This window comes from Vigna unguiculata, chromosome 5 (genome assembly GCF_037176805.1).
Source record: "Vigna unguiculata cultivar grain cowpea cultivar isolate G323 ecotype 2 chromosome 5, ASM3717680v1, whole genome shotgun sequence".
Classification (NCBI taxonomy): domain Eukaryota; kingdom Viridiplantae; phylum Streptophyta; class Magnoliopsida; order Fabales; family Fabaceae; genus Vigna; species Vigna unguiculata.
The window spans coordinates 14,482,006-14,626,184 of record NC_140796.1 but is presented as its reverse complement, the minus strand read 5'-3'; the positions used below and the strand labels follow the sequence as shown (position 1 = coordinate 14,626,184).

The window sequence follows — 144,179 nt, the reverse complement described above, 5'->3', positions numbered from 1 at the left end:
CCTACACAAATATAAGTTTCTCTGAAAATCAGGACTTTCTCAACACTTCATATTTCTCTCATTCTTATCTTTAATTTACAACATTTACAAATATACAACATTCTAATAAACAATCCAATATGACACATTCATTATTATGACATCAAATTTCACTATCCCTTATTTATTCTTTACAAGCATAAAGAATTAACACTTCAGTCATGTTCCCAAATAACTCATTAATCCAACATGTTTCAAATCATATATTTTAACTGAAAATTTCCTAAATCAATCTGAAACTAAAAAAATCACAATTTCATAAAATTAAAAGTATCAATCAACTTCAAATTTTGAAACATAATACTTTTCAAAATAATTTATTATCTTTCTCATATTTAAGTCGGCATGCAGCTACGATATTTATACTCCAATATTTAAATTCAACAATATGACTTTAAATTTTGAAAGGATTTAGCTTCCTTACCTAAATTAGGGTACTCACCGAATTTTTGTGTTATGCACTGCCAACCTCCCAAAATTTGTTCTATACATACAATTAAAACCTAAAATAATAAATTTTATGATTCTATGTCCAACACTAAATGAAATTTTATCTAGATTACAAAGGAAAAAATCACATGCAATCTTGGAATGTTCATACATTACAAAAGCTAAAAACAACCCCAAAGACAGATTTCACTCACCTTAATCGTTCGGAGTAAGCTAAATGACTTTTCACCGAGATTGCTTCTATTGTCTCCAATCTTTAAGGATGACGGAAAAAAATTGAAATTTTTTTAAAATTTTTAGAAGAAGAGAAGATAAGAGATACACGAAAGGGATGGAGTGAAGATGAAGAACGTGTGTTCTGTGCTCTGATGGATGGACAGATCACTATGCCCCAATTCAATTTTCTTTTAAAAAAAATTAACGTACCCTTAATTATTAGTTTTAATATATATATATATATATATATATATATATATATATATATATATATATATATATATATATTTTTTTTTTTTTATTTGTTGGGTTCTCACATCAGAATTATTTGTCCTTATCCTTAATTTAGGATCTTCATTCATTGAACATTTTTTATTTTTGCCAAATGAACTCTTACCAACTTAGAATTTTAGAATATCTACATTAGTGGCGGACATAGTAGTGATAAAGGGAAAGGGGGCATGACCCCCAAATTTTTTTTATATTTATATAATTTTAAATATGTTTTTTGAAAATTTAATATTTTTAATATATTTTATATTTGATATTTTAAAAAAGTTCTATACATCTATATTTACATATAAAGATTTTTTTTGTCAACATTTATTTTTCAATTTTACCTATTAAATATTTTTATATAAAAAAAATTATTTTATTAATATTATCTTTTAAGTGATTATTTATTTAATTTAATTATTTTTTTAAACTTAACATTATAAATGAAAATTAATTATTATAAAACTATAAAAAAATATTTATTTTTAATTTTATAATTATAATAATAACAATAATTTTTTATTATCATAAAAAAAGTAAATACTATGTTTTTACTAGTTTATATACAAAATTTTGAATTACTTTTATATTTTCGTTTAAAAATATCAGGTTGGTTTTCTAGTATGTTTTTAATCTCAATTTTTTTAAAAAAAGATACAATTTGGTCATTTTTTGTTAAATTTCTTAAATTAGATTAATATTTTTTCATCACAATTGAAGTTGTGAATAAGAATGGTTTGCTTTATCGGTGTAATTGACATAATTTCTGGTGTCAATTTTGATGAAAAATCTTAATTCCACATGCCAAGAAATTTAACGAAAATGATTAAATTGCATCAATTTTTAAAATTCAAGATTAAATTAAGACTAAAAAAACTAGAGAGTCAACTTGATTTTTTAAATCAAAAATTGGACTAAAAGAATAATTTAACTAAAATTTTGACATCCTGAAAATATTGATTGAAGACCTGCACTGACTAGAAAAGCTACAAGAATCTTATAACATGTTTTACAGGATTGGTTGCAGTAGAAGAAACCAAGACAATTGATCCTTTGAGAAAAAATAAGCCAATGTTGGAAGCTTCTACTCAATGTAGGCACTGCGCAGACTGAGGGTATAGAAACATATTTCAAATAATTTACTCCCGAGGCTCTACGGAAATGCTAATTAAGCAGAAGAATTTTAGAGGAAGGTACTTTATAAAGATTAATAGAATGGGAAAATTTCAATGGAGGATTACTGAGAATGAAATCATACTATTTCTCATTATTTTTAAAAATATTATCAATTTTGGAGTCTAGAATTCTGTCAGAATTTTATCCTTAAAAAATGTCTTAAAAAATTAAAGGAAAAAAAGATACTTAAAATACTTTTGACATTAACTCCTAAACCATACTCAAATTTTAAAATAACCCTTCACTTATCTTTATTTTATTAATAAAGTAATACTCTATTTTAATTATATTTATATTTGTTTTAAAATTATATGTACATATGATATAATAATATATTTTATAGTTATCTATGTATTTTATATTAAAATAATATTTCCTAAAATATACCGCTTTCTATATTGTTACAAGACAAAATTATTCAGGGGCAATAATTTTTTTATTATATAATAGTTAAGTCATTCAAACTTTTTATAAAAAGTATTTAATTTTTCTAAATTTTTACTTAAGTTTTAGTTAATATGATATTTTAAAATAAAATAAGTGTAACGGTGTAGCACCCAATTAAGTAAGGTTATTCTACTATTCAATGTATTACGAATTAAATATTAAACACAATTAGATATATAAGTATATAATATATATTTATAGTCTTTCATAAGAAATTATAATTTAAAACTTATATTTATAATTCCATAAATTAGGAGGATTTACACTGTACACAAATTATATACCTAAGTTATAGCTAATCACTATTCAACTATCAACAATCTCATTTATCCCTTCCTGTTCATACCACACATCCATCCATAAGATACAACAATTCAAACCAATATTTTATCTTATAATCTGGTTCAATTTACCTTTATTCATGATTAAATTGCATAACAAACCCATTTTCCCTAATAATTGGAATTTCTCACCGAACTACCACAGAATCCACATACCACATTTCTCATTACTTAAAGAAATAACATGGTGAAACACATTTTTATCCGAACATAAGAGTTGTATTTCCAAATTAGCGTTCAAAACCAAAAACTAGCAACTAGTGCCAGCAAGTTGGTGCTAGAAAAAATAATAACAAATAAATAATAATAATAATAATAATAATAATAATAATAATAATAATAGGTAGAGATGAAGATCGATAAAATCAAACAATTCTTATAAAAAATATATAGAATAAAATTATAAATAAATAAAGAATTGAAAAGAGTTTGGATTAGGCATGCATAATAGTGTCCTTAGAGAGAAAACATTCATACTGCATGGAACAAGACAAAATATTATGTGTTTCTCTCTTAAGATAAAGCAACCCGTCAAATCAATCGAGTGTATCGAAAGATTTCTAAACCTCATGAATACCAATGTTTTAAAAAAAATATATTGAACAAAAAAAAATTATGAGCTCTAAAAATGTCAGAAAAATAACAAATAATAATAATAATAATAATAATAATAAAGTAAAGATCAAGATTGATAAAACCAAACAATTCTTATAGTAAAAAAAAGAATGTAGTATAAAATTATAAATATAGGAAAGAATTAAAAAGAGTTTGGGTTGAGGCTTGCAAAACAATGTTCGTAAAAAAAAAAAAAGCAAGCACTCTTATTGCACAAGATAAGACAAAATATTATGTGTTTCTCTCCAGAAGACAACAATTAGATAAATCTAATACAATGAAGGATATATAAATCTTATGAACATCAATGTTTTAAAACACAATATAGAACAAAAGACTGAAAACAATTCTATGATTGAGTTGTTGTTTTGTTCCGTCTTTCCCCATCCAAATAAGTATAGTAAAGAATAAAATAAGAGTAAATTGTAATAAATATGGTTAATGTTAAAATCGTTAACTCATAAATAACATTTATCCATAAAATTAAAAGTGCATAAAAACATTACTAACTATAGAATTTTTTTTAAATTATATTGAATATTTTTAATCACTAGCACCTAGAGATGTCAAAATGGGTTTTAACCCGTAAGCCAACGGCTCACCACGGGTTTGAGCCAAGTTGGATTGAGAAAATTTCAGATTTTTCAAAGGTGAGTTGATCTCAACCTGGCTCACTTAATTCACGGGTTAAACGAGTTCGAGTCATGTTGAAAGTGGGTTGACCCACTTAACCCACCAACATTTTTTTACATTTTTTTTAATAGTTATTTACTACTTCTAATTATATAGGTTCACAATTTCATATTTTTAAATGCTAGAATGTTTCTCAATAATATTTAAATAGTTTGAATGTTTAATTAATTTGATTGTCAAGTTATACACGTTGATACATACTTTAAGTCTTACAAACAAATTTTTATAAATTAGCATAACAAAAATGTGTAATTTTTTTATTTATATTTTGTTGAATAGCATAATAGAAAATGTGTAATATTAGCCGTGTTTTCTTAGACTATATGGACACTTTTTTTTAAAAACAATTCATCATATATTGGTGGTAAGCATGATGAAGACATTGATTTTTGATTTTACTGTGATTGTCATCTTATGGGTTGCTTAAAAAATTATTTAAATATTTGAATATTTAAAAATAAATAAATAGATAATTTTTTTATGTAGGTTGGTGAGCTAACCCACTTAATCCACCAACTCGTGGTGGGTTGAGTCGGGTTGCAAAATTTCTGACTCATTATAAAATAAGTCAGGTTGAATTTACTCATTTTTAACTCGCCTCGTGGTGAGCCAACTCGTGTGAGCCGGGTTGGCTCACTTTAACATGTCTACTAGCAACCAACACACAATATCCTTGCAGTTGGTGCCCAATGCCAAGGGTTTGACGCCTAACACCTAAGCCACCAAGGCTCACTAGAATTCAAATTTCCAAGAGGCACCCAATGGTACCACTGTGGCGCCTAGTATTAAGGTCCGTAGAGCTCACTGAATTCAAATTTCCAATAGCACCAAACGACAATAAGACACCACCCAACGCCAATGTAGAGTTTTTACACTTGGTATGAGGTATCCATTTTGATTTATTAATATATGACCAAGTCAACTGTTTCCTAGTATCAAATGACCCTTATTTTAGTTCAAAATAATCTTTGATGACACTAATGTACAAAATTGATATCTCAACTCAAATGAATGAATTATTTTAGCCAACTTAAAATGTAAAGAGTTCATTATCAAATTTTAAAACCAAATCAAAATAGCATTATACTGAAAATTTCCAATTCCATCGTCATCACAAATGCTACGATTAGTTACTTAAAATCACTACCACAAATTTCACAATCAAATCATGCACAATTGCATTATTTCACAAACGAACAAACATATATCCACTCATCATACACATCAATCTTACACATAGCAAATTATCTTAATCAAAATACAATCACCACCATTTTAATCCCACCAATACACAAATAATTGAGCATACCTACAAAATTACAATATATTTTCAACTAAGCTTAGAGGCAATTCATTCATACCAACATGCCACTACTTTACAAAACTTCATTTTTTTTAAATCAAAGCATTAACATATATAAAATAACAATGGTTTCTCTTACATAAAAATAGTTTTTCTTCGTAGTGAAACTTCCTCAACTTAAAAAGCATTGTCTCTCACTAGGAACCTAGAATAGGTTATCCAAACAAGATAGAAATTCAATATATGATAAATTAATTTGAGATTATCACTTCTCTCAGTTGATCTCACTAGATAAATGACTAAAACAACACAAAAATTAGAAATAATCTTATAATGTAAATAGAAAATTATTATGTTTTGAAATCTGAGATATCCAAAATGTTTCACCATGGTTCATCTAGATTTTGTAAACGATAAGAAATGAGAAAGAAATTGAAAAAAAGAAAAATAAATGGATGGTGAATGAAAGAAAAAAAGAGAGAGAGAAACTTACACTACTAAAGATTATTACATAGGATTTTTCTTGTAAATCTATTAAAAGAATTTGCAAGGAAGATTTTTTTCTGCTATTTTTTCTTAGAATCTTAAATGTAATGAGTAATTATTTCTTACAAAATTATAAAATTCATAAATATTTCTTACAAAATTTGTTGTGAAAAGTGTTTTGTACAAAATATTTTGCAAAAACATTAGCAGCAATTTCCTACAATTTCTTTTTCATAACAAAATTTATAAATATTTTTTAAAAAAAATTAAAACAAAATTTACAAGAAATATGAGATTTTTTAGTAGTGTCCAGATAGGAGGTTTGACTTTCTCTCATTTATTTCTTTTCTTTTCCTTTTATTTATACGCAAGTACTTTATGCTATCATTTATTTAAAATATAAAGGAAATAAATTTATTTATAACTTTAAATAAAAGTATTAGTTTACTTAAGTTTTAAAGAAAATGAATATTTATTTTAGAATTAAATACGATATAAAAAAGTTAATACTTTTCAGTTTAAAAAGTAAAAACGTAAATACTTTCAGTAACTTGCTACAAATACGTAAAAGAATATATAGAAATTAAAATATAAAACAATATTCAACAATATGTCACATCATCTAAAACAGTACAACCATTTCATTTATATTTAAAGATTCTCGTTAAACTCCTTTCTCTTAAAAATAATTGTTTTTTATCAGAAAAATATTTTTTAAGTAACTTTTTGTCAGGTTTGGTTTCATTTATTGCCTTTTTTTTTCGTACTGCACACTTTACAAATATAATAAGATATCTTCGGTAATGAAATTGCACTTTTGTAGAAGCATAAACTTTAAATTATATAAAAAGTAAATATTCTTATCACTGAATATTATATATATATATATATATATATATATATATATATATATATCACTACTAAAAGTTTAAATTTTAACGTCAATTTAGTATTTTAAAGACGATGTCATTATTCTTTTTTTCGTCAGTTAATTAATCGATACAGAATTTGACATTACAAAAACATCTTAATATCGGTTTATTATAATGGTCAAAATAATCGTCACTGAAATTATTAAAGTCAATTTTAAATGTCACTAAGTAAATTAAAATAAAATATTTATTTAATATTTAGTGGAACCGCCACAAGTTCAAAAATCGAGAAGATTTAATGACGATCGTAACTGTCAGTAAAATCATAATTTTTTAAATAAAAAAAAAGCCGAAAAACCTAAAATCTATTTATCAATTGCCTTCCAACAAAATTCAACTCAGCACACAGCATTTTACATTTTACGCATTCAATTTAATAGGTCGGGATTCGACACACATTACTTTTTCCATTTATTTACTATGTATTGTTGGATAAAGCACATGAATGTAAGCTTTCTAAGAAACATGCTTTTGTGTTATATATATTTATATAAACTGACATAACTTTTATTACAACAATTACACTATGAATAATAATTAGTAAAATAAAATCCACATACATAATTTTGTTAATTGTTGAAATGAGAAAGTTTGAGTGCTTCAATTCCAAAACTAACTCATACACCAAATGAGTCCTAAATATGTATTAAACAGATATGAGAAATTAAATGAGTTCAAGACCCACTAGCATGGTCTTCGATGGCCAATACCAAAATACTGATATGCCTATGGTGTTCTTCGATGGTAGGGGACCCCTAATAAAATCACATTTCATTCACAACATAATTATCAAACATGGAATAATAAAGATAATTAGACCTTTTTCTAATAAACTTTTCCAAAATTTAAAGCACAACACTAAATAGGTAGAAAAATATGTAAATTAATAGGCTTATTTGTATTTCAAGGTCAGTTAGAAGTTAAATTTGTAAATATGGGTCCGTTGATTTTTTTTTGCCAAATAAGGTCAAGTCGTCATGGTGGAGGACGATATTATAGGTGAAGTCGTTCTCCACCTTACCAGTTTTTTTTTTAAAAGCAAAGTCGTCATAGAAGACGACGGTTTCGATATTAAAGGAGAAGTGAAGTCGTCGTACTACCTGACGACTTCTCTTTTTAGATTTTTTATTTTATTTTTTTCAGTTTTCAAATTTTTTTCTTTTTTTTCTTCAAAATATTAAGTTTTCAATATTTTTCCCTTTTTTTCAAAATTTTCAAATTTTATTTTTTCTTTTTCAAAATTTTCAGTTTTAATCATTTTTCTTTTTTTTTTCAAATTTTTCAGTTTTAATTATTTTTTCTTTTTTTTTCAAAATTTTCAGTTTTAATTATTTTTTCTTTTTTTTTCAAAATTTTCAATTTTAATTATTTTTCCTTTTTTTTTCAAACTTTTCAGTTTTAATTATTTTTACTTTTTTTTTTCAAAATTTTCAGTTTTAATTATTTTTCTTTTTTTTTTCAAAATTTTCAGTTTCCATTAACTATGAAAAAAATTAAAAAAAAATAATTGAAAAGTGAAGTCGTCATGTGTGAAGACGACTTCACTTTTCCCTTCCTACTAAAACCGTCGTCTCCCATGACGACTTTGCTTTTATTAAAAAAAAAAAAAAGAAACCGGTCGGGTGGAGGATGACTTCACCTGCTGTTTAACAAAAAAAAAATCAACGGACCCATATTTACAAATTTAATTTCTAACAGACCCTTAAATACAAAAAAACCAAATTAATAAAACATTCACAACTTAAGACTAACACAAAGACTATACAAGGTCATTGTAGAGCGACCAACGATTGCATATAACTGAAGCATTGAAAGTAGGAACTTAAGAAAACCGAAAAGGTGAGAACTGATATATATATATATATATATATATATATATATATATATATATATATATATATATATATATATATATATATATATATATATATATATATATATATATATATATATATATATATATATATATATATATATATATATATATATAGTTTGCAAGTCTAATAAGCTTGACATATATGGAGGATATAAAAAAGTACATACACACATAAAGAAAACTATGAATAATGTGTTGCTTTTGGTTCCTCACAGTGAGGATGATGGCTTCATTGGATAGTCATTCGTTGGTTCATTCATTCACTCGCACTACCACTTTTTAAGTACCCCACTAGTAGTCTACTCCTAGTACCACATAGTATTCTTTAAAAGCAGCTTCATCAAATATCCCTCATCTTTAATCTCTTTTTGTTCCTGCCAGAGCAAATAGGATAAAACTACAAGCTATATACCTGGTTCATAAAAATGAATAGTATTAATGAGGATGAGTACAAAAATCAAGCTATATACTTGCTTTGAAATCTCAAGAGGAATCAGCTTCGCTATACTAGTTCCATCCTTTAACAACCAAATGATACAAGCAATAAGAATATTGCTCCCAAAGAAAAAACATAAATAATCATGCACTCTTAGAAATCATGTATAACCAAAATGAAAAATGAATTTAGGCCTACAAGCTCTTACCTCTCCAACATCCAAGAATAAGAAGGTGTGGTCAGCTAAGGTTTCCTTCATATTCAACAAGATCAAAAGGGCTTCCACTAGCAAAGATTGCTTTACCCTGCAAAATATGAGATGTAATGTGGTAAGTAAGATTTTTGTTTGTTTATTTGCTTTATTATTTAAAACTCACAATGTGTTGTTCCTTGTGCTATGTAAAAATGAAACAAAGAAAATTTACCATGCTTCATGCGTAAGCTTCTTCAGTTGTGCATTCAAATTGTGAACTTGGGTTAGAGAGATCAAGAATGAGTGATTTCTACACGCCAAGAAATATCACAAGCATCAGAGATATAATCTTATCGTGAGGTCGAAAAAAATCATTAAAGAAAGCCATAAAGAACCTCATTCAAGGATGCGATGGTTTCAACCACTTCCTTGGTAAATGATCCAATAAAAAATGGTTGGCTTGATTGCCCGATGGAGAGTGGATTGTAAGTTAGTGTTCAAGAATCAAGGCTAATGAATATTAAATATTACATGAAATTAAGGAAAAATCTGAGACACTTTCTTTACCTTGATAACATTTAGTAGCCCCTTCATAGGTTCATGCTCATTTGCCCAAAACTTTTTGAAGTGTTGAACCAAATAAGAGCAAACAATAGTCCCTAGAACGGAACAAACTTGTCATGAGAAACTAGGAAAGAAGAAAGTGTAGAAGGAAAAAAAAAGATTTCATTCTTGTTTTCCAGGATCCTCCTCTTGCATTTACCTTCCAATCCACAAGCCAGATCTTTTTTCATGTCTCTTCCACCGGAGCTTTTGTCTAGCCAATAAAATATTACTTAGATACTTCATAAAAATGAATAGTATTAACGAAGACGAATACAAAAATCAAGCTTTATACATGCTTTGAAATCTCAAGAGCAATAAGTTTCACTATACCAATTCCAACCTTCAACAACCAAAAGATACAAGCAATAAGAATATTCCCAAAAGAAAAAAACATATAATCATGCATTCTTAGAAATCATGTATTAGAAAAATAAAAAAAATGAATTTAGGCCTACAAGCTCTTACCTCTCCAGCACCCTAGAATAAGAAGGTGCGGTCAGTGCTAAGGTTCCCGCAACTAGCAATGCGTTCTTAGACACCAAAATATAAAATATATTCCTAACATATCTTTATGCAAAAAATTAATAGTTCTACAACTTACCGACGATAAATTGATGTATAGAAAATCGAGTCACGATACGTCAAACTATTCTTTTGGAATTTTACTCAAAAACTGAATTCAAGCCAGAAGCGTTTTGCACCACGGTATAAATCGAAGACAACAGAATTATGATAATTTTCTATAGGTATAAAAAAACAATGATTTATTATTAGAACAATACAAATTAAGGTTTATAACAAGCTAATGGAAATCAAATTTGAACATGACATGAGAGGAATATAACTTAAGCGGAGAGAAAAAAAAGTACCGAAGAGAATAGGAAAAACCCTTACGAAAAAGGAAATTGCACGAGGTGACGAAAACAACTAACAAGAGAAGAACAGAATAGGAAAAACCCTTACGAAAAAGGAAATTGCACGAGGTGAAGAAAACAACTAACAAGAGAAGAACAGAAGATGACTTCCAGAAGAATAAGAAATCGCCTTTGGAAGAGAAGAAGATAGTCGTAGGAGAAATTGAGAAATTCAAATTGCAAACCCGCATTCATATAGCAAAATATATGTATAAAAAATTCCCGTTGGTTTTAAATCGATTGTAAATATCATATAATATTTAATTATTTTGAATATATCGTCTATATATAAAAGTTATTCCAAGAGTAACTTAAAAAATGTATTTTTTAATTCTTCACATTTTTCTTAATGTAATGGTTTTGAAACAAAAACACTTTTCATTGTTAAATAGAAAAAGTATTCGATGGATTTTTTTTCTAAATTAAACAGTGGAATTTTAATTATACATATTTTTTATATCAAATTAATAAAAATATTAACTATAACGTCCCAATTTAATAGAATAATTCTAATTTATAGAACGCCTCATGTTTATAGTATAAAATAGAGCACCAACATAAAGTATATTAGAATTAACCTTTTACAGTTATTCCAAATTATACTTGAATGTAAGTCCAAAGACACAACACAATGCCGTGAAAATAATCTAAACACAGATTAAACTAGAAATTTGCTCAAAGAGCAAGAAACTACAAAATAACAGTACACAAGAAAAAAATGCTCAACAATGAGCAATAAAGGATCTAGGAAGCTAGGGGTGGAACTACATGGTGACAGAGGGGAGCCACGGCTTCCCCATTTTTTTTTTTTTGAATTTTTTTTATATATATTTATATATTTTTTAAAATTATATTTATATATTATTTATATTAAGTTTATATTATGAAAAATTATAATAAAAGATAAAATAAAAATTTAATGGACACATTGATTTATAAAAGAGATTAGTTTTTTTTTTTGGCTATAAGATCTTTCCACCATGTAAATTATCATGAAAGTGTGTGAAAAGAAATAAATACAAAGAGATAGATTGGGAAATAGAGGTTGAGAAACACATAGATTGAGATTGAAGTATACATTCTTGCATGATCTCTCAGATCAATGTTAGTATCTTATTATGATTTATGTATATTAAATTTATGATTCTTTTCAGGATGTTTCTTCTAAATTAAGTTTATCTCAAATTAATATAAACCTTAATTATGATTTTAGGGATTCTTTTATGAAATTGGTATCAACCCTAATTATAATTTTTCCCAAATTATTATAACCCTTAATTATGAAATTTAGGAATTTTGTGTTTTTCGTTGCCTATGGTAATTTTTTTATAAAGTTTTGAATTTATACAATATTGCTTATTTAATTAAAGTGGTATGAGTTTTGTTATGTTTTGCACTATGATAATTGTGATTTGTGAATATAAAATTTATTTTTTCTAGATAGGTAAGAGGTGATAAATTTATATTAGAAAGATTATGATAAAAAGTAAAAAAATTGATTCTTTCTTTTAAAGAGGAAGGTTTGTGATAAAGATGAAAAAAAATGCATTTACGTTAACTAAACTTGAGAAATTTCATGAAAACCAAGAATTCAAGACAATAAAAAACAAATCTCTAAAGTTCTTAGAGTTACATATAATGAATTTAAAAATTCATTACAACACAATCCGGGAAAAACAACCTCAAATTTGACAATACCACCAAATCAAATTGATGAGGTACGAAGGACTTGTCTAAAATGCTATTCATGGTTTGGTATCATGATATAATAGCGAATGATAATAATATTTTTTTGAATTCTACTATTATGTGTGCTTGTTTTAAGCAGAGGAGATGAAGAGAAAAGATGAAGAGCTTTTTTCTCTAACTAAAAACAAATTATATATAACAAATCTAATTTGGCACCCTTACATTTTTTGTCCAAGTTCTGCCACTGTAGGAAGTCTAACTATATCGCAGCCTCCCCGCCAATATCACGATCACCAAGAGTCTCCACATCTGCTCATACCAAGGATTTGGTGATCATCGCAAAAGGAAAAAGCCAAATAAGAGAACAAACACGAAGAGAAAGGGTAATCTATAGTAAAATATTTAACATGTTATTGAGCAAGCAAATTATAAAACAAGTTATAGACAAGCAAAGCAGTAAGCACCCAAAACATGTGAAAGCAAACAATTAAAGGACTCTCTAACTCAATATCCAGATCATACTCTTGATATAGAATTCTAAAGGAAGTATGCACCTGTGTTGGTTTCTAAACTCTGCAGAGTCTAGACGCAAGGGGTTATCACCCAACCACACACAAGGTTAATCCTCTAATGTCTTGGGCCCAATATGTCTCAAGACTAGGATCTCTTGCCACTCTCACCACATAAATTATTCTACTCTATGTGAGTGTGAATAATTATTAGAGTTCAGGATACCTTCCTTTATCTATACATCTCCTATATCAAAGTATACACTAACTACCATCACCAAGAGTTTCCCTTGAAACTCTTTTACCAACAAAATCCACATGCCATATCAAGTATTCAATTCTCATGTCAAACTACCACCAACCATACAGTCATGTTTTCCATTTCATACACAACATAACAAGATCTCATTCAATCTCATGCTTTATAAATGCATACCAATGTCCAACCCAACCAAGTCATGGCTCATTACATAGCAACACATTATGCAAATAATTTGGAATTTTAGAAATAAAACTGTAGCTTATGTAAAGCTCCCAAAATTTTGTATTTATATTCAAATTAAAGATGATTCAATCAAGAACAAAATGCAACAAGAACCAACTTAATTGAATAACTATAGAGAAAGTTATGCACAAAAAAAGTAACGAAGGTCAATGTTGTCAACAACCAAACTACAGGGACTTTGCAATAAAAACTGCTCTCACTATAGAGCTCTGATTCAAGATTCGACCGATCAAAGTCAAGAACTAGGTGTTAATGGTCGTCTGTTAAAATGTCAGCTTGATCCAACGGTTAACAAAGTAGGAACCCTCATTTTACGAAAAGTGTACAGTATAGGAAAATGGGTAGCGCCACACCATATGCTTCATGGTTGTGAGATTTTGACTTGTTCCACTGCACAATTTGGTATCTTGCACTTTTATCTTCTCAAAATCATTTCAAAGTGGTTTATAGATGATACCAAACTGAACAATTGCAACAATCAATATCTCTTATTCCAATTGCAATCCAAACTACATCAAATTCTCTAACCCATAGATACCCAAACATGAAATTCATTCCAATTCAATGTAATCGTCAATCAAACATACTCAGCACATTCCAGAACAAAAACAAGTACGCACTATTTCAAAGAAAAAAGAAGTTCTAGCTTCCTTTACTTTAATAAGATTTAGCTAAACGAAATTGAACTTTAAGGAAGAGCACCACAACTCCAGGAACAAATTAAGGAGCTTAAATATATCGACACCTGAATCAAAACAGTTACAAGAATGAACCCTAAGCAGGGCCACCACAACACAGTTGGAAAAAGGAAGGTTGAGATCTACTTATATGTAGATATGAGCTCAGGCAGCTTCGAACATGGATGACTTACTAGCTCAGGGAGGCAAAAGCTGGTGTCCTAATAGAGCTTTTGCAGCAATACAAGAAATGGAGAGAAACTATTCTCTGTAAAAAGTGGTAGAATCAAGAGTAAGTGATTGTGAAAGGCTCTTGGGGGTTCCAAAGTGGGCTGAACTTGGACCCTTGAAAAGGCCAGGTCAAACCCCTCCTTAGGACAGAGTGTAAAATAGAAAAAAAAAGGTCTCACATTAACTGGAATAAAATGGTAATTGAATTATTTTATTTTGTTCAAGATACTTTATATTCTTTTATAAAGTATAGAGATAAAATTAATATATATTTTGAAATAAGGAAGAAATACAATTTTAAAATTTTAATAAATAATTTGAGGATGTTATGAAATAAAGTGAATAATAGAGAGAATAATAGATAATAGAGAAGAAACAATAGAGAATAGAGAATAGGGAGCAACTCATTTGTGTATTATTATTGATAGGAAGAGTCATGTTTATAGATACAATATGTAATCCATAAAGGAAACAAATCAACTTAGTTAATACAAATATTTACCATAAAGAGTAAAGAATCATATGAGTAAATGTATCAAATCAATGGACAATCATTAATTCATAACACTCCCCCTTGAGTGTCCATTGATAAAAGAATGTGCCTCGTTAAAACCTTACTAGGAAAAACCCTTTGGGATAAAAAAAACCTAGTGAAGGAAAAATAGTACAACATTCTGTATTCTGTAATACAACATTGTTCATCACATATTCTATTTTTCCCCCTCATGTAAACTTACATCATTAAGGTGACGGAGTCCGAACTTGTGAATCATTTGCTCAAAAGTTCTCCTTGGCAAAAACTTCATAAATGACCTGCCATATTTTCACATGAATGAATTTTTGGATATCTATATCATCCTTTCAATTGAACAATACACTATTGTCTTTATATATGATTGTTGATTCCATCTTTCTCGGGGATAGTCACAAGTTTCTTGCACATGTTGAATTATAAACCTTAACGAAACATATTCACAACTTTCCTCGTAATTTTGTATGATTAGACGATGTTGCTACTATGGTTTATTTCATATACCTTCATGAAACCATTGTGCTACCACATGTGAACAAACATCTTGTTTGTGATCAACCATTGTGACATTGTAAGAATATGTAAAATAACATGCATATCCATAACCCATTGGTCTGAATCTGAATCATTTGGATGGAATAAGCTCATATTTGTAGTACCCTTAAAGTAACGAAGTATATGTTTTACTCCAAACCATTATCTTCTTGTAGTTGAAGAACTATATCTTGCTTAACAAATTTACAGCAAATGCACTATTAAATCGAGTATAATTAGCAAGATACATTAGTGTTTCTATGACACTAAGATATGGTGCTTCTAGACCAAGAAGATCTTCATCATTTTCTTGAGGTCTAAGAAAAGTCTTTATCAACATCTAACGACCTCACAACTATTGGAGTGCATAATGGACATGACTTGTCCATTTAGAACATTTTAAGCACCTTAATTATATAAGCTTCTTGATGTATAAAAACACCTTTATTTAAATACTCAATTTCTAATTTCAAATAAGACTTTGCCCTTCAAAGATCATTCATCTCAAATTATTTCTTTGAGTAATCAATTGCCTTTGTGAACTCATTAGAAATTCCAACGACGTTTATGTCATCTACATAAACAATAATTATGGCAAATTCATTATTTGGATCTTTTCATATAAATACAAGACCAAATAGGATCATTTTTATATCCTTCTTTTAATAAGTACTCAATAAGACGGTTATGCCACACACGTCTTGATTTCTTTAATCAATAAAAGAGCATGTTCAATTTTATTGAATAACCCTCTTTAAAATTTGTCTTATTGGGCAAATAAAATCCTTCAGGGATTTTCATATAAATATGATTCTCAAAAGAATCGTACGAATAGGTTGTAACATCATCCATTAGATGTAAATGCAAACCTTGTTGTGCAACTAGGATAATCGAATATTGCAATGTTGTTGCATCCAATACTAGTGAATATGTTTTTTCACAAATCAATACAAGGTTTTGTGAACAACCTTGAGCAACCAATTGTGCTTTGTATCTAACAATTTCATGATTCTTAATTTGATTTTTGCGTAAAAATCCATATGTACCAAACGGGTTTCATAACTTCAGCTGTGCGAACTATATGTTCAAAAACCTTTCGTTTAACAAACAAATATACTTATGCTTCTTTGCATATTTTCATTTTGGCCAATCTTTTCTTTGCCGATAATCTTCAATGATCATTGCTTATTGATCCTCATTGTCATTCATAACATTCATCGCTATGTTATAAGTAAAAGTTTCGTCAATGTTAACTTTATTTTGGTTCCATATTATATGATTCATGGCATAATTTATTGAGATCTCATCATTTTCAACCATTTCAGGTACCTGAGGTTCTTCTTGAACCGAACCATTAATTATGTCAAATGAATCTTTTGGGATTTCAACCTTTTCGATTAGGTTATTTTGCATATTAGCCCCCTTTCTCATTCAAGAGTTTTTATCTTTGGAACCAATAGGTCTACCACGCTTCAAACGTGTTCACATGAGTTTTTCAACCTTTTTTTTTGCATCATAATAACTGATCATGTCAATCAAGGCGATCATTTTGATTTGTAAACTTCTGGTTTACCATGACATGCATTTAAATTGTACTAATAAACTTGTAGTACAAACTATAAGAGAATGTTGATAATTTCTTCAATACACTTTCTTTTTCAACTCAATCATAGAGATATAAAGATATTTCATATCTTTTTCATTGTTTGTCTTAATATAATATCCATTTAGACAAATATCATTGAAACTTAATAAGTTTCTATTCAACTTCTTGGTAGAAGTATAATAGCTCTTCTAGAGTCTTCAAATATATTTGTATACTATAAATAATACTAACATCGATGTCTCACATTATCAAACAAGAGAAAAATTTATTACTCTTGAGAATTATATAAGTTGTTGCACAATCAATAAGACACATATATTTTAGTACTAGTGCAAAACATTCATTTTTCATATAAACGTAAATATCAATATGACATTTTTTTCAACACTCTCATAATCAATTAGGTGATCAATGCTTTCATTTACTTTAGCAAAGAAAATAACAATATCAAGATGAGTAGCATCCATATGGCCATAATCAGAATCACCATCTTCATAAGCAAAGTGTGTTTCTATGTTCTTCTCATTATTTGTAAGATGCTCTGGTGTACAATAAGTACAACTCAAATGGCCTTTACCATCGTAATGATAATATATACCTTCATCTTTTTGTCAATATTTTCACATTTTTCTTTTCCTTTTTTTCACATTATCGTGCCACTTCTGGTGACAAAATGTGTCTTCGAAATTTTCTTTATAACCATGTCCAAAATCAAGATCATGATCGATCATGAAAATATAAATCAAATGTTACTGCATTCACTTCTGGGAATGGAGCAGAACCAATTTGGACAGGTTTCATGATTGTTTATCAAAAGCTAATTGCTTTGTTCAGCCATACAAAGGCATGAAATAAATTCATAATATTGATGGCTGCATTCACTTCTGGGAATGGAGCAGATTAGGCGGATCTCATGATTTTTCATCAAAAGCTTTATTGCTTTGTCCAGCCAGCCATACATAGGCATGAAATAAATTCACAATATTTGTGAAATCTCTTCTCACAATATTTTTGTTATGAGCAAATTAGTTGCTTAGATGCTTTATTTCTTTATTTAATGGTATCCCAATATCTACATTGCATCTAAATATATTTCAACATTTAAAATCCAATATAAGGAATTCTTCCTTGTAATATCAAGGGTCACAAATCCAAATTTTGCAACATTTCATGTGTTTAAAACTAGCACATAAAATAATAATAATAATCACCGTCAAAATAAAAATAAAAATAAAAGACGGAGATGAAAATTGATAAAGTTAAATAATTCTTATCATAAGAGGAAGAATATAAGGTAAAATTATAATTTGAGAAAGAATTAGAAAGAGCCTGTATTGAGACGCGCAGAGCATTGTCGTTATAGAGAAAAAGCTTCCACTAGTCCTCAATTGGTTGGAGCATGGTGCTGATAACGTGTTATGAAATAAAGTGAATAATAGAGAGAATAATAGATAATAGAGAAGAAACAATAGAGATTAGAGAATAGGGAGCAACTCATTTGTGATTTGTGTATTATTATTGATAGAAAGAGTCATGTTTATAGATACAATATGTAATCCATAAAGGAAACAAATCAACTTAGTTAATACAAATATTTACCATAAAGAGTAAAGAATCATACGAGTAAATGTATCAAATCAATGGACAATCATTAATTCATAACAGAGGATAAATATTAATTTTTATTTAAATGTTGAAACTAATGTTATTCGAGTTGTAGTTAATATACAGTTGATTTTAGAATGTTTGAATCGAATATTATTGACGAGAAACTGATTTAGTAACGGAACTATGTCTGGTAAGTTATATAGTTTATTAGACTGGATTTTGTATGAGTGAAGTTAATTATATATATATATATATATATATATATATATATATATATATAAAATGATATTTCAATAAATTATAAATTATATTGTTTAGTTTGAACTATTTTAAAGTTGTACATGTTTAAGTGACTTTGAACAAAACCTTGAAAATTGATTTGTTGTATTGTATGGAGTTGAATTTATGATATTCTTATTAAACGATAGTTTTAGTTGAAACCAAAATATAAAAGATATTCAAACCTTGTTTTCGACATTTTTCTCACTCATGCAAATGATCTTTCACTTAAGTGAAAATAACATTGATAACCTAACTTTTAATTCAATCAAATATTTACTCATGTGAGGAAATTTTTGTTGAAGAAAGACAATTTTCCCTCAAAATAAAAATAAAATTTTCTTTTTCTCTTCTCATATTTTTAATAGATTGTATGTCAATGTTCACTATAAATTTAAAGTGAACATTAATATCTATACATAATTGATTTATGATTTTGTCTCCACAATGTATGTTATATGAAAATAGTTGTTGAGATTGTTGAAAAGGGTTGCACGAATTTGTAATATATGGGATGATATGTGAATTATTATTTGTAAGGAGCTAAAAGAATATATTTTACACAAACACAACATGGATAGATAGATATGAGGATTATAATGAATTTACTTTAATACATTATTATTCTCCAGTGGGATATATTTAATGAGTTTTTAAGAAGGCATAAATTTATTTAATAATTAATTTGTACATATATATATATATATATATATATATATATATATAAATTTATATTGCGACTACCATATATGTACTATATGCAGTGGTGGATCTTGACAACAAATGTTGGAGGGACCAAAATAATATAATTTTGAGATTATTAAATTCGATCATTAATATAATGCTTTAAGAAATGAATTCTCTAACTGAATTGATAATTAGTCTAATGCTTCAAAATATGTGAAAAAATAAAGTTTATCTTCTTTTCATCAATAGTTTCTTTTTTATCACTTTTAAAAAATGAATTTATTCTTTTATTCTTTATCAATATACTTTTGTTTTGTAAATAACATTAAAAAATAATTTATCATAGTATTTTTTTTATAATTGAGACACATAATTATTAAAATAAAAATGTATTATAATTAAGTCATAATTAAAAATCGGTTATGAAAAAACACATAATACATTATTTATTTTTCTTCTATATTCATAAAAAAATGAATATACAAAAAAGCTCATGAGATAAAAAATAATGTTTTTCGTTATTGAGACAAGAGACAAGAAATGATGCGATAAATGAGAAATGAAAACAAAAGTAATGAGTTTGTTTTTAACTTTTATTTTCTTCAAGAACATAAAGAAAACATATGAAAGAAATGATTACAATATTAGAGTGAGAAATTATTACAATTTGTGAAGAACTAAAAAGATAATGAGAAAAAAAATAAAAATTATCTTAAAAAATATTTGGTTTAATTACTCTTTTGATTCATGTTTTGGTTTAAAAATGTTAAATTGGTCTTACATTTTTTTTAGTTTCAATTTGGTCCCAATTATTGAAAAATTGATACAATTTGCTCTTTTAAGATAAATTTCGTTAAATTTTTTAAAACAGATCAATGACTTTTTTATTAAAATTGAAACTCTTAATATGGATGGTTTGCTTTGTTTACGTAATTAACATTATTGTAGAATCAATTTTTGACAAAAAGAGGAACAAAAAAAAATTAAGCCTAAATATTTTAATTCTTTATTATATTTAATTTTATGTTTTATTATCTATTAACACTAAATATTGTGCTTTATAAAATAAATAAAAAAATACATAATTTAATTTTCATCAATTTCTAAAATATACTACCAACAATTTAATAAATTTTAAATATATATATATATATATATATATATATATATATATATATATTATAAATTAAAAATTTTGGCGCTGACTATATGAAAGATATAGGTATTGGTCTACAAAGAATTATAGTTTTATTTGTGATTGTTTTTTCCACATCTATATTTGGTTAAATTACACATTTGGTTCATATTTTTGTTCAGTTTCGATAGTGAAGTCTTAATATTTTTTTCAATCAGGTCTTAATTTTTGACAATTTTGTTCAATTTGGTTCTTTTTTCCATCTCTATTTAAATGATTATCAGTAATGAACCGTGACTGTTATGTGTCACTTTATGATTTTTTTAATTTTTGAAAAGATGTCCATGTGTCAACCCAACCGTGTGTCATGTGTCAAAGTTAATGTTTTATATTCAATTTTATATATATACTAATTTTTAAATTTTCACATGAAATTAAAATTTGTATTTTGTTCAAAATTGAATATATTTTATCTTAAATTTAAAAAATCAGTCAATATAATATTTATAATTTAATTAAGTTAAATTTTGTTGACTGTCAGATGCATTTTTCAGCTAATACATAAATAAGAACATGTAAATAATATCATTTGTCAATTAAAAAAGTATTTTACGAGTTAAAAGAAAATTAAAAGAATTGAATAAAAGAAACTATAACATTTTTTCAAAAAATTTGAAGACTAAAATATATTAAAATTTTAAAATAATAAATTTTAATTTATATCAAAATTCAGATACTAAAATCATAATTAATTGTATATATTTATTTAGATAGTTGAGTTACGTATGTGAATAAATAAAATATTGAATATGCTGAAAACAGATACATGCATCTAATTATCTAACAAAGGACGAATTACATTTGTTTAATATAAAGTGTAGCATATTTTATCAATATTTTTTTATGAATGAACTAAAATTTCCACTAGGAGTTTAATGCCAACTAATAGCCGACACCATTAAACCCGTTTCATTAATACATTGACCAATACAGTGATAATAGACTAGAACAAATTAACTTCTCCTTTTGTTTCTTTATTTTAAATAACGGTTAAGGATAATTTTTTTATTTCTAATATAATTTTAACTAAAATGCAACCCATTTTTTAAATATACGTGATATTATATTAGTAGGTGATAATATTATGTTATTAAGTTAATATATAAACAAAATTATATTTATTAAAAATAAAGTAAAATATATAAGAAAAGATGAAAGAATAATTGTTGATAAATAGAAAAAAAAGAAAGGATGGTGTTATAAAAAATTTGTAAAAGTAAATATCAATTTTAAAAAATTTAATAAATAATTATATTTAAAAGATAAAATTGATATTTTAAAATTTAGATAAAAAAAAGATATATAAAATTTTATACAACATGGTCAACATATAACATTTTAAAATTATCTGGGTTTAAAAACAGAAGTTTTCTAAAGAAATACTACCAACAAATACGGACATAATAGAAGTTGGGAAATTAAAGATATTTTCAGTCCTAAAAAAATAAAATACATTTGAAAATAAAGTATGTTTCATCAAGACCAAAACTTGACTTATCCTAATATTTTTATCTACACAATGATTTTAACTCCGTATATTAGATTATAAGTTTATTATACAAATGATTGTATAACCAAACGTACTAATGACACAAAAACTCTCCCGCAACTTCTCAATAATGTAATATAGCATTCATTGAAATGGTCATATTTCATCTTAGTACTGATATCCAATTCATCCACTTAAACATTTATAATAATTTCAAATCATATAACCCAAAAATATCATTTTAAAGTATAGCAAATTCGTTGGGTGAAGTAAAATTCCCTTGCCGATTTTTAAATAAGTTAATTGCTCTAGAATTGAGTATCATTAGGTGAATTTTCATTAGCTAGGTAAGAATAATGTAGAACCAAAATAAAATAAAATAAAATAAAACAAGCAACTTCACAATATTCAAGACAACATTAATGATTTTGTAAATTAAACAAGTCCAAAATTTTCAATCAATGAGAACATACAACAAGCATCATAATTAGCATCTCAATATTATTTCAAACAATTTCTCAAAGGTTGGACACTCTCAAACTCAACTAGAGATACAATTTAATATGCACACAAAAAAGAGCATGGAACAATTAAATTGTTGGAGTTCACAATTAGCTTTATTTACTTGTCATCTAACCCAAGGGTTACAACATTCAAATACAATGATAAAACAAAGTTAAAAACACCACAAAAATATATGTTGTTATTTACTACACTTAATCATATCAAAACTAGAGAAGAAAATAATCTCAATTAAAACATACATATAAATCATATTTTGAAATCTACTTTCATGTAACTAGATTTTAATTTTATCATCATAAAATTTTCTATTAATAATATTTTTTATAAAACATTTCATAATAAAAAACAATCCAACATGAGACAAATTCAATAATTCCTTTAACAATTGTTTTATAATTATAATCAGCTTCATTTAAAATTTAAAACAATAAAAAAAGGCATAAAATCACACCAAACTCTCAAAAGTCTAACTATACCTCCAAATCAACTAAAACAATCATTACAAGAAAAAAACAATAAAATAACAACATTTCTTAGTTAACAGAATAATTGAAACCTTGAAATATTCATAGATAGAACAAAAAATAAAGGATAGAAAGAATTTAGAACAAAGAAAAATTTAATCTAAATCAAATAATCAATTACAAAATATCTTTATTTAGTCATCTTCTTATCCATTAAGTCTTTTAAAAATAAAAGACAAAGCATTGCAAAAAATCAGAGAGAAGTTAAAGTAAACATAAAAACTATGGAATAGAGAGTTATGAGAAAGGAAGGAAAAAGAAAATGACACCTGGTTCACATTGTCTTATATCATTTTCATTCTTTTTGTATTTCGATGTACATCGATGTATTATTACATGATTTGTACTATTAATCATAACTAGTTTTTCTCTCTTCTTTTATTAATTAAATGAAGATTTAACTAGAAAAAAAATTATCTCTTAGAATTTTAAAAAAGTTCTAAATAAAAGGAACAAACTTCTATTAAAGAACAGCAAAACTAAAAGGGAAAAAAAAATTAATCTACATACGACTAAATGCAATTAATGGTTCTAGTTGATAACAGGGAGAATGACAGGGTTGTCACAAGGTTTTCATGGCTTCCATATTCATGCTTTTGGTATGTGGTTTATCGATATGTAGATGATGCAAGTAGTACTGTTTTTTTTTTTATAGGTTAAAATTCATGTGAATATTATAGTTACGTTCTGGTTAAACAGTAAATGATGCAAGGAATATAGATATAATTGTTTGTGACTAGAGAGGTTGAGCCAAGTTTTGGAGGCAGAGCGAGACTCTCGAGAGATGTCAGATCAATTGCCATTTTATTATGTGGAAATCTCAAGACTTCTTTTTGTTCAGTAAGTTTAGGGGCACTAATCTTTGTTATGTTAGATGCAGTTATTTTACTATACCAACTTACCTTTTCTTCATTAAATTTTCAATGCACATATTCAACTGAACGTGTGTTTTGGGTTTTGGTATCATGTGTTTCAGCTTTTGATGTTACAGTATTGTAATGTGTTTCAACTTTTGGTGTTTCATTTGCACGTTGGAGGAGTCCTTTACTTTGACTTGTTTTCATTTTCTGATGCTTGAATATGAGATGATATGTGAATCTCATTTCAATTTTTGGTTATTTTTTGTGATTACACGTCAAAGTATATGGCTAAGCAATCCAAGTATATACTTTTGTATCAAGATTTCACGTGTGATGTGGTTAACGCATCCAATAAGTTGCATTGGTTTCATTGATTTTTTCTTCTTCTTTTGTCCTTGTTGTTTCTGAAGTGATGTGGTGCAAATATTGGTTCCTGGTACCACTTTCATCTTTATATTTCATGGTCTTTGTGGTTATGGATGGAACACTTGCAATGCTTGAATATGAGATCAATGCACTTCATGGCATACATTTATTTATTGAGACATGACCCATTCTGAGTTTATTATAATATCAAATGTGTAAGTAATTATTTGTTGTCAGTGATCAAACAAAGGACTCAAAGTGGTAGTTATATGTGCATCACATTTTGGCATAATCCTATGACCCTAAATCTCTTCCTGTCATACTTCTTTTAATTTCAAAACAAAAATTTAAACACTATGTTTAACAACTATTTGGCTATGGGTAACAACTGTTTTTTATTACCTCAAAATTAAAGATCTTAGTTTCCAATTTTATATCTCATTCTAATTTTGGCAAATTACTAAACTATTTATGTGATTGTTTGTGGTTGCATTGCGACACTCTTTAGGCTCTTCACCTTGATCAGTTAAATAGAAACTTTCTTTGTTATTGTTCTAAGCAATCATATGAATCATTCTTAAGCTGCTTGTATATATTGTATGTGTGTTATTTCTGGGTTATTTGTTACTATTGTGTGTATTTGTTACTCCTAAATATAAGTAATATAATTTCTCTACACATAATGTGGTGATACAATATTATTTTGAACTGTATCAGAAAACATATACAGGAAAATCGTAGTACAGACAAACCCAAACGGATCTTTTCAAAAAGAGATAATTACCTACGGATATATCGGTAGGTAACTAACACGAAATTATTTACTGATTTATCCGTAGGAAATTACCTACGGATCTGAAATTTTGTAGGTAAGCCTTAGCTACGCTCATATTACCTACGGATTTTTGACTGTAGATAATCCGTAAGTAAATCTGTTTTACCTACAGATTTTGAACATTATCTACAGATTTATGGTAGGTAATACCTTTTATTCTTGTATAGCATTCCCCCCATTTATTATGGTGATATCTCTAATAGAGGATATAAGAAATGAAAGGTTTCATAAAGTTTAAACCGACTTGGAAGCATTTAATGGTCGTACCATTGCTGTTAAGATAATTTTTATAGTAGATTCATGCTTTTTTAGCAAGGATTTGATTATATGTACTGATTCATTCTCTATTTAAGAGTAGTTGACTCACTAGTTATAAGATCTTCTTATCTCATTTGTGCTTCTCCATTCACATCTTTCAACTGTGTTTCCTTAAACTTAGCTATATGATAATTAAAATCTTCTGAATCAAGGATATGTGTTATAGTTTGAATATTAAGTTTATCATTTTTTTATGCTTATATCTGTAAATTGAAGAGTCTCCAAAGAAGACAATTTTACCTTATCATGTGTGACATACCTTATATCGATTGCATTCTACTAGAAACTCATAATTTTCTCCGTAATTATACAATTAATTTGAGATTAGGAATGGAGAAGGTTTGGGATGTTGGTCTTCTTACACTTCATTTTTAATAATTTCTTTGAGAATTGGATGCCTATGTCATTATTCTCCCTTTGAAGTCTCATTACATGTCTATTTATGTCTTTGATGACGTGTACCTCATAATTCTTTGCATATACTGCAGATAAAATATTTGTCTGCAATGGAAGTGAATATGTCCATTTATTGGAAGAGCTTTACAAGCATTTTATAAGCATGATAACTATGTAGTATTTATAATTTGTGCTATTAATGCAGGCGCTTATAGTGATAAAGAAGTTTGAGATTGCAGAGTTGGTGGAGAATTTGAGGGCATCAAAGAGTCAAGTAAATTGCTTTTTTGGTAATATTTTACATTCCAACGTTTTATGTGTTCCAATATTTCCAAATGTTGAATTGGCTTTTACAATATTCAACAACAATTTCTATGTTTATGACTTTTATCTTGGTTGTAGTAATTATTATCTTACAGAATCAGGAGAATGTCGAATGAGAGGTAATTCTTGATTTTTCTGGTCCGTCTCGACCATTTAACTTTATTAGTAACGCAGACTTTCTTTGGATCTTTTAGAAATACTTATATGAAATAACAAAAATAATTTTGTTTATAAAATAAAATTAGTTATGTAAGTTAATTTGTAGAAATTTATTGTATCAGCTTTTGTTTTTTAAGTTGTAGTTAGTAGAAATTTGTCGATTATAATTGCATCGAGATATTAGATGTTTTTTTTTAAAATATGATTTTGACCGCTAAATATTAGATATTTTTTTATGAAATAATTATGATTTTGGTGTTGGTTATAACTGTTATTAAATATTAGATAATATTTTTTTAAAAAAAATTACTTGTTGGTCGTTATAACTTATGCTAAATATTATATATATATATATATATATATATATATATATAATATATATATATTTTAAATAATTATAATTTTAATAATAATTATAATTGTCGCTAAATATTGAATATTTTTTAAAAAAAGTTAATTTAGAGTGAATAAAATTGACTATAATAATTTTAATGACGATTGTTTCGATAGTTGTATTAAATCAACACTATAAAACTTTTATGACGCTAAATTACATGTTCTTTAATTAACTTTTGAAAGTAAAAATAGTGACAATTAAAATCATCATTAAACTATACTCTTAACTGACACTAAAAATCAAATATTTAATAGTGACTATTTATTATTCTAACCCAAAAATTCTAATTAATGTAAAAATATTTTAAAAACTTAATATCAAACAATTTCAAAAAATCCTAGAAATGTCTTATAAATAGGGAATGAATAAATAAAAAAAACTCTAGTAATGATTAACTTATTAAGAGAAATTAATAGTTTAACAAGTGAAAAATCCCTCCCACCACTTTCGTTCTCTATCATATGTGTATTTCTTTTTCCTCTGACTTATTCCTCTATAAATTCCATCTCTTTCATCTCATTAGAATCAACAATAGTTAGAAAGCTAAATATCGTTTTTTAACAAGAGTAAGATCCTGTGTGTTCTAAAGATTTTTTTTTTTTTCAAAACCACTCTATTGTACTCAAAACTCTTGCTCAAATATCTCATTGAATTTCGTGTATAATCTTGGATTGTATGCATTGACGTAATATAATAATTAGGAAAATAATAGTTTCATAGACAAGATACCCATCTAACAGTACACTTTAATGATATATATATATATATATATATATATATATATATATATATATATATATATATATATATATATATATATATATATATATATAAACTTTATATTAATGTAATTAAAATATTGTTATTTTGTGTTTATTTTATTTTTCGGTGACACCACCCAATAATTATGTGTTTACGGACAAATGTGATGTACATGGATGTTAACAAATTGCATGATTTAATTAACAAGTTGTGCTCTTTGACCTGATTCTTTTGAAGTGGTTAGGAAGCATAATTGTGTACAAATAAGACTTTCTGGTTTGAAGGTTCTGTATGTACATGCACAAAACATTTGTATGCATAACTCTAAGTAGAGCTGTCAAAATGGGTTGGTACTCGCGAGTCAATTCAGCTTATCACGAGTTTAGACTGAGTTGGGTTGAAATTATTTTACAATTTTCAGTACGAGCTAATTTTTGACCCGACTCATCTAAAACTTGGCTCATCCGGATTGAACCCGTGGTGAGCTAAGTTGGCTCACCAACTCCTAGATAAAAGGGTCACACAAGTATTTTTTATTTTTTTTATTAAGTTGGACTTTACATTTGGGTCATGTTAGGTTGTTTTTTTATCCAACACATAAATAATTTGTATTTTTTTTATTTTGGTTTGTATTTAGATTTTAATTAGAATTACAATTTAGTTTTGAGTGAAAAAAATAAAAAAATTATATTTTTTTAATTAAGTGAACCTGTGAGCCAACCTGTTTAACCCACCAACCCGTGATGGACTGGTCGGGTTCGAATTTTTTTGGCTCGCTAAAAAGTGAGACGGGCTGGATTGACTCACTAAATCATCAACCCGTGATAGATCGAGTCGGGTCGGGTCAGATTACCCATTTTGACAGCTCTAACTCTCAGACATCATCATAACAATGGTTGAAATATCAATACATATTAAAAAAAAAAACAATTCATGTACACCTTCTTTCATTAACACTTAATATGTATTGAGAAAAAGATTTAAAATGATAGATTTATAGGTTATATAATGTGATAAGAAGAGAAAAATAGAAAAAAAACAAGGATATTACAAATGTAGATAAAATGAAGATGTATATGTAATCTTGAAGAATTAACGTGGTGGCACACCATTATTAAGACTTTGGATTATTTTCATGGGTTTGAAGCATTTCGACAACTTGACTCATGGTGGGTCTCAAATCTTTGCTTTCCTCAACACAAGCCAAAGCCACTCTAACCAAAAGGTCCATCTTAAATTTATTGTAGTTTGTTTCAATTGCAGGATCAATGATTTGTTCCAGCCAAGAGGAGTAGGTACCAGTCTTTTTCTCTTTCACCCATGTTACCAACCTTCCATTATATGATTCTTCTCCATCAATGCTTTGAACACCAATTGTTGGACTTTTTCCAGTTACCATCTCCAGAAGAACAATTCCGTAGCTGTAAACATCCACTTTGGAAGTGATTGCTAAATTGTAAACCCACTCAGGTGCCATGTACCCTCTTGTTCCTCTTATCATTGAAAACCTTGAACTGTTGTTCAGGTTGTTCCTGTTCAGTAGCTTCGACAGGCCAAAATCTGCTACCTTCGGTTGATAATTAGCATCAAGAAGTATGTTCTGTGGCTTTATATCACAGTGCAAAATCCACTCCAAGCATTCTTCATGCAGATATGCCAGAACTCTTGCTGTTCCAAGAGCAATGTTGTATCTCTTACTCCAATCAAGAGTGTTGGATGAGAGATTCTCTGCCAAAGAACCATTCTCCATATACTCATACACCAATAATCTATGCTTTCCCTCAGCACAATATCCCCACATTTCGATCAAGTTCATGTGGTTAAGCCTTCCAATGATGCTCACTTCAGCAAGGAATTCTCCTTCTCCTTGTTTAGCTTCATTCAGTCTCTTGATTGCTGCATGTCTTTCATCTGATAAAATACCTTTGTACACAACCCCTCCTCCACCCCTTCCAATCTCTTCACTGAACCCCTTTGTCGCCTTCTTCAACTCTGAATAACTATATTTTCTGATTCCCACTGCAGCAACATGGTACCCTTTTTGATCTGCACTAGACTTTTGTCGCGTCCTAATCAAGAAACCCCAAACCATGGAAAGGCAAATCAATTCTAAAGCTCCAACTGCGGTAGCAAACCACAAAAAGAATCTCAAATAACGATTTTCTGGCTTTGTAACATAGCCCTTTTGAAGATGCACCAAACAAACATGATCATCTGCTCTCACAGATTCCACCTTGGAGAAGTTATTTCCTTTTGGCAGTCTCAGTGAAATTGTTCCATTAAATCCTGGTGAACTCCTTCCATTCCGCAACTGTAACTTTGTGTAGCAGCTAAATCCTTGCCCCTCAGCATATCTATACTGAAACCCTTTGCAGTTACAATCTTGCAAGCATAAATTCAAACAGTTCATGTACGTACTGTTTTCGCGAAAATTATGATCATAGCCATATAACTCAATGCCCTGTATCTCTAAGAAGGTAGACTCAGTTCCACCGCAAGTAAGATCAAACAAGGGTTCACACCCGTATGACCAATCATTACGGTTCTTCATTCTGTACCCCGGTAAACACGAGCATCTCCTTCCCCTCCTAGGATCAAAGCTGCAAGTGCTGTTAACTCCACAAATCCCATGAATGCTGCAAGTATCAAATATGAATTGCCAGGAAACGTACCATTTCCTTGAAACCTCATTTCGAGTGTACATACGGACGTTACCATCAGAGTCCAGTGTTAATCTTCTGGGCATAACCGTGCCGTGATCATACGTGGAAAAAGCATAATTATCTGATGAAATGAAACTGCCAAGAGAATTGAACACTGCGACTCTGCTGCTATTGTAGTTAAATCTTCCAGCTTGCCAGCTGAGTAGCCAAGGTGGAGGCCAGTATGTGCTTGAAACATCAGGGCCATCATAAATGAGACTAAGAACATTATTATCGTCAAATAGCAGCTTATAGAAGCCAGATGAATGATTTGTGAAGCTTCTTGAAGACACAAGTTGCGTGAATCTGGTAAGAGGTTGACCAGGAAGCAGAGTATCCGTTGGGAAATCAAAACTTTGCCACAAAATGATTCCTTGGGGATCATCTAGCACAAGATTACCAACATCTTGGAGATGCAACCTTACTGGGGCATGTGAAGCTGTGTTTGATGACCAAGTAGTGATTTGGCCAGCATCAACCAAGACGATGTTACCACTGTTCAAAAGAGAAAGCTTTGAGAGCTTCCCATTTACGGGTTGATCACGGCTTGCCATCCAAACCACAGTGGTGGGGTTGTGAGTGTGAGGGTCGTTGAACCATATGGCGAAGGAGAAGGCATTTTCGCCAACTTGAAAGAAACCAGCACAGAACATTTTATTAGGTGAGAGAATAATGTCTTGTGCATGTTTCTCCACAGATAGAGAGGACCCCTTGTTCAACGAGAATAGGGAAGATGAAAATTGGAACGAAAGAGGCAAGAGAAGGAGAAAGAGTGAGATTGAGAAACCCATGATCGAACTGAACTGCTTCAGAGACCAAGTTCTTGATGATTTATGAGAATGTGAATGATGCTGCGGTTTATATGTAAAGAACTGGCAGAATGTTCGCTTGCACAAACCGTACTGTTCTGTTTTTTATTGGACATGTATTTAGGAAGATGTATTCATGTGTGACAGGAAGACTATTTTCGGAAAAGAAATTGTACACGCTCTCTTATCTGTAGAACATGTGGTCGGAAAGGAAAATAAAGGATGCTGATGGATTTTTTTAAAAATATAAATGGATGAAGGAAATCAATGACAAACTATATATAAAATAATGTAAACATTAAGGAACAAAAGAATATAAAACTTTTGTGCATATGTGATGATTTAAATATTAAAAATAAAATAACAACATGCCATTTGGTAAATTTTAGCCGCCAAGTCGTAATCCATTAGAAAGTCATTATCCGTTAGAAACAGTAATAGTTGACACGTCTATGAATAAAAAGGCTATATAATAATTGGTGTAAAATATACAGTGTGAACTTTTGTCACACCTGCTTTCATAAATGAAAATTAGTCCATTAATTTGACCCAATTTATGGGTTGGGTCCCAAGATATATGGAGTATGTTGAAAAGCAGTTCATATGACAGAAACTAACGTAAGAAAAAGGTCATAAGACTAAAATGCTCAAAAATGGTTTATAAAGTATTTTCTACAAGAGAAAACACATTAACCAATTTTTAAAGTAATTTTTTTTTCTTAAAAATTAAAATAAAAGGTTACTCAAAATTTTGTTCGAGGTATAAGGTTGACCTAGTGATAAAAATTGAAAAGGAGGATGAAACAAGTTATGAGTTCAACTTCTCCTATTAACATTTGGGAGATATAATGTTGGTTTGAAGGGTTTAAAAGGAACGGTGAGAGAGATTTTGGGTTCAACTTTTTCACTAACAAAAATTATAACAACTAACATTTATCGATAAAAAAAACTCAAAAGTGTTATATATATCAAAAAGATTTACTCAATCCAAATTAGAGGTGTCAAAATGAATCACCAATGCAGAAAAGGTAATTGAAAACGGTTATTTTTGCTATTTTGTCTCGATTTGAGAACCAAGGCATATAAGGCCGAGGCAAAAAAGGGTCAGCTTTTAGTGAGAAATTCACCTCGGTGTTACCCGAGGCAAAAATTCACCTTTCTGCCTCAGTTTTAATGAGAACCGAGGCCATATACCCTCCTTTCTGCCTCAGTTCTAATGAGAACCGAGGCCATTTGTCTTGATAACTTTTTAAATAAAATTTTTGTTTTTGGATATTCCCAAATTCTTTAACCTGCATATTTTTTTAGAAAACCAAACTAGTCAAACCAGAAACAAAACTATACATTTTATGAAACATGACATCATCCACAATCCAAATACATTTGAAAGTGTCTTGTAACAACAAGTCAATATCTTAATCAATACTATTGTACATCTGAATTATAAATTTGACACATGCTATCCTATCAAACTTTATGGATTTCGCGATAATTGGTGCAGTACTCTTGAATGTCTGCAAAATAAGAAATTAACTTGAGCAAATAATTAATCACATATACATACAATAAAACTAATACATAATAGACTATAAATTCATAGACTCATATTACAAAAATAAGAACCTGGGAGCGTGAAAAGCAAAGCGAATGAAATTGGGAGGATGCAACGATACTCATGTTCTAGAAAGTTACACAGTCCCACCACAATGCAACAATACTTGATAAAGAAAACAACCATAAAAACACAACAATAAAAAATAGGAGAAAAAAAATAAAAACCAAAAAATCCCAACAAAATGCAAAACAACAACCCAAATCGCAAAAACAATTATACAAAACGCGAAATAAAAAAAAAGGGGAATTGCGTAATTTTTTGAATTTCAACTAACCACCACACGTAGGGAGAACATGACAGAGCGCGACGGTGGCTTGCTGGAACAGGAGCAACGGTGGCGCGAGAGACTAACAAACAATGGAGAAGCTTTGTTTGGAGAAAACGAAGAGTTGTTGATGGCGTGGAATGGTGGCACAACAAAGGCTGGCGCGGTGGCTGCGTGGGACAAACCAACAGCTACTATGGAACCCAAATGACCACAACAACGTGGAAGGAGGCTCGAGGATGGCTGACGACGTGAATGGAGGTTGGACAATGACCGTTGTGGACAGCTGCGGCACGTTCAGATGAGAGAAAACATGAATGTTGCATTGTAGAAGACGAAGAACAGTGCATTTGCGTTTTGAATCCCTAACTTGGTATATTGCCTCAGTTCAATTTTTAACTGAGGTAAAATAGTGATTTTTGGCCTCGGTTCAATTTTAACCAAGGTAAAACAGTGATTTTTGGCCTCAGTTCAATTATAACCACAGCCAAATGTGACTCTTCCAGTTAATTTTTTGCTTCAGGTCAGGGAAACCGAAGCCTAAAAGGCTTTATGGAAGCGGGTTTACTGCAACCGAGGCAGAAAAGTAGATTCTGCTTTGGTTATTGAGGGAACCAAGGCAGAAAAGCTGGCAGGAATTGCAAAAATGCCACCGCGCCATTATATGCTTTGGTTTCCTAATAACCGAGATCTATAACGCGAGTTAAATAGTCAAAACTGCACTAGTGAATCATTGTCATTTAACTAAGTGAAATCAACTAATTAATTGTTATTTTATCTGATTTTATATGATGAATACATATCTTTATGTCAAAGCCACACAATCTATCAAACTCTCTCTTTAATAATAGACTAAAAGACTCCTAGGAACAAATTAATTCTACGTTAAGCAAGGACATATATACATATCTTCAAGCTTCAAGGGTTTGTAAAATCTTCAAGTCTCTTTAAGTCAATAGATCTTATGGGATTAGATGGTTTTAATACTACTATAGATTTATAGAAACCAAACTATAGTTGAAAAAGAAAAAGATAATCTTCAAGTTCTACTAGTACTCAATCTCAAAGGAGAATTTGGAGAGAAAAAATCAATGGTTGTTTCGATTAAAAATGTGGTTAACTATTTTAAGTAATTGATAAATACATTTGGTAAAAAAGCTTATGAAAATAACATAAAAAAGGGTTTAAATGATTTGCATTTTGCTAAAAATGATAATGGCTCATTTACAATGAAGAGCGAGGTGAATTGGTTTTAAAAACCAAACTTTAAAAATTTCTTGAAGACTTGCTAACTAACACATTTACTATTAATATAAAATATATTGAAAACAATATGCAATTTAGAATATGTTATCGATTCATCTAATTATGAACAAAAATATTTAGGAGTTAATTGAAATCTTATTTTAATGTTGTAATGGGTCAAATCCAGCTTATCCGAGGGCTAAGATTTTTCAACCCACTCATTTGGTGAGTTAACAAAAAGAGACTTATTTTAGCAATGAGTTAGGGTTAATATCTGGGTCACTTATCAAATTGACCACTTTATAGATATTATAACTTTGTTTATTTCTTTCTTTATTGCTTGCTTTTAATTTATGTAATTACTTTTAATATTTTTATTTTGATATATATATATATATATATATATATATATATATATATATATATATATATATATATATATATATATATATATGGTGGTTACACAACTTTCATAATGTGTGGATATAGTAATTTAAAAGGGTAATTGATTAATAATATGTTGGATGATATTTTAACTAGGAATGGTAAAATGGGCTAGGTCCAACGAATCAACCGCCATCCTACTAAAAAAAAGACGGGCCAAAACAAAAATTTTAACTTGTCAGCCCACATCGGCCCGACCTCCTCAACTTGTCAAATTGACGAGCCAGCCTGCGAGTTTAACTGGGCCAACCCCATTTTTTTTTAAAATACATGTGGGTTGTAGTGTTAAAAAAAGTGTAGTCCAAACTCTCATCTCTCAAACTAGGGCTCTCATCATCCCTCATCTCACTCTCACACTCATGGCAAACTCATTCACTCAGAGTAAAACCTCACATTGGTGGCAAAGGTACCACTTAGAGCAACTCTTCTTCCCTGCCCTTTAAAACTTCCTCTCTTCTCACTTCCAAAACCCTTCTTCCCTTCCCCCTACTTCGCGCAACATTCCTGCCACTTTGAGCGACTCCGACAACGCTCCTCGTTCTCTTTAGTGATCACGAACCTACTTAAGCTTCAACAACATACAAATGGTGGTTACTTTTGGTTGTGATGAATTTTTAGGTCAGAATTTTTTTGGATTGGGGCATTTACATATTAGGGTTTTTACAAATTGGGATTTTTGAGAATTGAGATTTTTGGATTTTTGTGGTGTTCGTCTTCTTCATTTTTTCAGGTTGTGCTTGTTTACTTCTTAGCCTCTCTCTTTGTGAAATCCCTTGCAGACTACATTAACTCCATCTCCATTTTCTCTGTTATTGGAAACTTAAAAAAAATAGAAAAAAAATTAAAAATGGCGGGTCAGGCCACCAACCTACCTTGTTGCGGGAAATGTTCTATTATTCAACTCGTATGGAGTTGAAATTTTTATAAATGTTGAGGTCATGAACAAAAGGAAAATGAAGTAGATTTTATGGTTTTAGATGGCTTTACTTTATTATAGATTTATAGGAACCAAATTCTAGTTAAAAAAGAAAAAGACAATCTTCAAGTTCTACTAGTACACAATCTCAAAGGTGAAAGGTGAAATTTGAGAGAAAGGTTCAATGGTTGTTTCGTTGAAAAATGCGGTTGACTATTTTAAGCAATTGATAAATATAGTTGGTGAAAAAACTTATGAAAATGACATAAAACAAGGGTTTAAATGAGGTGCATTTTGCTAAAAATGATACTGGCTAATTCACAATAAGAGACAGGTGAACTGGTTGTAAAAACTGAACTTTAAAAATTAGGTTAACTATGTTTTTGGTTCCTAAATTTAAACAAATTTGGTTTTAGTCTCTCTTTTAAAGTGTGGTCTAGTTAGACCCCTATCCTTTCAAAATTCAGGGTACCAATCCTTAATGACTAACAATTTTAATGGTTTCTTTAACATGACAAACGATAATCTACACGTGCTAAATTATTTAATTTAAAATATATTTTTTTATTTTCCACTTCATCTTCTTCTTCTTCTTTACCCATCCCAACTCTCCACTTTCTTTATGTCCAACACCACCACCTTCCATTCACGACCCACACATACAATCTTCATCTCATCCCTTACATTTCTCACCCACAATTTTGATTTGTTTCAATAGAAAATACCCATTACAAAACATATATTTATCTTCTATCTCAACAAAAAATACCCATTACACCATCCATCCATTATTTTCTTCCTAATGAACTTCACCACATTCATCTTCCATCTATATTTTCATCTTCACACAAACCCACACTAAGGAGAGACAAATTAAACCAAAGCTCCTTCATCATGTACCTTAAGTTCATTGCTGATATAAATACTAACAACATCTAAAAAACCAAAACTTCACCTGCACACTTAACACAACCTAACACATCATCATCATCAAATTTCATAAAATTCACACAATAGAATATTAACAGAAAAATCAACAATCTAAATGCTTGAACCTAAAAACAAAAAAGAAATAATCAAAAGTTGTTTCTGGTAGTGTTGTTGTTGCGGGTTAGAGAATTCGTTTGAACGAAGGATGTACATTGATTGCCCGCGAATGGGATCTAGGAAAAATAAGAAAGCTTCGTGCCGAAGAGAAAAAGGAGAGACAAATATCAGCGATAATGGTTTAGAGTTGCGATAGTGAGGTGGGTGGTAGGTGTTGAAACTTGTTTTGAAAAAGGAAAAACCCTCGTGTGAAATAAGGAGGGAGCGACGTCAACCTTGCTGGCAGGGATTCCGGTCGCATGCTATGTTGGCGGCACTTTCGGTGGTCGTTGATAGCGCCACCGACGCTTCTAGCCGATTTTGGGATAATGTGATGGTTACTAGTCTTAATGTATTTGGAGGGAGAAGAAACTTGTCGGGGATATTTGAGGGGAGAAGCCTTTCGATATGGGTGGATGCTTGAGAACAAGATGGAGATTTGGGGGGAAAGCACTAATTTGAGAAAGAAGAAAATGAAGTGGAAAATAAAAATTTGTTGTTGAAATTAAATAATTTATCACGGTGTCCCAAACAAAATGCTATGTGTGGATTACTGTTTGACATATCAAAGAAACACTAAATATCAAAGAAAACACTAACGTTGTTAGTCATTGAGGAATGATTTCATGAATTTTGAAAGGATAGAAACCTAATTAAACTAAAATTTGAAAGGGAGACTAAAATCAAAATTGCTTAATAATTTAGGAACTAAAATCATAATTAACCATTAAAAATTTCATGAAAACGGATGACTGAAAAAATTTAGATGTAATTTTTAATAGACCAAATCAATAGCAACAAACATAAAAAGTTAAAAAAATGAAAAAGAATTAACCAAAGAAGTTTTTATACTTCTCCAATTCTAGATGAATCTACATCTAGTCTAATGCAAACAACCTTAGTTGTATTTTTCACTAATTCTTAAATAAAGTATGATTATAAAATCCTCCTATGTCACTGGACCAATAATATAGAAAAAACCTCCTGAAAAACTTTTCAAGAAGAAAAGTGTTGAAACTAGATGATACGAATCCCATTAGACCAAAGCTCTAACTGGTTTTCTGATTATAATTTGATCATAACAAAATTTATAAAGTAATGAAGATATATGTTAATGTGTTTAACATATTATAGTCTTGTAGAAAAAGGCTTTCATGTTGCTAAACTTTTGTTTATTAAGTCACTTGTAAGGAATAGACGAAAATAGGATATCATTTTACACGTCTTTGACTAGCATGTCTGTTAATACTTTGATATATTGCTCACATATTTTTTCTCTATTTTAAATATTTTGCTTGAATATGATTCATGTGCTAACAACGATCATAATACCTAAGATTAAAATTATTTAAATGCTTATATAAGGTAAAAATATTTTAAGGAAAACAATTTTAAAAAAACCCTAGAAATGTCTTATAAATAGGGCATAAATAATAATAAAATAACTCTAGTGATGATTAATTGAGGAGAAATTAATAGTTAAACAGGTGAAAAATTTCTTTCATCACCTTCATTATTCTCTATCATATCAGTACATTTTTTTTTTTCCTTTTTCTAGGATTTTTCTCTAACTTTCTTATTCCTCTAAACTCTGTGTCTTTCATAATCTGATTAGAGCTTTATGGTAGCTGGAAAGATAAATATAATTTTTAACCAATTAGTTTTTCAACAAGAGTAAGTTCTAATCTATTCTAAGGATTTCTTATTTTCTTCCTCTTCTTTTCGATTTGTAATCAATCTTGGTAAGATTAGTTAAGAAAAGTAATCCTCTTAACTTTGTTATGCTTATACTAAAATTTTATTAAGTTTGAATATTTTGCTTTAGGTCTTTAGATTTTTAGTAATTTTTTACTTGGGAGTTACTTTAAAACCAGAAATTACAGGTAATGAAAAATGTTTATATTTTTTTATATAGAATCCTAGGATCAGTGGCGGAGCATAGCAGAGACAGTGAGGGCCACGACCCCAAAACTTTTTCATTCTTTTAACTTTTTAATTTTTTTTAAAGTTATATATGTTTAAAATTTGTTAATTATTTATTTTAAATTTTTTTAAATATATATCTTTTTAAATTAGAAAATAGTATATTAAAAAGTTAATAAAAAGAAAATTAAGTTTTTTTTTATTTCTATTATAGAGTATAACATTTAATGTTAATAAATTGTAAAATATAAAATCAAATATAATAAAAAAAATTATTAAGATAATTTTTATTTTGTATTCTAATTGTCTTTTTAGTTTTTCACATGTTATATTTATCGCCCATCTTTACCTAATTTCATTTTGTTATATTACGAAGAAACAAAAAAAGTTAAGAAAAAAATTATTATCTCTGTTCTCATTTTTTATATCTTTACCTTCCATTCTTAAAAAAATAAAAAAAGTAATTTTCTCCGGTTGGTAATGAAATACGTTTAATATTTACCACTATCTTTTTATCTCATGACCCTTTTGTATATATATATTTTTTATAGACAATTTTTAATTGTAACTTGTTTATCATAATTTTTTAGTAATTATGTCTCTCAATTATTAGTTATATTATGATAAATTATTTTTTAGTCTTAAACTTATTTTTTAAATAGGTATATTAATGAAAAACAAAAGAATAAATTCATTTTTTAAAATTGATAAAAAATGAGTGAAGATTAAAACATGACAATATGGTTCAAAATCGCATACATACGATAGACAATCTGTTAGATAGTGTAGTTTGTTTTATATTTATAATTATACTAAAGTATTATTCATTTTCATTGAATGAGTGATAATAATATTAAATATATAAATTTTAAGTATATTATTTTGGCTCCCCCATAAATTTTGATCAAGATCCGCCACTGCCTAGGATAGATAATTTTGTTGAGGGTGACTTGATCACAATAGGGTTAAGTATGTTTTTAGTCCTTAAACTTTGGTCTAAAATTGGAATTCGTCCCTGGTCGAAATTTTGATAAATTTCGGTCTCTAAACTTTAAAAATGAATGAATATAGTCCTTTTAACCCAATTTTGTTAACTTTTTTTTTTAGGTTTCGAACACATTTCTTAGTAAATATTGGAGTTGTTTACACATTCTCAACTCAATATTTACTGAGAAATGTATTTGAAACCTAAAAAAAAGTTAATAAAATTGGGTTAAAAGGACTATATTTATTCATTTTTAAAGTTTAGGGACCAAAATTTATTAAAGTTTCGATGAGGGACAAATTCCAATTTTGGATTAAAGTTCAGAGACTAAAAACATACTTAACCCATTACAATATCTTAAATTTTATGCAAGGATTATGTTTTGTATGAAACAACTTGAATGTTTGAAATTGAGGGGGATGCTATTTGAGTTTTTCGTTAATACAACATTGTTTTAAAATGATTTGAAAATATACTCTATTTGAAATGTTGATATAGTGATTAGGTTGTGCATATTAAAGTATGGATTTTCTTAAACTAGGTTTTGAATATGATTTAAATGAGTATATATATATATATATATATATATATATATATATATATATATATATATATATATATATATATATATATATATATATATATATATATATATATATATATATATATATATAACATGTTGAATTGAATGATTAAAGGATTATATTTTAGCCTATGGTTGTATTGATAATTTTGAGTTTGTTTAAAAGTTGTTTTTGTTAAAATGATTTGGAATACAAATTTTGGAAAATGTATTTGGTTTTGAAAATATATTCCGGCTCTCGACTAGATTGTAAAGCCAAAATATTTTCTTTTGTCTCTTTAATAGATTTAATATGAATGTTAAATATAAATGTAAATAGAATACTAATTTGTATATTTAATCGATTCACTACAGAAAATATTATTTCTATTAGCGGTGCATTTTTAGCGGTCTTATTATACCGTTACAAATCAACAAAAATTCTATCAATTATCCAAACCGCTACAAATTTTAAAACTTTAGGTTTAAACAATGAATTTGTGTTTCATTCAGCAGCGTATTCTTCTCAACAACTCAGCACCTTTTCTCTCTTTTTCTTTTTCTCTAAAAATCACGATTATTTCTTCCTCATCCCCCACCAATCAACGCTCCTCCAGCGGCGAAGAGGTACCTCTCCATCTAGCGACAACATCGTTTTTCTCTTCACCAGCGACGAGGAACTTGCATCCCTAGCCAACAATGTCTTATCTTTCTTTGCGCCGGCGACGACAAACTCCCAACCCTAGCCGGAGGCGTCTTCTCTTTCTCTACACCGACGACGATGAGGAACTTGTAGTAGTGGTCCTCTCTAGTAGTGAGTCCTCTTTTTTTCTTCATCAACTTCATAACAGGGTACCATTCTTATATGATTTTGGTTCATATGTTGTAATCATTTTTTGTCTCGCATTGTTGTTTGGTCATTGCTTTAATCTTTTACTTCAATGATCATACTGAGTACTTGAAAAACGTTGCTGCTATGAATTTTTCATTACTCATTGTTCTACCCCAAGTATTGGCTAAATTCATATTTAGTTTGTATTTTGGATGAAAGATTTATATTATTTTGATCTTATTTTTTCTTACTAAATTGTTTTTATATTTCCCTTGCACTTATTTTGCCTTACGTAGACACAAAACTTGAATGTAAAGGCTTTGGGAATAGTCAACAAAATAAACTGGCCACTTTATAAGAATATTTCCATGGCTTCATCAGGAAAAGTTGTAAGTATTTTCTTTTGAACTCGTTTGCTCTAAATTTATATTTATTATATAACTTACAGAAAGAAGAAATTTAAATCTATTTGTCAAAAAAACCCAAGTTTGTCAAACTTAAGATTCTTTGTAGATGGCCAAAGTGTCTAGGACATGAACATTTTGAAATGCTTGAGCAAAAAGGTTCCTTAACTTCATTTATAATGGTACAGTATTTGAAGGGAGTAATTAAAAGTTACAAGATCCCTTGATCGTAGAAAAGAAAAATAAATCAGATTTGAATCTGAAATAAATGAAAAAATTGTAGAAAATGTTGGACAAATTTGGATAACTGAATCGAATCCCACACTAGTACATGTATAGCAGGGTTTTATCAAAGTCATTAGTAAAATTAATGTCAATCAATAGACATATTAGTATGAGCATTAATATATCTATCAATGTCTTATGATTCTGTTATTGGTTGATTTAACCTTTGAATCTTGTACTCATATACATCAACTATTAGTTGCCCCAACTGATTATGCATACTTTGTATTGCGACATTCATCATTTGATTCATTATAGCATAATGCTCAATCAACATTTTCATAAGCTTTTCTAAAGTAGCCTCTCTAACTATTTCATTCATTAGTTGACTTAAATCATCAAACATTTGTTCTACTCTAATAGCCAACTTTAGAAGCTCATCCTTCATATTGTGGTGAAGTGTTCTAAATTTTACAATTTTAGAAAATCTTGGATGGAATTGGAGGGTGGTATTTGTAGTAAGAACTAATTCTACAAATTTGTTGTTACTTGCATTCTCCATCATGTCGCAAAGTATTATCTCATTTTATACCACTCTTGCTCAATATTTTGCATCATTGATAAGCTTGCTGTGACGCCCTGACTATTATGTAAATAATTATTATTTGATAAAAGATGGAATAAATTTTTCTTTTGTACAATAATATTTTCGTTGAGAGAACACAAACAATAACATAACTTCATATATATATATATATATATATATATATATATATATATATGTCAATAGTTTACATCTCTATAATTGTTCATGAAATATTACAAAAATATGTATTTTGTATAATCTGAATACAAGATTATATATATTTTTAATATCTCTTAAAGGTATTAATATAAATTATCCACGAGTCAATCTTTAAAAGATTTTCCAATTTCTTGAACAGCTTTCACTGAGTAGGTTCCTCTTCTACTATACAACAGATACATATAAAAGAGAAATATGAAAGGAGTGAGGTCTTTTTAAGCTTTAAATATTAATCTTAATAAACTCAATAAACAATACACACACTCGGGGCCTAGAATTTGACTTACAACCACAAGACTCAATTTCATCTTATAAGACATATGGATCCATATTCCACTTTTGATGATCCACTATGAACATCAAAAGCTATTTTGGGAAATGATTAGGTAGTTGGGATTTCTCTTAAAAACATTAGTACAATCATAATTATTTTTTTCTCGAGAATATTAGTCATTTATAAGCCCATAAAAGAGATGTATACTCACTGCCTAAATTGTCGATGCCGAACAATCAGATAGTCCCAAGTTTAGCCTATGAATATCGTAGTTCAGGGTGCTATTCTGAACTATTTAGATACTTACCTACTTGGTAAAATTTCCTTAAACCCATCATGGTCCCTGCCTTTCATCACACTTGTACCAAACTATGACTTTCCAAATACAAACACTCAAACATTGGTTATCTCAACTTATTGAAACCATACTTAAGTTTCTTTGTTGACTGAGATACTCTTGGACATATTGAAAGGTCATAAAATGTGATGACTATCAAGTTATGTCATTCTTGACCAAAAATATATATACACCATACATAAATAATATAAAATAACAATAAAACATATCAATAACTTTCTTTTATCCAAAATCACTGCATAAAATAATATCTACTTTACTTTATTTTTATATTTTTCAAATTATAAAATAATGATAAAACAAAATAAGAATCAAATCAAGACTTTAAATATTTAAATATATACAAATTAGAATGTTATAAAATAAAATAAATTATAAATTAACATAAGGACCCATATAAAACTAGAGATAAATGAAATGAACAAATAGAACCAATATGTAACTAGAGATAAATTACCAAAATAAATAAACAAGACTAGTGCATAACTGGAGACAAATAAAATAAAATAAATATAAACATGACTAGTGCATAACTAAAGGTAAACTAAAATAAAATAATTAGATAGGACCAATGCGTAGTTAGATATAGATTAAATAATATAAATATAAATAAATAAAGAAGATAACAATTGAATGAAAGCAAATAAATTCAAAATAAATCAAAGATAATTATAACATACATGAGTTTATCAAGATTAATATAAGAAGAGCTTAATCTCACTCTGCCCTTATCTTAATAGTTGAGGGGACACATTAACAATACTTCTATAAGAATAAGATCTCTTTCAAATCTTCCATTCCAACTTTCTCTCTCTTCCTCTCTCTTTATATGTATTTATATCTTTTCTTCTTTCTTTCTCACTTAACTCACATTCCACTACTAAAAAAATTCATATTTCCTACTAATTTTGTTTTGATTTTTTTTTTGTAGGAAATACTTATAAATTTTGTTATGAAAAAAATTTTGTAGGAAATTACTACCATTTTTTTTGCAAAATATTTTGTATAAAACACTTTTCACAACAAATTTTGTAGGAAATACTTACGAATTTTATAGTTTTGTAGGAAATAATTACACACGAAGAAATTACCTGCCAATTAAGATTCTTATAAGAAATAGTATAAAAAAAGTCTTTTCTTGCAAATATTTTTAATAAAATTGCAAGAAAAATTCCATGTAATATGAGAATTTTTAGTAGTGTTCACTCTTTCTACATTTCTTCTTCCATGTATTTATAAGCTATGATAAGATTCCTTTCATTAATGAAAGCTAAGCCAAAATTTTCCAAAGTAATCCATGTGTATTAAATGTAGTACATGTGCATTAACTCATCTTATCTCATAGTCTTATATCTTTCTTTCTTTCTCTTCTTACTTTTGCACCTTCCTATCACATTCATACATATTTACAAGTTAAAGTTTGTAAGGAGTCATCACATGTGCATTAAATTGATGTTTATTCTTTTTAATCTCCTTATCTTCTTTCTTTTTCTTTTCTTTGTTTTCTTTTTGTTTTTCTTATCTCCTTGTCTACTTATGTTCTCACTTTTATTATTATTATTATTATTTTTTTCACTTAGTTATAGTATTTCTTAAAACTAGATTTATTTTTAAATGTTCAAACTATATCTAGATACAATACAAAACATAGTAAAAATACAAAATTTTCTAACTCTTACTTTTAAAGTAAGGATAAAGTAAATAATACAGTTTATTAAAATTAGAGATGTTACACTTGCAGCCTTTCATCTATGGCCTCTAGTGTCTCTTTCACTCCATCCATTAATATCACAACTTCCATATAAGATGGTCCATTAGGTACATATTGTTGTTGTTGAGAATTAAATGAAACATATGATCGTTGGGATGGATACTCATAATACGGTTTGTTGTTCATCATATGATGGTTGTTGTGGATGGTAATCATAGTTCATTTGAAAATCACACTATTGATTATTTTCATATGAAAAATTATTTTTCATTTTTAAAAGAGATTTTTTGAAAGCAAATAAGTTGAGAGGTTGTTGAGTAGACTTCTAATAAAGAGATATGTGTCTCAATTGACAAATTAAGTACCTTATCTTTCCTTAGCTAAAGTGTTCCCTAACTAGTTTTACAAATTTACTAACAAAATTCCTCAAACAAAAATTTTGATTAAAAATTATAAATACAAAATTAAAATAACAAAATAAAATAAATAAAAATCAAATGTTAGGAGAAATGGAGAGGGAATGTAAGTTATAAACAAAAATAAAATAAAATAAGAACCAAAACGATACAAATTCTACCATATTCCCTGACATTGTGTCAAATTTGATAATGTTGTCGTTCACGTGATATAATTAATACTAAACAAAGCAACTTAGTATTGCGAGGAGAGCATCCAACAAAATAGAAATGGTAAAGTCAACCCTAAGTCGCCTCCCAACAAACACAAAATTAATTTTTAACAAATTAGTTATCATAAAAAACTATACAAAAAGGGTTAGTAATTAAATTAAAAACAATAATAGAAGATAAAGTAAAGTAAAATAAATAAAATATTAAATAATAAATGAAGAAATCTAGGAAAGAAATGAAATTGGACAAGATGAAAGAGATAAAATTAATAATAATGAAAGTAAGATAAAGGGATAAAACAATAATAGGTTTTTACCTTTAATCAAAGTACAATCTTAATTATTGACAAAAACTTATTCAATCACATGAACGTATCTAAATTTAATAAAAGTATAGTCTCAATTAAAACCTTTTAACTCATGTGATTAATGTGCATCTAACCTCAATTACAAAAGACATAGATAAAAATAAATTACAACAATAATAAAAAGAACAAACAAAATTTATTTTATCTAACCTCAGAAGATAGTTAAGAAACTACAACAAAATGTACCCTAGAGGCTTAACACTCAATGGAACGTAAAAAAGAAAACAAGAAGAGAATAGAGGTGGGCGTGAAAGATGGTGGGGAGGAAGAAATTAGGTCCCCCAAAAGGTTCCTATGCTCCCTTTATGTGTTTCCCTAGTCTCTTTATAAAGATATTGGGTTTGGCCTTTTTTTTGTTGTTGTACTCTTCTTTCTGATAGTGTAATCTCCTCCAATTATCTTTTAAATAATCCAATATCTTTTAATATATATTTGATTGTTGTGGAGATCTAAAATAATTTAAGAAAATCTTTCCAGATTCAAAAAGATTTAGCAAATATTATCTTTTGATATTTACTTATATGATTAAATAATAAAATATCTAAAGATATATTTGTCGGATTATCTTTTACCATAAAGATTTCAGTAATCAAAGTCATTTTTGTAGAAAAAGATAGAGAAAATTGCAAGATCCAATTTTTGTTGTTTATATCCTTTTACAGGCTTAGCCACATTCAAATTGGCTCAACCAAACTTCTTCATGCCATGCTTGGCTTGGTGTTTTATGGTTTCGATTATTTGTTATTCTTGGTTTTATATTTAAGGTGCCATAAAGCTTTAACAAATTTATTTTCACACCTCCATGAGCTCAAATTAGCTATAAGTGCAATTGCACTCACACACTTCAAAATATCTAAAGCACATTTATGCAACTAAAATGCTATTTTTAACATATTTTGGTATCTCATGCTCGATAAACCTAATTATAACAAATCCTAATTAAAACAATCGTTTAAAGCCCAAATAACCAATTAAGAATCCATGATTAAAGATTAAATAAGGGCATAAATATGCACTAATGACTTATATTATAACAAATATTTATTTATTTCATTGATAAGATAGACTAACATATGTGGTGAGGAGTTGAGGAAAAAATTTCTTGCATATATATTGTGACGTGTGTAGATGTGCAACTTGAGTTGTAATAAATTGGACCTAATATATTGCTCTTAAGTTTTATTTTTAATATAAGTTTTGGTTTAGATTTGAGGATAGTCACTGATAAGACATCTCTTCTTATAGGCGTCAATTCATATTCTATTAGTTGAATATCGTTTGGTGTGTGTGTGTGTGTGCATGTGTGTGTGTGTGTTTATGTTTGTGCGTATTTGTGTTTGTGCTTATGTGTTTGTGTGTGTTTGTATGTGTCTGTGTCTACGTTTATATGTTTGTGTGTTCAAGTGTGTGTGTGTGTGTGTGTTTGTGTTTGTGTCGATGTTTGTGTGTCTATGTTTGTGTGTCTGTGTTTGTGTCTATATATACTTATAAATGAATATTTAAAGCATATTTAATCATATAAGTATTTTCTAAGCTTTTAACTGATTAAAATTAATATTTTTAATTGGATAAATTAAAATAATAATTATATTTACATGTTAAATTATTTTATTATCATAAAAATTGGAACTTAGTTTGACAATGTTAATGATTTAAATTATAATAATATTGTATATTTATATTTTTGCAAAAATATAATATAAAAAATTTAATCTGTTTAATTGTTTTAATTGAACAAAAAAAATAAAATTCAGTGAGTGAGGGGCGGGTTGACACTTCTTTAGTCCACCAGTTTGTCGGGTTAAACAAGTGAGACTAAATCAAGCTGGCTTATTAAAAATACCAATCCGACCCAATTGTATTGATGTTTATGTATATATTTGTGTCCTTGTATATTTGTGCATGTGCATGCATCCGCTGCATGATTGTTGCGTTAATTGTTATATGCAAAATAAGAATGAAAAAGGAAACATAAAAATAGTTTTACACGTTTTAAAAGGTATATTAAAAAAAATAAAATGTATACATTAAGAAGTAAGCTCTTCATATGGTTAAAATATATAATATTTCATATATTAGTAATAAATCAAACTGCTGTATAAGTCATCAAAATGTGAGTCTAAAACATGTATTATATGTTTATTTTTCCCGAGACTTGGACTAATAAGTTAGTTGTTAAGAAATTTTCAGGTCAATCAATTCCAAAAGGAAAGGCTATAAAGATAAAACTTTAAAATAATTAACAAAGTTTGTGTTAAATTAAATAACCTTGGAAACAGTATTGAGCCTGGCTACACACAAGCATGAAAGATAGAAAACAAGAACGGCTACAGAGATAGAAAGAAACATAGTAATGTTACTAAGGAACACTCTGAAGCATTTCAACGACTTGGCTCATGGTTGGCCTTATATCTTTGTCTTCCTCAACACAGTCCAAAGCAACTTTGGCTAAAAGCTCCATCTTGGATTCATTATAGTTAGTTTGGAGTGCAGGATCAATGATATGCTGTAGCCAAGATCTTCCACTCTTTTTTTCTCTCACCCATGCCACCACCCTTCCATTGTACGACTCTTCTCCATCAATGTTTTGAACACCCGTTGTTGGGCTCTTCCCAGTTATCATCTCCAACACAACAATTCCATAGCTGTAAACATCAACCTTCGACGTTATTGCTAAGTTCAGAACCCACTCAGGTGCCATGTACCCTCTTGTTCCTCTTATCATTGAAAAACTTGAATTGTTCAAGTTGTTCCTGTTTTGTAGCTTCGACAGGCCAAAATCTGCTACCTTCGGTTGATAATTAGCATCAAGAAGTATATTCTGTGGCTTTATATCACAGTGCAAAATCCACTCCAAGCATTCTTCATGCAGATATGCCAGAACTCTTGCTGTTCCAAGGGCAATGTTGAATCTCTTACTCCAATCAAGAGTGTTGGATGAGAGATTTTCCGCCAAAGAACCCTTCTCCATGTACTCATACACCAACAATCTATGCTTTCCCTCAGCACAATATCCCCACATTTCAATCAAGTTCATGTGGTTAAGCCTTCCAATGAGACTCGCTTCAGCAAGGAATTCTCCTTCTCCTTGTTTAGCCTCATTCAGTCTCTTGATTGCTGCATGTCTTTCATCTGATAAAATACCTTTGTACACAACCCCTCCTGCACCCCTTCCAATCTCTTCACTGAACCCCTTTGTCGCCTTCTTCAACTCTGAATAACTATATTTTCTGAATCCTGTTCCTGCAAGATGGTAGCCCTCTCGATTAGACTTTTGTCTGGTCCTAACCAGACACCAAATCAAAACAATACAAATCACTTCAAAAGCTCCAAGGGTGATGGAAAACCACAGGAAAATCTTCACATAATGGTTTGCTTGTGTTTTGATATAAGCACGTTGAAGTTGAACTGAACAAACATGATCATTTAAAGATTCTCTGTCATGTTCTTTGTGAGAGAAGCTATTACTTCTGGGCAATCTCAGGTATGTTGTTCCTTGGAATACTTGTGAACGTCTTCCATTGAGAAATTGCGTTTTCGTATAGCACCTATAAAAGCGTTTATCATCACTATAGGAGTGTTGAAACCCCTTACAACTGCAGTCTTGCAAGCATAAACTCTCACAGGCACTGTAGTTACTGATTTCTACATAATGATTGTCATAGCCGTAAAACTCAACATTTGGAATCTCCAAGAACATAGACTCATTCCTATGGCAGGTAAGCTGAAACAAGGGTTCACACCCTTGAGACCAATCACTGTGATTCTTCAATCTATGCCCCGGAAGACACAAACATTTTCTTCCACTCGCATGAACATAAACACAGAAGCTGTTGGGTCCACAAATCCCGTGAGGTACGCAACCACTAGAAATTGCTTGCCATGAAACATACCAATTCTGCAAAACATTATTTCGACTGTACACCCGAACATTGCCATCACACTCCACTTTCAACCTTCTCTGCAGCACTGTGCCATAATCAGATGTCACGAAACTGAAATTATCTGTTGAACTGAAAAGTCCCAGAGAATTCAACACGCCAATTCTACTACTGTTGAAATTAGTCCTTCCAGCATCCCAACTTATCAACCAAGGTTGTGGCCAGTAGGAGCTTGAAACATCAGGACCATCATACTGAAGACCGAGAACGTTGTCATCATCGAAGAAAAACTTGTAGAAACCAGATGAATGGTTACTCTCGCTTCTTGAAGACACAAGTTGCGTGTATCTGGTAAGAGGTTGACCAGGAAGCAGAGTATCCGTTGGAAAATCAAAACTTTTCCACAAAATGGTTCCTTGGGGATCATCTAGCACAAGATTACCATCATCTTGGAGATGCAACTTTACTGGGGCATGTGAAGCTGTGTTTGATGACCAAGTGGTGATTTGGCCAGCATCAACCAAGACGATGTTACCACTGTTCAAAAGAGAAAGCTTTGAGAGCTTCCCATTTACGGGTTGATCACGGCTTGCCATCCAAACCACAGTGGTGGGGTTGTGAGTGTCAGGTTCGTTGAACCATATGGCGAAGGAGAAGGCATTTTCGCCAACTTGAAAGAAACCAGCACAGAACATTTTATTAGGTGAGAGAATAAAGTCGTGTGCTTGTTTCTCCACTGAGAGAGAGGACCCCTTGATCAACGAGAATAGGGAAGATGAAAATTGGAACGAAAGAGGCAAGAGAAGGAAAAAGAGTGAGATTGAGAAACCCATGATCGAACTGCTTCAGACCAAATTTTTTATGATTTATTAGAATGTGAATGAGGCTGCTAATTATATGTAAAGAAGTAGCTGCCCATACTTTCCTAAATGAAATTTTGTCCGTTAATTTGGCCCAACTTATGGGTTGGGTCCCGAGATCTATGGAACATGTTGAAAAGAATTTATACGACGAAACAAAAACTAACGTAAGAAAAAAGGCATAAGACCAAATGCTCAAAAGTCGTTTATAAGACCAAAATGCTCAAAAATGGTTTATAAAGTTTTTTTTTTTCTCCAAAAGGTAACACAAACCACTTTTTAAAGTAAATTTTTTTTCTTAGAAATGAAAATAAACAAGTTACTCAAAAGTTTGTTATACAAGTCAAAATTTATTCGATCCAAATTCAAACTCAAGTTAGTATGCAGTGTTAAGTTAGGTAAGGTTAATCAAGTTGGTTGAGTTGGCACGTAAGTCAAGTCAAGTTAGTTTGAGTCCAAATCAATTAATTAAATATGTGTCATGTTAGAGTTAGGCTAAGTTGTGTTGAACTGGGTCAAACAAGTATGGCCCGATTCAGTTTGGGTTGATTGTAGTTTGAGTAAACTCAGGTGGGTTAAGATAGCTTGCTTGAAGTTGCGCCAAGTTGGGTTAGATCTAGGTTAGGTCGTGTTCGATTAAGCCCAACTTAATATTGACAAGGTTGGTCAGACAAAGTCAAGTTGGTTTGGCCAGTTATAGGTTAACCCAAGTTAGACATGATTGTATTAGGTCCAATTTAGGTTCTGTTGACCTAGGCCACATCATGTGAATTGAGTTACGCGAACTTCAGGTCGAGTCAACTTAGGGTTGAGTCTAAATTAAGTCATGTCAAGTCGAGTTGAGATGGGTTCCAACTAGGTTAGACAACATCAAGTAATGTCAGCTCGGGCTCAGGTTAGGTCGAATAAAGTTGGGTCTAGGTTGGGTTAGGTCAAACCTAAGTCAAACTGAACCAAACCCTTTTTCGATAAATTATAATTTTGTTTGAGAAAAAGAGAATGATTAGTTATCTTTATTATCTTATAATCAATTTTTATTTATGTTTTCTTCTTTTATCTCTCTGACTTCTCATTTACTAATTTCACTCCTTTTCTCTCCTTGCTTTCTTTTATTGTAGAGTTCTTATTTTAAAGATTTTGACAGATTTCATTCCTTGAATCTCATTCTAGTTGTGTGTACCAATCTTTCTATCTTCATTCCTTTTTAGTATGTTGTCTTTCTATTTGTGTTGTTGTTATTTTTATTTTATTTGTTTTATTTTTATTTTATTTGTTGGATTTGTATTAGGATTAAAAATGTAATTCTTTTGCTTGGTTTGTTTTTAGGTACTTTTTCAATTTATGGACTCTGAGAAATTTTCAGCATATATTTTTATGAGAAACTATATTTTTTTGTTGCTTGAATTAAATTGTAAAACTATTAACTAGGTTAGAGTTTAACCTATTGGTGGATAATGGATAGGGATGGCAAAGCGGGTCAGCCTGATCCGTTTTGACTCGCCCCGCAATTTAATATCGGGTTTACTTTTCTAGCTCGTCCCGTCACGCGGTTGGCCTGCGGGCCTGTGGGCTGACCCACATTTGTGATGAGTAAAATAATTTTTTTTTTTTGTGATGAACAAAATAATTTTTTTTTATTTTTCCATAATAATTGATATTCATTTTCTATCTAAATAATTCCAATTAGTTTACCTAATCAAAGACAAGAAACAATAGCAACGAATATTATAGCTAAAGTACAATAGCAACATGTCACCTTACAAGACAGGTACCTAAAAATGCATAAAAAGATATTCCATATTCAAGAACTAAAATCATTGTCTTATATATAATAATAATAATAATAATAATAATAATAATAATAATAATAATAATAATAATAATAATATTAAAAGGAACTTATAGAAACAACATGATGAATGATGTGAGAACTAAAAAATGAGAATATTTAATTTTGTAAGTGGACCAGTGAGCCAACCCATCCTGCCCCGTCATTAGCCCACACGGGCTATGGGTCCATGCAGGGCGGGCCTGTGTGGGCTCGCCCTGCATTTTTTTATGTGCACTTGTTGGCTAGCCCATCTGGTCCACCCCGAATTTGCATACCTAATAATGGAGATGAAATTTTTAACGAAATAAGTGATGAACACGAGTTAGAATTAGAGAATAGTGTGAAAGTTAACTAAAATTAATTACGACAATTTAATAGATAATTTTGCATAGAAAAAGCTCAAAAAATAATTTAAAAATAAAAAACATCATTCTTAAGTTCGCTTTAGGCCTCCCAAACCCTTGAGTCGCCTTGATGCAAGATTGGGTTGCATCGTGCCTAAGTAAGGATGGGGCCAAACTAAGCCAAAGAAAGATGGATTACTATTGTTTTGCATCATCAAGGTGTTAGGAACCACAACCATCCCACAACAGTTCGTCTTGCACTCCCTCCCTAAGCTAGCTTTTTTTACACCTTGCACCTCAGTGGCCCTTTCATTCCGACACTATTGGCCGCCATAGGTGGCGATTATCTTTTCTTTTCACCCCCTATTCGTCTCCACTCTAGGTAAGTTATTTTTTATTTATTTTAATTAGTTTTTGTTAAATATATATAATTAGTTTTGTAAATTATATATAATTAGACTTTATTATTTAGAGTTAGAGCTATTTTAATAATGTTATGAATATTTGATTAGTTGTTATTATTGAGAGTTAATGATATTTATATTTTGATTATGATATGAATTATTAGAAATATGTGTCTTGCTCAATGTGTTGGTATTGAGTCGAGGGTGTTCGACCCCAACAACTATTATTTATATTTATTATTAGATGGATCGTTACAGAACATAGATGGATCAGAGTTGGATTAATTTATCACATATAAGTGATGATTATGAGGAAGGGGTCGAGTAGTTTATACAGTTTGCTCAACATCATGTTGGCAACGCATAAAACGAAGAAAAGATAAGATGTCCTTGTGTGAATTGTTTGAATGGAAGAATATTGGATGTTGCCGAAATTAGAGAACGTCTTTTGTGCGATAGATTTCTGAAGAATTATACAACATGGATGTTGCATGATGAATTGGTATACATTCCAAGTGTGATTCAAACACATGAATACATTGATTGGACAATGGATAATAGATTAGAGGACATGATTTGAGATGTTGGAGTATAGACCTTTGTTGAAGCGGTGTATGAAAATATGACTAGCGATGCAAAGACCCTATTATATACTGATTCAACTAACTTCACACGATTATCAACAAAGTTAAGGTTGATTAATTTGATAAAATAATAAACTACTTGATCGAATATATGAAGCAAAGAAGATATTTTGTCTGATGAGTTCACTAAATTCGTCATGGTTTATTAAATCTCACTTTTTTGTTTCTTAAATATTATATACATTATAACAACGGTTAGTGCACCAATCGTTGTGGTTTTCTAAATATATTTTTTTTAAATCTTTAGATAGCTTATAACGTCGAGTTTTGAAACAGACATGGTTTTTAAGAAAATTGATGACGGGTAACTTATCTATCGTGGTTTGCCCTAAACTTTTAACGACGAGCATTGCAATGACGGGTTTGGAATCGTGGTAAAAGGTCTATTTTAACCGTCGTCAAAAGTCATATCTACAGTAGTGCTAGACCAAGAATACAGGAAAAAAAACCCTCTTTGAAAACTCTTTAAGAGAGAAAAGTGTTGAAACCAAATGATGCAAATCCCATTAGACAAAAGCTTTAACTAGTTTTCCAATTAGGCTTTGATGATAACAAAATTTATAAAGTAATGAAGATATATGTTAATGAGTTTACATATTTTAGTCTTGTAGAAAAAAGGCTTTCAAGTTATTAAACTTTTGTTTAGAAAGTGATTTACAAGGAATAGACGAAAACATGATTCTATCGTCTAACACGTAGAAGAACTTGAAGATTATCTTGTTCTGAGTCAATTTCATATCAATTTTAAGTCAAATGAAAGGAACTTCACTGTAAACAAATCGGTTTTTATAAATCAAGTTGTCATGAATCATGCAAATAGAAAGAATTATATTTTAAACATGAGTTAATATTTTGAATTTACATGGAAAACCAAGTATGAAAGAAATCATTCAAGTTAAAATGTATATTCTCTCACCAATGCTCTTTTAAGTTTTTTATGCTTATGGTTTCACTCAAAGTACTCATGTAAGTAAACACTATTATAACTTAGTGAGACTCTAATATTAACATACTTTTGGAAAACATGCATTCAAAAATCATGAGAAATTTTCAAATGTTGTAATGTGGTCAAGGCAAAGGTACTAAAAATTTAGGATATAGAGGTTTAAAGAAAATTTGAAAAGAAAGAACTAAAGAGCAAAGATTTTGGAAAAACAAATATGTTATTTTCTTTGTGCTCTTTTTGAGAAAACAATTATTCTTCCTTTTCTATATTTAGTTTTCACTTTTACTTTTTCTTCTCTTTTTTTTCTGCTGTTCATTTTTCTTTTCATGACTCTTTCGTCGCACTTTTCTTCCTTTTGCCAGTTTTATTGTTATGGGTGAGGTACTCACCACCACACTTTATGCTTAACCATTTTTAATGTAATCAATACATTAGTTCCTTCTTTTTTCATAAGGTAAGGAATAACATGGTATTTTTCTTCTTAAGATTTTGCAATGGCTATAAAAAAAAAGAGATTTAAGGCTCAAAGAAGTTGTCAATGGATTAGTATCATGATGGATTGTGTAATGACTTAAATTAGAAGATAACACTACTAATTTAAATCATTACATAATTAATCATCTGTGGTACATAAGTGTAAATTTATATACCATGTATTCATAGTTCTCCAAAACTATAAGTATAATTTTTGAAAATATAAAATATCATTTTAATGAGGAATTGTCAAATGCTAAAGTATCTATATGTATACCTGCGTCATTCCTATTCACATGGTGATCCTCAGGACTATCTGCATTTTTTTTCTGATCTAGTATAACTTATTATCATAGCAGGTGAAAATCACATCAACAAAAACGCAAGCTAGTGAAAATTATAATACAATGCAAGAAAACAAATAAAATATATTCACTTAATATTAACACAAATAATACTTGTAATTCCACATACAAATTTTATACCATAAATCATTCATAATTAATCTTTTGTAGTTATTTCACAAAATTCATCTACAACGACCATACACCCTATTATATAAGTAACATTAATAATTATTCATTTATGGTAAATATACCATTTCTTTTTTATCATAATCCATAAAGATCAATTGTACTTTATAGTGGCTAATCAAGATAAATGAACAATCAGTCTAACTATTTAAATTCCCAGATTCATATCTCCAATTAAATATATCAAATTTTCTTTAATATAATTTGTAGTGGCTAATAAAGATAAATAAGCTAGCAATATACTCATTTAAATACCCAAAGTCACACATTCAAAATATAATAAATCAAATTATATATTCACAAAAATATTATATTATTCCAAACTTCAATTATTCTATCATAACAAAATCACAAAATTAAAAATATATATCACAGCTTCCAATAGTTCAGCATTCAATATTTTCTCACTATCTATACTTTTGACTCTGTTTTCAGAAAACTCGTAATATTTCCTACCCTAATTCCAGAATACATGTAACACTTGTTGCTCTACTTTCCGAATATACATAATACTTCCAATTCTATTTTCGATATAGAAGTAATACTTTCGACTCAAATTTCGAAATACACATAGTATTTCCACCGGAAAAAGTTACTACACTCACGGTAGTCACACATTGTATTTATTTTATAATATTAAACTTATTCAAATAAAATTTTACCAAACTCAAATATAATTCTCGAAATATCATTATCATACAACTAAATTAATAATATTAATTAAATTATAATTATATATTACATACTAAATTATCAAAAATAAGTAATAACATAATTTACTAATTTCTCTTACTTACCCAATTAGCTAAATATCATCTATATTTGTAAAAGAGTTTTGATCACATACAATTATCAATTAAAAGTCAAGTTATAGTTATAATTATAATTAGACTAGAATCCTTACCTGAATTATACACCGAATAGAATGTTGAATTTGGAAACCAAGATGATGATGATGATGGTGTTCTGATGGAGCGTTGTGGAATCGTTACGTTACGGGTGCAGGCGATGGAGTGTGCTATGTGCATGTTGGTTGGGTGGAGAAATAGAAACTTTGGATTGTATGAAATAGAGTTAGTTTTAAAATAAAGGAGGTTTCTCCATGTACCTCCAAGCATTTCTCCTGTACCTCAAAAATCTTTTTAATTCCATGCTTGAACCGGAGACAGCTACCACTGCAAATTTGAAGCACACACTGACAGGAACCACAGACTAGAGGGATCAGAATTCAGAAAGCACAAAAAATTGTGGAAGAACGGAAAGAAAAATCGGAAAGTGTGGAAATATTTGGGGTGCAGTTCTGCAGAGATAAAAAGAAAGCACCGGTGGTCACAATCAAATTTCATTTACATTGTTTTCATCTACCTTGATAGGTAAAAATTGATTAGGATCAAAAAGATAATTATTAAGGACACGAGAGAAGGCTGGGTGCAGCGAGAAATCCCTGAAATAAATGAAGACAGAGTGGATGATCAGAATGGGGGTGCACGAAGTAAATTTGGGGTGAGTCATTCTATCTCATCTTCTTTAAGTACAACAAGAAACCAAGACCACTTCTTCTTCCCTGTGAGTCACAGCTGCTGCTTCACCATGGCGTCGCCACTGCACATTCCGTCCGGCCAAAGCTGTCGCCAGTGATGCCTCCCGCCACCGGAGGACCCGCCGGTGCCGATGCAGACCTTTCCCCACTTCAAGACCAACAACGCGTGAGATCGAGGAATTTACTCCTCCATCGATTAAAGCTTCCTTCGTGCATCACCTGCCACCACAACACCCGTGACCTTAGGTGTCACCGTCGTCGTAACTGTAAAATCTCCTCGCAAGATTCAATAATCAAAATTCTGTTCTTCATGTTACTGGTTCCTCTTCTCCCCTTTTTGTTTTTATGATTAAGCGCAGTAGAAACATGGAAGAAACTAAAAGGAGCAAAGAAAGATAGATGAAGGTAGAGGTGGATAAATTTGTGATGAATGATGATGATGGTTGAAGGTGACGAAGAATCACTGGTGCCCCACTCCTATGTACTTTTCTTGAAGATAACTTTTATTCTTGAAGATAAAAGATGGACTGGTTGAAAATGTGGATAAGAAGGTGGAGTAAAGGTATCCAGATAACCTTATTCATATTTTATATATTTAATATATGAATTATAATATTTTAATCCATTTTTAATTTATCCATTTAATTATCTTTAAATTATCACTTTATATCACTACAAAAATTAAAATAAATAATTTAAAAATAATTAGAATAAAAGATAAAAAATGGATGAAAAAGTAAGTCAATTATCTTTCTCTATATCATATATGTTAGGATGAAGCACTTACTACTTAGCTAAAAGTTATAGCTATTAGTCACGATTCGATTATGATTTGGTTCACTTGATCTTCATCATAGGACAATTGATACATGCCAATTATTAGGATCAAACGTCCATTATTAGGATAATCTAGGAGTGGGTGTTAGTGACTATATAATGGGCTTTAAGTCCATGATGTTCCTTGTCCCGAGTAAAAGACACTTCAAGTTTATATTTGAGTTAAATTATTATTTTGGAGAGTGTGGATACTCGGGGTCAAAGTGCATGAGAGAGTTGTATATGTATTTCCTTGTGTTTATTTCATTTCTCAAGTGATTATCGGGAGGTTTTTCCCAACAGTGGTATCACGAGTTATGGTTCGATAGGATTTTTCTTAGTATGCTTTATGGCTGCAGCGTAGCCTGATCTTCCACATCAGAAAAGATTAATTCTTTGTTGTTGGATAATCATCATTGATTGCTGAAGTTGCAATGAGAAATTTGATGGAAGGATCAGTGTTGTGTTGACGCAGTGAATCTGCAGCTGGGTTCGTGGAGGTGCAAGGACTGTGAGTTGAGGATCGTGAGTCGTGCTGGATTTGTAGTGGAGTTCGCGTGTGGAGAGATGCTCCTGAATCTACGAAGGACGTCGCAGTTGGTGCTCGCATGGCCCAATGAGTGATGTACGATGAGATCTGTTCTGTATGAGTCACGGTTTGTGGCATGTGCGTGGAGGAAGTGCTCTACGATTTACATATTTGCTTCGACAAGAGTCAATGGAGGTGCTACACTAGTAGATGTTGCTTCTCTGGCGAGGGAGTCGACGACACAGTGGCTGCAAAGTGCAACAGTTCGATTTGTGGCTTTTCGCAATGTTTTGTGGTTTTGGGTCACGAGTTGCGGCATGGTTCTGACAAAAGGTGTATGGTGTTTATGCGCAAGCATTAGCTAATATTTATGCAAGGTGTGTGGCGATTATACATGGGCATTGGTTAGCATTGATGCAGGGTGTATGGAAATTCTTGGGATGACTTAATTCGAAGTGGAAATTCTTGGAATGGTTTGATTCCAAGTGGAAATTCTTGGGATGATTTAATTTCAAGTGGAAATTCTTGGGATGGTTTGCTTCCAAGTGGAAATTTTTGGGATGATTTGATTCCAAGTGTAAATTCTTCGAATGGTTTAATTCCAAGTGGAAATTATTGGGATAGTTTGATTCCAAGTGGAAATTCTTGGAATGATTTGATTCCAATTGGAAATTCTTGGGATAGTTTGATTCCAAGTGAAAATTCTCGGGACGACTTGATTCCAAGTGATACTCCTTATGGTGGAGCATGATTGACAATGAAAATGTGTTTATTTTAATCTGGGTGGAAAATGTTGGACTGGTGAAAATAACACGTATTGAAAAACCCATATTGTTTAGGATAATCTAGGGGGTGAGTGTTAGTGACTATATAATGGACTTTAAGTTCATGATGTTCCTTGCCCCGAGTCAAAGACATTTCAAGCTTGTATTTGACTCTTCTTATTCCTTATACTCTTGTAATAAGAGCATTGTGAAGTTTGAGTTAAATTATTATTTTGGAGAGTATGGGTACTCATTGTCAAAGGGCATGAGAGAGTTATTTATGTGTTTCCCTGTATTTATTTTATTTCTCTATTAATAAAATGATTTTTTGAGGGTTTTGCCCAACAATATATACTAATAAAACTTCTCTTACTTTGCTTGTTACTAAACCATCCAAAGACAATATAGAAAATGTGTATAAAATTTTTCGGATAAACTCTGAACATGAGACGATGGTATAAATAGTGTCTTTATATAAGAATAATGATATTTTAACCTATCTTTTTTTACCCACTACTTCAATCACCATTAGATAATCTATTTTAATTAATTTTAGTGATGCGATGTGATGATCTAATGATGATTGAAGTAGTGGATTAAAAGTGAATAAAAAAATGGATTAAAACATCATTATCCTTATATAAATGACTTGTGATCACTAAATAATAAATAATATAACTCAAATATTTATCACAAACTTTTGTTTTAGACTTAGGCTTTTCTTTTTCTTATCTTTTAATATTATAGCAAAAGTGAATATACATTATTTTCCATTAATATATATCTACTCATCAATTATGAGGTATTTAATATATTTTCTTATAAAATATTCAACTACTTATATATTATAATTTAGTAAAAAGAAAATAATAACTGTTTGCACAACTTAAGTGATTACTTTAATAAAGTTTATTTCGTGAATTAAGCTTTAGTAGGTATAATAAGAGACTATCAACATTATACATAAATATCTTTTCTTTTAACGAGGATCTTAAATCCAATAAAGATTCGTTAAAAGATATTGAAATGATCATAAAATCTTATAAGAAAGTTATTAATAAAATATTTAATATGATAATTAGGATTTTAATTTGATTATATCACAAAATGTCTCGATTATGAATGTCAACTAAGTTGCAAAACAACAGAATAAAAAAATATTATAGTATAAATAAAATATGAGTAGATCGCTAGAGAAAAATAAGAATGAGAAATGATGATTCATCCATTATAATTAGGCTCAAAACTCACAAAGCTAAAATTTCTTTCACACAAGATTTAATCAAGTAATTCTTAAATCAACTCAATTATTAAAAATAAACTAATTAGGCACACTTCTAATTAATTCAATTATCCATTCAACATAAAACACAACTCCCATTTCAAAATTATGTTAGTTCCGATCAAATCATAAAATTCAATGTCAATATATTTTATTGAAAACAATGAAAATATTTTTAGTGCATTTCTTATGAGACATATTGGTTAAAAGTTTCACCAAGTAGGCTTTTAAGAAAGAGAGGTGTATTTACAATGAACTAACTTACAAACATTGTCTTTCCTAGCCACAACTTTCCTTGATTAATACTCACATAACTTTCTCAAAAGATATCAATTTTATTAAATGAAAATAAAAAAAAAATTAAAAAACAAAAAACAAAAACAAAAACAAAAATCCTAACTACAATTAGTTTCTCCCACACTTATTTCAAAAATTGTCCTTGATGGATTTATTTGGGGAGGAGACAACAATTTTTTTGACGTTTGACTTAATTTAGTCATATACCAAAATTTACTTTCCTTAATTTAATATGGTTCAAGTCATCTTGTACAATTTTATTAATTTTTTGTTTTTTATTGTTATAACTAAAATAGAAACAATACTATTAAAAAAATTTATAAAATATGTTCTACTTTTGGTAAAAACAAAAAAAATTAATATGCATGCAATTTAAATTTTTTATTGACCATGTTACCAAAAGAATTTGATTAGAAGTTTTTTATTCTAGCAACCTTTCTTCTTTCTCTATAATAATGTCATCAAAGATCACCACTGAAAACTTATTTTTATCCTTCGCATCAACAAACTTGATGTGTGGAGCATGATGCCTCAACTTAATTTGATGATCATCAAGTGTATTAGGATGGTTAACAAGACCGTCAATAATCTTCATAATCTCATCTTGTGAGCAAAAATCTTCACCTGAAGTAGTTTACTATGTTGCTTCATTAACAAGTTCAACAACATCTTTAGTAAAATTAATGTCAATCAATAGACATATTAGTATGAGCATCAATATATCCATCAATGTCCTATGATTCTATTATTGGTTGATTTAACCTTTGAATCTTGTACTCATTTACATCAACTATCAGTTGCCCCAACTGATTATGCATACTTTGTATTGTGACATTCATCATTTGATTCATTATAGCATAATGCACAATCAACATTTTCATAAGCTTTTCTAAAGTAGCCTCTCTAACTATTTCATTCATTAGTTAACTTAAATCATCAAACATTTGTTCTACTCTAATAGCCAAATTTAGAAGCCCATCCCCTATATTATTGTGAAGTGTTCTAAATTTTACAGTTTTAGCAAATCTTGGATGGAATTGGAGGGTGGTATTTGTAGTAAGAACTAATTCTACAAATTTGTTGTTACTTGCATTCTCCATCATGTCGTAAAGTATTATCTCATTTTATACCACTCTTGCTCAATATTTTTGCATCATTAATAAGCTTGTTGTGACGCCCCCGACTATTATGTAAATAATTATTATGTGATAAAAGATGGAATAAATTTTTCTTTTGTACAATAAGATTTTCCTTAAGAGAACATAAACAATAACATAACTTCATATATATAAGTCAATAGTTTACATCTCTATAATTGTTCATGAAATATTACAAAAATATGTATTTTGTATAATTTGAATAAAAGATTATATATTTTTAATATCTCTTAAAGGTATTAATATAAATTATCCACGAGTCAATCTTCAAAAGATTTCCCAATTTCCCAAACAACTTTCACTGAGTAGGTTCCTCTTCTACTCTACAATAGATACATATAAAAGAGAAATATGAAATGAGTGTGGTCTTTATAAGCTTTAAATATTAATCTTAATAAACTCAAGAAACAATACACACACTCAGGGCCTAGAATTTGACTTACAACCACAAGACTCAATTTCATCCACTATAAGAAAACTATTTATTACCGACGGATAAATTTCGACGGATATAAATCCGTCGGTAATTTATTTTTTCTGACGGATTTATCGATGGATATTCTTTGCGAACATTACCGACGGATTGATCCGTCGGTAAGTTTCCCAGATACTGTGCACTAATTTACCGACAGAACTTAATCCTTTACCGACGGATTATTTCCTTCGGTAATTTCCTCGCTGAAATTAAAATCGAATTTCGCTCTTCCCCCAATTCAGTTTCCCTAAAAACGCGAAAAGGAAGGTGTAGAGGGAGGAAGGTGCAGACTAGCGTGGTGGCGCGAGCGGTTCCGTCCAAGCCTTTTCCGATTCAAGGTTCTTCCCCGTGCCGGCGTGATGTTGCGACAGTGAGTGTGCCCTGGCCTTGCCGTGACGTTCGTGGGTGCGGCACAATCAACAGCAGGGAGCTCCGTCTGCGTTCTCCGTCGAGGTCACCGGCGTAGTGGAGTGGTGTGGTGCAGAGCAACCCCTTTTTCGATTGGACTTTACCGGTGCGACGCTGCCACCGTGAGCATGCCCTGAGCCGTCCGTGACTTCGTGGGTGCGGTGAAATTGAATTCACGATCTTCGTCAGCGTTCTCCGTCGAAGTCACCGGCGTAGTGGTAATTGACACTCTTCCTTTGATTTCTTTATCTCTCTACATATTCTCATTGTCGTTTTGTAATTGGTAAGGATTTTTTGGGGGGACCACCGTGGTTGAAGCTTTGGATTGAGCAGCTATCAATTTTTTGGGTGCTTAAGCGCGAGTGTGAGCCATTGCAGGTATGAGCTTTTTCTCTTTCTCTCTGGAGCGATAATTGATTGATGTTATTTTTTATTTGTATGTTAATTTGATTATGTGTTTGAGCTGGTAGGCAGAGATGTGGTGTATTTTTTGTTTGTATGTTAATTTGATTATGTGTTTGAGCTGGTAGGCAGAAATGTGATGGGGAGCAGAGTGTAAAGTGTGTGTTGATTGATTGAAATGGATAATTAAAGTGAAAGGTTAAATGTGCGTTTGGATTTTGAAATTTGGTTTAGAGTGCCCCCTCAAATTGTTTTTGTTTTGCAACATCTTGCAAGTAGGCTTTGGCCTCATGAGTGTAGTATATTTGGTGCTGCTTTACTAAAAATTTCCCTTCATCACTTGATGCTGGTTTTGTTACTGATTTATTATGTTGGTTTGCTCTTGATTACAATTCAATCATTCCCTCGTCTTTCCTTTACTTGAAAGGCATGAAGTAAAAAACGTATTAAATAATACATGAAATTTTAAGTGCAGTTCTATACAAACAGTTGTAATCATAGTTTGACTAGGTTCTTTCGATTACGACAATGATGAGTTTCATAACTCTTCAAATATCTTACCCAATAAGTGAGATATATATTCCCACAATATGATACTTTTGGGAACATCTCATTGTTTTACATGGCCTTCCATGTTGGACTTAAGTAATAATAGGTTTATTACTTAATTCCCATGTTCTTTCACTATCACAAATGTAACACTGTCTATCTTTGCCTTGTCATAGAACATGGGCGAAGTTCCCAGCCACCGTCGTTGGGTTTATGACCGTTGTTACAGTGGTAGGAGAGGCTTGAAGGAATCTTTTGTGATAGGAGTTGAAGAGTTTATCCAGACGGTTCGTCAATATAAATATTATGCTCTTGAGGGAGGGATTCGTTGTCCATGCATCAAGTGCGAATGTACTCGTATTTTGAAAGACGAAGAAGTTAAAGTTCATCTATACAAAAAAGGATTCATGCCAGATTACTGAATTTGGACATTTCACGGTGAAGAGGTGCCATCTGTTTATTTGGGTGAACATGAAAGATGTCTTCCTAGTTCAAGCACGGTTGTACCTACCTTTGAGATGAATCAAGCAATGTATATGCAAGAGATGTTGAATAATGCTCTTGGCCAACATGCTTCATTTGAACAAGTTAACGATAATTGTTTAGAAGAATCTCCAAATGAACTCACTCAAAGGTTTTACAATTTATTGGCAGAGGCAAATGAACCTGTCTTTGAAGGGGTAAGGGAGTCAAAGTTGTCCGTATGCATTAGACTTCTGGCCTTCAAATCGAACTAGAACATTCCCAACCAAGCATTGGACCAAATGGCAAAACTAATTTTAGATCTAACACCACCAAATAATCCTTTGCCGAACAATTATTATGAAGCAAAGAAATTAGTTTCAAAGTTGGGATTGGAATCTAAGAAGATTGATTGTTGTGTGAATGGCTGTATGCTTTTTTACGACAATGATAATGGAAAAAATGATGCATCCTTGCTACAATGCAAATATTGTGGGCAACCACGATACCGCACAAAACATCCAGAACAGAGGCAAAAAAACCAATACCATTGAAGTTCATGTTTTACTTGCCTATAATTCCAAGACTGCAAAGAATGTTTGCTTCAATGCAAACAGCACAACATATGACATGGCATTATGAGAACAAAATAGAAGGCATGCTACGACATCCATCTGATGGGGAAGCTTGGAAACACTTTGATCGAAAGCATCCATCTTTCGCCAGTGATCCCCGTAATGTGCGACTTGGTCTATGTATGGATGGCTTTAATCCATACATTCAGGCATCATCATTCCCGTATTCTTGTTGGTCAGTGATTGTTACTCCATATAATCTTCCACCTGAGATGTGTATGACTAAGCCTTATATGTTTTTAACGTGTCTTATACCAGGTCCATCTAATCCAAAGGCATCTATAGATGTTTATCTAGAGCCCTTGATTGATGATTTGAATAAGTTGTGGAATGGTATTTGGACGTATAACGTTTCAAGGAAACAAAATTTTCTAATGCGGGCAGCTTTGATGTGGACTATTAATGATTTCCCTGCATATGGGATGCTATCCGGTTGGAGCACACACGGTAGATTATCTTGTCCACATTGTATGGAGCACACTAAGTCATTCACATTAACTTATGGTCGGAAAAGTTGTTGGTTTGATTGTCATCGTCGATTCTTGCCCATAGAACATCCGTTTAGGAGGAACAATAAGGCATTTCGGAAAGGGGAAGTTGAAAAGGATGGGCCACCTCCGATTTTGACCCCATCACAAGTATGGCGAAGAGTCAAAGATTTTCCAAAAGTAACTGAAAGTGGTGTGACAAGGATGAATGGGTATGGAGAATGGCATAATTGGACTAAAAGAAGCATCTTTTGGGATCTTCCATATTGGAAAGATAACTTGCTAAGACATAATCTTGATGTGATGCACATCGAAAATTTTTTTTTTTTTGACAACATCTTCAACATGGTGATGAATGTAAGCGGCAAGACAAAAGATAATGACAAGGCAAGAAGAGATATAGCTTTGTATTGTCGACGGAGAGACTTGGAGTTGCAGTCACAGACTAATGGGAAGTTGCTGAAGCCAAAAGCAAATTACACCTTAACAAAATATGAAGCTAAAATAGTTTGTCGTTGGATCAAAGAGCTTAGAATGCCAGATGGTTATTCTTCTAACTTGGCAAGATGTGCAGATACTGAAAAAGGTAGTATTCATGGTATGAAAAGTCATGATTGTCATGTCTTCATGGAGACAATACTTCCTATTGCGTTTAGCTCATTACCAATGCATGTGTTAAATCCTCTAATAGAAAGTAGTCACTTCTTTAAAGATTTGTGCTCAACGATATTAATGGGGGACTCAATAAGAAGATTGGAGGAAAATATTCCACTTATTCTTTGTAAATTGGAACGAATATGATAATGAAGAAGAAGAAGAAGAAGAAGAAGAAGAAGAAGAAGAAGAAGAAGAAGAAGAAGAGGAAGAAGAAGATGAAGAAGATGATGATGAAAATTATGATGAAGAGGATGATGATTAAAGAAGTGTTTGAAGCCATTTACATTGAAAGTAGAATTGTATTATGACTTAATTTAATGATCACCTATTAGTTAAATCTTTATGATGCTTTTCATTTTCTTGCAAATTTTAGATTATAATTTGATTGATACATGATTAAGCTTTCCACTTCTTTACCATATTCTCATAGTTTCAATTTCACTTAGTTTTCAATGACATTCGGACGTTCATCTAATCCTGATAACGGGAAGGAGATTGTAAAACGTAAAGAAAAGAGGGCGCCAAAAAAGACCCGCTATGTTATGAGGATTCCTGGCATTGTAGCATCCACATCCATTCCACCCCCTGCCACTGGCACACATAGTGCACCCATACAGTCCCCCTCTCCAGCTGTTGTACCATCACCATCTCCATCCACCCCTGTTGTGGTACCCACACCACCCCCTTCTGTGGTACCCACACCACCCCCCTCTTTCACCTACAACAACCTTCTCCCTTATTGTCTGGTGCTTTGCACAATATTGCTATACCTTCCCCATCATCAGTCCCTTCTCCTAATATTGTTGGCACCTCAGATACTACTGATGCGGTTGATGTTGACCCTCCTCTTCATGAGCGACCCATGATTGAACATTTTAATCGAGGGTAATACTTTCTATCAAGTTAAAAATTTATTTCATTACAACTTGTGTTCTTTTATATGACTTTTGTTTAATGAATATGCAGATTTCTTCCTTCTAGGGTTGCTTCCCAGGTCGTCACACAGTCTATTAAGCAACAATTTATGATAGCTTGGCCGTCATGGGGAGCAATACCTCCAGAAGACAAAGAACATTTCTGGCAATGTTTTAAGGTAACATGTCATCACACTTATTCTCTTATCATTCCTTCTATTGGTTAACACTGAACTGTCTTTTCACTATTATTGTTGATTTGCACTTTATTCATTGTTATAGAGGAAGGTGCAGTGGAAACCTGAGCATGAAGCAGAAATTCATAAAAAATTTCACAGCAAAGCATCTCATAGACTATCTGAGATGTTTAGAGAGGCTCAGAATGCAGGCCAACAACCTTACTGGCTAGGGGATGATGTTTGGAATAATTTGCTAGCACATTGGAATTCTCTTGCGTACAGAAATAAGTGTGTTACAGCGCGAAGGAACCGAGGTTCTAAAAAGGGTGGAAGCCTACACACTGGGGGTTCCATTACCACCCATGAGCATGCCATTCGTATGGTAAACAAACCTCCAATCTTAATTAAGTTATTGAAATTGTATCATTTTTAGAATTTCTGTATATGTATTTGTTTTGTTACAGGCAAAGGAGCTAGGACGAGCTGCTCATATTGATGAGGTATTTCAGCAAACTCATATGCGCAAAGGAACTGACCAGTTTGTTGATGAAAGATCTCGGAGGACATATGTAAGCAAACACTTTAAATTTATTATAAGAAAACTTCAATTTTATCTTATTTAACTAATTTCTCATTATTTTATTTAATATAGGAACAATTTGAGAATAGACTTTCACAAGTCAGATCAGAACAAGGCTCATGTGCTGGTGGATCACAAGATATCATTGATGATCCTGCTGCAGATGATACGATTAGGACAAAGTGTTGGGTTGAGGTTATCGGGGGTAAGAATAAAGGAAAAACATATGGGACAGGACAACTTGCAGGTGGAAGCAGTGGCATAAAGCCCTAATCTACTGCATCCACCTCTAGTGCTGAAGAAGTTACCTTCCTCAAACAACGACTGCAAGAAACTGATGAAAAACTAAAAGCAACTAATCAACGATTGCAAGAAAACGATCAGGCTTATGCAGAATTGAAAGGTCAATTTCAGTCGTTACAGAACATACTCCTGACACTTCTGCCTCCTGACCAACAAGTCCTTCGACAGGCTGTATCCAACCTAACACAGTCTCAGCAACAGCCTGCACCTGCCCAACCTACAACAGTCCAACCAAGCACTGAGCAGCCTGACCAAGTGCAGCCCAACCCAATTCCAGACCCTGCAGACCCTGCTGATTCTGATGATGACTATGTAGATTATTAGAGTTTATGACTTATGACATTTATGTTTAAACTTAGTGTACATTTGACATTGTCTTTGCATCACAACTTATGTTTGATTGTTCATATTGAATTTGGAAGTTCCTTATTAGATATCTTGTATGAATTTATGTAGTTTATATGAGTTGATTGTAAATATGCAGGTATGTACTGAATTGGCAGGTCTGCTTGTGTTGAATTGGCAAGTCTGCTTATGTTGAATTGGTGTGATAAATTATATATTACAAGTGATTCTGCAGTTTTGGTGTATTTTATCGAAGGATTTACCGACGGATATATTCGTCGATAATGTGCACAAGACAACTTTTTTATGATATCACTTCCGAAGGATTTACCGACGGAATCTTCCTTCAGGCAACCTTTATCGACGAATTTCGGCCGTCAGAAATTATCGACGGATGATGTCCGTCGATAACTACCGACGGATAATTCCGTCGGTAATTTCTGACGGCCAGTATCCGTCGGTAAATATTACAGACTGGCCTTTTATCGACGAAATTTTGCCCGTCGCATTTCCGTCGGTAAAACTAAATTACCGACGGATTTTTGGCTTTACAGATGGAATATGACCGTCGGTAATTACTGTTTTTTTTGTAGTGATCTTGTAAGACATATGGATCCATATTCCACTTTTGATGATCCACTATGAACATCAGAAGCCATTTTGGGAAATGATTAGGTAGTTGAGATTTCTCTTAAAAACATTGGTACAATCATAATTATTTTTTTCTCGAAAATATTAGTGATTTATAGGCCCATAAAAGAGATGTATACTCACTGCCTAACCTTGGCAATGTCGAGCAATCGGATAATCTCAAGTTTAGCCTATGAATATCCTAGTCCATGGTGCTATTCTGAACTATTTAGATACTCATCTACTTGGTAAAACTTCCTTAGACCCCATCATGGTCCTTGCCTTTCATCACACATGTACTAAACTGTGACTTTGCAAATACAAACACTCAAACATTGGTGTTATCTCAACTTATTGAAACCAAACTTAAGTTTCTTTGTTGACTGACATACTCTTGGACATATTGAAAGATCATAAAATGTGATGACTATCAAGTTATGTCATTCTTGACCAAAAATATATATACACCATACACAGATAATATAAAATAACAATAAAACATATAAATAACTTTCTTTTATCCAAGCTCACTGAATAAAATAATATTTACTTTTACTTTATTTTTGTATTTTTTAAATTATAAAATAATGATAAAACAAAATAAGAATCAAAGCAAGACTTTAAATAATTAAATATATACAAATTAGAATGTTATAAAATAAATTATAAATTAATATAAAGACCCATGTAAAACTGGAGATAAATGAAATGAACAAATAGGACCAATACGTAACTAGAGATAAATTACCAAAATAAATAAACAGGACTAGTGCATAATGGGAGACAAATAAAATAAAATAAATACACTACAACATATTTGCGAGGGAATAATCCCTAGCTAATCCCTCGTTGATCCCTCGTAAAACGTTTTAGCGAAGGATTAGCGAGGAAACAATGAGGACATTGAACCCTAGCTAAATTATAGGTAGCTAAATAGCGAGGGAACTACTCCGTAGCTAATCCCTAGTTAATTCCTAGCTAATCCCTAGCAAATTGGTTGTAGCAAATCCCTAGCTAATCCCTAGCAAACTAGTTGTAGCAAATCCCTAGCTAATCTCTAGCAAAATGTTTGTAGCAAATCCATAACTAATCCCTAGCAAAATGTTTGTAGCAAATTCCTAACTAATCCCTAGCAAACTAGTTATAACAAATCTCTCGCTAATCTCTAGCAAACTAGTTGTAGCAAAACCCTAGCTAATCCCTAGCAAAATATTTGTAGCAAATTCCTAACTAATCCCTAACAAACTAGTTGTAGCAAATCCCTCGTTATTCCCTCGCAAAATGATTGTAGTAAATTCCTCGCTAATCCTTAGCAAATTGATCCATAGCTAAACATTGACTAATCCCTAGCAAAGTGATTGTAGCAAATTTCTCACTAATCCATAGCAAACTGGTCCTTAGCTAAACCCTAGCTAATCTCTTGCCAATTGTAATACTTTATCTCTAGCTAATCTAGCAAAATTCTAGCAAATTGCATTATACAAACATATTTCATGCTCTTATTATTTTTGTAACATATAAAATGCATTTAATTATCAATATTATGTAAAATTATAATAAATCTTGCCACCCAATTTATATGAATCATGTCAAATTTTATCATATTCAAAATATTCAAAGTCAAAAACATAATAAAAGTTTTTAAGCATAACAATTAGAACAATTGTTGACAAGCAGATAGGGTGAGCTGATGAAAATAGACAAAACATAGAAAATAACACAAGATAATGAATACACTCATCTTTTCATTCTACTTAGTTCTTGGCCAAGACCTCAACCCCAAGGCTTTTCAGCCTACAAATCACACGAAATGGTTAGCCTTGGACTCGAGAATATGATGCTCACACCAATCTGCCCGTTCGTGGTCCTACCTCTACGAACCTCCCCGCTCGTAGTCCTGCTCTACGAACCTCCCCGCTTGTAGTCCTGCTCTACGGACCTACCCGCCCGTAGTCCAACACATGTGATCCACTAGCCACGTACCTCCCCCGCACGCATCATCTCTCAAGCGTGAGCACGGAACATACAAACCTACCTCGCTCGTATCCCCACACGAGAGTAACTGGATATGAACCTCCCTGCTCATATCATCACATGTTAACCACCATCCATGAACCTACCCGCTCATGGCACAGCATCTCCCGATCCAAGTATAGCATCATTGCTTAAAACGCAACACATACACAAGTCAAAGTCTACAGGGTTTCCGCCCAGCGCAGCCCCAAGCGCCGCCAGGCGAAACTAGTCCAGACCGCCTGGAAGGTGTGATGGGTCGAACCTTTGTTCATATTAAATATTTAAATTTTGGGAATTAACATTATTTTCGCGCTTAAGAAATGATATTAGTTGCATCATATTTGTTTGGATAATCTTAAGTTAAATAACGCAACTAGAATTTGATTTAAGTCCTTAAGATTATGAATAGTGAATATTTTAAGTCATAAAATAAGTCCCAAAATAAGAATTTTTCGAGAGAAATAGTTCAGGTACTAAATGCACCTCCAATTCTCATGTTCAGACGCCTTTTTTCCAATTGGAATATCTATTTCTGAAAAAAAACATATTTGGAGCTAACTGCTCCCGCTGTTTTCAGGTTTACACCCCCTTCTGTGATTGAACTTTCAATTTCTGTTCTGCACCCCTCCTTTTTACTAAGCTACACCCCTAATGTCACTTAAAATCTAGTCCACCAGATTTCGCCACATGACAATCCTCCACTTACTAAATTAACCAATGATAGTTTGCCACATCATCAATCCTCCACTAACTCAAATCACCAATCAATGTTTGCCACGTCCGACTGCCACTGCAGCTCGCCGGACGCAGCCCCCGTCGCACCTTCGTCGGAAAACATCGCCACCCATCGCTTCCAGAGGCTCGAACCTGCATCTCCCCCGCCACCGCGTCTCCTTTATCGCGCCTCCTTCTTTTCCACACGTCCTGCTGCTGGAACCTCCATGGTCGCACCATTCGAGCTCGCCGGAACAGTCTAGCATCTCCGACAACACCCGCACCAACACTTCTCCATCCTCGCGCGTGAGCCGCCAACTTGACGCCGTCCACCATGCGAAACCACCTCAATAGCGTCTGCACCTGCGCCATCGTCGCGCTCACGTCAGAACCACCATGGCTGCACCGGTATCGCACCACGTCGAGACCTGCAGCAGCCACAACCACTCACGGAACCACCACCAAACCCTCATTGATCTCCTTCACTATGAGGGAAACCGTGATTCTGTGATGCAACGGAGAGCCTCCGCCATTCGCGAACCTCTGATATGCGAAACGCACCTTGCGGCAACCCTCACGACAGCCAAACCCTAATGGGGAGAGAGAGACTACCTTGACATGTGGCAATCTCTCAATGGATTGTCAGAAAGTCAAGACTGGTCAACTAGTCAACTTTGAGCACGGGCGGTCAACAGTGGTCAACTTTGGCCCCTTTGATCACCAATAGTCTCCTTAGCACCACCTCAATTTAGCTCCTCTAATTCACTTACTAATCATTATTTTTCCTTAATTTCGTGCACCTTACAATGCTCTCAAAAATCTAGCCTCCAAACCCCTCTATTCTCTCCTAATTTGTCTTTTAATGGTGTCTTAATTAACGAAAATGACATTAAAACCAATTTTAATTGTCATTCAAAGTCACTTATAGACTGTTTTCCCAACCTCCCTTGGCTGCTCATTCATCTAGGATTTTCTTCACCCTTTCACCTTCATGCCAAAACTAATTTTAGCAAAAAGAAAGTTTAATTTAAAATTACCAAGGTTTGAACCAATGACCATGTCAATGCCAATTCAATGCATAACCATCAAACCAATTCATGTTTCTTAATATTTAATATAATTTTATGATCTTATTATCACTCAACATGATCAAGCATATTATTAGAAATAATAATAAATTAGACAACACACAATTGGCATACATACGACTTGAACCTAAGTCTTCTCACATAAACCAAGTACTCCCAACCACTTGAGTTAGTACTCTTCCACATCATATAAATAAATAATTAATACCTTAAAGGCTCCCACTACCCGCATTTATTAATTAATTAATTATTTAATTATTTAATTTTTCACGGGTCTTACAGACCTGTCATGCACGGTGAAGCTTCTAGTGGATAATAAATCTGCTATTGATTTAGCCAAACATCCAACCTCACATGGGAGGAGCAAACAAATTGAGACACGCTTTCATTACATTTGAGACCAAGTCTGCAGTGAGAAACTAGTCATTGAATATTGCAAGTCAGAAATTCAGCTTGCAAATTTATTCACCAAAGCCTTTAAGGCTGAGAGATTCATTTGGTTGAAAGATGCTATAGGTGTTGTAAATATAAAGATGTTTTGACTTAAGGAAGGCATGTTAGGTGTTTAAGTCAAAATTAGTTAAAACAATTTTCAGTTTCTATTTTTCTGTTGTACTGCTTGATGTATATTGTTGTTACTATATAAACAACATGTGTATGTAAGCGAGGTGTGTTGTTGTTAGAAGTCTACAACAACCTTTCAAATTATTTGCTTTCAAAAGATATCTTTTAAAAATGAAAAATAATTTTTCATATGAAAATAATCAATAGTGTGATTTTTAAATGAACAATGATTACCATCCACAACAACCATCATATTGATGAACAACAACCGTATTGTGAGTATCCATCCCAACGATCATATGTTTCATTTAATTCTCAATAGCAACAATATGTACCTAATGGACCATCTTATATGGAAGTTGTGATATTAATGGATGGAGTGAAAGAGACACTAGAGGCCATAGATGAAAGGCTGCAAGTGTAACATCTCTACTTTTAATAAACTGTATTATTTACTTTATCCTTACTTTAAAAGTAAGAGTTAGAAAATTTTGTATTTTTACTAATGTTTTGTACTGTATCTAGATATAGTTTGAACATTTAAAAATAAATCTAGTTTTAAGAAATACTATAACTAAGTGAAACAAAAATAATAATAATAAAAGTAAGTGATAAGAAGAAAAACACACTTTTATATATATATATATATATATATATATATATATATATATATATATATATATATATATATATATATATATATATTAAAGCATTATTTAAAAAAAAACTTCTAAGAGATGCGAACATAACCAGACAAGGAGATAACAAAAAGAAAAAGAAAACAGAGAAAAGAAAAAGAAAGAAGATAAAGAGATTAAAAGGAATAAACATGCATTTAATGCACATGTGACTCCTTACAAACTTTAACTTGTAAATATGTATGAATGTGACAGGAAGGTGCAAAAGTAAGAAGAGAAAGAAAGAAAGAAAGAGAGAGATAAGGCTTATCTCTTTATTAAATGTAAGTCATAACGACTTGGACTTGGCAGATAATGACACATGCATGACTTGTAAATGGATGATGAAGGAAAGATGAGATAAGATGAGTTAATGCATATGTACTACATTTAATGCACATGGATTACTTTGGAAATTTCTGGCTTAGCTTTCATTAATGAAAGGAATCTTATCATAGCTTATAAATACATGGAAGAAAAAATGTAGAAAGAGTGAACACTACTAAAAATTCTCATATTACATGAGATTTTTCTTGCAAATTTGTTAAAAAAATTTGCAAGAAAAGACTTTTTTCTGCTATTTCTTATAAGAATCTTAATTGGCAGATAATTCCTTCATGAGTAATTATTTCCTACAAGACTATAAAATTTGTAAGTATTTCCTACAAAATTTATTGTGAAAAGTGTTTTATACAAAATATTTTGCAAAAAAAAATGGCAGCAATTTCCTACAAAATTTTTTTCATAACAAAATTTATAAGTATTTCCTACAAAAAAAATTCAAAACAAAATTGGCAGGAAATATGAATTTTTTTTAGTAGTGGAATGTGAGTTACGTGAGAAAGAAAGAAGAAAAGATATAAATACATATAAAGAGAGAGGAAGAGAGAGAAAGTTGGAATGGAAGATTTGAAAGAGATCTTATTCTTATAGAAGTATTATTAATGTGTCCCATCAACTATTAAGATAAGGGCAGAGTGAGGTTAAGCTCTTCTTATATTAATCTTGATAAACTCGTGTGTGTTATAATTATCTTTGATTTATTTTGAATTTATTTGCTTCCATTCAATTGTTATCTTCTTTATTTATTTATATTTATATTATTTAATCTATATCTAACTATGCATTGGTCCTATCTAATTATTTTATTTTAGTTTACCTCTAATTATGGACTGGTCCTATTTATCATTACAACAAAATTTGTAATTTGCGAGGGAAATTAGCGAGAAAAATATTTCTCACTAATTTCTCGCTATTTAGTGAGGGATCAACGACAAAAAATTCTGCAGCTAATTTTCAAGGAAAATTATTTCTCACTAATGTCTTGCTATTTAGCGAGGGATTAGTGACAAAAGAATTCCATAGCTAATTTACGAGGGAAATTAGTTAGGAAAAATATTTCTCACTATTTAGCGAGGGATTAACGACAAAACAAAATCATAGCTAATTTGAAGCTAGTTAACTATGCTTTGAGAGAGGTAGATTTATTTTAATAAATTATTAAAAATATATCTTATTTATATAAATTAATATCTTTCTAATTTCTTTATATGTTGATTTATTTTAAATAAAAATATTAATTAGTTTATATTATATTATATATTATTAGAAAATATAAAATTTTAAAAAATTGTCTATAAGAACTATTTGCAAATCTTATTATAGAATATGTTTCCTAAAATTTAATTTTTTTAGAATTGTTTTGCAAAAAGTATTTACAAATATTTTTTTATATCTTTATAAATTATGATTTAAATTAAAAGGATTATTAATGAATTTATATTAGTATGAATTTATTATATTTTATTGTTTTATGTCTTTTATATGTTTATTTATTTTTAAGTTTTTAAATATTAAATAAATTATTTGTGATACATTGTAAGTAAAAGTAAATTATATTTAAATATTTCATTTATAAAATATGAATATTTAACTTAATTTAATATAATATTTAATTATTTTTAGTAAATAATTAATTAGTTTATAAATAATTATTAATTTTTTTATTCAATATTTTTATATCTACATAAATTACTTTTTTATAAATAATCATTAATATTAGTTTTTAACTTTTTAATATTTATATAAAAACCTATATAAAGAAAATAATTACATAAAAAATAATATTAAATATAAAATAAAAATCAATAAATTGAAAATATAAACTACCGTAACTTTTGATTTTATATCTTGAACATGTCGAAGACACAATCCCAAATTTTCAAATCACTGTACAAATAATGAAGTATTCTAAAACCATGAAAACTTAGGTTTTTCTGTGAAAAATTGAAGTGATGAAAAAAATTCAAGGCAACGAAGTGCAAAGAGCGTGGAAGAGAGTGTTGAGGAGCGTGGAAGAGAGATTGGAGAGGTTGCAGTTTCACTCTGTCGTCGACACGAGTTTGGTTCCTAATCAGGTTAATTACCTCTGCCTCTGTTATTTTTCGTCCACCTTCTTTCTTTTCATCGATTGGTTCTTCTTCTTGTTGTTTGGTAGATCGGGAATGAGACGATTTCGAAGCTGGCGAAATCCTATATTTGAACGGAGGAGTCGGTACTGTTGCGTTTCATCGAAGCGAATGAGGTTGTGTTGTTGCTATTACTATGTGAACGACACTAGAATTTTTCTCTCCAGTTTTCTAACATTCTTTCTTAATATTGGCACATCTTGTTCTCATATAGGTTTTTTAAAACTATTTTAATGTATTTAGAAAAGAGTTACACGATATATCAGGTTTATTAATTGATGCTATGTAACTAGGTTAGTAGTAGTAAGAGTTCTGAAAATTATAAATGAATAATATTTATATTCTAATTTAAAATTCATTGTGCAGAGCATGGATTATTTGAAAATGCTACCTCCTTTCGGTCTTTTCCTGGTAGATCAACAACCAAAGCAATGGGATTTGCATTTGCAGCTAGAACAACAGATCATGCACCTTCAATATAAATATATATATATATATATATATATATATATATATATATATATTAATGTTAATCATGTATGTGTCTGGCGATGATCGTGTACACGATACACGGAAGCAAATGATATTGCAGGTGGATTTAGTGAGACCTAGAGACGGAGCGGAGCTGGTATTGAGAGAAGATTTATATAAGAGTTTTTATTATGTTTTGGAACAGTTGTAATATTTTATATTATTAAACTTGGTTTATATTATGGATTTTATGTTTGAGTTATAGTATAGGTTTTGAGATTATTTATTACTATTATAAGATTTTAATTTTCCTGCGTTTTGGGAACATAAGAAATAATAAATGAAATTTTATTATTTATTTCTTTACTTTTTTATTTAAATCCGTAATATCCGGTCGTCGATGTGTTACAAGGTCCACCTTCAATTCCTGCATAACTGTTTTTAACCAAATTGCCTGACACGAGGCTTCCGAAGCAGCAATATACTTTGCTTCACATAAGGACAAAGCGACCATAGGTTCCTTAGTTGAGTTCCAAGAAATTGGAGCTCCTCCAAGAAAGAAAATATACCCTGCAGTGCTTTTCCTATCTCCCTTATCACTGCACCAATCTGAGTCTGAGTACCCCACCAGTTCCATTGCAACCGCTGTGTCAGGTTTTGGAAATAAGATTGCACACCCTATGGTCCCTCACAGGTATCTCAGTATCCTCTTGGCTGCATACATATGAGATTCCCTTGGATCTTGCATGTATCTGCTGATCAAGCCAAACCTGTAGCTTAAATCAGGTCTGGAATTGCACAGATATCTCAGACTACCAACAATCCTGCGGTAATTCTCAGCATTTACTCGTTCTTCATCTATTGCAGGTTGCAACTTCTGTCCCGTCTCAGCTGGGGTCACAGTTGAGTTGCTCTCCATCATCTTAAACCTTTTCAAAACATCTTGCCCATATTTTGTTTGATGCATGATCATCCTATGCCGTGTGTTTGTGAATTCTATTCCTAGGAGGTACTTGAGTTCACCTAAGTCACTCATCTCAAATTCATTGAACATCTGAGTTTTAAACTTCTCCATATGTTCTGCACTACTCCCAGTCAACAACATGTCATCCACATATAAGTACACAATTAGCTTTTCATCTTGTATTTCGCTACTACATTTAACATACAGGCCATGTTCTGAAATGCATCTGTGAAACCCAATTTCCTTCAAGAATTTGTCAATTCTTTGATTCCAAGCTCTAGGAGCTTGCTTCAACCCATATAAAGCCTTTTTAAGCTTATATACCTTCTACTCCTGGCCTCTGATTTCGAAACCTTGTGGCTGCACTACAAACACTTCTTCCTCAAGTGGGCCATTGAGGAATGCTGGCTTAACATCCAATTGGTGTAAGGACCAGCCTGCTTGCACTGTAATAGACACTACCATTTGAACTGTTTCAATCCTCGCTACTGGTGCAAATACTTCCCCATAATCCACTCCAGCCTGCTGTAGAAAACCTTTTGCCACAAGTCTGGCCTTGTGCCTGACCACTTCCCCCTTTGGATTTACTTTGACTTTGTAAATCGACTTCAAGGCTATAGGCCTTTTGTCACGAGGAGCTTCAACCAACTCCCATGTCTGATTTTTCTCAATAGAGGCAATTTCCTCCTTCATTGCTTTCACCCAATTATCATCAGTTGTGGCATCTTCAAACATGAGAGGCTCTGCTTCAGCTACAAGAGCAAAGTGAATTAAGTTTCCTTCTGATGTTACCCCAGAATTGGGAAATAGTTCATAATCCAACAAGTGTGTTAACTTCTGAACTATCCTGGATGATCTTCTTAACAACACCTCCTGATTCCCACCACTCAATTCATCTACTACAGCATCTTCATTTAACATAATCTTGGTCTGTGATGTCTCGTGTGAAGTATTTTCCAACTCCAATTTGAAGTTTCGTCAACTATCACGTCTTTGCTGAATGAGACTTTGTTGTTTTCTGGATCCAGCACCTTGTATCCTCCTATGGAATTATAGCCAATCATTACAAGAGGTACTCCTTTGTCATCCAATTTTCTTCTCAATTGATTGGGACAATGCTTGAAACATAATGAACCAAATATTCTCAAGTGAGCAACATTTGGTTTTACCCCACTCCATGCCTCCTCAGGGGTTGTTCTAGTCAATCTCTTCGTAGGTTCTCTATTCAAGTGGCAGTCATAACTACCTCACTTCATATGTAACTTGGTAGGCTTTTGCTCTTTAACATACACCTTACCATATTGAGCAGTGTTCTATTTCTCCTCTCAGTCGTGCCATTGTGTTGAGGTGTATAAGGTGGTGTTACCTCTTGCACTATACCAGCATTCTCACAGAACACTCGAAATTCCTGTGAGGTATACTCCCCTCCACCATCACTTTTTAGCACCTTTATCAGCAGCCCACTTTGCCTTTCTACCATACACTTAAACTTCTTAAAAACCTCCAGTGCTTCATTCTTCCTTTTAAGCAGAAACGTCCATATTTTCCTAGTTAAGTCTCAGTAAATGTTATGAAATACCTACTACCTCCAGGTGTTTCAATCTGAAGTGGCTCGCAGAGGTTAGTGTGCACCAGGCCCAGTTTCTCCAATGCCTTTTGAGGTATGAATTTGCTGAAGCTTTTCCTGGATTGTTTGCACTGAATACACTCCTTGCATAATTCACCTGGAGCTTCTATTCGAGGCAAACCCTCCACCATCTTCTGTTGTTCAAGTTGGCATAGATCCCTGAAATTCAGATGGCTATATTTGTGATGCCATATCCATTAAGTTTTGCTCTCAGAAGCAGCAAAGCAGTGATGCTTCAAAGCATTCATTCCCACTCTAAACGTTCTGTTCTTAGACAAGTTGGATTGTATGATGAGTCTATTTGATTGATCAAATACATTCAAGCAATTATCCTTCTTTGTCATAACAAATCCTTTCTGCGGCAGTTGATCTAAACTCAACAAATTTGTTTTCAAACCTGGAACAAATAACAGATCCTCAAGAACCACTTCTTTGCCATCTTCATCTCTCAACACAACTCTCCCAGTTCCCTGTGCAGTCAAACTACTGTTATCAGCGAAACGAATTTTGCCATGAGTAGCTTCCTCCATTTTCACAAACCAATCTTTTCTCCCAATCATATGTGAAGAACAACCTGAGTCTAAGTACCAAGAAGCTTCTTCTTTCAGGTCTAAACATGTCTGAGCCATCAACATCACTGCCTTTGAGTCAGATCCTTCATCTTGCGCCAGATTAGCCTGATTCTTTGGTTGTTTTTCACTCCATCCTTATGCCAGCACTCACGGGCAAAATGTCCCAGCTTTTGACAATTATGGCACCACACCTTCTTCTTGTCAAACTTCCACGTTTTATTCCAAGTGGACTCTCCTGCTTTATCACTATTCTCTTTCCCAGATTCCTCAGATTCACCTTCTTGATTCTTGTTCCCCTTCCATTGCTTTCTGTCTTTCTTTTCCCCTTTGAACTTCCCTCTGTAATCAGTTCTGGCCTGTAGGCCTGATCATGAGTAAGTTTCCTTTCACTTCTTCTAAACTCATGTACTTCCAATAAATGTTGAAGCTCTTCTAGTTCTAGTGTTTCCAGATCTTTGGCTTCTTCAATTGTTATCACCAAATGATCAAATTTGGAGGGGAGGGACCGTAGAATCTTGTGAGCAATCTGTTTATCTGCAACAGATTCATTTTCTTCCATTACAAGAAATTCAAATCTCCTTCGCAACGCTTGTAGCTTCACTTTCTTATGTTTATCTCCATCACCATAGGTTTTTAACAGGATTTCCCATATCTCCTTGGCTGTTGTAGCCTTACATATCTTGTTAAAAATCTTGGAACTGACGCATTGGTATAGCAAGAATCGAGCTTTGCTATCCAATTTTTGTTGTTGCTTGAAGTACTTCTTTTCATCTTCTGTTGCCTTGCTGCCCAATTCTACTATGCCTTCTTGAATAATTTCTGCCACTTCTTGAAAACCAAACACTGCCAGCATCTTGATTTTCCATTCGTCAAACAACTTGCCGTCAAATACTGGCAATCCTCCCTGTATGATGCTCCTCATTCCAGCCATGTGTTCTGCAACTTTCTTGTCAACGCCACCAACTTTGAGGTTCTTCTTTAAACTTTCTTGATAACACAAGAAATCACCTTCACGACTTAAAGAATAACTCTGTTACTCCTCTCGGATCCCTTGGATTGATGTTGCAAGAATACCCTTCTCTGCGAAAATCGGCTTCCAAATCTCCCAAGTTCTTTCAATGCAACCTTGCTCTGATACCATGTTAAATCAGAGAGCTATCACACAGAACATGGAAAAAAAGATACTGAATAAACTTTGTATTCAACAACAACACACCTCGCTTACATACACATGCTGTACATATAGTAACAACAATATACATCAAACAGTACAACAGAAAAAACAGAAACTGAAAACTGTTTTAACTAATTTTGACTTAAACACCTAACAAAGTCGACTCTAAGCCATCTTCCAACAAACAAAAAATTAATTTTTAACAAATTAGTTCTCATAAAAAAAACTATACAAAAAGGGTTAGTAATTAAATTAAAAACAATAATAGAAGATAAAGTAAAATAAAATAAATAAAATATTAAAAAATAAATGAAGAAATCTAGGAAAGAAATGAAATTGGACAAGATGAAAGAGATAAAATTAATAATAATGAAAATAAGATAAAGGGATAAAACAATAATAGGTTTTTACCTTTAATCAAAGTACAATCTTAATTATTGACAAAAACTTATTCAATCACATGAACGTATCTAAATTTAATAAAAGTATAGTCTCAATTAAAACCTTTTAACTCATGTGATTAATGTGCATCTAACCTCAATTACAAAAGACATAGATAAACATAAATTACAACAATAATAAAAAGAATAAACAAATTTATTCTATCTAACCTCAGAAGATAGTTAGGAAACTACAACAAAATCAACCCTAGAGGCTTAACACTCAATGGAACGTAAAAAAGAATACAAGAAGAGAATAGAGGGGGGCGTGAAAGATGGTGGGGAGGACGAAATTAGGTTCCCCAAAGGGTTCTTACGCTCCCTTTATGTGTTTTCCTATGTCTCTTTATAAAGATATTGGGTTTGACATCTTTTGTTGTTGTACTCTTTTTTCTGATAGTGTAATCTCCTCCAATTATCTTTTAAATAATCCAATATCTTTTAATATATATTTGATTGTTGTGGAGATCTAAAATAATTTAAGAAAATCTTTCCAGATTCAAAAAGATTTAGCAAATATTATCTTTTGATATTTACTTATATGATTAAATAATAAAATATCTAAAGATATATTTGTCGGATTATCTTTTACCATAAAGATTTCAGTAATCAAAGTCATTTTTGTAGAAAAAGATAGAGAAAATTGCAAGATCCAATTTTTGTTGTTTATATCCTTTTACAGGCTTAGCCACATTCAAATTGGCTCAACCAAACTTCTTCATGCCATGCTTGGCTTGGTGTTTTATGGTTTCGATTATTTGTTATTCTTGGTTTTATATTTAAGGTGCCATAAAGCTTTAACAAATTTATTTTCACACCTCCATGAGCTCAAATTAGCTATAAGTGCAATTGCACTCACACACTTCAAAATATCTAAAGCACATTTATGCAACTAAAATGCTATTTTTAACATATTTTGGTATCTCATGCTCGATAAACCTAATTATAACAAATCCTAATTAAAACAATCGTTTAAAGCCCAAATAACCAATTAAGAATCCATGATTAAAGATTAAATAAGGGCATAAATATGCACTAATGACTTATATTATAACAAATATTTATTTATTTCATTGATAAGATAGACTAACATATGTGGTGAGGAGTTGAGGAAAAAATTTCTTGCATATATATTGTGACGTGTGTAGATGTGCAACTTGAGTTGTAATAAATTGGACCTAATATATTGCTCTTAAGTTTTATTTTTAATATAAGTTTTGGTTTAGATTTGAGGATAGTCACTGATAAGACATCTCTTCTTATAGGCGTCAATTCATATTCTATTAGTTGAATATCGTTTGGTGTGTGTGTGTGTGTGCATGTGTGTGTGTGTGTTTATGTTTGTGCGTATTTGTGTTTGTGCTTATGTGTTTGTGTGTGTTTGTATGTGTCTGTGTCTACGTTTATATGTTTGTGTGTTCAAGTGTGTGTGTGTGTGTGTTTGTGTTTGTGTCGATGTTTGTGTGTCTATGTTTGTGTGTCTGTGTTTGTGTCTATATATACTTATAAATGAATATTTAAAGCATATTTAATCATATAAGTATTTTCTAAGCTTTTAACTGATTAAAATTAATATTTTTAATTGGATAAATTAAAATAATAATTATATTTACATGTTAAATTATTTTATTATCATAAAAATTGGAACTTAGTTTGACAATGTTAATGATTTAAATTATAATAATATTGTATATTTATATTTTTGCAAAAATATAATATAAAAAATTTAATCTGTTTAATTGTTTTAATTGAACAAAAAAAATAAAATTCAGTGAGTGAGGGGCGGGTTGACACTTCTTTAGTCCACCAGTTTGTCGGGTTAAACAAGTGAGACTAAATCAAGCTGGCTTATTAAAAATACCAATCCGACCCAATTGTATTGATGTTTATGTATATATTTGTGTCCTTGTATATTTGTGCATGTGCATGCATCCGCTGCATGATTGTTGCGTTAATTGTTATATGCAAAATAAGAATGAAAAAGGAAACATAAAAATAGTTTTACACGTTTTAAAAGGTATATTAAAAAAAATAAAATGTATACATTAAGAAGTAAGCTCTTCATATGGTTAAAATATATAATATTTCATATATTAGTAATAAATCAAACTGCTGTATAAGTCATCAAAATGTGAGTCTAAAACATGTATTATATGTTTATTTTTCCCGAGACTTGGACTAATAAGTTAGTTGTTAAGAAATTTTCAGGTCAATCAATTCCAAAAGGAAAGGCTATAAAGATAAAACTTTAAAATAATTAACAAAGTTTGTGTTAAATTAAATAACCTTGGAAACAGTATTGAGCCTGGCTACACACAAGCATGAAAGATAGAAAACAAGAACGGCTACAGAGATAGAAAGAAACATAGTAATGTTACTAAGGAACACTCTGAAGCATTTCAACGACTTGGCTCATGGTTGGCCTTATATCTTTGTCTTCCTCAACACAGTCCAAAGCAACTTTGGCTAAAAGCTCCATCTTGGATTCATTATAGTTAGTTTGGAGTGCAGGATCAATGATATGCTGTAGCCAAGATCTTCCACTCTTTTTTTCTCTCACCCATGCCACCACCCTTCCATTGTACGACTCTTCTCCATCAATGTTTTGAACACCCGTTGTTGGGCTCTTCCCAGTTATCATCTCCAACACAACAATTCCATAGCTGTAAACATCAACCTTCGACGTTATTGCTAAGTTCAGAACCCACTCAGGTGCCATGTACCCTCTTGTTCCTCTTATCATTGAAAAACTTGAATTGTTCAAGTTGTTCCTGTTTTGTAGCTTCGACAGGCCAAAATCTGCTACCTTCGGTTGATAATTAGCATCAAGAAGTATATTCTGTGGCTTTATATCACAGTGCAAAATCCACTCCAAGCATTCTTCATGCAGATATGCCAGAACTCTTGCTGTTCCAAGGGCAATGTTGAATCTCTTACTCCAATCAAGAGTGTTGGATGAGAGATTTTCCGCCAAAGAACCCTTCTCCATGTACTCATACACCAACAATCTATGCTTTCCCTCAGCACAATATCCCCACATTTCAATCAAGTTCATGTGGTTAAGCCTTCCAATGAGACTCGCTTCAGCAAGGAATTCTCCTTCTCCTTGTTTAGCCTCATTCAGTCTCTTGATTGCTGCATGTCTTTCATCTGATAAAATACCTTTGTACACAACCCCTCCTGCACCCCTTCCAATCTCTTCACTGAACCCCTTTGTCGCCTTCTTCAACTCTGAATAACTATATTTTCTGAATCCTGTTCCTGCAAGATGGTAGCCCTCTCGATTAGACTTTTGTCTGGTCCTAACCAGACACCAAATCAAAACAATACAAATCACTTCAAAAGCTCCAAGGGTGATGGAAAACCACAGGAAAATCTTCACATAATGGTTTGCTTGTGTTTTGATATAAGCACGTTGAAGTTGAACTGAACAAACATGATCATTTAAAGATTCTCTGTCATGTTCTTTGTGAGAGAAGCTATTACTTCTGGGCAATCTCAGGTATGTTGTTCCTTGGAATACTTGTGAACGTCTTCCATTGAGAAATTGCGTTTTCGTATAGCACCTATAAAAGCGTTTATCATCACTATAGGAGTGTTGAAACCCCTTACAACTGCAGTCTTGCAAGCATAAACTCTCACAGGCACTGTAGTTACTGATTTCTACATAATGATTGTCATAGCCGTAAAACTCAACATTTGGAATCTCCAAGAACATAGACTCATTCCTATGGCAGGTAAGCTGAAACAAGGGTTCACACCCTTGAGACCAATCACTGTGATTCTTCAATCTATGCCCCGGAAGACACAAACATTTTCTTCCACTCGCATGAACATAAACACAGAAGCTGTTGGGTCCACAAATCCCGTGAGGTACGCAACCACTAGAAATTGCTTGCCATGAAACATACCAATTCTGCAAAACATTATTTCGACTGTACACCCGAACATTGCCATCACACTCCACTTTCAACCTTCTCTGCAGCACTGTGCCATAATCAGATGTCACGAAACTGAAATTATCTGTTGAACTGAAAAGTCCCAGAGAATTCAACACGCCAATTCTACTACTGTTGAAATTAGTCCTTCCAGCATCCCAACTTATCAACCAAGGTTGTGGCCAGTAGGAGCTTGAAACATCAGGACCATCATACTGAAGACCGAGAACGTTGTCATCATCGAAGAAAAACTTGTAGAAACCAGATGAATGGTTACTCTCGCTTCTTGAAGACACAAGTTGCGTGTATCTGGTAAGAGGTTGACCAGGAAGCAGAGTATCCGTTGGAAAATCAAAACTTTTCCACAAAATGGTTCCTTGGGGATCATCTAGCACAAGATTACCATCATCTTGGAGATGCAACTTTACTGGGGCATGTGAAGCTGTGTTTGATGACCAAGTGGTGATTTGGCCAGCATCAACCAAGACGATGTTACCACTGTTCAAAAGAGAAAGCTTTGAGAGCTTCCCATTTACGGGTTGATCACGGCTTGCCATCCAAACCACAGTGGTGGGGTTGTGAGTGTCAGGTTCGTTGAACCATATGGCGAAGGAGAAGGCATTTTCGCCAACTTGAAAGAAACCAGCACAGAACATTTTATTAGGTGAGAGAATAAAGTCGTGTGCTTGTTTCTCCACTGAGAGAGAGGACCCCTTGATCAACGAGAATAGGGAAGATGAAAATTGGAACGAAAGAGGCAAGAGAAGGAAAAAGAGTGAGATTGAGAAACCCATGATCGAACTGCTTCAGACCAAATTTTTTATGATTTATTAGAATGTGAATGAGGCTGCTAATTATATGTAAAGAAGTAGCTGCCCATACTTTCCTAAATGAAATTTTGTCCGTTAATTTGGCCCAACTTATGGGTTGGGTCCCGAGATCTATGGAACATGTTGAAAAGAATTTATACGACGAAACAAAAACTAACGTAAGAAAAAAGGCATAAGACCAAATGCTCAAAAGTCGTTTATAAGACCAAAATGCTCAAAAATGGTTTATAAAGTTTTTTTTTTTCTCCAAAAGGTAACACAAACCACTTTTTAAAGTAAATTTTTTTTCTTAGAAATGAAAATAAACAAGTTACTCAAAAGTTTGTTATACAAGTCAAAATTTATTCGATCCAAATTCAAACTCAAGTTAGTATGCAGTGTTAAGTTAGGTAAGGTTAATCAAGTTGGTTGAGTTGGCACGTAAGTCAAGTCAAGTTAGTTTGAGTCCAAATCAATTAATTAAATATGTGTCATGTTAGAGTTAGGCTAAGTTGTGTTGAACTGGGTCAAACAAGTATGGCCCGATTCAGTTTGGGTTGATTGTAGTTTGAGTAAACTCAGGTGGGTTAAGATAGCTTGCTTGAAGTTGCGCCAAGTTGGGTTAGATCTAGGTTAGGTCGTGTTCGATTAAGCCCAACTTAATATTGACAAGGTTGGTCAGACAAAGTCAAGTTGGTTTGGCCAGTTATAGGTTAACCCAAGTTAGACATGATTGTATTAGGTCCAATTTAGGTTCTGTTGACCTAGGCCACATCATGTGAATTGAGTTACGCGAACTTCAGGTCGAGTCAACTTAGGGTTGAGTCTAAATTAAGTCATGTCAAGTCGAGTTGAGATGGGTTCCAACTAGGTTAGACAACATCAAGTAATGTCAGCTCGGGCTCAGGTTAGGTCGAATAAAGTTGGGTCTAGGTTGGGTTAGGTCAAACCTAAGTCAAACTGAACCAAACCCTTTTTCGATAAATTATAATTTTGTTTGAGAAAAAGAGAATGATTAGTTATCTTTATTATCTTATAATCAATTTTTATTTATGTTTTCTTCTTTTATCTCTCTGACTTCTCATTTACTAATTTCACTCCTTTTCTCTCCTTGCTTTCTTTTATTGTAGAGTTCTTATTTTAAAGATTTTGACAGATTTCATTCCTTGAATCTCATTCTAGTTGTGTGTACCAATCTTTCTATCTTCATTCCTTTTTAGTATGTTGTCTTTCTATTTGTGTTGTTGTTATTTTTATTTTATTTGTTTTATTTTTATTTTATTTGTTGGATTTGTATTAGGATTAAAAATGTAATTCTTTTGCTTGGTTTGTTTTTAGGTACTTTTTCAATTTATGGACTCTGAGAAATTTTCAGCATATATTTTTATGAGAAACTATATTTTTTTGTTGCTTGAATTAAATTGTAAAACTATTAACTAGGTTAGAGTTTAACCTATTGGTGGATAATGGATAGGGATGGCAAAGCGGGTCAGCCTGATCCGTTTTGACTCGCCCCGCAATTTAATATCGGGTTTACTTTTCTAGCTCGTCCCGTCACGCGGTTGGCCTGCGGGCCTGTGGGCTGACCCACATTTGTGATGAGTAAAATAATTTTTTTTTTTTGTGATGAACAAAATAATTTTTTTTTATTTTTCCATAATAATTGATATTCATTTTCTATCTAAATAATTCCAATTAGTTTACCTAATCAAAGACAAGAAACAATAGCAACGAATATTATAGCTAAAGTACAATAGCAACATGTCACCTTACAAGACAGGTACCTAAAAATGCATAAAAAGATATTCCATATTCAAGAACTAAAATCATTGTCTTATATATAATAATAATAATAATAATAATAATAATAATAATAATAATAATAATAATAATAATAATATTAAAAGGAACTTATAGAAACAACATGATGAATGATGTGAGAACTAAAAAATGAGAATATTTAATTTTGTAAGTGGACCAGTGAGCCAACCCATCCTGCCCCGTCATTAGCCCACACGGGCTATGGGTCCATGCAGGGCGGGCCTGTGTGGGCTCGCCCTGCATTTTTTTATGTGCACTTGTTGGCTAGCCCATCTGGTCCACCCCGAATTTGCATACCTAATAATGGAGATGAAATTTTTAACGAAATAAGTGATGAACACGAGTTAGAATTAGAGAATAGTGTGAAAGTTAACTAAAATTAATTACGACAATTTAATAGATAATTTTGCATAGAAAAAGCTCAAAAAATAATTTAAAAATAAAAAACATCATTCTTAAGTTCGCTTTAGGCCTCCCAAACCCTTGAGTCGCCTTGATGCAAGATTGGGTTGCATCGTGCCTAAGTAAGGATGGGGCCAAACTAAGCCAAAGAAAGATGGATTACTATTGTTTTGCATCATCAAGGTGTTAGGAACCACAACCATCCCACAACAGTTCGTCTTGCACTCCCTCCCTAAGCTAGCTTTTTTTACACCTTGCACCTCAGTGGCCCTTTCATTCCGACACTATTGGCCGCCATAGGTGGCGATTATCTTTTCTTTTCACCCCCTATTCGTCTCCACTCTAGGTAAGTTATTTTTTATTTATTTTAATTAGTTTTTGTTAAATATATATAATTAGTTTTGTAAATTATATATAATTAGACTTTATTATTTAGAGTTAGAGCTATTTTAATAATGTTATGAATATTTGATTAGTTGTTATTATTGAGAGTTAATGATATTTATATTTTGATTATGATATGAATTATTAGAAATATGTGTCTTGCTCAATGTGTTGGTATTGAGTCGAGGGTGTTCGACCCCAACAACTATTATTTATATTTATTATTAGATGGATCGTTACAGAACATAGATGGATCAGAGTTGGATTAATTTATCACATATAAGTGATGATTATGAGGAAGGGGTCGAGTAGTTTATACAGTTTGCTCAACATCATGTTGGCAACGCATAAAACGAAGAAAAGATAAGATGTCCTTGTGTGAATTGTTTGAATGGAAGAATATTGGATGTTGCCGAAATTAGAGAACGTCTTTTGTGCGATAGATTTCTGAAGAATTATACAACATGGATGTTGCATGATGAATTGGTATACATTCCAAGTGTGATTCAAACACATGAATACATTGATTGGACAATGGATAATAGATTAGAGGACATGATTTGAGATGTTGGAGTATAGACCTTTGTTGAAGCGGTGTATGAAAATATGACTAGCGATGCAAAGACCCTATTATATACTGATTCAACTAACTTCACACGATTATCAACAAAGTTAAGGTTGATTAATTTGATAAAATAATAAACTACTTGATCGAATATATGAAGCAAAGAAGATATTTTGTCTGATGAGTTCACTAAATTCGTCATGGTTTATTAAATCTCACTTTTTTGTTTCTTAAATATTATATACATTATAACAACGGTTAGTGCACCAATCGTTGTGGTTTTCTAAATATATTTTTTTTAAATCTTTAGATAGCTTATAACGTCGAGTTTTGAAACAGACATGGTTTTTAAGAAAATTGATGACGGGTAACTTATCTATCGTGGTTTGCCCTAAACTTTTAACGACGAGCATTGCAATGACGGGTTTGGAATCGTGGTAAAAGGTCTATTTTAACCGTCGTCAAAAGTCATATCTACAGTAGTGCTAGACCAAGAATACAGGAAAAAAAACCCTCTTTGAAAACTCTTTAAGAGAGAAAAGTGTTGAAACCAAATGATGCAAATCCCATTAGACAAAAGCTTTAACTAGTTTTCCAATTAGGCTTTGATGATAACAAAATTTATAAAGTAATGAAGATATATGTTAATGAGTTTACATATTTTAGTCTTGTAGAAAAAAGGCTTTCAAGTTATTAAACTTTTGTTTAGAAAGTGATTTACAAGGAATAGACGAAAACATGATTCTATCGTCTAACACGTAGAAGAACTTGAAGATTATCTTGTTCTGAGTCAATTTCATATCAATTTTAAGTCAAATGAAAGGAACTTCACTGTAAACAAATCGGTTTTTATAAATCAAGTTGTCATGAATCATGCAAATAGAAAGAATTATATTTTAAACATGAGTTAATATTTTGAATTTACATGGAAAACCAAGTATGAAAGAAATCATTCAAGTTAAAATGTATATTCTCTCACCAATGCTCTTTTAAGTTTTTTATGCTTATGGTTTCACTCAAAGTACTCATGTAAGTAAACACTATTATAACTTAGTGAGACTCTAATATTAACATACTTTTGGAAAACATGCATTCAAAAATCATGAGAAATTTTCAAATGTTGTAATGTGGTCAAGGCAAAGGTACTAAAAATTTAGGATATAGAGGTTTAAAGAAAATTTGAAAAGAAAGAACTAAAGAGCAAAGATTTTGGAAAAACAAATATGTTATTTTCTTTGTGCTCTTTTTGAGAAAACAATTATTCTTCCTTTTCTATATTTAGTTTTCACTTTTACTTTTTCTTCTCTTTTTTTTCTGCTGTTCATTTTTCTTTTCATGACTCTTTCGTCGCACTTTTCTTCCTTTTGCCAGTTTTATTGTTATGGGTGAGGTACTCACCACCACACTTTATGCTTAACCATTTTTAATGTAATCAATACATTAGTTCCTTCTTTTTTCATAAGGTAAGGAATAACATGGTATTTTTCTTCTTAAGATTTTGCAATGGCTATAAAAAAAAAGAGATTTAAGGCTCAAAGAAGTTGTCAATGGATTAGTATCATGATGGATTGTGTAATGACTTAAATTAGAAGATAACACTACTAATTTAAATCATTACATAATTAATCATCTGTGGTACATAAGTGTAAATTTATATACCATGTATTCATAGTTCTCCAAAACTATAAGTATAATTTTTGAAAATATAAAATATCATTTTAATGAGGAATTGTCAAATGCTAAAGTATCTATATGTATACCTGCGTCATTCCTATTCACATGGTGATCCTCAGGACTATCTGCATTTTTTTTCTGATCTAGTATAACTTATTATCATAGCAGGTGAAAATCACATCAACAAAAACGCAAGCTAGTGAAAATTATAATACAATGCAAGAAAACAAATAAAATATATTCACTTAATATTAACACAAATAATACTTGTAATTCCACATACAAATTTTATACCATAAATCATTCATAATTAATCTTTTGTAGTTATTTCACAAAATTCATCTACAACGACCATACACCCTATTATATAAGTAACATTAATAATTATTCATTTATGGTAAATATACCATTTCTTTTTTATCATAATCCATAAAGATCAATTGTACTTTATAGTGGCTAATCAAGATAAATGAACAATCAGTCTAACTATTTAAATTCCCAGATTCATATCTCCAATTAAATATATCAAATTTTCTTTAATATAATTTGTAGTGGCTAATAAAGATAAATAAGCTAGCAATATACTCATTTAAATACCCAAAGTCACACATTCAAAATATAATAAATCAAATTATATATTCACAAAAATATTATATTATTCCAAACTTCAATTATTCTATCATAACAAAATCACAAAATTAAAAATATATATCACAGCTTCCAATAGTTCAGCATTCAATATTTTCTCACTATCTATACTTTTGACTCTGTTTTCAGAAAACTCGTAATATTTCCTACCCTAATTCCAGAATACATGTAACACTTGTTGCTCTACTTTCCGAATATACATAATACTTCCAATTCTATTTTCGATATAGAAGTAATACTTTCGACTCAAATTTCGAAATACACATAGTATTTCCACCGGAAAAAGTTACTACACTCACGGTAGTCACACATTGTATTTATTTTATAATATTAAACTTATTCAAATAAAATTTTACCAAACTCAAATATAATTCTCGAAATATCATTATCATACAACTAAATTAATAATATTAATTAAATTATAATTATATATTACATACTAAATTATCAAAAATAAGTAATAACATAATTTACTAATTTCTCTTACTTACCCAATTAGCTAAATATCATCTATATTTGTAAAAGAGTTTTGATCACATACAATTATCAATTAAAAGTCAAGTTATAGTTATAATTATAATTAGACTAGAATCCTTACCTGAATTATACACCGAATAGAATGTTGAATTTGGAAACCAAGATGATGATGATGATGGTGTTCTGATGGAGCGTTGTGGAATCGTTACGTTACGGGTGCAGGCGATGGAGTGTGCTATGTGCATGTTGGTTGGGTGGAGAAATAGAAACTTTGGATTGTATGAAATAGAGTTAGTTTTAAAATAAAGGAGGTTTCTCCATGTACCTCCAAGCATTTCTCCTGTACCTCAAAAATCTTTTTAATTCCATGCTTGAACCGGAGACAGCTACCACTGCAAATTTGAAGCACACACTGACAGGAACCACAGACTAGAGGGATCAGAATTCAGAAAGCACAAAAAATTGTGGAAGAACGGAAAGAAAAATCGGAAAGTGTGGAAATATTTGGGGTGCAGTTCTGCAGAGATAAAAAGAAAGCACCGGTGGTCACAATCAAATTTCATTTACATTGTTTTCATCTACCTTGATAGGTAAAAATTGATTAGGATCAAAAAGATAATTATTAAGGACACGAGAGAAGGCTGGGTGCAGCGAGAAATCCCTGAAATAAATGAAGACAGAGTGGATGATCAGAATGGGGGTGCACGAAGTAAATTTGGGGTGAGTCATTCTATCTCATCTTCTTTAAGTACAACAAGAAACCAAGACCACTTCTTCTTCCCTGTGAGTCACAGCTGCTGCTTCACCATGGCGTCGCCACTGCACATTCCGTCCGGCCAAAGCTGTCGCCAGTGATGCCTCCCGCCACCGGAGGACCCGCCGGTGCCGATGCAGACCTTTCCCCACTTCAAGACCAACAACGCGTGAGATCGAGGAATTTACTCCTCCATCGATTAAAGCTTCCTTCGTGCATCACCTGCCACCACAACACCCGTGACCTTAGGTGTCACCGTCGTCGTAACTGTAAAATCTCCTCGCAAGATTCAATAATCAAAATTCTGTTCTTCATGTTACTGGTTCCTCTTCTCCCCTTTTTGTTTTTATGATTAAGCGCAGTAGAAACATGGAAGAAACTAAAAGGAGCAAAGAAAGATAGATGAAGGTAGAGGTGGATAAATTTGTGATGAATGATGATGATGGTTGAAGGTGACGAAGAATCACTGGTGCCCCACTCCTATGTACTTTTCTTGAAGATAACTTTTATTCTTGAAGATAAAAGATGGACTGGTTGAAAATGTGGATAAGAAGGTGGAGTAAAGGTATCCAGATAACCTTATTCATATTTTATATATTTAATATATGAATTATAATATTTTAATCCATTTTTAATTTATCCATTTAATTATCTTTAAATTATCACTTTATATCACTACAAAAATTAAAATAAATAATTTAAAAATAATTAGAATAAAAGATAAAAAATGGATGAAAAAGTAAGTCAATTATCTTTCTCTATATCATATATGTTAGGATGAAGCACTTACTACTTAGCTAAAAGTTATAGCTATTAGTCACGATTCGATTATGATTTGGTTCACTTGATCTTCATCATAGGACAATTGATACATGCCAATTATTAGGATCAAACGTCCATTATTAGGATAATCTAGGAGTGGGTGTTAGTGACTATATAATGGGCTTTAAGTCCATGATGTTCCTTGTCCCGAGTAAAAGACACTTCAAGTTTATATTTGAGTTAAATTATTATTTTGGAGAGTGTGGATACTCGGGGTCAAAGTGCATGAGAGAGTTGTATATGTATTTCCTTGTGTTTATTTCATTTCTCAAGTGATTATCGGGAGGTTTTTCCCAACAGTGGTATCACGAGTTATGGTTCGATAGGATTTTTCTTAGTATGCTTTATGGCTGCAGCGTAGCCTGATCTTCCACATCAGAAAAGATTAATTCTTTGTTGTTGGATAATCATCATTGATTGCTGAAGTTGCAATGAGAAATTTGATGGAAGGATCAGTGTTGTGTTGACGCAGTGAATCTGCAGCTGGGTTCGTGGAGGTGCAAGGACTGTGAGTTGAGGATCGTGAGTCGTGCTGGATTTGTAGTGGAGTTCGCGTGTGGAGAGATGCTCCTGAATCTACGAAGGACGTCGCAGTTGGTGCTCGCATGGCCCAATGAGTGATGTACGATGAGATCTGTTCTGTATGAGTCACGGTTTGTGGCATGTGCGTGGAGGAAGTGCTCTACGATTTACATATTTGCTTCGACAAGAGTCAATGGAGGTGCTACACTAGTAGATGTTGCTTCTCTGGCGAGGGAGTCGACGACACAGTGGCTGCAAAGTGCAACAGTTCGATTTGTGGCTTTTCGCAATGTTTTGTGGTTTTGGGTCACGAGTTGCGGCATGGTTCTGACAAAAGGTGTATGGTGTTTATGCGCAAGCATTAGCTAATATTTATGCAAGGTGTGTGGCGATTATACATGGGCATTGGTTAGCATTGATGCAGGGTGTATGGAAATTCTTGGGATGACTTAATTCGAAGTGGAAATTCTTGGAATGGTTTGATTCCAAGTGGAAATTCTTGGGATGATTTAATTTCAAGTGGAAATTCTTGGGATGGTTTGCTTCCAAGTGGAAATTTTTGGGATGATTTGATTCCAAGTGTAAATTCTTCGAATGGTTTAATTCCAAGTGGAAATTATTGGGATAGTTTGATTCCAAGTGGAAATTCTTGGAATGATTTGATTCCAATTGGAAATTCTTGGGATAGTTTGATTCCAAGTGAAAATTCTCGGGACGACTTGATTCCAAGTGATACTCCTTATGGTGGAGCATGATTGACAATGAAAATGTGTTTATTTTAATCTGGGTGGAAAATGTTGGACTGGTGAAAATAACACGTATTGAAAAACCCATATTGTTTAGGATAATCTAGGGGGTGAGTGTTAGTGACTATATAATGGACTTTAAGTTCATGATGTTCCTTGCCCCGAGTCAAAGACATTTCAAGCTTGTATTTGACTCTTCTTATTCCTTATACTCTTGTAATAAGAGCATTGTGAAGTTTGAGTTAAATTATTATTTTGGAGAGTATGGGTACTCATTGTCAAAGGGCATGAGAGAGTTATTTATGTGTTTCCCTGTATTTATTTTATTTCTCTATTAATAAAATGATTTTTTGAGGGTTTTGCCCAACAATATATACTAATAAAACTTCTCTTACTTTGCTTGTTACTAAACCATCCAAAGACAATATAGAAAATGTGTATAAAATTTTTCGGATAAACTCTGAACATGAGACGATGGTATAAATAGTGTCTTTATATAAGAATAATGATATTTTAACCTATCTTTTTTTACCCACTACTTCAATCACCATTAGATAATCTATTTTAATTAATTTTAGTGATGCGATGTGATGATCTAATGATGATTGAAGTAGTGGATTAAAAGTGAATAAAAAAATGGATTAAAACATCATTATCCTTATATAAATGACTTGTGATCACTAAATAATAAATAATATAACTCAAATATTTATCACAAACTTTTGTTTTAGACTTAGGCTTTTCTTTTTCTTATCTTTTAATATTATAGCAAAAGTGAATATACATTATTTTCCATTAATATATATCTACTCATCAATTATGAGGTATTTAATATATTTTCTTATAAAATATTCAACTACTTATATATTATAATTTAGTAAAAAGAAAATAATAACTGTTTGCACAACTTAAGTGATTACTTTAATAAAGTTTATTTCGTGAATTAAGCTTTAGTAGGTATAATAAGAGACTATCAACATTATACATAAATATCTTTTCTTTTAACGAGGATCTTAAATCCAATAAAGATTCGTTAAAAGATATTGAAATGATCATAAAATCTTATAAGAAAGTTATTAATAAAATATTTAATATGATAATTAGGATTTTAATTTGATTATATCACAAAATGTCTCGATTATGAATGTCAACTAAGTTGCAAAACAACAGAATAAAAAAATATTATAGTATAAATAAAATATGAGTAGATCGCTAGAGAAAAATAAGAATGAGAAATGATGATTCATCCATTATAATTAGGCTCAAAACTCACAAAGCTAAAATTTCTTTCACACAAGATTTAATCAAGTAATTCTTAAATCAACTCAATTATTAAAAATAAACTAATTAGGCACACTTCTAATTAATTCAATTATCCATTCAACATAAAACACAACTCCCATTTCAAAATTATGTTAGTTCCGATCAAATCATAAAATTCAATGTCAATATATTTTATTGAAAACAATGAAAATATTTTTAGTGCATTTCTTATGAGACATATTGGTTAAAAGTTTCACCAAGTAGGCTTTTAAGAAAGAGAGGTGTATTTACAATGAACTAACTTACAAACATTGTCTTTCCTAGCCACAACTTTCCTTGATTAATACTCACATAACTTTCTCAAAAGATATCAATTTTATTAAATGAAAATAAAAAAAAAAATTAAAAAACAAAAAACAAAAACAAAAACAAAAATCCTAACTACAATTAGTTTCTCCCACACTTATTTCAAAAATTGTCCTTGATGGATTTATTTGGGGAGGAGACAACAATTTTTTTGACGTTTGACTTAATTTAGTCATATACCAAAATTTACTTTCCTTAATTTAATATGGTTCAAGTCATCTTGTACAATTTTATTAATTTTTTGTTTTTTATTGTTATAACTAAAATAGAAACAATACTATTAAAAAAATTTATAAAATATGTTCTACTTTTGGTAAAAACAAAAAAAATTAATATGCATGCAATTTAAATTTTTTATTGACCATGTTACCAAAAGAATTTGATTAGAAGTTTTTTATTCTAGCAACCTTTCTTCTTTCTCTATAATAATGTCATCAAAGATCACCACTGAAAACTTATTTTTATCCTTCGCATCAACAAACTTGATGTGTGGAGCATGATGCCTCAACTTAATTTGATGATCATCAAGTGTATTAGGATGGTTAACAAGACCGTCAATAATCTTCATAATCTCATCTTGTGAGCAAAAATCTTCACCTGAAGTAGTTTACTATGTTGCTTCATTAACAAGTTCAACAACATCTTTAGTAAAATTAATGTCAATCAATAGACATATTAGTATGAGCATCAATATATCCATCAATGTCCTATGATTCTATTATTGGTTGATTTAACCTTTGAATCTTGTACTCATTTACATCAACTATCAGTTGCCCCAACTGATTATGCATACTTTGTATTGTGACATTCATCATTTGATTCATTATAGCATAATGCACAATCAACATTTTCATAAGCTTTTCTAAAGTAGCCTCTCTAACTATTTCATTCATTAGTTAACTTAAATCATCAAACATTTGTTCTACTCTAATAGCCAAATTTAGAAGCCCATCCCCTATATTATTGTGAAGTGTTCTAAATTTTACAGTTTTAGCAAATCTTGGATGGAATTGGAGGGTGGTATTTGTAGTAAGAACTAATTCTACAAATTTGTTGTTACTTGCATTCTCCATCATGTCGTAAAGTATTATCTCATTTTATACCACTCTTGCTCAATATTTTTGCATCATTAATAAGCTTGTTGTGACGCCCCCGACTATTATGTAAATAATTATTATGTGATAAAAGATGGAATAAATTTTTCTTTTGTACAATAAGATTTTCCTTAAGAGAACATAAACAATAACATAACTTCATATATATAAGTCAATAGTTTACATCTCTATAATTGTTCATGAAATATTACAAAAATATGTATTTTGTATAATTTGAATAAAAGATTATATATTTTTAATATCTCTTAAAGGTATTAATATAAATTATCCACGAGTCAATCTTCAAAAGATTTCCCAATTTCCCAAACAACTTTCACTGAGTAGGTTCCTCTTCTACTCTACAATAGATACATATAAAAGAGAAATATGAAATGAGTGTGGTCTTTATAAGCTTTAAATATTAATCTTAATAAACTCAAGAAACAATACACACACTCAGGGCCTAGAATTTGACTTACAACCACAAGACTCAATTTCATCCACTACAAGAAAACTATTTATTACCGACGGATAAATTTCGACGGATATAAATCCGTCGGTAATTTATTTTTTCTGACGGATTTATCGATGGATATTCTTTGCGAACATTACCGACGGATTGATCCGTCGGTAAGTTTCCCAGATACTGTGCACTAATTTACCGACAGAACTTAATCCTTTACCGACGGATTATTTCCTTCGGTAATTTCCTCGCTGAAATTAAAATCGAATTTCGCTCTTCCCCCAATTCAGTTTCCCTAAAAACGCGAAAAGGAAGGTGTAGAGGGAGGAAGGTGCAGACTAGCGTGGTGGCGCGAGCGGTTCCGTCCAAGCCTTTTCCGATTCAAGGTTCTTCCCCGTGCCGGCGTGATGTTGCGACAGTGAGTGTGCCCTGGCCTTGCCGTGACGTTCGTGGGTGCGGCACAATCAACAGCAGGGAGCTCCGTCTGCGTTCTCCGTCGAGGTCACCGGCGTAGTGGAGTGGTGTGGTGCAGAGCAACCCCTTTTTCGATTGGACTTTACCGGTGCGACGCTGCCACCGTTAGCATGCCCTGAGCCGTCCGTGACTTCGTGGGTGCGGTGAAATTGAATTCACGATCTTCGTCAGCGTTCTCCGTCGAAGTCACCGGCGTAGTGGTAATTGACACTCTTCCTTTGATTTCTTTATCTCTCTACATATTCTCATTGTCGTTTTGTAATTGGTAAGGATTTTTTGGGGGGACCACCGTGGTTGAAGCTTTGGATTGAGCAGCTATCAATTTTTTGGGTGCTTAAGCGCGAGTGTGAGCCATTGCAGGTATGAGCTTTTTCTCTTTCTCTCTGGAGCGATAATTGATTGATGTTATTTTTTATTTGTATGTTAATTTGATTATGTGTTTGAGCTGGTAGGCAGAGATGTGGTGTATTTTTTGTTTGTATGTTAATTTGATTATGTGTTTGAGCTGGTAGGCAGAAATGTGATGGGGAGCAGAGTGTAAAGTGTGTGTTGATTGATTGAAATGGATAATTAAAGTGAAAGGTTAAATGTGCGTTTGGATTTTGAAATTTGGTTTAGAGTGCCCCCTCAAATTGTTTTTGTTTTGCAACATCTTGCAAGTAGGCTTTGGCCTCATGAGTGTAGTATATTTGGTGCTGCTTTACTAAAAATTTCCCTTCATCACTTGATGCTGGTTTTGTTACTGATTTATTATGTTGGTTTGCTCTTGATTACAATTCAATCATTCCCTCGTCTTTCCTTTACTTGAAAGGCATGAAGTAAAAAACGTATTAAATAATACATGAAATTTTAAGTGCAGTTCTATACAAACAGTTGTAATCATAGTTTGACTATGTTCTTTCGATTACGACAATGATGAGTTTCATAACTCTTCAAATATCTTACCCAATAAGTGAGATATATATTCCCACAATATGATACTTTTGGGAACATCTCATTGTTTTACATGGCCTTCCATGTTGGACTTAAGTAATAATAGGTTTATTACTTAATTCCCATGTTCTTTCACTATCACAAATGTAACACTGTCTATCTTTGCCTTGTCATAGAACATGGGCGAAGTTCCCAGCCACCGTCGTTGGGTTTATGACCGTTGTTACAGTGGTAGGAGAGGCTTGAAGGAATCTTTTGTGATAGGAGTTGAAGAGTTTATCCAGACGGTTCGTCAATATAAATATTATGCTCTTGAGGGAGGGATTCGTTGTCCATGCATCAAGTGCGAATGTACTCGTATTTTGAAAGACGAAGAAGTTAAAGTTCATCTATACAAAAAAGGATTCATGCCAGATTACTGAATTTGGACATTTCACGGTGAAGAGGTGCCATCTGTTTATTTGGGTGAACATGAAAGATGTCTTCCTAGTTCAAGCACGGTTGTACCTACCTTTGAGATGAATCAAGCAATGTATATGCAAGAGATGTTGAATAATGCTCTTGGCCAACATGCTTCATTTGAACAAGTTAACGATAATTGTTTAGAAGAATCTCCAAATGAACTCACTCAAAGGTTTTACAATTTATTGGCAAAGGCAAATGAACCTGTCTTTGAAGGGGTAAGGGAGTCAAAGTTGTCCGTATGCATTAGACTTCTGGCCTTCAAATCGAACTAGAACATTCCCAACCAAGCATTGGACCAAATGGCAAAACTAATTTTAGATCTAACACCACCAAATAATCCTTTGCCGAACAATTATTATGAATCAAAGAAATTAGTTTCAAAGTTGGGATTGGAATCTAAGAAGATTGATTGTTGTGTGAATGGCTGTATGCTTTTTTACGACAATGATAATGGAAAAAATGATGCATCCTTGCTACAATGCAAATATTGTGGGCAACCACGATACCGCACAAAACATCCAGAACAGAGGCAAAAAAACCAATACCATTGAAGTTCATGTTTTACTTGCCTATAATTCCAAGACTGCAAAGAAAGTTTGCTTCAATGCAAACAGCACAACATATGACATGGCATTATGAGAACAAAATAGAAGGCATGCTACGACATCCATCTGATGGGGAAGCTTGGAAACACTTTGATCGAAAGCATCCATCTTTCGCCAGTGATCCCCGTAATGTGCGACTTGGTCTATGTATGGATGGCTTTAATCCATACATTCAGGCATCATCATCCCCTTATTCTTGTTGGTCAGTGATTGTTACTCCATATAATCTTCCACCTGAGATGTGTATGACTAAGCCTTATATGTTTTTAACGTGTCTTATACCAGGTCCATCTAATCCAAAGGCATCTATAGATGTTTATCTAGAGCCCTTGATTGATGATTTGAATAAGTTGTGGAATGGTATTTGGACGTATAACGTTTCAAGGAAACAAAATTTTCTAATGCGGGCAGCTTTGATGTGGACTATTAATGATTTCCCTGCATATGGGATGCTATCCGGTTGGAGCACACACGGTAGATTATCTTGTCCACATTGTATGGAGCACACTAAGTCATTCACATTAACTTATGGTCGGAAAAGTTGTTGGTTTGATTGTCATCGTCGATTCTTGCCCATAGAACATCCGTTTAGGAGGAACAATAAGGCATTTCGGAAAGGGGAAGTTGAAAAGGATGGGCCACCTCCGATTTTGACCCCATCACAAGTATGGCGAAGAGTCAAAGATTTTCCAAAAGTAACTGAAAGTGGTGTGACAAGGATGAATGGGTATGGAGAATGGCATAATTGGACTAAAAGAAGCATCTTTTGGGATCTTCCATATTGGAAAGATAACTTGCTAAGACATAATCTTGATGTGATGCACATCGAAAATTTTTTTTTTTTTGACAACATCTTCAACATGGTGATGAATGTAAGCGGCAAGACAAAAGATAATGACAAGGCAAGAAGAGATATAGCTTTGTATTGTCGACGGAGAGACTTGGAGTTGCAGTCACAGACTAATGGGAAGTTGCTGAAGCCAAAAGCAAATTACACCTTAACAAAATATGAAGCTAAAATAGTTTGTCGTTGGATCAAAGAGCTTAGAATGCCAGATGGTTATTCTTCTAACTTGGCAAGATGTGCAGATACTGAAAAAGGTAGTATTCATGGTATGAAAAGTCATGATTGTCATGTCTTCATGGAGACAATACTTCCTATTGCGTTTAGCTCATTACCAATGCATGTGTTAAATCCTCTAATAGAAAGTAGTCACTTCTTTAAAGATTTGTGCTCAACGATATTAATGGGGGACTCAATAAGAAGATTGGAGGAAAATATTCCACTTATTCTTTGTAAATTGGAACGAATATGATAATGAAGAAGAAGAAGAAGAAGAAGAAGAAGAAGAAGAAGAAGAAGAAGAAGAAGAAGAAGAGGAAGAAGAAGATGAAGAAGATGATGATGAAAATTATGATGAAGAGGATGATGATTAAAGAAGTGTTTGAAGCCATTTACATTGAAAGTAGAATTGTATTATGACTTAATTTAATGATCACCTATTAGTTAAATCTTTATGATGCTTTTCATTTTCTTGCAAATTTTAGATTATAATTTGATTGATACATGATTAAGCTTTCCACTTCTTTACCATATTCTCATAGTTTCAATTTCACTTAGTTTTCAATGACATTCGGACGTTCATCTAATCCTGATAACGGGAAGGAGATTGTAAAACGTAAAGAAAAGAGGGCGCCAAAAAAGACCCGCTATGTTATGAGGATTCCTGGCATTGTAGCATCCACATCCATTCCACCCCCTGCCACTGGCACACATAGTGCACCCATACAGTCCCCCTCTCCAGCTGTTGTAACATCACCATCTCCATCCACCCCTGTTGTGGTACCCACACCACCCCCTTCTGTGGTACCCACACCACCCCCTTCTTTCACCTACAACAACCTTCTCCCTTATTGTCTGGTGCTTTGCACAATATTGCTATACCTTCCCCATCATCAGTCCCTTCTCCTAATATTGTTGGCACCTCAGATACTACTGATGCGGTTGATGTTGACCCTCCTCTTCATGAGCGACCCATGATTGAACATTTTAATCGAGGGTAATACTTTCTATCAAGTTAAAAATTTATTTCATTACAACTTGTGTTCTTTTATATGACTTTTGTTTAATGAATATGCAGATTTCTTCCTTCTAGGGTTGCTTCCCAGGTCGTCACACAGTCTATTAAGCAACAATTTATGATAGCTTGGCCGTCATGGGGAGCAATACCTCCAGAAGACAAAGAACATTTCTGGCAATGTTTTAAGGTAACATGTCATCACACTTATTCTCTTATCATTCCTTCTATTGGTTAACACTGAACTGTCTTTTCACTATTATTGTTGATTTGCACTTTATTCATTGTTATAGAGGAAGGTGCAGTGGAAACCTGAGCATGAAGCAGAAATTCATAAAAAATTTCACAGCAAAGCATCTCATAGACTATCTGAGATGTTTAGAGAGGCTCAGAATGCAGGCCAACAACCTTACTGGCTAGGGGATGATGTTTGGAATAATTTGCTAGCACATTGGAATTCTCTTGCGTACAGAAATAAGTGTGTTACAGCGCGAAGGAACCGAGGTTCTAAAAAGGGTGGAAGCCTACACACTGGGGGTTCCATTACCACCCATGAGCATGCCATTCGTATGGTAAACAAACCTCCAATCTTAATTAAGTTATTGAAATTGTATCATTTTTAGAATTTCTGTATATGTATTTGTTTTGTTACAGGCAAAGGAGCTAGGACGAGCTGCTCATATTGATGAGGTATTTCAGCAAACTCATATGCGCAAAGGAACTGACCAGTTTGTTGATGAAAGATCTCGGAGGACATATGTAAGCAAACACTTTAAATTTATTATAAGAAAACTTCAATTTTATCTTATTTAACTAATTTCTCATTATTTTATTTAATATAGGAACAATTTGAGAATAGACTTTCACAAGTCAGATCAGAACAAGGCTCATGTGCTGGTGGATCACAAGATATCATTGATGATCCTGCTGCAGATGATACGATTAGGACAAAGTGTTGGGTTGAGGTTATCGGGGGTAAGAATAAAGGAAAAACATATGGGACAGGACAACTTGCAGGTGGAAGCAGTGGCATAAAGCCCTAATCTACTGCATCCACCTCTAGTGCTGAAGAAGTTACCTTCCTCAAACAACGACTGCAAGAAACTGATGAAAAACTAAAAGCAACTAATCAACGATTGCAAGAAAACGATCAGGCTTATGCAGAATTGAAAGGTCAATTTCAGTCGTTACAGAACATACTCCTGACACTTCTGCCTCCTGACCAACAAGTCCTTCGACAGGCTGTATCCAACCTAACACAGTCTCAGCAACAGCCTGCACCTGCCCAACCTACAACAGTCCAACCAAGCACTGAGCAGCCTGACCAAGTGCAGCCCAACCCAATTCCAGACCCTGCAGACCCTGCTGATTCTGATGATGACTATGTAGATTATTAGAGTTTATGACTTATGACATTTATGTTTAAACTTAGTGTACATTTGACATTGTCTTTGCATCACAACTTATGTTTGATTGTTCATATTGAATTTGGAAGTTCCTTATTAGATATCTTGTATGAATTTATGTAGTTTATATGAGTTGATTGTAAATATGCAGGTATGTACTGAATTGGCAGGTCTGCTTGTGTTGAATTGGCAGGTCTGCTTATGTTGAATTGGTGTGATAAATTATATATTACAAGTGATTCTGCAGTCTTGGTGTATTTTATCGAAGGATTTACCGACGGATATATTCGTCGATAATGTGCACAAGACAACTTTTTTATGATATCACTTCCGAAGGATTTACCGACGGAATCTTCCTTCAGGCAACCTTTATCGACGAATTTCGGCCGTCAGAAATTATCGACGGATGATGTCCGTCGATAACTACCGACGGATAATTCCGTCGGTAATTTCTGACGGCCAGTATCCGTCGGTAAATATTATAGACTGGCCTTTTATCGACGAAATTTTGCCCGTCGCATTTCCGTCGGTAAAACTAAATTACCGACGGATTTTTGGCTTTACAGATGGAATATGACCGTCGGTAATTACTGTTTTTTTTGTAGTGATCTTGTAAGACATATGGATCCATATTCCACTTTTGATGATCCACTATGAACATCAGAAGCCATTTTGGGAAATGATTAGGTAGTTGAGATTTCTCTTAAAAACATTGGTACAATCATAATTATTTTTTTCTCGAAAATATTAGTGATTTATAGGCCCATAAAAGAGATGTATACTCACTGCCTAACCTTGGCAATGTCGAGCAATCGGATAGTCTCAAGTTTAGCCTATGAATATCCTAGTCCATGGTGCTATTCTGAACTATTTAGATACTCATCTACTTGGTAAAACTTCCTTAGACCCCATCATGGTCCTTGCCTTTCATCACACATGTACTAAACTGTGACTTTGCAAATACAAACACTCAAACATTGGTGTTATCTCAACTTATTGAAACCAAACTTAAGTTTCTTTGTTGACTGACATACTCTTGGACATATTGAAAGATCATAAAATGTGATGACTATCAAGTTATGTCATTCTTGACCAAAAATATATATACACCATACACAGATAATATAAAATAACAATAAAACATATAAATAACTTTCTTTTATCCAAGCTCACTGAATAAAATAATATTTACTTTTACTTTATTTTTGTATTTTTTAAATTATAAAATAATGATAAAACAAAATAAGAATCAAAGCAAGACTTTAAATAATTAAATATATACAAATTAGAATGTTATAAAATAAATTATAAATTAATATAAAGACCCATGTAAAACTGGAGATAAATGAAATGAACAAATAGGACCAATACGTAACTAGAGATAAATTACCAAAATAAATAAACAGGACTAGTGCATAATGGGAGACAAATAAAATAAAATAAATACACTACAACATATTTGCGAGGGAATAATCCCTAGCTAATCCCTCGTTGATCCCTCGTAAAACGTTTTAGCGAAGGATTAGCGAGGAAACAATGAGGACATTGAACCCTAGCTAAATTATAGGTAGCTAAATAGCGAGGGAACTACTCCGTAGCTAATCCCTAGTTAATTCCTAGCTAATCCCTAGCAAATTGGTTGTAGCAAATCCCTAGCTAATCCCTAGCAAACTAGTTGTAGCAAATCCCTAGCTAATCTCTAGCAAAATGTTTGTAGCAAATCCATAACTAATCCCTAGCAAAATGTTTGTAGCAAATTCCTAACTAATCCCTAGCAAACTAGTTATAACAAATCTCTCGCTAATCTCTAGCAAACTAGTTGTAGCAAAACCCTAGCTAATCCCTAGCAAAATATTTGTAGCAAATTCCTAACTAATCCCTAACAAACTAGTTGTAGCAAATCCCTCGTTATTCCCTCGCAAAATGATTGTAGCAAATTCCTCGCTAATCCTTAGCAAATTGATCCATAGCTAAACATTGACTAATCCCTAGCAAAGTGATTGTAGCAAATTTCTCACTAATCCATAGCAAACTGGTCCTTAGCTAAACCCTAGCTAATCTCTCGCCAATTGTAATACTTTATCTCTAGCTAATCTAGCAAAATTCTAGCAAATTGCATTATACAAACATATTTCATGCTCTTATTATTTTTGTAACATATAAAATGCATTTAATTATCAATATTATGTAAAATTATAATAAATCTTGCCACCCAATTTATATGAATCATGTCAAATTTTATCATATTCAAAATATTCAAAGTCAAAAACATAATAAAAGTTTTTAAGCATAACAATTAGAACAATTGTTGACAAGCAGATAGGGTGAGCTGATGAAAATAGACAAAACATAGAAAATAACACAAGATAATGAATACACTCATCTTTTCATTCTACTTAGTTCTTGGCCAAGACCTCAACCCCAAGGCTTTTCAGCCTACAAATCACACGAAATGGTTAGCCTTGGACTCGAGAATATGATGCTCACACCAATCTGCCCGTTCGTGGTCCTGCCTCTACGAACCTCCCCGCTCGTAGTCCTGCTCTACGAACCTCCCCGCTTGTAGTCCTGCTCTACGGACCTACCCGCCCGTAGTCCAACACATGTGATCCACTAGCCACGTACCTCCCCCGCACGCATCATCTCTCAAGCGTGAGCACGGAACATACAAACCTACCTCGCTCGTATCCCCACACGAGAGTAACTGGATATGAACCTCCCTGCTCATATCATCACATGTTAACCACCATCCATGAACCTACCCGCTCATGGCACAACATCTCCCGATCCAAGTATAGCATCATTGCTTAAAACGCAACACATACACAAGTCAAAGTCTACAGGGTTTCCGCCCAGCGCAGCCCCAAGCGCCGCCAGGCGAAACTAGTCCAGACCGCCTGGAAGGTGTGATGGGTCGAACCTTTGTTCATATTAAATATTTAAATTTTGGGAATTAACATTATTTTCGCGCTTAAGAAATGATATTAGTTGCATCATATTTGTTTGGATAATCTTAAGTTAAATAACGCAACTAGAATTTGATTTAAGTCCTTAAGATTATGAATAGTGAATATTTTAAGTCATAAAATAAGTCCCAAAATAAGAATTTTTCGAGAGAAATAGTTCAGGTACTAAATGCACCTCCAATTCTCATGTTCAGACGCCTTTTTTCCAATTGGAATATCTATTTCTGAAAAAAAACATATTTGGAGCTAACTGCTCCCGCTGTTTTCAGGTTTACACCCCCTTCTGTGATTGAACTTTCAATTTCTGTTCTGCACCCCTCCTTTTTACTAAGCTACACCCCTAATGTCACTTAAAATCTAGTCCACCAGATTTCGCCACATGGCAATCCTCCACTTACTAAATTAACCAATGATAGTTTGCCACATCATCAATCCTCCACTAACTCAAATCACCAATCAATGTTTGCCACGTCCGACTGCCACTGCAGCTCGCCGGACGCAGCCCCCGTCGCACCTTCGTCGGAAAACATCGCCACCCATCGCTTCCAGAGGCTCGAACCTGCATCTCCCCCGCCACCGCGTCTCCTTTATCGCGCCTCCTTCTTTTCCACACGTCCTGCTGCTGGAACCTCCATGGTCGCACCATTCGAGCTCGCCGGAACAGTCTAGCATCTCCGACAACACCCGCACCAACACTTCTCCATCCTCGCGCGTGAGCCGCCAACTTGACGCCGTCCACCATGCGAAACCACCTCAATAGCGTCTGCACCTGCGCCATCGTCGCGCTCACGTCAGAACCACCATGGCTGCACCGGTATCGCACCACGTCGAGACCTGCAGCAGCCACAACCACTCACGGAACCACCACCAAACCCTCATTGATCTCCTTCACTATGAGGGAAACCGTGATTCTGTGATGCAACGGAGAGCCTCCGCCATTCGCGAACCTCTGATATGCGAAACGCACCTTGCGGCAACCCTCACGACAACCAAACCCTAATGGGGAGAGAGAGACTACCTTGACATGTGGCAATCTCTCAATGGATTGTCAGAAAGTCAAGACTGGTCAACTAGTCAACTTTGAGCACGGGCGGTCAACAGTGGTCAACTTTGGCCCCTTTGATCACCAATAGTCTCCTTAGCACCACCTCAATTTAGCTCCTCTAATTCACTTACTAATCATTATTTTTCCTTAATTTCGTGCACCTTACAATGCTCTCAAAAATCTAGCCTCCAAACCCCTCTATTCTCTCCTAATTTGTCTTTTAATGGTGTCTTAATTAACGAAAATGACATTAAAACCAATTTTAATTGTCATTCAAAGTCACTTATAGACTGTTTTCCCAACCTCCCTTGGCTGCTCATTCATCTAGGATTTTCTTCACCCTTTCACCTTCATGCCAAAATTAATTTTAGCAAAAAGAAAGTTTAATTTAAAATTACCAAGGTTTGAACCAATGACCATGTCAATGCCAATTCAATGCATAACCATCAAACCAATTCATGTTTCTTAATATTTAATATAATTTTATGATCTTATTATCACTCAACATGATCAAGCATATTATTAGAAATAATAATAAATTAGACAACACATACATACGACTTGAACCTAAGTGTTCTCACATAAACCAAGTACTCCCAACCACTTGAGTTAGTACTCTTCCACATCATATAAATAAATAATTAATGCCTTAAAGGCTCCCACTACCCGCATTTATTAATTAATTAATTATTTAATTATTTAATTTTTCACGGGTCTTACAGACCTGTCATGCACGGTGAAGCTTCTAGTGGATAATAAATCTGCTATTGATTTAGCCAAACATCCAACCTCACATGGGAGGAGCAAACAAATTGAGACACGCTTTCATTACATTTGAGACCAAGTCTGCAGTGAGAAACTGGTCATTGAATATTGCAAGTCAGAAATTCAGCTTGCAAATTTATTCACCAAAGCCTTTAAGGCTGAGAGATTCATTTGGTTGAAAGATGCTATAGGTGTTGTAAATATAAAGATGTTTTGACTTAAGGAAGGCATGTTAGGTGTTTAAGTCAAAATTAGTTAAAACAATTTTCAGTTTCTATTTTTCTGTTGTACTGCTTGATGTATATTGTTGTTACTATATAAACAACATGTGTATGTAAGCGAGGTGTGTTGTTGTTAGAAGTCTACAACAACCTTTCAAATTATTTGCTTTCAAAAGATATCTTTTAAAAATGAAAAATAATTTTTCATATGAAAATAATCAATAGTGTGATTTTTAAATGAACAATGATTACCATCCACAACAACCATCATATTGATGAACAACAACCGTATTGTGAGTATCCATCCCAACGATCATATGTTTCATTTAATTCTCAATAGCAACAATATGTACCTAATGGACCATCTTATATGGAAGTTGTGATATTAATGGATGGAGTGAAAGAGACACTAGAGGCCATAGATGAAAGGCTGCAAGTGTAACATCTCTACTTTTAATAAACTGTATTATTTACTTTATCCTTACTTTAAAAGTAAGAGTTAGAAAATTTTGTATTTTTACTAATGTTTTGTACTGTATCTAGATATAGTTTGAACATTTAAAAATAAATCTAGTTTTAAGAAATACTATAACTAAGTGAAACAAAAATAATAATAATAAAAGTAAGTGATAAGAAGAAAAACACACTTTTATATATATATATATATATATATATATATATATATATATATATATATATATATATATTAAAGCATTATTTAAAAAAAAACTTCTAAGAGATGCGAACATAACCAGACAAGGAGATAACAAAAAGAAAAAGAAAACAGAGAAAAGAAAAAGAAAGAAGATAAAGAGATTAAAAGGAATAAACATGCATTTAATGCACATGTGACTCCTTACAAACTTTAACTTGTAAATATGTATGAATGTGACAGGAAGGTGCAAAAGTAAGAAGAGAAAGAAAGAAAGAAAGAGAGAGATAAGGCTTATCTCTTTATTAAATGTAAGTCATAACGACTTGGACTTGGCAGATAATGACACATGCATGACTTGTAAATGGATGATGAAGGAAAGATGAGATAAGATGAGTTAATGCATATGTACTACATTTAATGCACATGGATTACTTTGGAAATTTCTGGCTTAGCTTTCATTAATGAAAGGAATCTTATCATAGCTTATAAATACATGGAAGAAAAAATGTAGAAAGAGTGAACACTACTAAAAATTCTCATATTACATGAGATTTTTCTTGCAATTTGTTAAAAAAATTTGCAAGAAAAGACTTTTTTCTGCTATTTCTTATAAGAATCTTAATTGGCAGATAATTCCTTCATGAGTAATTATTTCCTACAAGACTATAAAATTTGTAAGTATTTCCTACAAAATTTGTTGTGAAAAGTGTTTCATACAAAATATTTTGCAAAAAAAAATGGCAGCAATTTCCTACAAAATTTTTTTCATAACAAAATTTATAAGTATTTCCTACAAAAAAAATTCAAAACAAAATTGGCAGGAAATATGAATTTTTTTTAGTAGTGGAATGTGAGTTACGTGAGAAAGAAAGAAGAAAAGATATAAATACATATAAAGAGAGAGGAAGAGAGAGAAAGTTGGAATGGAAGATTTGAAAGAGATCTTATTCTTATAGAAGTATTATTAATGTGTCCCATCAACTATTAAGATAAGGGCAGAGTGAGGTTAAGCTCTTCTTATATTAATCTTGATAAACTCGTGTGTGTTATAATTATCTTTGATTTATTTTGAATTTATTTGCTTCCATTCAATTGTTATCTTCTTTATTTATTTATATTTATATTATTTAATCTATATCTAACTATGCATTGGTCCTATCTAATTATTTTATTTTAGTTTACCTCTAATTATGGACTGGTCCTATTTATCATTACAACAAAATTTGTAATTTGCGAGGGAAATTAGCGAGAAAAATATTTCTCACTAATTTCTCGCTATTTAGTGAGGGATCAACGACAAAAAATTCTGCAGCTAATTTTCAAGGAAAATTATTTCTCACTAATGTCTTGCTATTTAGCGAGGGATTAGTGACAAAAGAATTCCATAGCTAATTTACGAGGGAAATTAGTTAGGAAAAATATTTCTCACTATTTAGCGAGGGATTAACGACAAAACAAAATCATAGCTAATTTGAAGCTAGTTAACTATGCTTTGAGAGAGGTAGATTTATTTTAATAAATTATTAAAAATATATCTTATTTACATAAATTAATATCTTTCTAATTTCTTTATATGTTGATTTATTTTAAATAAAAATATTAATTAGTTTATATTATATTATATATTATTAGAAAATATAAAATTTTAAAAAATTGTCTATAAGAACTATTTGCAAATCTTATTATAGAATATGTTTCCTAAAATTTAATTTTTTTAGAATTGTTTTGCAAAAAGTATTTACAAATATTTTTTTATATCTTTATAAATTATGATTTAAATTAAAAGGATTATTAATGAATTTATATTAGTATGAATTTATTATATTTTATTGTTTTATGTCTTTTATATGTTTATTTATTTTTAAGTTTTTAAATATTAAATAAATTATTTGTGATACATTGTAAGTAAAAGTAAATTATATTTAAATATTTCATTTATAAAATATGAATATTTAACTTAATTTAATATAATATTTAATTATTTTTAGTAAATAATTAATTAGTTTATAAATAATTATTAATATTTTTATTCAATATTTTTATATCTACATAAATTACTTTTTTATAAATAATCATTAATATTAGTTTTTAACTTTTTAATATTTATATAAAAACCTATATAAAGAAAATAATTACATAAAAAATAATATTAAATATAAAATAAAAATCAATAAATTGAAAATATAAACTACCGTAACTTTTGATTTTATATCTTGAACATGTCGAAGACACAATCCCAAATTTTCAAATCACTGTACAAATAATGAAGTATTCTAAAACCATGAAAACTTAGGTTTTTCTGTGAAAAATTGAAGTGATGAAAAAATTCAAGGCAACGAAGTGCAAAGAGCGTGGAAGAGAGTGTTGAGGAGCGTGGAAGAGAGATTGGAGAGGTTGCAGTTTCACTCTGTCGTCGACACGAGTTTGGTTCCTAATCAGGTTAATTACCTCTGCCTCTGTTATTTTTCGTCCACCTTCTTTCTTTTCATCGATTGGTTCTTCTTCTTGTTGTTTGGTAGATCGGGAATGAGACGATTTCGAAGCTGGCGAAATCCTATATTTGAACGGAGGAGTCGGTACTGTTGCGTTTCATCGAAGCGAATGAGGTTGTGTTGTTGCTATTACTATGTGAACGACACTAGAATTTTTCTCTCCAGTTTTCTAACATTCTTTCTTAATATTGGCACATCTTGTTCTCATATAGGTTTTTTAAAACTATTTTAATGTATTTAGAAAAGAGTTACACGATATATCAGGTTTATTAATTGATGCTATGTAACTAGGTTAGTAGTAGTAAGAGTTCTGAAAATTATAAATGAATAATATTTATATTCTAATTTAAAATTCATTGTGCAGAGCATGGATTATTTGAAAATGCTACCTCCTTTCGGTCTTTTCCTGGTAGATCAACAACCAAAGCAATGGGATTTGCATTTGCAGCTAGAACAACAGATCATGCACCTTCAATATAAATATATATATATATATATATATATATATATATATATATATATATATATATTAATGTTAATCATGTATGTGTCTGGCGATGATCGTGTACACGATACACGGAAGCAAATGATATTGCAGGTGGATTTAGTGAGACCTAGAGACGGAGCGGAGCTGGTATTGAGAGAAGATTTATATAAGAGTTTTTATTATGTTTTGGAACAGTTGTAATATTTTATATTATTAAACTTGGTTTATATTATGGATTTTATGTTTGAGTTATAGTATAGGTTTTGAGATTATTTATTACTATTATAAGATTTTAATTTTCCTGCGTTTTGGGAACATAAGAAATAATAAATGAAATTTTATTATTTATTTCTTTACTTTTTTATTTAAATCCGTAATATCCGGTCGTCGATGTGTTACAAGGTCCACCTTCAATTCCTGCATAACTGTTTTTAACCAAATTGCCTGACACGAGGCTTCCGAAGCAGCAATATACTTTGCTTCACATAAGGACAAAGCGACCATAGGTTCCTTAGTTGAGTTCCAAGAAATTGGAGCTCCTCCAAGAAAGAAAATATACCCTGCAGTGCTTTTCCTATCTCCCTTATCACTGCACCAATCTGAGTCTGAGTACCCCACCAGTTCCATTGCAACCGCTGTGTCAGGTTTTGGAAATAAGATTGCACACCCTATGGTCCCTCACAGGTATCTCAGTATCCTCTTGGCTGCATACATATGAGATTCCCTTGGATCTTGCATGTATCTGCTGATCAAGCCAAACCTGTAGCTTAAATCAGGTCTGGAATTGCACAGATATCTCAGACTACCAACAATCCTGCGGTAATTCTCAGCATTTACTCGTTCTTCATCTATTGCAGGTTGCAACTTCTGTCCCGTCTCAGCTGGGGTCACAGTTGAGTTGCTCTCCATCATCTTAAACCTTTTCAAAACATCTTGCCCATATTTTGTTTGATGCATGATCATCCTATGCCGTGTGTTTGTGAATTCTATTCCTAGGAGGTACTTGAGTTCACCTAAGTCACTCATCTCAAATTCATTGAACATCTGAGTTTTAAACTTCTCCATATGTTCTGCACTACTCCCAGTCAACAACATGTCATCCACATATAAGTACACAATTAGCTTTTCATCTTGTATTTCGCTACTACATTTAACATACAGGCCATGTTCTGAAATGCATCTGTGAAACCCAATTTCCTTCAAGAATTTGTCAATTCTTTGATTCCAAGCTCTAGGAGCTTGCTTCAACCCATATAAAGCCTTTTTAAGCTTATATACCTTCTACTCCTGGCCTCTGATTTCGAAACCTTGTGGCTGCACTACAAACACTTCTTCCTCAAGTGGGCCATTGAGGAATGCTGGCTTAACATCCAATTGGTGTAAGGACCAGCCTGCTTGCACTGTAATAGACACTACCATTTGAACTGTTTCAATCCTCGCTACTGGTGCAAATACTTCCCCATAATCCACTCCAGCCTGCTGTAGAAAACCTTTTGCCACAAGTCTGGCCTTGTGCCTGACCACTTCCCCCTTTGGATTTACTTTGACTTTGTAAATCGACTTCAAGGCTATAGGCCTTTTGTCACGAGGAGCTTCAACCAACTCCCATGTCTGATTTTTCTCAATAGAGGCAATTTCCTCCTTCATTGCTTTCACCCAATTATCATCAGTTGTGGCATCTTCAAACATGAGAGGCTCTGCTTCAGCTACAAGAGCAAAGTGAATTAAGTTTCCTTCTGATGTTACCCCAGAATTGGGAAATAGTTCATAATCCAACAAGTGTGTTAACTTCTGAACTATCCTGGATGATCTTCTTAACAACACCTCCTGATTCCCACCACTCAATTCATCTACTACAGCATCTTCATTTAACATAATCTTGGTCTGTGATGTCTCGTGTGAAGTATTTTCCAACTCCAATTTGAAGTTTCGTCAACTATCACGTCTTTGCTGAATGAGACTTTGTTGTTTTCTGGATCCAGCACCTTGTATCCTCCTATGGAATTATAGCCAATCATTACAAGAGGTACTCCTTTGTCATCCAATTTTCTTCTCAATTGATTGGGACAATGCTTGAAACATAATGAACCAAATATTCTCAAGTGAGCAACATTTGGTTTTACCCCACTCCATGCCTCCTCAGGGGTTGTTCTAGTCAATCTCTTCGTAGGTTCTCTATTCAAGTGGCAGTCATAACTACCTCACTTCATATGTAACTTGGTAGGCTTTTGCTCTTTAACATACACCTTACCATATTGAGCAGTGTTCTATTTCTCCTCTCAGTCGTGCCATTGTGTTGAGGTGTATAAGGTGGTGTTACCTCTTGCACTATACCAGCATTCTCACAGAACACTCGAAATTCCTGTGAGGTATACTCCCCTCCACCATCACTTTTTAGCACCTTTATCAGCAGCCCACTTTGCCTTTCTACCATACACTTAAACTTCTTAAAAACCTCCAGTGCTTCATTCTTCCTTTTAAGCAGAAACGTCCATATTTTCCTAGTTAAGTCTCAGTAAATGTTATGAAATACCTACTACCTCCAGGTGTTTCAATCTGAAGTGGCTCGCAGAGGTTAGTGTGCACCAGGCCCAGTTTCTCCAATGCCTTTTGAGGTATGAATTTGCTGAAGCTTTTCCTGGATTGTTTGCACTGAATACACTCCTTGCATAATTCACCTGGAGCTTCTATTCGAGGCAAACCCTCCACCATCTTCTGTTGTTCAAGTTGGCATAGATCCCTGAAATTCAGATGGCTATATTTGTGATGCCATATCCATTAAGTTTTGCTCTCAGAAGCAGCAAAGCAGTGATGCTTCAAAGCATTCATTCCCACTCTAAACGTTCTGTTCTTAGACAAGTTGGATTGTATGATGAGTCTATTTGATTGATCAAATACATTCAAGCAATTATCCTTCTTTGTCATAACAAATCCTTTCTGCGGCAGTTGATCTAAACTCAACAAATTTGTTTTCAAACCTGGAACAAATAACAGATCCTCAAGAACCACTTCTTTGCCATCTTCATCTCTCAACACAACTCTCCCAGTTCCCTGTGCAGTCAAACTACTGTTATCAGCGAAACGAATTTTGCCATGAGTAGCTTCCTCCATTTTCACAAACCAATCTTTTCTCCCAATCATATGTGAAGAACAACCTGAGTCTAAGTACCAAGAAGCTTCTTCTTTCAGGTCTAAACATGTCTGAGCCATCAACATCACTGCCTTTGAGTCAGATCCTTCATCTTGCGCCAGATTAGCCTGATTCTTTGGTTGTTTTTCACTCCATCCTTATGCCAGCACTCACGGGCAAAATGTCCCAGCTTTTGACAATTATGGCACCACACCTTCTTCTTGTCAAACTTCCACGTTTTATTCCAAGTGGACTCTCCTGCTTTATCACTATTCTCTTTCCCAGATTCCTCAGATTCACCTTCTTGATTCTTGTTCCCCTTCCATTGCTTTCTGTCTTTCTTTTCCCCTTTGAACTTCCCTCTGTAATCAGTTCTGGCCTGTAGGCCTGATCATGAGTAAGTTTCCTTTCACTTCTTCTAAACTCATGTACTTCCAATAAATGTTGAAGCTCTTCTAGTTCTAGTGTTTCCAGATCTTTGGCTTCTTCAATTGTTATCACCAAATGATCAAATTTGGAGGGGAGGGACCGTAGAATCTTGTGAGCAATCTGTTTATCTGCAACAGATTCATTTTCTTCCATTACAAGAAATTCAAATCTCCTTCGCAACGCTTGTAGCTTCACTTTCTTATGTTTATCTCCATCACCATAGGTTTTTAACAGGATTTCCCATATCTCCTTGGCTGTTGTAGCCTTACATATCTTGTTAAAAATCTTGGAACTGACGCATTGGTATAGCAAGAATCGAGCTTTGCTATCCAATTTTTGTTGTTGCTTGAAGTACTTCTTTTCATCTTCTGTTGCCTTGCTGCCCAATTCTACTATGCCTTCTTGAATAATTTCTGCCACTTCTTGAAAACCAAACACTGCCAGCATCTTGATTTTCCATTCGTCAAACAACTTGCCGTCAAATACTGGCAATCCTCCCTGTATGATGCTCCTCATTCCAGCCATGTGTTCTGCAACTTTCTTGTCAACGCCACCAACTTTGAGGTTCTTCTTTAAACTTTCTTGATAACACAAGAAATCACCTTCACGACTTAAAGAATAACTCTGTTACTCCTCTCGGATCCCTTGGATTGATGTTGCAAGAATACCCTTCTCTGCGAAAATCGGCTTCCAAATCTCCCAAGTTCTTTCAATGCAACCTTGCTCTGATACCATGTTAAATCAGAGAGCTATCACACAGAACATGGAAAAAAAGATACTGAATAAACTTTGTATTCAACAACAACACACCTCGCTTACATACACATGCTGTACATATAGTAACAACAATATACATCAAACAGTACAACAGAAAAAACAGAAACTGAAAACTGTTTTAACTAATTTTGACTTAAACACCTAACAAAGTCGACTCTAAGCCATCTTCCAACAAACAAAAAATTAATTTTTAACAAATTAGTTCTCATAAAAAAAACTATACAAAAAGGGTTAGTAATTAAATTAAAAACAATAATAGAAGATAAAGTAAAATAAAATAAATAAAATATTAAAAAATAAATGAAGAAATCTAGGAAAGAAATGAAATTGGACAAGATGAAAGAGATAAAATTAATAATAATGAAAATAAGATAAAGGGATAAAACAATAATAGGTTTTTACCTTTAATCAAAGTACAATCTTAATTATTGACAAAAACTTATTCAATCACATGAACGTATCTAAATTTAATAAAAGTATAGTCTCAATTAAAACCTTTTAACTCATGTGATTAATGTGCATCTAACCTCAATTACAAAAGACATAGATAAACATAAATTACAACAATAATAAAAAGAATAAACAAATTTATTCTATCTAACCTCAGAAGATAGTTAGGAAACTACAACAAAATCAACCCTAGAGGCTTAACACTCAATGGAACGTAAAAAAGAATACAAGAAGAGAATAGAGGGGGGCGTGAAAGATGGTGGGGAGGACGAAATTAGGTTCCCCAAAGGGTTCTTACGCTCCCTTTATGTGTTTTCCTATGTCTCTTTATAAAGATATTGGGTTTGACATCTTTTGTTGTTGTACTCTTTTTTCTGATAGTGTAATCTCCTCCAATTATCTTTTAAATAATCCAATATCTTTTAATATATATTTGATTGTTGTGGAGATCTAAAATAATTTAAGAAAATCTTTCCAGATTCAAAAAGATTTAGCAAATATTATCTTTTGATATTTACTTATATGATTAAATAATAAAATATCTAAAGATATATTTGTCGGATTATCTTTTACCATAAAGATTTCAATCATCAAAGTCATTTTTGTAGAAAAAGATAGAGAAAACCGCTAGATCCAACTTTTGTTGTTCATATCCTTTTACAGGCTTAGCCACATTCAAATTGGCTCAGCCAAACTTCTTCATGCCATGCCTGACTTGGTGTTTTATGGTTTCGATTATTTGTTATTCTTGGTTTTATATTTAAGGTGCCATAAAGCTTTAACAAATATATTTTCACACCTCCATGAGCTCAAATTAGCTACAACTGCAATTGCACTCACACACTTCAAAATATCTAAAGCACATTTATGCAACTAAAACGCTATTTTTAACATATTTTTGTATCTCATGCTGGATAAATCCAATTATAACAAATCCTAATTAAAACAATCGTTTAAAGCCCAAATAACCAATTAAGAATCCATGATTAAAGATTAAATAAGGGCATAAATATGAACTAATGACTTATATTATAACAAAGATTTATTTATTTCATTGATAAGATAGACTAAGATATTGGTGAGGAGTTGATGAAGAGAGTTCTTGCATATTGTGACGTGTGTAGATGTGCAACTTGAGTTGTAATAAATTGGACCTAATATATTGCTCTTAAGTTTTATTTTTAATATAAGTTTTGGTTTGGATTTGAGGATAGTCACTGATAAGACATCTCTTCTTATAGGCGTCAATTCATATTCTATTTGTTGAATATCATTTGGTGTGTGTGTGTGTGTGCATGTGTGTGTGTGTCTGTGTTTATGTGTGTGCGTATTTTTTGTTTGTGCTTATGTGTTTGTGTGTTTTTGTATGTGTATGTGTCTGTGTCTACGTCTATGTGTTTGTGTTTCAAGTGTGTGTGTATGTGTGTTTTTGTGTTTGTGTCGATGTTTTTGTGTTTGTGTTTGTATATAAGGGTGGTAAAATGGGCTAGCTCGACCAGTTTTGGCCTGCCCCATTCTTAAACTACCAAAAATGGGTCGACCGGGCTAGCCCACCACTATAAAATGGGCTAGGAATTACAACCGACCCCACTATATGGCAGGCTGGCCTACTACTTTTTAAAAAAAAAAAATTATTTATAAAATCTATTTCTATATATACTTATAAATGAAAAGCATATTTAATCATATAAGTATTTTCTAAGCTTTTAATTGATTAAGTAATATTTTAATTGGATAAATTAAAATAATAATTATATTTACACTAAAAATTGGAACTTAGTTTGACAATGTTAATGATTTAAATTATAATAATATTGTATATTTATATTTTTGCAAAAATATAATATAAAAAATTTAATTTGTTTAATTGTTTTAATTTAACAAAAAAAAATTTCAGTGAGTGAGGGACGGGTTGACACTTCTTTAATCCACCAGTTTGTCTGGTTAAACAAGTGAGACTAAAACAAGCTGGCTTATTAAAAATACCAATCCGACCCAATTGTATAGATGTTTATGTATATATTTGTGTCCTTGTATATTTGTGCATGTGCATGCATCCGCTGCATGATTATTGCGTTAATTGTTATATGCAAAATAAGAATGAAAAAGGAAACATAAAAATAGTTTTACACGTTTTAAAAGGTATATTAAAAAAAATAAAATGTATACATTAAGAAGTAATCTCTTCATATGGTTAAAATATATAATATTTCATATATTAGTAATAAATCAAACTGCTGTATAAGTCATCAAAATGTGAGTCTAAAACATGTATTATATGTTTATTTTTCCCGAGACTTGGATTAATAAGTTAGTTGTTAAGAAATTTTCAGGTCAATCAATTCCAAAAGGAAAGGCTATAAAGATAAAACTTTAAAATAATTAACAAAGTTTGTGTTAAATTAAATAACCTTGGAAACAGTATTGAGCCTGGCTACACACAAGCATGAAAGATAGAAAACAAGAACGGCTACAGAGATAGAAAGAAACATAGTAATGTTACTAAGGAACACTCTGAAGCATTTCAACGACTTGGCTCATGGTTGGCCTTATATCTTTGTCTTCCTCAACACAGTCCAAAGCAACTTTGGCTAAAAGCTCCATCTTGGATTCATTATAGTTAGTTTGGAGTGCAGGATCAATGATATGCTGTAGCCAAGATCTTCCACTCTTTTTTTCTCTCACCCATGCCACCACCCTTCCATTGTACGACTCTTCTCCATCAATGTTTTGAACACCCGTTGTTGGGCTCTTCCCAGTTATCATCTCCAACACAACAATTCCATAGCTGTAAACATCAACCTTCGACGTTATTGCTAAGTTCAGAACCCACTCAGGTGCCATGTACCCTCTTGTTCCTCTTATCATTGAAAAACTTGAATTGTTCAAGTTGTTCCTGTTTTGTAGCTTCGACAGGCCAAAATCTGCTACCTTCGGTTGATAATTAGCATCAAGAAGTATGTTCTGTGGCTTTATATCACAGTGCAATATCCACTCCAAGCATTCTTCATGCAGATATGCCAGAACTCTTGCTGTTCCAAGGGCAATGTTGTATCTCTTACTCCAATCAAGAGTGTTGGATGAGAGATTTTCCGCCAAAGAACCCTTCTCCATGTACTCATACACCAACAACCTATGCTTTCCCTCAGCACAATATCCCCACATTTCAATCAAGTTCATGTGGTTAAGCCTTCCAATGAGACTCACTTCAGCAAGGAATTCTCCTTCTCCTTGTTTAGCCTCATTCAGTCTCTTGATTGCTGCATGTCTTTCATCTGATAAAATACCTTTGTACACAACCCCTCCTGCACCCCTTCCAATCTCTTCACTGAACCCCTTTGTGGCTTTCTTCAACTCTGAATAACTAAATTTTCTGAATCTATCGGTCAGTGGATGGTAATCGTGTTCATCTGCATGAGACTTTCGGCGCGTCTTAACTACGAAAACCCACACGACAAACACGCAGACCGATTCAATAGCACCAATTACTATGGCCACCCAAAGAAAAAACCTCACAATCTTGTTCACATGATATTTGTCATACACTCTGGGAATTTTAACAGCACAAACATGCGCATCTGAACGAAAAGATTCTTCCCTGAAAAGGCTATGATTTTTAGGCACTTTCACGTATATTGTTCCTTTGAAACTGGGTGTTCGGCGGCCGTTAAGCAATTGCATCTTTGTGTAGCAATTGTAAACGTTCTTGCCGTCATTGTATGAGTACTGAAACCCCTTACAGTTACAGTCTTCTAAGCACAGATTCCTACAATAGCTATAGCTATTAGCTTCAGAAAAGTTAGCATCATAACCATAAATCTCAACACCCAGCAACTCCAAGAAGGTAGACTCACTTCTATTGCAAGACAAAACGAACACAGGTTCACAGCCATAAGACCAATCGCTATGGTTCTTCACTCTATGTCCCGGAAGACACGAGCACTTCCTTCCATGCTCATGATCATAACTGCACGCACTGTTAGCTCCACAAATCCCGTGGATATTGCAAGTGTCAGCTCTCGCGTGCCACGAAACAAACCATTCATCATGCAGCGTGTACACTCTAAGGTTACCATCAGAGTCAAGTTTCAATCTTCTCTGCTTCGTAGCGCCATAATCAGATGTGATGAAAGTAAAACTATCAGAAGAAATGAATCTTCCGAGTGAGTCCAACGCCGCGAATCTACTGCTATTGTAAGTAGACCTTCCAGCGTCCCAACTCACCAACCATGGATATGGCCAGTAAATGCTGGAAACATCAGGGCCATCGTAGAGAAGACGAAGAACGTTATCATCGTCGAAGAAGAGCTTGTAGAAACCGGAGGAATGGTTAGTGTCGCTTCTTGCAGACACGAGTTGCGTTCGTCTCGTGAGGGGCTGTCCCGGAAGAAGAGTATCGGTGGGAAAATCAAAGCTTTGCCACAGAACGGTTCCTTGGAGGTCACGCAAAACCAGATTGCCATTGTCGTTGAGCTTCAACAGTGGTGAAGCCAATGAAACAGTGTTCGAAGACCACACCGTTCGTTGAGCAGCATCATCCAAAACAAGGTTACCGGTTCTTGAGAGAGAGAATTTGGAACGTTTTCCATTGACGGGATTCTCGCGGTTCGCCATCCACACGATTGTGGGTTGGTTGTGGGAACGGGGTTGTGTGAAGAATACGGCGAAGGAGTAGACGTTTTCACCGACGGCAACGAAGCCGGCGGAGAAAACGCCGTTTGGGGAGAGAATAACGTCTTCGGGTTTCTCTACGGAGAGGAATGAGTCCGTGGTTAGTGATGAAAATGCAGAATGTGAAGTGTGCAGAGAGAAAAATTGCAGGAAAAGAAAGAGTAAGATTGAGGAAGCCATGTTCAAGTTCATGCAAACGATGCAAAAGCGAAAACGTTGCGTTTTATGGTGTGTATGGATGCTGTATATAAAACTGGTTTCATTGACGGACTTTTATGGTCTACGTCAAGAAGTCACCTTAATTTGAAACAGTCAAGAAATTTTGCACCACCCAACAAAAAACACTCCACTTAGCAATTAAAAATAATAATATTTTAATTGTATTTATTTTATTTTTTTAACCTTATATTTTAATATACATTATTATATATTATAAAGTGGGTTATCTAGTGGGAGTATTTTTTTAAGGGGTGTTAAAGTATTATTTTTCATGAAATTATTCTGCATTTGGAAACTAGGAAGAACTTCTAAAAGCACAGTGTGTGGAAACTCGTTTTCACATCTAAAAAGTTTTTTACATCTATTTGAACAAACCTTTCATTCCAAACATCTTTTACGCAATTGTTTCCTATTATGTAAAACAAGATATGTACTTTATAAAAAACTAATCCTAATTTATAATGACAACTTTGATTAAATCTTCATCTCAATTTTAAATCATAATTGGAATAAGTTTAAGTTAACTTCCACATTTTTTTGTTTTCTTAGCCACATATAGATGTCTTTAGATATAGGATTTAAAATTACTCCTAAAGATTCCAATAATTATCTACAAAACATCCATAGCACAAAAATAAAAAATCAACTATTGATCTTGATGCAACATCATTTTCTCTTCTCATGAGTCATGGATCTCTAAACACTCAGAGAATAAACTAAAAATATTAAATAAAAGAGCTATAGAGTAAAATTAGCCAAAACGAATTTGTGTTTACATTAGTGGGACCATCTCATCTTAAAAATAGAGTGTCGATCTAAAGAGATAACAAAAATAAAAATGTAAAAGTTAAATTAAAAGATATTTATTTAGGTTTTACGTCTATGACAAATTTAAATATTTTCAATTGAATTTTTAATAAAAAAAATTCATCACTTAAAAACTATTAAAAGATTTTATATTTTTCAAAACCCTACCGTTTATATTTTTTATTAATTGAGTGACACAGCTATTATTTTTTAGCATCACTTTGTTTCCTAAGATTTTATACTTAATATAAAATAATATTATAACTAATATAAAACGGCTAATGACTTATATTGCTCATTAATTATGCAGTATTATTTTATATTAATCACGACATCTCATATTTCTTTCCATATGTGAAGATAATAAAACAAGATTGTGGAACAAAATATCATTTATGTCACCCAATTAACAAAAATAAAGTAAAGATTAATAAGAACTCAATTGAAAAATATCAAAATTTTGAATACAGAAAGAAGAAATATTAATAAGAATTCAATTGAAAATAATTGAATTTATGAAAAACTTAAAACTTAATTAATTAAACTGATAAAAAATAAACTTTATTCATGAATAACTAAACAATAATGATTACCATTTCTATATACTATAAATTATAGTCTTAATTTTTATGTATTGAAAAGTTAATCCCATTAGACTAAAGTGCGAATTGTTAAAATGTTGGTCATTGCTTTTTCTTGTTGTGATCCTTGCATCATGATTATTAGTAGAATTTTCTATGAAGTGTGGTGGACGTTAACAAAATGCGCACTACATTAAATTGGCCAACTTCAAGTCTTTTTCATGAGTCATTGGTGTTGAAGTCATAATCGATGGATTTGGACCAAACTTCTCAAAACAAGGCTGCTTCGAATGGATATGGAATTTCTTACGGAGAAGATAGTGGTTTGAATAGAAAAAAAAATGCCTATGTCACTACCATGATGAACAACATACAAAAGAATAGTCCATGTAAATAAATGGTTTTGGAGGGGAGAAGATAAGCAAGTTCCTTATACCTTGAGTCCAACATTTTGTACGGCGAGTTATAATTAATAAGGTGGCAATGTTGGGGTATTTTTTAGGTTGTAAAAAGGATTGCAATGTTCTAAGCTTATATAGAATATTGACTGTTAAAGGAGGTGTGGGTTTATTGTTAGGCTTCATTGTTATATCTATGTTGAGAAAATGAATATATAAATATATAATTTTCTTTGTTGATAAAAATAATAATTAATAAAGTGGCAACAAACCATAATTTATATAGAGTGTTCAAATGAGTAACAAAACTTGTGTGAGGTGTAGAATTATAATGTAGAAATTGTTAATCATGTAAGGTGGCTACATTCATTCGGAAGATGTGTGACTCATGGGCAACGCTATGATCTATGCATCATTATATAACAACTTTACACTTGAGTTAATTTGAACGCTTAAATATAAATAGAAAATACAACAAAGTATGATGATGTATATTGGTGACAATTGTATGATGTATTTGAAATAATGTCATTTTCAAAAATGGAAAAAATTGATGTTGACGAAAGTGTTCAATCTAGCCTAACTTAAAATATGGTTTTCGATAGGGCATAAAAGTCTTGGTGCCAATTTCTCATACTTTAATGTGTTTGTGTCTAACCATGTGCTTACAATCTATGTGCAGTTAGGATCTTTGGTTCAAGTTGTTGGAGGGCTCCTTTCTTATCTGATACAATAACATACATTACATCATAGAGTGAGTGAATTGTTGTTCATCATATAGGGGTGAGTGGTATCAACGGGTTAATAGACTGATATATTAACTGATGGGATGAGGACAAGTATGTATTGTTATGTGTTCCAATGAGTTTAGAGTGGAATACTATCTATATATACGATGTGATGCTTAAGATCATATTTAGAAATAGTATGGTAAGAATCTACTAGGATAGTAGGAAAAGTTTTATAAAGATGACATGATTTTCTATTTTGGTTATGAAACCTATATTGTTGTGTGATATTTTTGAAGATCGGGTTTGTTGTAACCAAACATATAACAATAATAGTACACCTGAATTTTGGTCGAGCTGTCCTTCGTCATTGATGTAGGAAAGCTCAAAAATTGTTTGAATAACAATTTTTCTCTTTCTTTTATAACAACGGAGACAAGTACGATGCCAAAACTTTGATTTCCCTATATTTAAGAAAGTATTCAAGAGTCTATAGAAAAATAGTTTAGTTGATATTTTATGTAATATTCAATGTGAGGGACAAAGATTTATAATTATGCTGTATTTAGTTAGAGGCAGACATTACACAAATTCTTTCTTTTTTTAACTTCTTTTATATATTTCTTTGTATATAAGTTAGGACAAATCTTTTTCTTCTTTCAATATATTTATTTTTTTTAATTAAAAAAGTACTTCTACATCTACTTATAATTTACTCATAAGTAAACTCATAAAAGAAATTTTAATTTATATTCAAAATTTAACGTATAACTTATTAAATCTCCTTTGATTTTTATCAATCACAAAGTAACTTATTCTATTATAAATTTTCCTAAAAATTTATTAACAATGTAATAATACAAATTAATTCAATTTTACCCTTTTAGCATAGTTAAACTAAAACAAATTTTAGATAATTTAATTTAAAACTATATTTAAAAGTAACTTATTTAAAAGTATTAATTTAGAGGAAATGCATATGCAACTAAAAAAATTCAAATGATTTAATATGTTTTAACAAAGCATAAATTATTTATGTAATTCCCAATAAGCTTATATAATATATTACTATGAAATTTAACATTTAAATTATAGTGACATCCAAAGCTCATCAATCTTTTACCTCACATGAAAATTTATTAAAATAAAACAACAAAAAAAAATACAAAGCATAGGAGTCACACCAAACCCATATAAAAATTACACTTAACGAGATAGACAAATTATACCTATTAATACACGAGGGTAAACCATCAAACCACTTATAATATTCTCTATGAATTAAAGTCAAATTAGCTAATTTATTGTTAAGCTTGATAAAAAATTGGTATTTAAGCTTTGTTAACCTCTCTTATTTGTCTTTATTTCATGTGTTTTGTGTTTATTTCTTAGGAAGTTTATTAGTGTTTTGTATATTGTTTAGTTAGGAGTATTTTTCTTTTCTTGGGTCATTGTTTAGGAAATTATATAGGAAAATGGAAGTCTACAAAGTTGTCTATAAGGACCATCTCGCCCAGCCAGAGCTCCACCACTCGCCCAGCGAGAAGTTTGTCTCGCCTAGTGAGAAGTTTGTCTCGCCTAGTGAGAAGTATGTCTCGCCCAGCGAGACATAGCAGTTGTATTGCAGTTAAAAGACCTCTCGCCCAACGAGAGGTAAGGCTAGCCTAGCGAGCAAACAGTTTTTGGTTGGTTAAATGTCGAGAATCAAATGAAAGGAGTTAGTTCTTTGGTGTGGAAATGTAAGGAAACTCGAAACTTCGGTCTAGGGCACATTTGGGGACAAATCTACAGTAAATTCTTCCATCTACTCGTGCGAATTCATCAAATTTGTATGTTCTAGATGATTAGGAGTAGTTAATCTCCATTTTCATTTGGACTGGACGTAATGAATTCATACTCTATGCAACTTTTCCTATGCAATATAATCTCTTTCGTATTCAATTATTCTATCTTGATTATTAATGTGTATGATAGGAATATCATGTTATTTGTTGTTATCGAATCATTAGAAAATGAATTGGAACTAGACATGGATAGAACACCCAAGAGTTATGTTCTAGGGATAGACATCATCTCTTGGCCATTCTAAAAATGTGAGCTTAATGCAAATTGTATGCTAAAATGGCTAAGGAATTAGAGTTTTAACATATGATTTAGAACTTGCTTCTAAGGAATTAGAGTAAATATGCTTTTAACTTGAATGTGACTTCGTAGAGATATATATTGTGTGGTGTTACATTAATTTGATTCATGAAATTCAATCCTAATGAAGCTTTTTACCGAATCACATCTTTATTTTTATGAATTTTGTATGCTTTATTTTACTTTGAATCAAAAATGCTTTTCAGAATTGCTAAAATCAGTAAATAATCACAAATAGATTAACAAACACAAATCCCTTGGGAAAACGACACTTGGACTACCATTTTACTACTTGGGACGAATTGGTACACTTGCCAATAAGTTAACATTTATCTACAAAATGATTTCTCTAAAAAAAACATGAGAAATTTTAAACTGTATATGCTTACAAAATGCAAGCATCGAATTTTATGTTATTTCAAGAAACATTTTAATAATTTAGTTGGAAACTAATGTAGAAAGTCACCTTTGGTGTTAGGTGTGATGTCACCTGACATCAAATGTTGCAGTTTTTGTCAGTTTTCTACCTAACATAGAAAAGTTTCTCATAAGCCTAAAAGGTTCACATTTACGTTAGTTCTTCACTTAACTGGCGTAGAAAAGTTTCCTACAAGTCCAGAAGGTTCACATTCTCACTTTTTCATTCCTTTTGGTTTTATGTCATCATTATTCTTGTCCTTTTTATCATTGTTATTCATTTAAGGGGTCATTGAAGTTGGAGAGGTGTCTCTCCATCACACCTTTGTTGTTCATATAAAGTGGAAGTAGGTGTCGTGTATTCACATTTAGATTCTAGTTGTAACTATCATGTCACTATGAGGCTCAAAGAACTTCTTTTGGTTGCGACTCTACCTTACAACCATTGTTGCTCTTTTAAATCTCTTCATATTTGTAGGTAGGTACCTAATATAGTCATTTTATTTATGAGATTGTTTGTATGTGAGAATTGGTATGTAGAGTTGTCAATTTGGTCCAACCCACAAGGCTTGGCTCTTGCCCTTATAGGACAAAACCGAAAGAGCTTATAAGGTTAAAAAGTCCATATGGCCAAAATAACATCAAAAGTCCCATGGGTCAGAACCATCCCATGGAACGGTTTGTGCGAGTTAGTCTCATATGAAGATAGACAAGGCTAGGTAGGGCCCAAGTTAAGTAAGTCATTCGAGTTGAGGTCTAGGTTAGGTTACATGCAGGAAGGTTGACAAAATCCACATCGTGCTGAGTTGAATCGAGCCCACATTGGACATAATCGAGTTGGGCCCACCTTAGGCAGAGTCAAGTTAGACCCACTTATGGTCGAATCACATCAAGCCCACCTAAGGTCGAGTTAAGTCAAGTTCACCTCACTTCGAGTAGAGTGGAGTTCATCTTAGGTCGAGTCGAGTTAGGTACCTCTCATGCTAAGTCAAGTATAATATGGGTCCAGGGTCAAGCCAAGTGTGACTCAAATGAAGAATTGAGCAAATTCGTTTAGATTCACATAATCGAATCTAGTCGACTTGGGTTGCAGAATCGAGACAAGTCGACCTAAGCTAAAGGTTGAAACAGTTAGCCTAGGTTGAAGTTTGAGAGGAGTCAGCCCAAATTGAAGGTCAACTCAAGTTGGCCTATGGCAAAGGGTTGAGCCAAGTTGGTCACAACAGAATATGTAAGACAAGTTCATGCCAAAAGTTAAGACGAGTCGGTTCGGGTTAAAGTTCGAGAAGAGTTTGCTTAGTCCAAAGGTTGAATCAAATCTCCCCAAACCAAAGGTCAAGCAGAGTCGACCCAGAAGGTCGAATTGAGTCATCCTGGATCGATGATCGAGATGACCAAGGCTGAGTTAAAGAATCGAGGCATGTCGACTTAGGATAAAAGTCAAGTTAAGTCGATCTAGATAGAAGGGTCGAGGAAAGTCATCTTAGACCCAAGTTCAAGCCTAGTTAAATTACCCCAAATTGAAGGTTGAGTCAAATCGGCTTGGGTTAATGATCAAGGCGGTTTAGTGTGGATTGATGGTCAAGGTGAGTTGGTTTAAGATGAAGGGTAGAGTTGAGTAATCTTGAGCTTAGTGTCAAGTGGAATGGGCCTGCACCAAAGGATTGAGTGGAGTCGACCATGGCTAAATAGTCAAGTTGAGTTGGTTTGAAAGCCAAAGAATCAAGCTAAGTTAGCTCGGGATGAAGGTCAAGACGAATCAGGTTGGGCTAAAGAATCGACACATGTTGGTCGATGCCAAAGAATTTAGATGAGTTGACTGGACCAAAGAATTGAGCGGAGTTGGCTCAAGTCAAAGGTCAAGACGAGTTGGTTGTGATTGAAGGTCGAGGCTAGTTGGTGCAGTACAAAGTAGTGACGGATCTTTAACCACTATTTTTGGAGTGTCGAAATTTGGTTGAATTATTTTTTTGTCCTTGTTTTCATAAAAAATTGTCAATTTTTTTAGTCTTAGTTTGGTCTCGATTATTAAAAAGTTGATGCAATTTGGTTCTTTTTATTAAATTTTTTGAAGCGGATCAATTGCTTTTTATCAAAATTGACATTATGATTATATTAATTACACCAACAAATCAAACTATTCTTATTGAGAGCTTCAACTTTGATGAAAAGATATTGATCTATTTTAAGAAATTTAACAAAAACAATCAAATTGTATAAAATTTTCAAAAATCATGAACAAATTAAAACTAAAAAAAAGAACTGGAAGATCAATTTGATATTTTTGAACGAAAATAAGAACGAAAAATAGTAATTAAACCCAATATAATTTTTATATAAAATTTAAAAATATTGTATTTTTTTATTATAATAAAAATTAATAAAATTATTATTGTCATTCTTCTTATTATTAAAATTAAATATAAATATTTTTTATAATTTTACTGTAATTATTTTTTATTTATTATGATTATTTGTAAAAAACCAGTCAAATTGAAAAGAATAACAGTTAAATTAACAAATGGTTACTTAAAAGATTAATAAAATAATTATTTTAATTTTAAAAATATTATTTGAAAGGTAAAATAGAAAAATAAATGTAGACAAAAATAGAGAACTTTTTCTTTAAATATAAATGTAGATATTTAAAAGATTTTAAAAATACCAAATATATAAAATATATTAAAAATATATTAATTTTTTAAAAGAAATATTTAAAATTATATAAATATAAAAAATATTGGGAACATAGTCTTCCTATGTCCATATAAAAATCCGTCACTCGTACAAAGGTGGAGATGAATCTTTTATGATATATATTTAGAAGTTAAAAAATAATCATATAAAATTTAAAAGTTTTAAAAATGTATTTAAGACCGTCTTATTTGTAAATGAGCATTAACTTGTTGGAACTGAACTATATTTAAGAAAATAAAAATTAGTATTTTATTTATACCTATGACTCATAAAAGATAATATTGATATAAAAATAGACTATATCTATAGGGCCTAAATTATCTTAGTATATCTTAGACTAAATGTTTACAAAATTGCAAGATAAGTTGAGACTAAAATATTTTAATGCCAGACCCACTTCAGGATAATATAATCCTAATTGAAAGCAATCCCCTTCTTCTAACTCACTTCCAAATATATTTAGTTATTGCTTTGTATTTATTTAAATAAATTTAACATTATATTAAAGTACTCATTAATTCAGCTTGTACTAATTATTTTTTCTTTTGGTTCATCTAACAAAATACATTTTAACACTACAAAGCAGTAAATTACTTCACACCAGGTTTTCCATTCTACTACTACATAAAAGGATGCACTTTTTATATAACTGGTTTTTGTCATGGTTCATTGAGAATGAAAATGCTACATCATAACAACTTCATAGGGACTCCGAAAAAATTTATCCCAATAGATGATACCAGCGTTCGGAAGTTTATAGAGGGGCCATGGATCATACAACACCAACTCTTTGCAGCGAAAAAGCTCACGATTTTTGTTTTTGTGTGTTGTAGAAACAGCGTTGGAGTTCTGAGTGATGACACATCCTTTTTGTGGTTGGACTTGGGCGAAAAACCAGAGATTTACGTGTATACATATAGTTATATACATAGTAGAGTGAGATTATGAGAATATAAGTGCAGTGGATTTACAAAGATGGAGGAGTTTGACGGTGCGGTGCTTTGTTCCTAGAATTGTTGCCCCATTCGATGGCTTCAGCAACTGCTCTTTGGCGTTCGATGGCAGCGATGTCTTGATCAAGAAGATTGGAAGAGGCATTGGTGGGTTGTTGTTGTTGATCGTGTGATGGGGAGGGCATGGGAACAGGAGATGCTCCTGGGACCTCTTCACCCTTTGGGGGTGTCCCAAGAAAACTAAGGGCAGTCACAACATCACTGATCAAAGGTCTCACTGATGGCTCCTCGTTCAAACACATGGCTGCTACTGCCACTGCTTGGTTCAAGGATCTCACTGGAACCTTTCCTTCAAGAACTGGGTCTGCTAATTCTGAGTATCTGTTTGCCTCCTTGAATATTGGATGTGCCTGTTTCGTTTCATAACAATTAGGCCAAAATCTAACCTCATCACAATCAAACAACATCTATAAACTTTCTTTTCTTTGTTGGTTTTTTGGTGTTGTTTATGATGCCGAAGATGAATAAAAACTCACCCAATTAACGAGATTTTGCTCTTGCGCTTTTCTTGTGTTGTCAATGGCTCTCCTTCCGGTGATCAATTCAAGCAAAACTACTCCAAAGCTGTATACGTCTGATTTTACAGTTAGCTGACCAGTTCTTTGATATTCCGGAGCACAGTATCCGTAAGTACCCATTACTCTTGAAGATACATGAGATTTGTCTCCTGTAGGACCCAACTTTGCAAGTCCAAAATCGGAGAGTTTTGCATTGAATTCTCTGTCCAATAAGATGTTTGATGATTTCAAGTCACGGTAGATCACTGGAGGATTGGCTTTGTCGTGCAAATATTCTAGACCTTTTGCAGCATCCAAAGCTATTTTCATTCTGTGGAACCATTCTAGAGGCTTTTGTCGTGGATCAAGATCTGCAACAAAGTTCAAGGAAATATTTATAATCATGCTGGGAAGTTTTGGAAAGATAAATTTTAGATTTCAACACAAATGACACAACAAAAGAAATAATTAAGGAGAATCTTATACCAAGAAGATGGTCCTCAAGGGATCCCAATGGCATGTACTCATAGACCAATAATCTTTGATCTCCATCAGCACAATATCCAATTAGATTCACCAGATTTTTATGGTGCAAAAGACTCAACATTAGAACTTCAACAAGAAATTCTCTGTTTCCTTGTAATCCATTCCTGTCAAGTTGCTTCACAGCTACTTCCTGTGCATATTTAAATTACAGATGTCAGAGGCATGTTCTTCAAAAGTTCATCGATATCAGCAGAGAAAAAAAACTAATATACTTAATAATATAGCTGCAAAATAAAGGGCCATTGTCCTACCTGGTTGGTTTTTTCAAGTTTTCCTTTGTAAACCCTCCCAAAACCACCTTCTCCTATTAGGCATTCTTGCCTGAAATTCTTTGTGATATTAGCCAATTCCCTGAAGGTGAAGGTTTGAGCAGCAATATTGTGGTTCCCGTTATCTTTATTGACCTCCTTGTTTATTTTAGGTTCTGTTTGATGGTTTGTCTTTGCCTTGCTATTGTGATTCTCTGTAAGTAAAAAAGTTTGCATCAAGAATCCCTCGTGAGATAAACTTTTAGGTTGGATATGTTTTTAATTCTTATATTTAGATTTAAAATTAAAATTTGTATTTGTCTCAAACTTTGATATATTTAGGTCCTCAAACTTAAAATATGTCAAGTTGTATAAACAACTCAAACGTCAACATGAGACTTGTTTGACATATCAAAATAATTTAACATAATTAGTTATGATACTATATTAGTTTGAAACCAAACTGTATCAAAATTTAATATAAAACAAGTTTCAATTTTACATCAAAGTTTAGAGACTAAAAACATATTTAGTGTTAAATTTTTTTTTTTTGTTAAAATCTATATGTAAATGACAAGTATATAATAAAAGTTGATGATTTATATTTGTTGTTCAAATGATTTCACCTTTTTGGGAGTGAGCTGATTCTTTAGGAGAATGAGAAGCAGGCTGATGTACCTTCTTTCCATTGTTAGAATGTTTGGCTGCTTTACTTGATGAAAAACATGAAAAGCAACTCATTTCTCTACAAATACTAAAAACGAAAATTTTAATTTTTTCAAGGAGAAAAAAAAGAAGGACCTTAAGATAGATTCAATTTAAATAAAACCCTAGAGACTCCAAATTTTCAATCCATCAACAGAAGCTTCCTTATCTATTTACCTCCCCGTAACCGCAAAGAAAAACATATTTTACAAACTGAAATGAAAAGAACAGGAGCTCCAAAAACTCTAATTTGGGTTGTTTAAGAAGAAAGTTTTAACAAAGGGGATGAAGAAGAAAACAAATTCTAATGAGGTTCGAGAATAGAAGGACAAGGTATCAAACACAACCCAAATGAAGATCCAAACCCCATCAAAACCCAAATGCCATGCATCTAATGGGGCTTAACAAACCAAAGAAACAAAGAGACACCGTGGAGAGGTGTTTTGGCCAGTATAGGAACAAATTTGGATGATGATATTTTTTTTATGTTCCCACATAAGCTGGCGAGTAAAATGGACAAAAGTTGTAACATTGTCTCGATTTGTATGAGAGAGAAAGAGGAACATAACTAATTCCAACGTGAGGAGTTAAGTTCATTGCGTCGATACACAACACAATTATGTTCCATTATAGAATGAGACAAGACTAAATTAGAGGCAATTGGATCTATATTTTGACATAGTATTATAGGATATAAGATAAATATCATCTTTTCTTGAAATTCTAACTAGAGTTTTGAAAAAAAATATATATATCTTTTAAAACTTTGAGATATCAAAATCACATAAATACTTAATCTAAGAAACCAAATTCAAGTATCAAATGAGACTAGACGCGTATATATACATGCGTAATGAATGTCAATGGGTGATACATACATGTTTTAATTATCTCCTTATTGATAGGTAGGTATAGTATCATATGATATCAGATACATTTTATTTGAGTATTTTAGAAAAATTAAGTGATAAAAAATAAAGTTATTAGTAAGATAAATGTTAATTATTTAAGAGTTATTTATAATTTAAGTTTATATATTGTATATATTTTATTTAGATAAGATTCAAGTTTTTTTATTATATAGGACTGGAATCATTCCTCTACAACTAAAGTCACTGTACACAAGCAAAGGTCATATCAAATCAAGTTAGCTAGCATCATTTTGACCCGCACAAAATAATAATATGTCAATTTAATGTTACAACATGGTATTTATTGTAATCTTAAACCTTCCTAAAATATATATAGCAAGCCTAGCTAAGTAAGGGTACAAATAATAAGGTATATAAAAGGGAAAGGACTACCTTTAGTTTTATATACATATACTTGTCACCTTAGTCATATCATTAACTTGAGCCTCAGAGTGTCTGCAAGTATTTCACCCCCTCCAGTTTAATCAATAGCTACAAAGGATTATCTCAGATATTGGAGTAGGAGCACCTATGATGCATCGATACTTCAACTTAGGTCACATATCCGTGTCCAACACATATCTGTATCCGATACATTAGGATACTTTACCGATACTTATCAATGAAGTTTCTACTTTATAAAATCATAGTAAACTACAAGAAAATATTTGAATAATGATCGATTTTTGTGACAACAAATAATTAGTCACTATATAGTGACCAATTTGGATACCAATTTAAAAACTAAAAATTATTGACAACTAAAATAGTTCCAAAAATTATAATTGATCTCTAAATTGATAAGTAAAATAATCTTTATTATGAATTGTTTCTAAATTTTTCACTAACATTAACTATCAAGGTTTTGACTATCAAAATAATTGGTTTCTAAATTGGTCATTAACATTAGTTACCAAGATTTTAGCTACCAAAATAATTGGTCTCTAATTATAAAATTGGTCTAACATATTTTTTGTTACTAAAATTGGTCATTATTTAAGAATTTTTTTGTAGTAGTACTTTTCTGATAATAAATTATAATTTTTTATGTTGACAACTTTAGTAATATAATTTTAATTTCGACTCACGTAATAACAATCATATATTTATTATATTTTTAAGAATTATTGTATATTTTTTCAATATTCATATATCGTGTATCTATTACGTATCGTATCCTATTATTTTCAAAATAAATGTGTCGACGTATCGGATACGTGTCGTATATGATAAACGTATCGTATCTATGCATCATAGAGGAGCATACATGATCATACAGAACAATTTAACTCCATACAAGAACATTTAGCACTTGATAACGTTATTTTCTGCCTTTTATTGGTGATAAGTTTTGAGAATAAAATCAACTTCTCCATAACTTTTATCTTATTCAATCCTCAAGTTTATCTTGTTTTTGCATTATTTTGTATTTTAGTTGTTTTATGGTTGTTTACCTCTAATATTTATTTTGAGTGTGTGAAATAAGTTAATAGGAAGCAATTTTAGTGGAGGAAAACAAATTCAAACTCGAGAAAGCATGATTGGACAAGAAAGAATGGATTTTAGAGAAATACCCACGCCGATGGACACTAAAAGCGCACCAAGCGCTATAAACATTAAGAAAGGACTCACCTGTAGAGTTATACTACCATGGACCACCCTCGAACGACCAAAAAACCACCGCTGGGTGCCTGATGACTCGTTGGGCAAGTTGGCTTCTCGTTGGGTAAAAATGACAGACCAAACCTACAATATTTGAGTCACTTGAAAAAAATATGGCTCGCCCAACGATGTACAAGTCAAAGCACATAGATTTTTAGGCCTTATTAGGCGAAAATGAAGCCATTGGGCAAGAATGTCGACTCTTATACATGAAGATGGGTATTTAATCATGTTTCTACTAGAGTTTTAGGAATTCTTCTCATTTTTCACGAAGAAAAATACATTGGGTGCTTGGGAGAGGCTCTTAGAGGCTACTAGGGGTGTTGGGAAACTTTTCTTTCTCCTTCTTAGGTCTCCTTCATCCATAGAGATTTTTTTCCCTTTTGGGTTGGAGATGATGATATGCTACGAAATTGGAGGCAGAGATACGAATGAGAGACACAATTAGAGCATGGAGCAGTCGCTAAGACTCATAGGAGAAGGTTGCTTCTACTTTATTGTTTCAATTTCTTCCTATTCTTCCTTTTTGTAGAACCCTAGGTTCTCCACCATGGAGAACTATTTCTATTTGTTGATATTAGATGTAAAACATTGAATTCTTGTGTAAAATTATATTGTTAATATATACATGTTTTTCCAATTCAAGTTAGTATTTGATTTCCATGCTTAAGGCTTGATGTGGATTGTTTTCATGCTTGATTTATTATTCTTGGGGTGTTGGGAAGTATCTTTAGAATCTAGACTTGAAATTGAATACCTAATGGATGCTTGTATCTAGGAAAAAACTGGATTCATTAGTAATCTTAGACTCTTGAAAATAATGTATGATTTCACTTGTTGTGGATTCAAAAGATTGAAACTTGATGACTTATCATAGGCTCAAAGTCATTAGGGATAAGATTTGAGTATATTTGTGCATTGATTTTAACATGATTATGCAATTGAGGTGATTGGTGATGCATGAGAATGAAGTTAATAAAGTTTAGTCTTGACAAATTGTAAATACACTATGTTAAATTATTCTTACACACCAATTGTTTAATAAAAATACAAAATGAGTTTCTATTGTGTTTTTGTGATCTTTGTTATTTAATTGATTTGTGAATGGAAGAGTTTTCATGTATTGCACGAGTCCCTTAAGAGAGAATGATAAAATATTTATTATGCTACCTTGTAATCGGTGCACTTGTTGCGTTGGTTTTGAGACTAACAGCACCAACCATGGGTTCAAGGTGTACTTAGAAGATCTAGTGGTATCTACAAGAAACATGACAATTCAAGACAAAATCGATGATAGGAGAGCATAATGACACGAATGCAAATGTTGCATTATCGACCTTTCATCCGAGCTAACATGTTTCGAATTTCAACTTGGACCCATCTGTCTTGACCTTCAGCTCAAGTTAATTCGTCTTGACCTTTGGCCTAGGTTGGTCAATCACGACCTTTCACTCGAGCTGATCCATCTTGATCTTCGGCTCGAACCATCCCGTTTTAACCTTTAGCTTGGGCATTTTAAAGAACTTAAGTCCTTATAGATCCCAAACACTTTTGCTCAAAGCAAGTCAAAATAAAAGGGAAGAAACTATGCATGACAAGTGTGATTCTGTGTATAGGAAGTGTGACTAAAATATAGGAAGTATAAATCAATAGTCATTGATCTAGATGTAGGTTTTTCAATTTTAAAATTTATTTTTCCCTCCTTTTGTAAATTTTATTTACCAACGAGAGTGGTTTCGAATGGTTATCCCATCCTTTGTACAAACACTGTTTTATAATATTTGAGAATGAGAGAAATTCTTGAGAACATTGGAAAGTGATCAATTTTCTTAGAGTATGTTTGGATAGAGTATTTTAATGAAGCAATTCATTTTTTTGAAGAATTTAGATTTCTTTGTAATGAAATGTTTTGTTTGGATAGAGAAATTAAAAAGCATTTCAAATGCAAGCATTTTTTTGAAGGATTTCAATTAACTAAATTTGTAGAAATTCAAATACCCTCAAAATAGGTGGAATTTGAAATTCTTCTCACTCAACCTCACATTCTAGACGATCCGGACGGGCACGACGATCCGAACGTGCCCAATGACCCGGACAGACCTGACGACCCGAACATGCCCGACGACCCAAACGGGCCCGACGACCCGGACGGGGCCGACGATCGGGACGTGCTCGATGACCCGGAAGGGCCCGAAGAACCAGACGGGCCTAATGACCCAAACAGGCCTGATGACCCAAACATGTCTGATGACCCAAACGGGCCCGACGATCCAGACGAGCCCGATGATCCGGACGGACCTAGCAACCTAGACGGGCCAAACAACCTTGACGAGCCTGACGACCTAGACGGGCCCTTCCAAATCATTTGGCCCGTACACCCATATGGGCCCGAAGACCCAAACAGGTCCGACAACTAGGATGGGCCCGAGGACCCGGACGAACCCGACGACTTGGACACGTATAACAATCCAAACAGGCTCGACGACCCGGACGGGCCCGATGACCCAGACGATCCAGACGGGCCCGATGACTCGTATGGGCCAAACTATCCGGACGGACCTGACGGTTTGAAAGGGCTCGTACGAGTTTTCGCGCCCGTTTGGGTCTCGAGCCCGTCTAGGTCATCGGGTCTTTCCGGGTCGTTGGACGTCTCTAAGTGGTCGGGCCCGTCCGGGTCCTCGGGCCCATCCTAGTCGTGAACCCGTTCGGGTCTTTGGGCTCGTCTGGGTGTACGGGTCCGTCCGGGTATTCGGTCTCGTCCGGATTGTCGGGCTCGTTCAACTGGTCGGGCCCGTCCAGGTCGTCGAGCCCGCCCGGGTCGTCGGACCCGTCTGGAGCATTGGGCCAATGACCTAGACGAGTTTGACTGGGCCATATTGACGAACTTGACGACACAATCGTGCAGTATGGGCCGTCAAGCCTCTAGATCATCGGGCCACCCAGTCGGTCCAGCTCGGGTGGGTCATCGGGTCTAACCAATTCGGTTGCGTAGTTGGGTCTGCCTGACCCATCTGGGTTGTCGAGCATGTTTCCAAATTTATCATGAACTCAAAACATAATTAAGCGTAAAATAAATATTGTTAAAATTAAATTTTATCTCACAATAAATTCAAGCTTTTTTTTCAAACAAGAAATTGAAATGTAAGGTATTTTAATTTCCTTATCCAAACAAGTTATTTAAAAAATGAATGAAATTTAATTACAAATAATTCAAATACAAAGCATTTCAATTTCTAAGTATTGTTGAAATGCTCTATCCAAATACAAGGTTAAAGTTTTATAATGATTCTTATGGTTCAAATAATGATTCTTCCTTAAGATTATCATGAACATGAAGTTTTCTCCATTTTCAATAATGTTCTTCCATATTCCTAAGTTCATTTACCTTTCCCATTTCATACTTGTTTTTATTTTGTTTTTCAATACTTTGTTCTTGTTCTTCATCTAACTTCCACCATTGTCATCTAAGCTACCTTAAAGTATCATCATATCTAAGTTATGTGAGAAAAATACACAAGTCATTTTATTTAAACCAATTAATCCGATGAACATTAATCTAATTTAACTTTTATTTATTTAGAAGTTTATTTATTATTTCTCAATTTAACTTATACTAATTATTTTTTTATTTGACATATATAAAAAATTAAAAATTAATCAAAAAATAATGAAATTACTGTAATAATTAAAAAATATTCAATGTCTGCAATTCAAAATTTCAAAATATAATATGTAAAAAGATAAAAAGAAATTATATTTAAAATATAAGAGACAGTAATAAAAAAATTAAATAAACTACAAAATATAAGGTAATTAAAGTTACTATAAATTATAAGTTAGAAACTTTTAAAATAAATTATTTTAAAATATCTCATCAAATTATTCTGTAAAGACAAATGATATTATCTAATAAATAACTTATCAAACAAGAATATCATTTTGGTGCTTTTATATTTGAGCTCACTAAACAAATGCTCTCTTTCTGTCACTTCTTTTTATATTTTTTATATTTTCTTCTTTAGTTTCAAGGTAATAATTATCGTTACTAAAAATTCACATATTACATGATATTTTTCTTGTAAATTTGTTGAAAAAATTTACAAAAAAATATTTTTTTGTGTCATTTTTTTTAAAAATCTTAATTGGCAGGTAATTCTTTCATGAATCATTATTTTTTACAAAATTATAAAATTTGTAAGTATTTCCTATAAAATTTGTTGTAAAAAGTGTTTTATACAAAATATATTACAAAAAAATTGGTAATAATTTCACAACAAATTTTGTAAGTATTTCTTATAAAAAAATTCGAAACAAAATTGATAGAAAATATGAGTGTTTTTTAGTAATATGTGATGTTCTAACTTCTTCTTACTTAAATATATGCATTCAAAATCATATGGATATATCCTTAATTACTTTTTTCTTAGTTTGGCAAAATAATTTTTTCAATAGACGATATAAAGTGAGAGTCTATTTGGGTTTTGCGCTTGACCATATTTTCAAACATGGATTTGTTAATAAGAGCGCTTCTTCTGACACCCCACTTTTTTCTTCATGTAACTCCAAACTTGTCCTTTTTTCTTATTTTACCTTCTTAGTAATAACAAATCGGATAGCATGATCCGGAAGAACTAATGAAATAAATAAAAAATCCAATTAATTCTTTTGAGGGTATAGTTGCAGGTTTTCAAAATTCGTTCCGGATCCGAGAAAAGCATACCACATTCATAAACCATACGCACAAATAAAATCGAATTTCAGAATTTACATAATTTTATCGTATTTCGAAATCTAATTATTTAAATTTTCATTAACCGAATTTAGTAATTTTGTGTGTCCCAGATTTCATACATCCTGTATTACACGTATAATAATTATTATTTATTTAATATGTACTTTATAGGGGTAAAATGGTAATTGCAGTAACAGTTGGGGTGTAGAAAGAAAACAACGGGTAATAATGTGAATGAAGCTTATTTGAACAGTATGGTGAATGGTTGGTGATAAGATGATTTGGTTTGTGGCATGTTGGTTATGGTGGGGACTAAAGTCTGTGCTTGATGCTGATAACAGAGAATTTACTATTGGAAGTTTTCATGACAACTAGTGCACATGAACATTTTATGCATATACAGAGATGTCATATTTGTTTTTTTTAAATATTATTAATGTGAAGAGAGTTGTCATAAAGTAGTTGAGATGTGGATTAATTGTAACCAAGTGTTAGTTGTTTTTTTAATGATAGTATATTGTTGTATATTTTTTAAAATACATTCATATCAATATATTAAACAATTAATATATTTCAAACATTAAAAAAATATCAATATTTAATATATTTTTAAATATTAAAATTAGTTTTTATTAATATATTTTAAAGATTCAAGAATGACGATAAAAAATACAAAAAAAAAATAAATTCTAGTAAACTGTAAATAGAATAAAATGAAATTTAGATTTTTTTTGTGAGTTTTTAGTATTATGTATATGTTATCTCCTAAAAATAAATTGATTTTGATATTTGAAAATAAATAAAAGAGAATTATTATAACGAAGTCAATGTAGCTTGGAGTTACAACTAATAAACAATCCTAAAAAGTTAATTTGTAATTCATTTATTATTTTCTTGTTCTATTTTACAATTTTTTATATTAATTTTTGGTTGTTTACAACATTTTGCTCACTAATCCAGAGGACCGACGCTGTTATCATTTTTATTAATAATAAGGTTAAAATATTTTTTTTCCAATTTTCGTCTTAGTCTTAATTTTTCTTTTTTCGAATTAGTTTAAATTTTTGTCAATTTTGTTTAATTTAGTCTTTTTTTTAATATCGTTTAAATCATTAATGGTATCATGTGCTACTTCGTGGTTCTTTATATTTTCTATTTATTTTTAAAAAAAATGTTTACGTGTTAATGCTGTTATATTTTTTATTTATTTTTGAAAAAAATGTTTACGTGTTAACGCAGCAGCATGTCACGTACTAGAATCAATGTTTTATATTCAATATAGTCCCTATATTTATTGTGTTTGTTCGATTTAGTCTCAATTTTATTTAAAATTGAGCAATTTTGTCTCTCTCGAAATTAGGATTAAATTTAATTTTTATATAAAAGTTACAATAATGTTTTTGTTAAAATTCTCACTTTTATTAAATATTTTTTGTTTAAAGTTATAATTATTTTAAAATTAGAACAAAATTTGTAAGGATGAAAACTAATATCACTCATATAAAATTTTAAAATTAGTCTTTATCCTTAAAATTTTCGTTGTCATTTTTAGCTAATTATAACCCTAAACAAAAATATTTAATAAAAATGTGAATTTTCATACAAATCCAAAAAAAATTACAAAAGAAAATATTTAAAGATGTTCAACACAATAAAATCAATTCATAAAAAAATAACACATTTAAAATCAATGTGTTAATATTTAATCGTATTTTTTTTTATTTTTTTTTAATTTAAAATCAATATTTTGACTCATATCACATCCTATGAAAAAATAATCCTAATTAAAACCTAGTTTTCCTATTCCCACATCTTGCATCAAAGACGCGAGATCCCAAATGCAAAAATCTGAAAGGTTAAAATTTTGGTGTATGTATATAGAGAGAGTTTAGCGAGTACGGATATCCACGAGTACATATTTTATGATACTCGTATTCGTCCATTAACATGCGAGTATAGAATGTTGGAAATTTCTCAAATATGTGATATGTGGGGTAGTATGAGATATTCACATGGTCAATTATTTTCATATATGTTGTTCATTTGTCAATCAATTTTATAATTTTTGCATAAATTTTGATGTTGTAATCTTATATAATTGATAACAATTTATGATGGCAACTACTTTGTGATGGGTAGAGAACTTTGTAAATTTCACAGGTGCTTTGTGCTTTGGGCATCAAATATGCTCTCTTCTACCGTATAGTATACCATTAAAGTTTAGAGTGTGAGGGTTTAAAACGAAAAAACACATTAAAGGTGACACTGGCAATGGCTGAAGGTTAGTATTTTTTTTTTCGCATTAGTTTTACATTTGATATTAGAGCAAAATTAAATACCTTTGCCTTGTTTTGAATCTATCGTGGTTATCATTTTTTATTCTTTATTGTGTTTTTTCTTTGAGTTGGATGTCAAACCTAATATTATCAATGTTGGAGGTGTAGCTATTGATGAAGGGTCGAAGTGACACTAATCCAATGTTGTGTTGGGCGTTGTTGTTATGGGTACAAAAGATGTCATAGCACCGACATTGTGACCCTTTGAGGATTTGTCAGAATTACTCTAAGGCGTCTGAGATTTGTTCTGTGTACTCATGTAATGTGAAACGTTGTCACTTGCTTATGGCAATTGACACCAATTTTTGGACAGTGGGGTGCTGATTATTGAGGTTGAAGATGAATTAAAAAGGTACCTTCTATTTGTTAGAAAATGATTACTCAAATAATACTAGTAATAATAAAAATATAAAATGATTTAATAATATTTATTAAATCAATAATAATACTAAGACATATATATATATATATATATA

General features: G+C 32.0%; 8 protein-coding genes and 3 pseudogenes across 11 annotated transcripts; 4 read left to right on the top strand and 7 right to left on the bottom strand.

The window, feature by feature from the left end:
- Positions 1-28,980: 28,980 nt before the first annotated feature.
- Positions 28,981-31,549, bottom strand: LOC114184810 (putative receptor protein kinase ZmPK1). The gene has a single exon (XM_028072119.2). The coding sequence runs from the start codon at positions 31,497-31,499 to the stop codon at positions 29,121-29,123; it is 2,379 nt and encodes a 792-aa protein (XP_027927920.1). The 5' UTR covers positions 31,500-31,549; the 3' UTR covers positions 28,981-29,120.
- A 16,843-nt stretch (positions 31,550-48,392) lies between these two features.
- Positions 48,393-57,583, bottom strand: LOC114184293 (putative receptor protein kinase ZmPK1). Of its 2 annotated transcripts, none has more exons than XM_085673914.1 (2): positions 57,446-57,583; positions 48,393-57,275 (listed from the first exon to the last, which is right to left on the bottom strand). In XM_085673914.1, the coding sequence occupies exon 2, from the start codon at positions 50,875-50,877 to the stop codon at positions 48,523-48,525; it is 2,355 nt and encodes a 784-aa protein (XP_085530040.1). In that variant the 5' UTR covers positions 50,878-57,275; positions 57,446-57,583; the 3' UTR covers positions 48,393-48,522. The 2 variants fall into 2 exon arrangements, with proteins under 2 accessions (XP_085530040.1, XP_027927385.2); XM_028071584.2 differs by lacking the exon at positions 57,446-57,583 and having other exon boundaries at positions 48,393-50,796; positions 56,985-57,229.
- A 5,394-nt stretch (positions 57,584-62,977) lies between these two features.
- Positions 62,978-68,894, top strand: LOC146886118 (uncharacterized; annotated as a pseudogene). Its single transcript, XR_014994834.1, has 6 exons — positions 62,978-63,726; positions 66,988-67,426; positions 67,508-67,634; positions 67,738-68,016; positions 68,099-68,203; positions 68,287-68,894. The product of XR_014994834.1 is annotated as an uncharacterized LOC146886118 (transcript).
- LOC146886119 (uncharacterized) lies at positions 64,479-66,685 on the top strand (annotated as a pseudogene).
- An 11,384-nt stretch (positions 68,895-80,278) lies between the features above and the next one.
- LOC114184388 (uncharacterized) lies at positions 80,279-81,794 on the bottom strand. The gene is made up of 3 exons (XM_028071699.1): positions 81,728-81,794; positions 80,861-81,640; positions 80,279-80,787 (listed from the first exon to the last, which is right to left on the bottom strand). Exons 1-3 carry the CDS (start codon positions 81,792-81,794, stop codon positions 80,279-80,281), a joined length of 1,356 nt encoding a protein of 451 aa, XP_027927500.1.
- A 2,720-nt stretch (positions 81,795-84,514) lies between these two features.
- Positions 84,515-93,705, bottom strand: LOC114184387 (putative receptor protein kinase ZmPK1). 2 transcript variants are annotated; one of them, XM_085673911.1, is made up of 2 exons: positions 93,568-93,705; positions 84,515-93,397 (listed from the first exon to the last, which is right to left on the bottom strand). In XM_085673911.1, the coding sequence occupies exon 2, from the start codon at positions 86,997-86,999 to the stop codon at positions 84,645-84,647; it is 2,355 nt and encodes a 784-aa protein (XP_085530037.1). In that variant the 5' UTR covers positions 87,000-93,397; positions 93,568-93,705; the 3' UTR covers positions 84,515-84,644. The 2 variants fall into 2 exon arrangements, with proteins under 2 accessions (XP_085530037.1, XP_085530038.1); XM_085673912.1 differs by lacking the exon at positions 93,568-93,705 and having other exon boundaries at positions 84,515-86,918; positions 93,107-93,351.
- Positions 93,706-97,593: 3,888 nt separating this feature from the next.
- LOC146886116 (uncharacterized) lies at positions 97,594-105,020 on the top strand. The gene is made up of 6 exons (XM_085672872.1): positions 97,594-99,849; positions 103,114-103,552; positions 103,634-103,760; positions 103,864-104,142; positions 104,225-104,329; positions 104,413-105,020. Exons 2-6 carry the CDS (start codon positions 103,530-103,532, stop codon positions 104,611-104,613), a joined length of 735 nt encoding a protein of 244 aa, XP_085528998.1. The 5' UTR covers positions 97,594-99,849; positions 103,114-103,529; the 3' UTR covers positions 104,614-105,020.
- On the top strand, positions 100,602-102,808 carry LOC146886117 (uncharacterized; annotated as a pseudogene).
- Positions 105,021-116,385: 11,365 nt separating the features above from the next.
- Positions 116,386-117,901, bottom strand: LOC114184386 (uncharacterized). The gene is made up of 3 exons (XM_028071697.1): positions 117,835-117,901; positions 116,968-117,747; positions 116,386-116,894 (listed from the first exon to the last, which is right to left on the bottom strand). Exons 1-3 carry the CDS (start codon positions 117,899-117,901, stop codon positions 116,386-116,388), a joined length of 1,356 nt encoding a protein of 451 aa, XP_027927498.1.
- Positions 117,902-120,765: 2,864 nt separating this feature from the next.
- Positions 120,766-123,266, bottom strand: LOC114184141 (putative receptor protein kinase ZmPK1). The gene has a single exon (XM_028071398.2). It carries the CDS (start codon positions 123,254-123,256, stop codon positions 120,896-120,898), a length of 2,361 nt encoding a protein of 786 aa, XP_027927199.1. The 5' UTR covers positions 123,257-123,266; the 3' UTR covers positions 120,766-120,895.
- Positions 123,267-131,572: 8,306 nt separating this feature from the next.
- On the bottom strand, positions 131,573-134,535 carry LOC114184635 (putative serine/threonine-protein kinase PBL26). The gene is made up of 5 exons (XM_028071951.2): positions 133,984-134,535; positions 133,361-133,572; positions 133,050-133,239; positions 132,543-132,934; positions 131,573-132,416 (listed from the first exon to the last, which is right to left on the bottom strand). The coding sequence occupies exons 1-5, from the start codon at positions 134,096-134,098 to the stop codon at positions 132,021-132,023; spliced, it is 1,305 nt and encodes a 434-aa protein (XP_027927752.1). The 5' UTR covers positions 134,099-134,535; the 3' UTR covers positions 131,573-132,020.
- Between the last annotated feature and the right edge of the window lie 9,644 nt (positions 134,536-144,179).

Excerpts from the sequence above, each read along its gene's own strand:
- LOC114184810 (XM_028072119.2), bottom strand. The coding sequence starts at position 31,499 with ATGGGTTTCTCAATCTCACTCTTTCTCCTTCTCTTGCCTCTTTCGTTC.
- LOC114184293 (XM_085673914.1), bottom strand. The coding sequence starts at position 50,877 with ATGGGTTTCTCAATCTCACTCTTTTTCCTTCTCTTGCCTCTTTCGTTC.
- LOC114184388 (XM_028071699.1), bottom strand. The coding sequence starts at position 81,794 with ATGGTATCAGAGCAAGGTTGCATTGAAAGAACTTGGGAGATTTGGAAG. Across the intron at positions 81,641-81,727 it reads GCCGATTTTCGCAGAGAAGG|AAAGTTTAAAGAAGAACCTC; the intron begins GTATTCTTGCAA and ends TGTGTTATCAAG. Across the intron at positions 80,788-80,860 it reads ACTTGGAATAAAACGTGGAA|GATGGAGTGAAAAACAACCA; the intron begins GTTTGACAAGAA and ends TGCTGGCATAAG.
- LOC114184387 (XM_085673911.1), bottom strand. The coding sequence starts at position 86,999 with ATGGGTTTCTCAATCTCACTCTTTTTCCTTCTCTTGCCTCTTTCGTTC.
- LOC146886116 (XM_085672872.1), top strand. The coding sequence starts at position 103,530 with ATGATTGAACATTTTAATCGAGG. Across the intron at positions 104,143-104,224 it reads ATGAGCATGCCATTCGTATG|GCAAAGGAGCTAGGACGAGC; the intron begins GTAAACAAACCT and ends GTTTTGTTACAG. Across the intron at positions 104,330-104,412 it reads AAAGATCTCGGAGGACATAT|GAACAATTTGAGAATAGACT; the intron begins GTAAGCAAACAC and ends TATTTAATATAG.
- LOC114184386 (XM_028071697.1), bottom strand. The coding sequence starts at position 117,901 with ATGGTATCAGAGCAAGGTTGCATTGAAAGAACTTGGGAGATTTGGAAG. Across the intron at positions 117,748-117,834 it reads GCCGATTTTCGCAGAGAAGG|AAAGTTTAAAGAAGAACCTC; the intron begins GTATTCTTGCAA and ends TGTGTTATCAAG. Across the intron at positions 116,895-116,967 it reads ACTTGGAATAAAACGTGGAA|GATGGAGTGAAAAACAACCA; the intron begins GTTTGACAAGAA and ends TGCTGGCATAAG.
- LOC114184141 (XM_028071398.2), bottom strand. The coding sequence starts at position 123,256 with ATGAACTTGAACATGGCTTCCTCAATCTTACTCTTTCTTTTCCTGCAA.
- LOC114184635 (XM_028071951.2), bottom strand. The coding sequence starts at position 134,098 with ATGAGTTGCTTTTCATGTTTTTCATCAAGTAAAGCAGCCAAACATTCT. Across the intron at positions 133,573-133,983 it reads ATCAGCTCACTCCCAAAAAG|AGAATCACAATAGCAAGGCA; the intron begins GTGAAATCATTT and ends TTTTACTTACAG. Across the intron at positions 133,240-133,360 it reads AACTTGAAAAAACCAACCAG|GAAGTAGCTGTGAAGCAACT; the intron begins GTAGGACAATGG and ends AAATATGCACAG.